The sequence below is a fragment of the Elgaria multicarinata genome, chromosome 1 (assembly GCF_023053635.1).
Source record: "Elgaria multicarinata webbii isolate HBS135686 ecotype San Diego chromosome 1, rElgMul1.1.pri, whole genome shotgun sequence".
Taxonomy (NCBI): Eukaryota; Metazoa; Chordata; class Lepidosauria; order Squamata; family Anguidae; genus Elgaria; species Elgaria multicarinata.
The window spans coordinates 200,830,235-200,974,413 of NC_086171.1; the positions used below are offsets into that span (position 1 = coordinate 200,830,235).

Below are 144,179 nucleotides of genomic sequence, written 5' to 3' on the forward strand. Positions count from 1 at the left end.
AGGCCTAAGAGTCAATGACTCGGCCAGTGAATTTCATGGCCAAGAGAGAACTAGAACCAGGATCGCCCGAGTCCCAGTCCAACACACTAACCACTCCACCACACTGCCTCTCATCAACAGTTAGCACCTGGTTGAGGAGAGCAGGCACGCAGATCTCCCCAAAGATCAGTATTCCCCAGTATGGTGAAATGTATCATATTTCTATTCAAATTGCAGTAATTCTTTCTAAATTTGCATCTATGGATCTAAATTAACATATAGAAATGTGATGCAAATTGCCATTCTCTTTTGTCCTCTTTTTTGATGATGGGTAAGTGGCCGCCGCACGGTAGGCTCTTAGCTGCCAGACATCTCCACATGCTCTCCCTCACATGATCACACAGGGTGGGCAAACCTCTGAACTGGGCTTTGATGGCCGGCAACTAAGTGGCAAACTTACTCCATGGGAAAGCATTGTGCTTTTGAAATGAGGCAAGATGAACATTCTCTCCATGTTATTCAGTTTGGGACAGCTCATCCACACATTCATGTGAGAGCAGGGGCCGTGGCTCAATGCTAGCACACATGTTTTGCATGCAGAAGGTCCCAGGTTCAATCCACGGCTTCTCCAGGTAGGGCTGGAAAAAGCCATGCCTGAAATTTTGGGGAGCCATTGCTGCCAGTCAGTGTGGACAATACTAGGCTAGGTGGACCGAGGGTCTGACTCAGTATAAGGCAGTCTCCTACATAGGGTGACCCTATGGAAAAGAGGACAAGGCTCCTGTATCTTTAACAGTTACATAGAAAAGGGAATTTCAGCAGGTTTCATTTGTATGCATGCAGCGCTTAGTGAAATTTCCTCTTCATCACAACAGTTAAAGCTGCAGGAGCCCTGCCCTCTTTTGTATCTTGTCACTCTAGTTATATTAGCTCTCTATACTAGCTATCTGATCACTTTAGACATACTAGAGCTTTAACTGTTGTGATGAAGAGGGGATTTCGCCAGGTGCTGCATGCATGCATACAAATGACACCTGCTGAAATCCCCTTTTCTATGCAACTGTTAAAGTTACAGGAGCTCTGTCCTCCTTTCCATAGGGTCACCCTACTCCTATGTCCCTATGATGCTGCATGGATAAGGTGATGAACATGCATGTGTGAACCATCCTTTTACCTTACTGTTGTGAGCTGTCTTTAAAAAAGAAAAGCACTTTGCCACCAGCTTGTGCCTAAGGCATTATCCATGTCTCTTGTAACCTGAGTGTTCAAGTGTTCTTTAGGCCTCTAGCATTGCTGGCTCTGCACTACCTGACACACAATTCTCTTATTCTGTGACTTCTTGGCCAGGGATGTTCATTCTTCAGTCCCTGCTGTTTAGATTCAAGCAATTGGCCTGAGGGAGCCTTTGGCTAAATCTAAGCTAAAGAGAGCAATAATGGCTTGCATTTCAGACCTTTTTTAAAAACAGAATCGCCCTAAGGTTGTGCCATTCTGAACAAGTAATGGTCAGTGTCCACAGGGTTTCTTTGTTTCCTGCTAAGCAGAAAATATGTCAATAATAATTCATTTTTTTAAAAAAAAAATGCAAGTAAGTAGCGCTACAGTTACATGATCCACTGAAACTCAGAACAGACAAATTGAATCCATCCCACACCGTACGAAGCAAAAAATACAAAAATAAATGCCTGATAGCTAAAATGCATGGGCTGTAGTCCAAGGGAAACCAATCTCTGCCCCACCACCCTCTTTCTCTCACCCCTCCCAAAATAAAGATATAAATCTCAGAAAATAAGTGTTTCCAATGGCAGCGCTGACAGACAGTTAACTACAGCTTCCTAAACCCAGATGCCCTAACAGTATTTATAGTTCAACATTCTGTGTATGGTATGTGCACATTTTACCTTGCCATCTTTACAGTTGACTTCATGGTAGTAATCTGAAACCAAAATAATGGATAGGGGTTTTGGGTTTGGGGGTTAAAAAATAACTGGAACAGTCTGTCATTTGCAATTGTACATTTTGTTTCACTTTTCTTTTTCATACAAACTGAAGGCGCAAAAAACTCTTCTATGCAATGCGCAGAGGGCAGGGTAGAGGAGAAACGCATTTAGCCATTGCCCTTTCAATGGTGACCCTTTCTGAATTTCTTTTACAATAATCACATTAGTTTTTTAAAAAATATTGTGAATATCAACCAAACAGAACAGAAAATACATTGTGAAAATGGGGGGGGGGGAACACCCATTCGTTATGTATATAAGACTATCGCCATTTTCCATCATATGTACCGTTCATTAAAAGAGAGAGAGAGAAAGAGAAAGAGAGTTATACAAAGGTTTGAAGAAAAGCAGACCAGATATCTGTAAATTTAGCCACTTGCAAATTGCGTCTATATAATACCCGTTCAATAGTTGATAATATCATTAGGTCCTCGATCCATTGCATGATCACATTTTTAAATAGGATGTCAACATTTTACTAAAGTAGGGTGAAATCCAAATTTGGCCAGCAGAGGAGCTGTAGGAAGCCATGGAAGTGCTGCCTGCCGGTGGAGAGGGAGACCTATTAGTGGATACCCCTTATGCCATTAGAACCCACTGCCCACCCCGTACACCTGTGGAAAACTTTGTGGGCATAGATGGTCCAATGGCAGTGTGGGCTGAAATGGGGTAGTCTGGAAGCATGTTTGGGGCAGCAGAAGGTCCACGGGATTAAAAAAACAACAAACGCATTCCTCTGACACGCCCCTCAGGAGGACCCCAAACAACACTAGCTGTGGGGCTGGCATAATAATTTCCCTCCTGTTGACGTCAAAGGGAAACTAAAATAATATAAATAAATCTGTCCCCCACCTTGTGTTCTAGCTGCAGTAGGCCAACATGGCTTTGAATTTGGCCAATGCTCCACCTTGGATCATCCCCCCACCCAACACACACACGTGCACACGCACACACACACATATCATGATTTCTCTGCTAGAGGTGTGATTGGGATTGCAGCCTAAAAAAGTTTGATCAACCGAAAGGGTAGTTCAATTAATCAGACAGCACATGGATGGATGGACGGACAGACAGACAGACAGACCAGTGGATGGCTAGTGCAAGTACTTACAAAATCTGCAGATGTCAAATATGATCTTAAAAGCAGCATTTCCCCTTTCCTCTTACATAGGACAGAAATTTTCTTCCAAGATGCTGTCCACTACAACACATGTATATATGTGTCATCTAAAAACAAAGTATGCCTTTCTCTTTGGAACTCTTGTATAAATTTGCATATGAGTAAAAGAAACCTTCATTAATTGATTGGGTAAAAGTCATACAATTAACTAAGTTTCTTTAATCAAGTTACTCCATATATAGACAGACACACACACACACACACACACTCCTTGGTCTGCAATTCTATGCACACTTACCTGGGAGTAATCCCCACTAAACACAATGGAACTTACTTCTGAGTAAATATGTAAAGAATTGAGTGGTTCTTGCAGGCTTCATAAATAAGAGTCACACTTGAAATTTTATGAGCTGTTTAGCATCATTTTGAGTGCTTTGTCAATGCACCTTTATCAGGCCAGACATTGAACTTAGATGCTCTAGTTGGCAGCTGCACCTTTCGCTTGGGGCAGCCTCCCTCCTAACACTCTTCTGCATCTCATTTCTCAGTCTCTTCCCCATCCCTCACCTGGGAAGATATAAATCGTCCAAATACTTTATATTAACGCATGCATACTTTAATATTAAAGTAAGTTATATTGGGTTGGATCCAGACTTAGTCATGCTTAGGAGTGCTCAACCTGTTTGGGGCAGTGAGCAATTTTGGAATTTAGAGAGAGTGTCATGGGTACTCTCACAAAATGGCTGCCATGGAGGGGTTGCCCATTCATAAAACAGCTGCCATGATGGACATGGCCAGTCATAGCACACTCACTTTCCAGAAGCAAACTGGCAAGAGTAAAAGAAGAACTTGCCCAAGAACCCAAGTACAAGACAGAGATGGAAATCTGAGCTCCAAAACCACAAAACCAGTCTTCCAAAAAACAAAAACAAAACATGGTTCTGGAGAGCAGCAGAATTTTTTTAAAAAAATCTTAAGAAATAAAATAAAATTAAAATCACGAGAGGAGGTGGTGTGTGTGTGTGTGTGTGTGTGTGTGTGTGTGTGTGTTTGGATGATTAGGACATGGAAGGAAGCCATCATGGCTTCTCCCCCCACCCGCACATGTGCCATGCACACAGCCGCCATTTGCATAATCCCCTGCAATGCAGGACAGATTGGCGTGTTGTCCAAAGCTGGCATAGGGTATAGCAGAGCTGGTCTCGGACCCACCCTACAGCTTCTACTGCACGTCATGGTTTGCAGGATGGGTATGAAGGCACCTCCACTGTGCCGTGTGCTGAGTTTGGTTGACACACCAAACTGCATTGCATCACGGGGGATTATGCCAATGCACTTGTGCAACATGCACGGGGGTGGATAGAGGAGCTAAAATGGCTTCTTCTCCTGTCATGACTGTCTGAACCCACTCAAGGAGTCTTGCAGGTGCCACACTGGAGACCCTTGAGACACGAAGTCATGACTACCTGGTCCCATTGATTTCAATGGTTCTGTTCTACACACCACTGAGTTCTGATCCAGCCCATTGTGAATTTCCTTTGGAGCCCTTGTAGGAGGGGTTCAGGATCTTCCGCCTGAAAGCCCAATCTGGATCATGGGGTGCCCCAATCCTGCTTGTGCAGCCTCTTGGGTTTCCTTCAGGCAGTGGCGCTTTAGGCCTCAATCCCAGGCCCTGGAGGAAATCCCCCAGATTTCCTTCTGCTCTCTTCATTCTCCCTAAACTGTTCTGAATCCTACCTTATAGAGCAGAAAGGTGGTGTATAAATTAAAAAGGTAATTTCAATAAATTTACCAGTGAAGTATTTATGACTACGAGGCATTTCTTTATCTACTTAAAGCAAATAAATACCATTGATCTCTATGGAATTTATTTCCCAAGCGAAATGTGTTTAGGATTGGGGGCTAACCATTAAATAAGATACCCAAATACTGGAAGGGTGGAATTGGTTTCAGTTGCAAGAGAACAGGGAGACGACATAGCTGAGCTTTGACCCCAGGTAACTCATTCCAGACCAAGCATCTTCCCACTTTCGCATAGTTTATGTGAAGTCATCCAAGGAACTTGACACATCAGTAGCACATTACATAGGGATAAATCCACCAGCACTGAATCCTTTTCCTCCATTAGCCAGGCCAAAGTTCATATCAGAGCCAGATAGATTAGCTATTGCTGCAGCAGAGAAATCCAACTGAAATAGCCGTCCACCATCACCACTGTGATGAGAGGAAATTTCCCCTCTGCATTCGACTTCTTGAAAATTCTTTGCAGATCAAAACCTGGCACTTCAAGCCTCATCACACTGCTGAAATCCCTCCACCGTTTTTTTTCTTGCAAGGCTCCTGTGTCAGAAATTCCACAGTGACCCTGTTCAGGCGACACACTAAGCCAACCTGGTTCAGCGTTTTGAGCAAAACATTATGGCTAAGCGGGTCATGTGAATCATGGCTTAGCATGTCATGTGAACCATTCGTAACCATGGTGGCTACATAACCACAGTTTAAACTCACCAACCATTTGCTGCAAAAGGGTTAGCAGTCTAACCATGGCTTAGCGTGTTGTCTGAACAGGGCCAGTGAGTAGTCTTGGCCAACAATTTGGATGGCCTTGAAAGGGGTTAAGGCAAATGCCTGAAGGAGAATGTTATCAATGCCTACTAGTCCTGAAGGCTATATGCAACCTCCAGTGTCAAAGGCAAACACCAGTTGCTGGGGAACATGGGCGAGAGCTTTTACTGTACCTGTTCCCTACCCAAAAGCCTAGGAAGAGATTCAGCATCATTGGCTAACAAGAGACATTTTTCTCGCTCTCTCATAATACTAGAACCTGGGGTCATTGTGTGAAGCTGATGGGTGGGAGTTTCAGGACAGATAAAAGGAAGTACTTCTTCACATAGTGCATAGTTGAAGTATGGAATTGGCTGCCACTGGATGTAGTGATGGCCACCAATTTGGATGGCTTTAAAAGGGGGTTAAACCAAGTCCTGGAGGAGAAGTCTATCAATGGCTACTCGTCCTGAGGGCTATATGCTACCTCCAGTATCACATAGGCAGTAAGGCTATGTACACCAGTTGCTGGAGAACATGGGCAGGAGGGTGCTGTTGCACGTGTGTCCTGCTTGTTGATATCCTGTGGGCAGCTGGTTGACCACTCTGTGAGCAGAATGCTGGACTAGATGGAGCCCTGATCTGATCCAGCATGGCTCTTCTTATGTTCTTATACTCTTGATACCTTTATGGCATGTAGAAGTTCAATAGGAACAGCTTTTCCTATTACTGCATCTCCAGGACAGAAGCCACACCTGTTGATTTTCTGATGCTCTCACACACCTGTGCTGTACTGTTCTGAAGTGATGTCTACTGTGTAAAAGTGCTTGAGGTGAGGGGCTGTGGAGACGCTCCTGCAAGCGCTGGACGAGTGTGCAGCCACCACTCCCCCAGGAGACACCAAGCTGTGATCAGGGATGACAAAGTAGCAAGCTTCCAGTGCTACTTCTGGTATAAAGGACAAGCAGTTAGCCCTAACAGTGAGAGGATGTAAACATGTAATTAGTGCATATGCGCCTGGAATAAAGAAAAGCTTTTCCAAATTTTCATTGGCCAGATCTACACCAAGCAGGATATAACACTTTGGAAATGGTTGGAGCGTGTCCTGGGCTCTAACCCCAGTTATAAACTGTTATAAACTGTTTTAAAGCAGTAGTGTAGATCCTGCCATCGTTTTTCTTTTGCCTCCATAGCAATATCATACCCCCAAGTGCAGTATTTTTAAAAACATGTTTTTAATGCTGTCTGGCAGCATCTCCTAAAATATATTATATCCACCTAAACTGGGGGGGGGGGGAGAGGAATCTATCATCTTCTTGGCTAAAGTTTCTTTAGTGTATCTTTCCCCCCTCCCCTCTCTTGTGCCTCTGCAGTTTTACTGGAATGACTAAATCGCTGAGCTATGTCAGCAGTAAACAGGATTAATTTATCTCCTACTTTTTTGAAACAGCTGCTGACAGCTGCACTAGAATCAACTGGGCATCTTTGCAGGGCTGCCAGCAATGAATCCACATTGCGGCTCCCTCGCCCCAAATATTCCTGCATTCAGATTGATGCAGTTGCTGTCAATGTTTAATAAGTATCCACATACAGACACAGACACTGTGTGGCTGCAGCTACTACGGCTGGAGACAATGGTCAGGTTCGCACATCACGACAACCCACACTGTGGAATAAGCCACGCGGTGTGGGTTGTCATTGGAACAATCCACGGAGAGCCCGAGGGACAATCGGGCTCACTGTGGGTTGTTCCCCCACTCCTTCCCCCTTGGTCCTGCAGATGGCTCCGCCCGGTATCCCAGACTTGGTGACAGAACCCATCTTGTCTTCTGCCAGTTACCTGTTCTGATTGTGACACTGGTTGGAGCCTTTTAAAAATAAATAAATTGTTATTTGCGCAAAACAGGACCAAGGTAATTCATTTTGCATTTTTTCGGCACAAGGGAATGTGCGCAAATGCCCCACCTATCAGTGTTTCTTTTCTTTATCAGTTTTTCGGAGATGCTCAATTGTGCAACTCTATCGGAAATACACAGGTCATAGAATCATAGAATAGCAGAGATAAAAGGGGCCTATAAGGCCATCGAATCCAACATACAACGTAACAGGCAAGACTAGACTGTATAAATGCTAGTTTGACAGACTTTGGCCTCAGAGGGGTGAGATAACAATATCGTGAGATCTCCCGGTCTGTTTACAAGTGGCTCCATTTTGTTTTTTATTTTCTTTCAAGAGAAGAGCGACGAGCGCTCGTGCACAAAAGGTTAGGTTTTTAAAAAAAATTTAAAATGATTTTTCCCACTCCCCCTACCCCGCCCCCGATGGGCACAGAGCTCCTGAGGAGCTCTGCACATCATGCTCGGTTCCCGGCTCCTCACGAGTAACCGTGAGGAGCTGGGACAAACCGCGATGCCTGCCCATATGTTCCGCGGTCTCAGGATCAGCCTGAGACCGCTGAAAAAGTGGGCTACAACTGTAGGGCCATATCCCAGGGAAAGGGAGGGATCATCCCTACCTGCTCCCAGGATCCCGTGCATTATGTGGGCACACAGGGACAATCCTGGGGCAATCCCCGGGATATCGCCCCATCTAGCTATGGCCTTTGACAGTTGACAGGTGGGGCAACAGGGTGCAATCACCCCTTAGCAAGGTTTATCTCCAGGGCTCAAAGGGTGCCTTGGGGGTGCCCTACTTTGAATCCCCACTTCCCTGAGTTCCCAGCAACTGTTTTTTCCATAGAAAAGTGTGCCACCCCTTTTTCACTCCCACTCAGAGTAACCGCATCTAGTTTGTCTGTGAGTGGGAGTGCGAAACAGGGCGGTGTGCACTTTTACAATGTTTTCCACTCCCAATTGTGTAACATTTCAACTAGGTCTGTGCACCGCTTCGGTCCAGCTCCGGATTGGCCCCGGATCAGGTCGAAGGGGTCCAGAGCAGGTTGGATCAGGTCTGAAGCACTTTGGTTTAATGTCCTGCAGTCCTTTTACTCTTTGCTGCTGGATTTATCATGGTTTTATTACGTGCTGTTTTTTTCAGAGTTTGTTTTTAACGTACTTGTACACCGCTCAGAGAACTCTGCTTATTAAAATAAAAAGCACCCTCACAACATACGGATGTGTTAAAATCACTGATCTATATTAACCCATATATAGATTTGTATTCATATCTGCTAGTCATCCCAGTGCATGTGTCATGAAGTGCAGTGGGTCATCATCTGTCGCTGAACCATCTGGCATCTCTCTGTCCCCCAACTCTGTATTTAGTACCCAACTCTAGTTGGTGGATCTTGGGAGTCCTAGTAAAAAGAAACCAGAACGTATATCCCACAAGCTTGCCTATGTCTGATCTATGAGATAAGAGAGGTCCCTCTTACAGAAGCTATCCTTGTGATAAGTTCAGAGAGAACAAGGGCTTGAGGGGTGGCGCTCTTAGTGGTATGGTTGAGCCTGCCTTCTCCCGTACGAACCTGTTCACCTACTGAGGTCATCTTCGGAGGCCCACTTCTATGTCTCAACAATCCTTGTTGGGAGTACGGAGAGGACTTTTTGGTAGCTGTAATGAATTTTAAACCAAGAATTTTAAGATTATTTTGATACTGTATTGGTTTCATTTATTTAAAACATTTGTATCCCACCTTATATCACTAGGATTTCAGGGCGGCATACAAAGAAAATTATACAATATGAAACAGTAAATATACACAGCTAAATAAATAAATCAATCATTAATCAAGTTAAAACCAGTATATAATTTAAAAGCAGTAAAAGCAATTAAAACAGTTAAAACAATATGCAAGCTTGGTGAATTTAACTATTAAAGGCTTTGTTAAAAAGCTGTGTTTTTACTTGGCGCCAGAATAAAGTCAGTGTTGGTGCCAGACAGGCCTCCAAGGGGAGGGCATTTATATGCTCTTTTAATTAATATTATGTATTTGATTTATATTGTATTGTCGTACTAATGTTGTTCCTCGCTTCAATCCAAAGGTAGAGGTGAGTTGTTGTTGTTGTTATTATTATTATTATTATTATTATTATTATTTAGGAAGGCATTTAGGAGGCAATTTTAATTGGCTGTTTATAATCTGTCTCAATTTCATTGTGGTGGAATATATTTTATTTATTTATTTACAGTATTTATATACTGCTCAATATTTAAAACAGATTCCGAAGCTTTGAACATAGGTATAAACAGAAAAAAGAAGGAAGATTAAAAAAGCAAATTAAAGTGCTCATTTAAAACAAAGGAACCAGCAAAACAGTGGCTGGTCAATTGAGGAAGGGTTCTCGAAACACAGTTGTTTTCAGGAGTTGCCAGAAGCAATCTAGTGTTGGCATCTGCCTGACCTCCAGGGGCAGGGAGTTCCACAGAAAAGGGGCCACTACAGTAAAGGCTCTTCTGGTGGATTCCAATCTGGACATAGGTCCATGTGGAACCACCAGAAGCATGCCCTCCAATGACCTCAGTGACTGGGCAGGCTGGTTATGGATAAGGTGCTCTGTCAGGTATCCTGGTCCCAAGTTGTTTAGGGATTTGTGCACTAGTATCAAAACCTTAAACCTAGCCCAGTAGCCAATAGGCAGCCAGTGCAGTTCCCTCAGCAAAGGAGTTATATATTAAAATATTCCGATGGCTGTTGCATTGTTACGTTTTCTGTGGCTGTTTTCAAGTTTGGTTATAAGTAGAAAGGTTACATCCCATGCACACGGATTTAGGACCATGCTCATTGAACTCAATGGGGCTTGCTTTGGAGTAAGCAGGCATGGGATTGGGCTGCAAATAAGAAAGAAAAAGAATTAGCCATATCAAGACACAAAACAAGCGGGTGTTTAAAACCATTTAAAACTGCAATGATTTATTTGATTAATTTGTACAAACAACCATCTAAAAACGACTGCTCTAAGGAGAAAAAAGACCCAAAATGTATATTTATTAATTTTTAACCAACAGTTGTTAATAAATATTTTATTAAATAAGGACACATGTGTTCAAAGGAGAGATACATATATTCCTGAATGTGATTTGAGAAAAGAGGAAATACAGAGGCTGAAATAAATAATTTTGTTCTGCTTTTGTGAAAACTATTTACACAAACATGTACAAACAGTGGAGCTTACACAGAGATTAGCAGAAAACCTGCCATTTATTTTGGAGGGGCGGCCAGAGGGCGGTGGGAGGGAGAAGAATAGAAATTGCCTCAGGAAAAAATATCCCCATAAAACATATAAAGAGATCGGAGTGTGTACAGTGGACACAGTTTATGAAGTGTTACCTGCCCCATACAGAACAGCCGCCAGCATTGGCTGGAATGCAAGGCACTATAGCTCCCCTATATATTATATACATACACGCTTAGAAGGTGTCTTTTACGCATCACATTAGCTTTAAAAGAAGCATTCGAGTTCCCTGAACAAGTCACATTAAACCCCTAGAAGTATATAATATGCTGGTGAATTAGGGTGACCATATGGAAAGGAGAACAGGGCTCCTGTATCTTTAACAACTGTATACAAAAGGGAATTTCAGCAGGCATCATTTGTATACATGCAACACCTGGTGAAATTCCATCTGCATCACAACAGTGAAAGCTGCAGAAGCCCTGACCTCTTGACCAGATACAAAAGAGCGCAGGGCTCCTGCAGCTTTCACTGTTGTGATGAAGAGGGAATTGCACCAGGTGCTGCAGGCATAGAAATGACACCTGCTGGCATTCCCTTTCCTATGCAACTGTTAAAGAAAGAAGGAGCCCTGTCCTCCTTGCCATATGGTCACCCTAGGTGAATGTTCAGACATTGTGTACCAGGTCTCTGTCTGCCTCCTCCCCCTGGCTTCACTGCCATGGGTAGGGAAGATACCACTGCAAAAGTGATTGGGAAGGAAGGTAACAGGTACAGGACTTGGCTCATGTCTTGAAGAGCTAGGGTGACCATATGAAAAGGAGGACAGGGCTCCTGTATCTTTAACAGTTGTATTGAAGAGGCAATTTCAGCAGGTGTCATTTGTATATATGGGGAATCTGGTGAAATTTCCTCTTCATCACAGCAGTTAAATGTGATGAAGGTGCCCTGCCTTCTTTTAAATCTGGTCACTCTAGTATAGCTCCTGCAGCTTTAACTGTTGTGATGAAGAGGGAATTTCAGCAGGTGTGACATGGATACAAATGACACCTGCTGAAATTCCCTTTTCTATGCAACTGTTAAAGATACAGGAGCCCTGTCCTCCTTTCCATATGGTCACACTAGAAGAGCCCTTGAGGGTCTCTCTATACTCACCTTCCCATTGGGCCCAATCCGCACCCCTGCAATGCCCAGATACAGAAGGCAGGCAAGTGAGTGGAGGCATCAACTCCTGCTCCTCCATGTAGCTGCCATTCTCTTGGGTGGGCATGAACAATGACTGTGCTGCCTACCCTTGAACTCTGGGTGGGAAGAGGAGAGAATGCTCTCTCCTGGCACAGAAAAGGAGACCAATGCTCCCAGGGGACCACGCTATCCCTCAGTGGTAGTCAGCCAAGGATCAACGGGGCCTTTGGCAGCAGCCTCAAGGTGCCGTGCCCTGGTAATAAGACAGTGCTTGGAGAACATGTAACATTTCACCTGGGCATCAAATTTGCCTACCCACTAGGAACAGCAAGAAGGAAAAGGCTCACTCAATGCAGTGCTATGGTTTATTGTGATAACAGGTAGAAGCAGCAGGAGCAGCAGCCCTTAAGCCAACCCACTCCTTCTACCCCCTCTTCCCTATTTGCATGTTTACAAATCCCAAATTCTAAATGGCAAAGGAATAGCAATGCTGCAGATCTCATTCCCATATTTCAGCTGTTCTCTCACTAGTTACGAGTATTGGGTTGGATCTAGGATCTGCCCTCCGCGAGAAGGACTCTCCTCTGCCCTCCTTCCGTGTACAACACAGCACACCCCATTCAGCAAGGTCTCCTGACTCTCTGTGTATTTTCAAGGGATGGGGGCTGCCATGGGAAGGAAGGGGTGAGGAGATCCTCATCGCCAGTGCAGGTGATCTAGCGATCTGGATTCAACCCATTAATATTGCATTTCGGGCATTTTAAGCATTTTTTCCTCCAAAAGGAATGACATGCTGGAACAAGCATGCAACCTAAGTATTTCCCTCAACTAGGAATGTTGAAGAAATCCGAAAGGATTTAAATCAGTACGAATTTCTGTAAATCCATCCTGCGGATTTCGAAGCAGACTGTCTTTTCCCGGGTTGCATGGATTCTGTCGATGTTGTTCTTTTAAAAAAAACTTTCTGGAATTTTATGCAAATTTAGTCATAGAAAAATACGAATAATAATAATAATAATAAAAAAAAAAAACCACCTCTGACCAAGCATGTGCATTTCCCCGACAGGCTAAAATGTGAAAATACACATTTTGGAAAATTTTGCACATTTGCCCAAGAATGCAAATTTGGGAAATTGAGAAAACCCCAATTCCGTCGATGAGCAGATGACAGAATGGATGGCACCTGACCGTCTGCGAAATGCAGATGGAATGGATTGAACAAATCCATACATCCCTACCCTTAACCTGTCTTTCTCTGATTCTCCCAAGATGGCCAACACCCAGACAAAATCCTTCTGCATAGTGCCAGCTTCACACTGATGCCGCCATGTGCAATGGCTGCTCATCACATGATGGGCAGCATTAGGGGTACACCACTCATTGTGTTCTAAAGACCACATTGGAAATGTGCAGCACGACAGAAGGATGCAACCATTTTGCCCATTTATGCATCCATGACCAATACGAGTGGCACAAAAATGGTTTTGAGGACAGGGCTGCGTTTTCTTATGGAAGTCACTTCTGCCATTTCTGGCCGCAAACTAGAACTGGTCTGGGATAGATGATGGAATGGTCTGGAAGAGCGAGGTTCGGATTCTTGCTTGGCCGTGAATCTCTCTGGATATCTTTGGGCAGGTTACTATTCTCTTAACACTAGTCTGTCCTACAAGTTGAACAACTCTGCCTAATTGATCTTATTTTGCTGCATTTAATGACTTTGTATCATTGATTGTATGTCTGCTAGTCACTGCAAGGGGCAAGAAGCTATGGAAAAGCATTGCCAGCCCTGCCCTTGTACTGATGGTATTCAGCCCCATCTGTGACATCTGGGATTTCAGTCCGCATTGCCCAATCCCACACGTTCCCAACCATGACGTCTCAGCCATAAAGGCTTTTGGCTAATCAAGATACACAAGGCCCACCCCCTCCCCATAACGTTAACCAATGTGAATTGTTCCTCTGATCTCCAGTTTTCCATTCATTCTTTTTTTAAAAAGGGAACTCACAATTAAGTATGTGTGCCGAGTTCTAGTAACCCTTTATTGAGCTATCCTCCATGAGTTTAATCCTTTTCAAAGGTCATGTAATGACCATCATTCCATCTTGGGGCAACAAATCCCACAAATGAATTATGCATTGCTTCAAGATGTATTTTCTGTATTCTCTCCAGAACCTACCACAAATCAGCTTCATTGGGTGACCTCATTCAAGAGGGGAAGAATCTCCCCACTATTCATAGAGGCTGATAAAATCATAATGCTCCTTTCCCCCATTTGTTTTCTCTCCCTCCCCCCCCCACCCCGCAACCCCCGATTTAAAAGCTTCAAATGCTCTATTCCAGACTTCCCAACCTGGTGGCCTCCAGTATTTTGTACTGCAATCCCCATCATCCCCAGCCACATGCTAATTGTAGCTGCACTAACCTTTCCTTGTAAGCAAAGTGCTCCACTCTGTTGATCATTTGGGTTGCTCTTGCCTACATGTTTTCCAACTCTATGACATCCTTTTTGAGACGAGACAATCAGATCAGCACATGGTGTTTCCAATGTGGCCTCACCAAAAGTTTATATAATGGCATGTTACACTTGCTGGTTTATGTTCAACCCCTTTCATAATCATCCCTAGCAATGCCACAAGCCCAATTCCTTTAGCCTTCCTTTCTAAATACTTTTCTTTGCTGCTTTCTACTTGAAACTTTCCAAATGTGTCGAAGAAACACACAGACCCCTTTTGAACAGTGGCAGCACAAAATAAACACAGTGCTTCAAGTGTGGACATACCTTTGCTTAGCATAGGAGCACCAACACATCACTAGTTTTGGAAGCAATTCTCCTTGTTGGTGGAAGCTAAAATGACATTTATCTTAGCTTGTGGACTTGTGCTCAATTTGTTACCCACGAAAGTCCCTAAATCTGTCTTAGAATTGCCAGTGCCTGTCCAATTTCTCACCATCTGGGCATTGGGTTTTTCTGAATAGAATTCTCTTCCAAGCTCATACTTCTGAACAACTGGGTTCATACAACATGCTAACCTACACTCAGGGGCTGTTCACACAACACACTAACCCACATTCATTGTTGCTGAACCGTGGGTTAGTGTGTTGTCTGAACCCAAGGGATTTACTGCAGGGTAGCTTGTTAGCCACCCTGAACAACCCAACAACCATAGGTTCTAAAGGTGGCTTGTTCTTGAAAAATAAACCACACTGCATGGTTAAGACACCCTGCAGAAAATACCCTGAGTTCAGACAACCCGCTAACATATGATTAAACAACCCACACTCAACCACCGAGTGTGGGTTAGCATGTTATGTGAACAGCCCCAATGTGTGATCTATCCTCTACACCAGTCTCCCCCAATTTGGTGATCTCCAGATGTGTTGGATTACAACTCCCAGCAGGGAGTTGTAGTCCAACACATCTGAAGGGCACAAGGTTGGGGAAGGCTGTTCTACAGAGTGTTGCAGTCCCTCCCAGTTTGGCATTTGATCTGCCCATATCGTCATCCACATCAATAAGGTATTGGCCACTGTGGGAAGCTACTGGATACAGCTTTCCAATTCAATAATGATTTAACTGCAGCTTTGCTAGCTTCTCACATAACAGTCATATGGGAAGTTCTCCCATCCCTGACATGGGGAGGATCCAAACCAGCATTGTGGAACCAGGATGGGAGTGCGTTGGGCTGCTCTTCAGAAATATAAAAATTCCTCTACCAAGCACATACAAAGGTTCAATGTTTTGGAGGCTTGGATTCTTCTCTAAGCCTCTGAAGATGGAATGAACCAAATGAAATTTTAGGGATGCTAATGATGATTTTCTGTTTCCGAAGTGAAAACTGCATGTTCCCTGCTGTGGCTAAGCGTTGAGAGACCAGGATACAGATTTGCAAATTGCATTCTCAATTTACAGCAAATTTTATTGTAAAAAACAAAACAAAAAAATGCCCAACACCCAGCAAAACAGAGTGGTGGCTTAATTGCACAAGCTTTTGCACAATTAAGTCAATTGCACTCAATATAGGCAACCAAGAGTCAGATTCACATGCAGTTTCTACTGCTCTCACGTGTTTGGGTGGGAACATGATGCACAATTATGCCCAATGTGCATGTACACATGATTCTTGGATTGGTACGGGCTGACTGTGCTTCTGTATGGGGAACATGGTGCACAGCTGCAGATACTACATGCACAACTGGGATCTGATTTGCAAAAACTGCACAACCGCTTCGGCAAAGAACCATCCCAAACATGTAATGCCATGGGAAGTTGGAAATCTCCATGAAAATGAAAAAATCAAGATCCCTAGTAGTTTAAACAGAATCTCTGTTTCATTCAGGCAACCTCATTCACTCATTTTATTTCAAACAATTGATTTCTCTAAAAGTAGCTTCTATAAACCTTTGTGAATGTGCATGAGCACGCACGCACGCACGCACACACGCAAGCATGTTTGTCACCACAGATGGCTTTTTCTTAAAAGTTCCTCTTGTCAAAAGAATTTCAGACAGGTTTCACTCGCCTTACAGAAGTTTGGACCTGTTAATCACTGATCCTTGGTCCTTATTTTCATTGTGCATCGGTTTGTAGAACAATGCTCAGTTTGCAAGCTAAAGCCAAATTTGGCTCAAAACGCCACTTTTGGAAACACTTTCCTGACTCTTTGGCCCCTTCGGAAATGTTATTCCTAAGAACTGTAGCATATTCTCAAAGAAGGTTTTCTTTTCTTTTTCTTTAATGATCCGTGTTGGAAAAACGACGACAATGACATATCCTGCACATTTTGCAAGCCATGTGCAGCTTTCCCAGCGGGGTGTATTTAATGGCAGCCGCAGGCTCGTACCACCATGTTTCGGTACTTCTTCAAAATGACGTTGGAGCTGTCGTCAAAGTAGAGGACTGAGATGGCGTTGAGCTGAGTCGGGGCGCAACAGGGTTTCGGCACAGTCTCCGGGTTTATAAAGTGAACCTGCAGGGCAAGTAAGATAGGGGACATTAGGACATCCTAAGAGAGCTTTGGCTATTGGGCGGTATAGAAATGTAATAAATAAATAAATAAATAAATAAATAAATAAATAAATAAATTCACATAGATTTATTGGAATTATTTATACCCCGTCTTTCAGGGTAAAAATCCTTCCAAGTAGCTTACAAGTGAGACAATGAAAGCTTAATGTAAATCACTACAAACAATATTAAGAACAACAACTCATGCGGATCCATCCCTCAGGGCAGTTGATGGGAGAAAGTAGGGTGACCATATGAAAAAGAGGACAAGGCTCCTGTATCTTTAACAGTAATGTAGAAAAGGGAATTTCAACAGGTGTCAATTGAAGAGGGTGAAATTCTCTCTTCATCAACATAGTTAAAGCTGCAGAAGTCCTGCCCTCTTTTGTATCTGGCCACTCTACTATAGCTAGTGTAGCTTTAACTGTTGTGATGAAGAGGGAATTTCACCCTCTTCAATTGACACCTGCTGCAATTCCCTTTTCTACATTACTGTTAAAGGTACGGAGCCCTGTCCTCCTTTTCATATGGTCGCCCTAGGAGAAAGCCCTATGGGGGAAGGAAGATTGAGTCCAGCTGAAGCAAGGCCCTGAGGCGATCTTTGCTTGCCTACCTCTCTCTCCTGGGGTCTTTCCCACAGAGCAGCTGGTAGTAACTTGGTAGCAATGGCTTTGTAGTAGGAGAGGACAGTCCAGGGGCAGCAGGCTCTGTGGGGGTCTTTGCCTGCCTGCCTGCCTGCCTCTCTCACATTGATTTCTTCTAGAGGAATCTTTACTACTGAGCACACATCTACAAAATACCTTGATCGGAATCAAAACACGTCTCTTTCCTACTAGACATTGCTTGAGAGCTTGGGTATTTAACTGATGGGTGATGTGACCCATTACTGGGTAGGTTGCTATCATCAGCATTAGCTCCTATATCCTTCCTTTTTTCTATATTTTTTAGGGAGAGCTTTTACCGTATCTGTTCCTCACCCAAAAGCCAAGCAAGACACAGAGTATTATTAGCTAACATTTTTCTACATCTCTGCTGGAAGCCAGGCTCGTACCATTATTTATTTATTTATTTATTTATTTATTTATTTATTTATTTTATTACATTTATATACCGCCCCACAGCCGAAGCTCTCTGGGCGGTTTACAACAATTAAAAATAGTAAACATTAAAAGTATACAAAAAATTTAAAAAACATAAAAACAGTATAAAAACAACAGTATCCATTTAAAAACAACAATTCTGGTAGGGTGACCATATGAAAAGGAGGACAGGGCTCCTGTATCTTTAACAGTTGTATTGAAAAGGGAATTTCAGCAGGTGTCATTTGTACATATGGGGAGCCTGGGGAAATTTCCTCTTCATCACAGCAGTTAAAGCTGCAAGTGCCCTGCCCTCTTTTAAATCTGGTCACTCTAGTATAGCTCCTGCAGCTTTAACTGTGGTGATGAAGAGGAAATTTCACCAGGTTCTCCATATATACAATGACACCTGCTGAAATTCCCTTTTCTACACAACTGTTAAAGAAACAGGAGCCCTGTCCTCCTTTTCATACGGTCAGCCTAAATTCTGGGGTCCATTATAAACAAACTTAACGTTGTTAAATGCTGTTAAAATGCTGTTAAAATGCCTGGGAGAAGAGAAAAGTCTTGACCTGGTGCCGAAAAGATAACAACATTGGCGCCAGGCGAGCCTCATCGGGAAGATCATTCCACAGTACCATGAAGCTGATTGGTGGGAGATTCAAGACAGATAAAAGGAAGGACTTCTTCACACAGCGCATAGTGATGGCCACCAATTTGGAATGGGACTTGGATGGACAAATTGATGGAGGAGAAGGCTATCAATAAGGCTACTAGGCCAGTATCAGAGCAGTATGCCTATGTACACCAGTTGCTGGGGAACATAGGCAGGAGGGTGCTGTTGCCTTCATGTCAACTTACCAGTGTTTGTACAATAGCATGGTTTGTAGCATTCATATAAGAGTTCAATGGGAAGGCGCATTCTCCTTCGCAATAATATGCAGCATAACCTTCTGGAGCAATGATCCAGTCCTGGGTTACATCAGGCAAAGAGAGAGGTTTTAATAAAAGACACAGTGAAATTATTTACTTTGAAATCTTTTAATGTACCTCCACATATACGACAACCTCCTCTAATCTGGTGCCCTCCAGATATGTATGGCCAATGGCCATACTGGCTGGGGATGCTGAGTTTTGTAGTACAACACATCTGGAGGCCAACAGGTTAGGGAAGGCGGATATAGGACGTTCACTAAAGGGCGGGTTCTAGCAGCAATAGCTTCAGCTGATCCATCCTGACTTTCGGGTATGCAGTGCAGATTTCCCTCCACCCACCCACCCCCATTCTCCTAAGACTTTGGCCTCATCTACACCTAGAGGCCTTCTGGGACAGGAGGGAGGGGGAGGTTCCCAGGCTTACCTGCTTCCAGGATCGTCCCCCTGCATCTAAATGCCAGCGTGTCGTCACGGAAGTGAAGAGGGACGTTCCTGGTATGGCATTTTGTGTAGGGGGTGGTGGTTAGGGAGACACTCACGCAATTGTGGGGGCCCCATCCAGTGCCTTGTTGAGGTGTTGTTGTTGTTTTAAAAAGGAAAAATTTGGTGCAGGAAAATGCTGACAGCCAATGGCAAAAATGCTTCCCCCAACCCTGATGGGCACAGAGCCCCCCCCCCCCCTCCGGCCACACACAGCTCCATGGCCTTTTGAAGAGCCCCGCTACTCAGGGTTACCCCAGGACTGTGGGGAAAATCAGGAAAATCGTGGTCCCAGTCATCCCAGGACAACGGAGAGGTCATCCCCGGTTGACCCCAGGATCCCCTGTGCATCATTTGGACACACAGGGATGACCTCAAGCTGGATAAATGGCAGGTGTAGATTAGGCCTTAGTTACTGGCAGTAAGAGCATTACACTACAATACACTGGTATGTTTGGATCTATCCCCTTTGCCTTCAGACCCGTCCAACTCCAGAATGTGGCCTCGGCTGTATCTCCAGAATTTACTTTGGCTCTCGGGATGAAAGGGGTTCCCTGGCCCTGCAGTAAAATGAAACATTTGGATGCAGCCAAGGCCACAGGGGCTTGCAAGGTGCCACCTGCAAGGATGGGTGCTGCCTTTGCACATCTGAAAGTAGACATACAACACAGGTCAGGCTCGGGAAATTGGGCCTCAGGATTCACATTACCGCCACGATAACGGAGGACAAAGAAATAAAAATAAAAATGCATCGTGGATCTCCAGTTCCAAGGACAGAAAGAATGTTACCTGCCAGCCAAGATCCCTGAAACTGACATAGAGCTCGTGTTTCTTGCAGGCTTGCCTCTGGTCGCTGCTGCTGTTCTCTGAGTTTGGAGGGTGTCAAAGAGAAGGAGGAAAAGAAACATGGGAACGGTCGTGTTAGTTCGAGTTATCCAGCAGCAGCTTACCCTGCTATATGATGCACAAGGCACAGCCCAGCCAAGAGCGTTTTGCTCGCAAGTCACTCCTGTGAACATTTTAACATCCGACTTCTACACTGGGGGTGGGAGGGGAGAGAAGCAAACATTGAAGAGGAAATTGAGGCACTTCCCCCTGAAAAGCTTGATCCTGTGACCTGTATAAATGACGTAAATTACCCTGGCGGTGGACGCAGGGTCCATGCCGTCATGTAGTCTAGAGATGCAGAATCTCTGACACAGGGTTCAAACTCAGCCCCTCCTGGGGTTCAGATGGCCACGCCCCCGGCTTTTGTAAAAGTTTTTTTCCCCCATTGTGCAGTTTTTCTTCCCCTCCAAAGGCTTAGTTACTGGCATGAAGAGCTTCCATAGGCTGGAATTTTTAATGTGGCCCCCTAAGAGCTTCTCCAGAATGGAATTTCCTCCCTCAGGCTGAGAGAGCTTCTCTACCCCCTGTACCTCTAAGGTTTGCTCATACAGCATGAACACCTGCAGGGAGGGGGGCGCTTTGTGCATTCAGCAGTACCTGCAGAGGCTTCCATGCGAGATGGAACCCACTGGCACGTGCAAAGATCACCTCCCTGCAAATGTTTGCATGTATGCACGGACACCTCCACCCCCACCCCCAGGGAAGTGATTGTAACAGTACGCCCTCGTCCTCACTCATGTCTTCAAGTAGGTGTTGTAGATAACCCCTGAATGGGGCTACACACAAACCCATATCCCCCAATTCTGGACAAACCCCATGTATCTTGCAATTAGAGCGAACCATTTCAGCATCAGGATTTCTGCAAGAGTGATCCACGAACAGAAACAGTAATGCGAGATGTGGCCTCTAGAGATCTGATCATTTGAGGAGGCTGTTCTCGGCGTTACAAAAGGGGTGACAAGCCCTGGATTTGACATATCCAGCCCTGGATTAACCTTTAAGCAATATAACCACGGTCTTAGGACACCAAGGGAAGGGGGCACCACAGAGTACCGGTACCATAGCTGTAGCCATCTAATTTTAAGGAATTCCAGATTCATAGAAAGGGCCTAGTGGCATATTCTAAAAGGCATATTCTAAATTTTTATTATTTGTGCTTTATTTTATTACACCCAACCAACCCAATTTATTTTTTAAAAATTGTCCAACATCAATTGCTGTAGAAAGAGGATTTTCAAAATTGAAAAGTATGCTCTCGAGATAACATAATTTCAGTAGATATAATATCAGATCTTATTTTGTCTTATAATCTTTTGGAGGGTGATTAAAAATCATTTTCAATAAATTTTTGCATTTGCATTTTTTCCCTTATAACAGTTTTATTAAAGAATGCATAAAACAATGACAAAATTTGTATTTTTTTCCTGTTGCCCTAGTTATAAGTAACTGATTTGCTTATATTGCTTGCTGCTATTTAGTGTTAAAGTTTATAATTAATGTAGTTGTGTGTTCTGGCGCGGGGGACGGCCTTGAAGAAAACTGAGTTTTTAATGTCTTATTTCACCTTCAGCACTTATAGAGTCTTAATGTCTTGCCGGCTAAGCAATGGAAGGGCCAAGGGGGGACCATTATTGGGCTGTCCTTTGTATGAGTGCAGCACCTGGTGAAATTCCCTCTTCATCACAACAATTAAAGCTGCACTATTTATTTATTTATTTATTTATTACATTTTTATACCGCCCAATAGCCGAAGCTCTCTGGGCGGTTCACAAAAATTAAAACCATCATAAAACAACCAACAGGTTAAAAGCACAAATACAAAATACAGTATAAAAGCACAACCAGGATAAAACCCCCAATACAACCCCGTATTGTATTTTTATATTATGGTTTTATACTGTTGTTTTATACTTTGAATGGTTTTAATTTTTGTGAACCGCCCAGAGAGCTCCGGCTATTGGGCGGTATAGAAATGTAATAAATAAATAAATAAATAAATAATACTAGCATGACCAGATACAAAAGAGGGCAGGACTCCTGCAGTTTTAACTCTTGTGATGAAGAGGGAATTTCACCAGGTGCTGCCATGTGGGATCAGACTAAGGGTCTACGGCCAAAGAGTTGCCTGTAGGGAGCCTGCAAATGGCACCTGAATGCAGTAACACCCACGTGCTCATGTTCTCCAGCAACTACTATACAGAGCCAGACTGTAGCCCCTGATAGCCTTCTCTTCCATGGATTTGTCTAATCCCCCTTCAAAGCCATCCAAGCTGGAAGCCATCACTACATCCTTGTGATAGGAGATTCCATAGTTCAACTATGCGCTGTGTGAAGAAGTGCTGCACATCCATGGCAAAGGTGTCTCTGATTTTGGTAAGATGCAGAGAAGCACCTCTCTGGAAGATCTCAATATTCAATCAGGTTCATATCCGAGAAGGCAGCCCTTCTCCACAGGGCACAGATCACTCCTGTCCTTGGCTAGCATGAACCCTGTTGAAGATGGAGAGAAATCCCAGAGACTGTTCCAGATTTTTAACACATGATTCCCCATGGTGAGTTTGAGTGAAAGCACACACCTAACGTCTGCATACCTCCAAGATTGGACACCCGAAAGCTTTCTTGGTTCTTTGGTGTCTTGGAGCGGTTCTGGTTTCGCTGTTTGCCTCCTGCAGAACGGATGCTACGGAGATGCAGCTCTGTAGCTTTGAAGAAGGCCACCGTGAAGGGCTGCTTGTTCTGTGGGCCGTGTCTCCCAATAAGACCAGCCAACGTAGGGTTGATGCTTTGTCCTGAAGTGATGGGGGAAAGAATCAAACAGGAATTTTATCTGCTTTCAATTTATATCTACAAGAGCAGGAGCTAGACAGATTGCCCAAACCCAGAAGTCCCCAAAGCCTTCCCTATGCACGAGGACAGCTGAATAATAATAATAATAATAATAATAATAATAATAATAATAATAATAATAATTCTTACCCACCTCTCCATTTTGATCAAGGTGGGGAACAACAGTAAATATAAAATACATAAAACTGAATTAAAACATAATATACATTGTTAAAACATCCTAAAATTCCACTGGATAGGCCTGCCGGAAGAAACCAGTCTTTATAGCTTTCTTGAATGCTAATAAACTGTTAAGTTGATGAGTCTCCTCCATCCGGCAGACCATTCCACAGTCTGGGAGCAGCAGAAGAGAAGGTCCTCTGGGTAACAGTTGTCAGACTAACTTTGGCTGACTGAAGTAGATTCTTCCCAGAGGACCTGAGTGTGCAGGGCGGATTGTACAGGAGAAGGCGATCTCGCAGGTAGCCTGGAACCAAACCATGTAGGGCTTTAAAGGTGATAACCAACACTTTATACTTCACCTGGAAACTAACTGGCAGCCAGCGAAGAGATTTTAAAACTGGTGTAATGTGGTCACCCCTAGGTGTACCGGTGACCAGCCTGGCTGCCATATTTTGAACTAGTTGAAGTTTCCAGACTAGGTACAAAGGTAGCCCTATGTAGAGCGCATTGCAGAAGTCAAGCCTCGAAGTTACCAGTGCGTGCACTACTGTCTTTAGGTCTTCCGACTCTAGGAAAGGGTGCAGCTGGTGTATCAGCTGAAGAGTTGGACCCTGAACTTAATGAAGCTTCTTGTGCAAGTAATGGCTCAAGACAGCAAACTTCATTTTGCATCTCAGTGTGCAACTGCAGAAGCAAATGCTTCCGCTGAAAGTTACGTTACACTAGGTCAACTTCAATATTAGATTTCCCTGCTTTTTATTTTCTTTTAAGAGGGGTTTCTTTGAGTTCACCAAGCTATAACTTGATGTGATCCTGTAAAAAGGAACCATAAAACTGAGCCCAGCGGAACACTAAATTCTCATTGGAAGGTGATTAGCTTAAAATAAAAATGCCTAGTCTTAAATGACGGCTGATGCATTTCCAGATAGATTGCAGTTGAGGGCCAGGAATGGCTCCAGAGCAATTTTGCTTATTGAGGCCGTCTTTTTGGATTCGACGGGCAAACCGAATTTGGGAATGCCTGGCTATTCAGTCAAATACATAAATCTAGACCCGGATTTATTTTCCCCAACCTAAAGTCTCTGTTATTATTTATTTATTTATTTATTTATTTATTTATTTATTTATCACCATCAATGTACATGGTGCTGTCCAAGCTGGGATCTTCCAGATGTGTTGAGACTACGAGTCCCATCACCCCCAGCACGGACAAGGGCTATGCCCACACACCTGGAGTGTGCTAAGTTGGCGGAGGCTGCTCTACAATCAGCGGCTAGAAATGCAATTAAAGAGACCATTTTTGTATCACCAAACAGGAAGAAATGCATACCCCCAAAGAGGATGCGATTTTAGAAATAATAATTTAAATAGAAAGACCGTAGTGGGGAAAGCTGACCGGGTGACCTGTGGGCCTGCTGCTCAGTCCACCTCAAGGCCCCTGCTCTCGTTTCTTATGGTTCTTCATCTTTAAACTGGACTTGGACTGGATAGCACTTCAAGCAGAGGACTGCCCTATGTAAAGTTAAACACCTGGTCACTCTAAATTCAGAGCGGGGCTCAAATATCATTTTGGGGGAAGGAAAGTTGAAGATCATGACATGGGCCTCCTCCCACATATAAAATATTTCTTTCTTTTAGTTCCCTTTGTTTAACCTCCTTGCATTTCTGACTGCCTGATTACTATTTCTAGTCAGACCCAGCAGTTTCATGTGTGCGGCCTCATGCTCATATGTATTTTGGGCCTGTAAATCCTACCAGCAGCTCTGGCTCCCGCAGTTCCTGAAATCAATGTCCCTGGTTCTTAGGGTGCTTTGTCCCTTCCTCTAGTTGACCTACACACAAGGAACTCTAGGGCAGGTAGTTCTTGAGAGAGCATGTCACAGGGGAAAGCAAATCTCTTTCTCAAACTCTGAATCCTAGTTTAACCACACATTTTTTCTCTTCTAGAGAAGAGCCTAGGCCAGCAGCAGAGTGTTCAGAATATGGCTTGTTCTGGTCTAACACTGATTCTGATTTGGCTCCACCAATTTTCACAAGACCATAATAAATAAATACATACATACATCCATAAATATTAATTATTCACAAGCACAACTTACAATTCAGCATCCTTTTTTCCCCTCGTGGTAACGTACCCTCTCTTGTACCTCCAGCTCCGGTAGTGTAACTTTCCACCTCCCATGTTGGGCCCTGATCCAGACACATCTTGCTGCCCGCCAATTGCAGCAGCTGTTCTGGTACATGCCCATTACAGCATTACTTGCTGGTCTATTTCCAAACACAATAATTGGTTTTAACCTTTAAAGCCTTTATGCTTGGGAGCTAAATTAGAAAGCTTGGGGTAACCTGTGGTGATTTCATAGGCACTGTACCTTTAAGAGGCCGGCGAGATCACATTACGCCAGTCCTTTTACAACTTCATCGGCTGCCAGTCCCGGTCCGGGCCCGATTCAAAGTGCTGGTATTAACATTCAAAGCCCCAAATGGTTTGGGGCTAGGTTGTTTGAAGGAACGCCTCCTCCCATATGTACCTGCCCAGACCTTAAGATCATCCACAGGGCCCCTTCTCCATGAGCCCCTGCCAAAGGAAGTGAAGCAGGTGGCTACTAGGAGGAGGGCTTTCTCTGCTGTGGCACCCTGGCTGTGGAATGAGCTCCCCAGAGAGGTCCGCCTGGCACCTATACTGTACTCCTTTCGTCGCCAGCTGAAGACCTTTTTATTCTCTCAGTATTTTAACACTTAATTTTAACTTAAATTTAAATTTTACTGTTCTAATTCTGTATTTTAATCTTATATCAATTTCTGCTGCGTGGTTTTATCCTGGTTGTGCTTTTTATACTGTATTTTGTATTTGTGTTTTTAGAGTGTTGGTTGTTTTATTATGGTTTTAATTTTTGTGAACCACCCAGAGAGCTTCAGCTATTGGGTGGTATAAAAATGTAATTAATATAATATAATATAATATAATATAATATAATATAATATCCAGCTGAAGTGAGGCAGCCTATAAAAGCAAATACGAACTAGTAATGGGGTGGACTTGGTTCTAGGCATAGCTACAGGTTTTGCTAGCTTTGTTATATATGCTTTTAAATAAAGGAGTTTGTTCTTTATTCTGCCTCCCTTATTGGATACAACATTTTGGTGATGAACAATGGCTCTTCCATCACTGAACCCACCTGCACCTTTTCTTCAAAGCCCAGGTGAGCCTCCAATAGCATTCCCTGTTTGCATTCAAATGTTTGCAAACTACTTGTTTGCAATCCATGATAAGGTGCTCTCTCAAGGAAGGGAATGTGCGTTGCTGACCCACTACTTGGGAAATGAAAGGCAATGTATATTCTGCAACCTTCTCCTTGTTGTTGATAAATATGAGACTGCATGCACTGCTTTAAAGAATATTGCTGTGCCGAAAGTGAATGTGATAGCTAAATGCTACAAATTTCGCTACCGTGAACAGAAAATGGGGGGTTTGATATTGCAGTATACTGTTGCTTTGAGAGATGTAGGGCGCAATCCTATGGGGATGGCTGCAAGCCTCCAAATTTGGAGGCTTGTAGCCATCCAATGTTGAGCGGGAGGAGTGACGGGTGATCTTCACCTCCACGCTCCCCACCATTCTGAGGCATCAGGGAGGAAGTGTAATCCAGCCTTCCCAGTCTCTTCCACCCCTCGTCCACAGGAACGCCTCCTTTGTCTTCTCCACGGTTGCCTTTGTGACCTTGGAGAAGCAGCCGGTGTGGTTCTCTCTGTGCCTGCTGCAAGGGGAGGTCGGGGAGCTCTGTCTCCTGGATCCAAGGTTGGAGAGTCCTCTGATCCAGGAATCCAAACTATCCTGACTCCCCTATCTAGGAGCTATAGCACTGCTCTCCCCATGTGTTTATGTAACTTTGGAGATATGGCAGACGTGCAGGACACGGAATAATGGGCTCAAGTTAAAGGAAGCCAGATTCCAGCTGGACATCAAGAAAAACTTCCTGACTGTTAGAGCAGTACGACAATGGAATCAGTTACCTAGGGAGGTTGTGCGCTCTCCGACACTAGAGGCATTCAAGAGGCAGCTGGACAACCATCTGTCAGGGTGGATTCTTTAGGGTGGATTCCTGCATTGAGCAGGGGGTTGGACTTGATGGCCTTGTAGGCCCCTTCCAACTCTGCTATTCTATGATTCTATGATTAGAGACCAGCTAACTGAGAAAACCTCTTCGCCTCATATATGAGAATAATGAAGTCAAAATCTAATTAACCTCTGTTTTCGTTGTGGGTCTTCACAGCAGCTTGCAAGTTACACAGGATGTCCTGCTAAGATGGTTCAGTGTAATTATTGTTAAAGAATGGGACATTTTGCTGAAGTATGTTATCGTAATAACCAGCCTAACCAGCAAGTACATGTAGTTACAGTATTTATTATTTATTTATTTATTACTATTTTGAGTGTGGATGGGATTAGTTCCACACACACACGGTAGAAAAAATTATGTGTTATCTGAAGAACCAAAATCCTGTATGTGGGTATGTGCCTGTAAAAGTAACTTTTGGGCTGAACTTCCAAATGGAAGCAGCTATAAAATCATGTGTTACTTTGTCAGTTACATGATAAGGCAGCAGTAACACATGAATCACCTTTACAAATAGTTTCCCTTCCAGATGCAGCATGGAGAAAGGTTGTAAGTGATCACAGGACCTTCTGATGCTGCTCCAGTTGATTGCCATCATGCTATTACTTTAATATTACTTTTAATAGAATATTATAGCAAATAGACTGACGTACCTTTCACATCAAGTTACCTCAGCTACAGGGATTAGCTTTCTTTCAATTGTTTTTAGAAAAGAAGGAAATCTGAAAGAACTGATTTTGGATAATGGAGCTCAGTTTACTTTAGTGGAATTTGAAAACTCTCTAGCAGAACATAGCATTATTCATTGGAGATCATCTGTGTTACCCTCAAGCTATTGGGGAGATCAAAAGTAACAGAAGCTTGAAGGAGAGTTTACAAACAGCAAAGTCAGAAGGGAAAGCATGGAAAACGTTTGCTACTGAATTTTTGCAAATATATAGAGCTACTGTATGTGGCAATTGTTTTGTCAATGGGCAATGATTCCTTTTGGATATTCAGAGGTAGTGAACACATCAGTGGATGAAGGAAAGAAGTTTATTTAGCTAAAATAGGCTAATAAAGAAAAAGCAAGACGATATATTAAAAGCATAAAGTTTTGCATGCAGAAGGTCCCAGGTTTAGTCCTTGGCTTCTCCAGGTAGGACTAGGAAAGAATCCTGCCTGAAACCCAGGAGAGCACTGGAGGCCACTGGCTCCGCTGTCAGTGGGGCAGTGAATCTGCTCCAGGTTTCAGTCAGAACTCTAAAGGATCTGAAGCACCTTGGATGGCTTCTTTAGAGCTCTGACTAAAACCTGGAACGGATTCATCACCCCTTTGACGGGGAGCCCGCAGGAGTTTGTGTCAACAACACTGGGAGAGACAGAACGTCTGATGCAGCATAAGACAGTTTTATGCGCCTGTGTAAGTCCCCAACCTTTGCTATAGAGGGCTATGATACCTATGTACACACAATTTATGGTAGCTCATTAGACTGGGTCCCAACCATGATGAAGGTTCATGGACCTAGGCCGATTCACACTAAGAAAGGAAGAGTACGGTTGCACTAAAAACCAAAAAACCACCTAGCCAAAAACAGCTCCAAAGACATTTTTAGTTATTTAGGACTAAAAAGGGTACCATCCGATGCACACTTCCTTAGGAGCAAATTCCATTAAACTGAACAGGGCTTACTGCCAAGTACATGTGCATAGGTTTGGCCTGGAAGAGCTTTCTTTTCTTTCCTCTGTAATGAGACAAACAGGATGTGAAGCAGCATGTAAGAAATCGAGTAAACTCTTCAAAGTCAGCTGTTGCTCCAATATATTGTCGGGGAGGGAAGCATTAGAGGGCTTAGAAGATGACAGAGTGCCCGAGGCTAATGAATTACTTCAGCCTCTCTTGCAGTGCTTCACTTTATCCAAGTTTTCTAAGAGTAAACAAAAAGCCTTTAAAATTCTCTTTTCTTTGCTATCGCTGCCGGATCTAGTTGGCGTGAACACAAAGGAATTGGGATTGCTATTAAATATGAACTAATGTCTTAGGTATAGCTTCAAACAACACTTCAAAACAACTCTGTCTAGCTTGACCCACATCTCTGTGGGGCAACTGAGATGAACAGGTCATGCCAATGCTATATATTCCGACTCTTCCTGGCCTAAGTTACTACACTATGGTGGCCTTCCCTGTTCTTCTGGGTCCTCATTCAATTTTATTTGGGGGAAGGGGAAGTCGGTTTCTGGTGATTAGGGTTCCTGAAGATCTGGTCCAGGGTCTTCTGAATGTGGCAAAGGAACTGCAAATGGACCCAGAGGTTTTGGGCTGGGATGTTGCCAAGATGCACATGACACTTGAGACCCGTTCAGATATTCCAATCCAGCACTGTGAAGATGTGTGGGGAAAGGGAGGGTGCTAGCCCCACCCATTCTGTCACCCTTTCACATGGAGGGTGTCTTTCTAAAAGGGAGAACCTCCTTTATCTGTGGAGGCTCTCCATACGATTTGGAAGCCTAATTTTCAAGGGGACCTCCAGGTACCCTACCCCTCCCAATTATTTATTTTATTTTTTCCATTTTCTTACTGGTGGGCTGAGATCACTTCAAAGTGAAGTGAGGGCTTCCAAACTGTGGCTATCTTCATTTCTCGTTAATATCTCTGAACACCATCAGAGCCTTTTTTCAAGCCCTAACTGGCACATGGAGGAGGGGGTCATAGTATCATAGAATAGTAGAGTTGGAAGGGGCCTATAAGGCCATTGAGTCCAACTCCCTGCTCAATGCGGGAATCCACCTCAAAGCATCCCTGACAGATAGCTGTCCAGCTGCCTCTTGAAGGCCGCTAGTGTGGGAGAGCCCACAACCTCCCTAGTTAACTGGTTCCATTGCCATACTGGTCTAACAGTCAGGAAGTTTTCCCTGATGTCCAGCTGGAATCCAGCTTTCTGTTACATGTCCTGCACTCTGGGATGATCGAGAAGGATCCTGGCAGGGGAAGGATAGAATGCTTGTTTAGTATACTTTTAATATGCTTTTAGTATGCTTTTAGGGTGTTTTTTAGGAAGTTTTAACAATGTATACTATGTTTTTAATCAGCATTTTATGTATTTTATACTTACTGTTGTTATCTGCCTCGATGAAAATGGAGAGGCAGGTAAGAAATAAAATTATTATTATTATTATTATTATTATTATTATTATTATTATTCAAAAATCCCTTCCTGTAGGCTGTGGTCTCAACCCAGATTGTGTCCCCCAGTGCTTACCTATATGTTAAAAACAAAACCAGACAGAGCTACATACTACTTATTTGACATAACGTGTGGTTTGACCCTGAAACGTTCCTCTTGAGGCTTCAACATGCTATGTCCATCCATTTCTTGGCAATCATGTGGGCCAGAGCCATGCTTTCCTTAGAACTAATGACAGTTGAAGTGGAAGTTCTTGATGTAGTCGGGCTCCTGTGGAGCTGCCCCACCATGGCCCGTTATTGATCAGGTTCGATATATGGCAGGCAATAAAGAAGAGCAAGCAGACAGCAAGAATGGGTGCCAAGGAGTGACACATGTCAGTACCCCTTCTCTGAAAAAAATAATGGCCATAAACCCCATGGCAGAGCTGAAATGCAAATTTGCCATCAATTCTCTTTTCTGAAACTTACCATCTGTGCTCTCCACCGCTAACTGCAAGCCAAGGTTGTGTTGTGGGTTTACCACCCAGTGGTTACTAGTTGCTGTAATGTCAAACACCAGCCAACCTTCTTCTGCAGCCCATATTGTCCGAGTGTCAAGTAAGGACAAATCTGAATCCCTAGAGAGACCAAGAAAAAACAGGATGGGGTGTGGGAAATAGCTTTCAAAATTGCCAGAGTTTTCAAAGAAAATGGAGACTTAAGCAACAACGGACAGTATGCTTGGATCACAATGTACAGGACAGCACCAAGGAGATGCCATTGTGGGAGGGATAAATGTTTTAAACATAGGCGTGCGCAGCACATTTCATTAGGGGGTTCAGCCAGGGGTTGTTTTTTTTAAGGTAAACATTGATTGAATATACAGTAATAAAGGACTTTTTTCACTCATCAAACAAACGAAATAAACGAAAACTGAAGTAAACTGTATTTTTGTTATTTACAAGTAATCTGTACTTTAAAAATACACATTTTGAAACAGAGACTCTGAATACTTTTTTTTGCTGTAGTAATAACCAGGCATATATAAAGATACAGTCAATTTTCACCATCTTTAAATTTAATCAGATAATGACCTAATCCAAACTTACTAAAACAGATTCACATTTAAAACAGATTCTATCACATTAACAACAATGAGTGTCATCTTAAGTTCCAGCACCATACAGAGAATACAACATACATCAAATGCCCTAATAACGATTTTAAAAGATTGCCCTGTGTGCTGCTGAGCAAAGAATTTGGAATGAGGTCCAGGAGAGAGACTTCTGGGGTGAATATAGTGAGGACGAGGGGTGGCTGCGAGCCTAGCATAAGAGAGGGCTAGCTAGCAAGATTTGGAGAACTTGGGGGAGTGTAGGAGATCTGGAACTAGGGGCATCTCTGGAAGGCCGCGAAGGGGCTATTGGCAGAAGACAGGAGATGAAGGAGAAAAGAGAGGATGGGAAACCGTCACAAGGGCACATCACTCTTCTTTACTGATCAATTGTAAGCCGCTCCGGGAGACTTTTAGGCTGAGGTGCGGGATAAAAATACTCTAAATAAAAATACTCTAAATAAAATAAGGGCAAAAGAAGAGGATTGGCGTAGGGGGAGCCCTGGGGAAAGAAGAGAGAGAAATGCCCCTATGTGTGGGGTAGAAGAGGGAGAAAGGGTGCAGACAGGAGAGGTATGAGTGTCCCAGAGGGGAGAGGAAACAGAGGTAATGTTTAGCCTTGAGGAGAAGCCTGAGGGGAGACATAACACTCCTCAAATACTTGAAAGATTGACACACACAGGAGGGCCAGGATCTCTTCTCGATCATCCCAGAGTGCAGGACACGGAATAATGGGCTCAAGTTACAGGAAGTCAGATTCCAGCTGGACATCAGGAAAAACCTCCTGACTGTTAGAGCAGTATGACAGTAGAACCAGTTACTTAGGAAGGTTGTGGGCTCTCCCACACTAGAGGCATTCAAGAAGCAGCTGGACAACCACCTGTCAGAGATGCTTTAAGGTGGATTCCTGCATTGAGCAGAACTTGATGGCCTTATAGACCTCTTCCAACTCTATGATTCTATGAAAATAGTAGTGTAGATCCTGCCTGAGACACCTGGGCCCTGTACACCTAGGAAACCCAATGCATGTTGTTCAGTATCTAAATTATAGCCAGCTCTTGCCAGGGCTGGTCCAAGACATTTTGCTGCCCAAAGCGGAATAGCAAATGACATGACCCCCCACCCCACCCCTAAACTCACAGTGCCAAGCCAGTAAAGTCATTTTGGCACTTGAGGCCAGTGGCCAACAGCTTATTAGGCCATAATAAAGTTGTGAGTCTTCCAGATCTCACAGGATACTTTACAGCTTTTGAACACAAAAGAAGAAGAGGACTATACCACAACCTGGCCTTGTGGGTCATGTAACCAGCAAGTCCAGTCCAGAAAGGAAATCCAGACACAAGCAATTCAAGCCAAACCACACCACATACCCACATACTGTATAAGAAGTCCTACAATTCTCAGCATACCCCAGCCAGCCATGCTGGCTAGGGGATTCTAGGAGTTGAAGGACTTTTTTCTGTCTAAACATGCATAAAATTGTGCCTTTAACTTATCATGTCACACTAACAGGAATACAGGAATCAAATAGGATTTCCTTCTTCAGTGGGACACACTTACTTAGGAGTAAGTACCATTTTGTTATAGGAAAGGATAATATATTTTTAATTAAAATTTAAAAATAACTATCACCTGGTACAGAGTTTTCCTATGGAAGACCTGGCTGGTTCACTGTTGTAATTATTTGATTGGGACTGAAGTAGAGGGGCACTAATTTTGCTGTACTTATTGTCTTTAAATATGGTTAAATATCCCACAGTTACCTTGCTATTCTATTTCTACAATTCTTTTTCTCCTGTCCTTTCTTCATCCTCGCTTCATTTTCAGGCTGCATCCGATGCACATTTACCTCAGAGTAAGTTTGATTGATCTCAGTGGGGCTTACTTCTGAGTAGACATACATAGGATCGTGCTGCAGCTCTGTTTTAAAGTGACACAAGAGACACACATACCATATTTACCAAAAGAATGGCTTGAAAAATAAATATTGTAGAGCTAGGAACAGTGTAGGCCCCTGAGTGTAAGCCCCACCGCTGGCCGACCTAGGGTTTATTTATGGAAGAGAAGACATCTGTGAACAGCTACTAGTCATGATGGCAACATGGAACACCCTATGCACATTTACCTGGGATTAAGTTTCATTGAAATCATTGGGGATTACTAGACAACTCCAGGATTTCACTGCAAAGATTTATAGAGTGATCCTACACCTGCTTCCTCAGAAGAAAGCCCAACCAAGTTCAATGAGACTTTATCCCCTCTCTGGATTCTGTATTTTGGTGTTTTGTTGTTGTTGTAAATTTGGTGCCAATTACCCTTTGATATTCTACGTTTCATTTTTGTGCAGATTTAAGACACCTTGAGACCAAACTATATAGGCCATATAAATATATACATTAAGTAACAGTAAATTATGACTAGGGTTGCAATCTTCATGCCACTCTTCATTCACTCTTCCCCTTTTTAATACATCCTCTTTTATTCAATCCTATGCCTGTTTAGACAGAAAAAAGTCCTAATACTTCCAGCATGCCCCAGGCTTCTATGCTGGCTGGGACATGCTGGGAGCTGTAGGACTTTTTTCTTTCTATAGGACTGCACCCTAACTCAAGCTGACTTCACAAAAGCACAAGCTCTTGGGCCTAGTTCTAACCTTAACCCTAAGAAGAGCCCTGCTGCATGAGACCAAAGGGCCACCTCCAGTGCAGCCCTATGCATGGCTACTCAGAAGTAAACATGCTGGGAGCTGTAGTAGGGCTTTCTTTCCTGTCTAAACCGACATAGGATCGCGCCCTAAATGAACGAAAGGAAGAGAATCATAACATTAATCATTAAAAGGCAAGGAAAGTGGTTCCCAAGCCTGGTAGGGTAGTGGATTGGCGCATGGGTCAGTCTGTGCCTTGGCTCTCCCTTCCCTCCCTCCTTCCCTCGTCCCCTCATGACCATACTGTCCATGGCCGGGAAGGGCAGCGGCTGTACCCTGAGCTGTTGCTTCACCGCTGTTGCTTCTCCAGCCTGCAGGTCGAACTTGACGCTGGTGATGAGCTCCTGCACAAGGGCAGCAGCAGCGGCGCCCAATTGGCGCCCTGTTTCCCCCACGCAGACCACCGGGTCAAGAAGCCTCGCCTCCCCGGGCAGGGGCGGGGACAGTCACTCACTCACTCCACGCCATGGCTGCTCTGCAATTGGCTCCCACCTGCTATTAACCTACACCGTGTGGCTTCGCCACGGCAACTGCCTCAATCCGAAAGGGGGCCAAAGAGGTAAAAAGTGAAGAGAGGAGAGCCAGCTCCGGCACTAAACTGAAAGCCAACGATTTTCAGAGTGGCGTCGCTTGGAAGTTTGCCTCCTCAGGCCTGGGCCGCAGCACATTAGGGGGTTCAATGGAACCCTCTGCACCCGCTGTGCGCACGCCAATGGTTTTAAAATGTATTTTAAAACATTTATCTCTCCTATTTAAAAAAAACAGTTAATGTACAGTAAGCAAAAATATTAACCAATTTTATTGATTGATTTATTTCTAAAATCACATCCTCTGCCTAGCATGCTCTTGTGGCTATGTACAATAAAAACCTTAAGACTTCCATAAAAAACATTAAACTTAATGCAACTAATATGGATTTGGTATTTGTTTAACTAAGGCCTAATCTATACCAAGCAGGATACTGCACTATGAAAGCGGTATGAACGCATTATATAAAAGGCAGGAGCCACACCAAGCAGGATATAGTGGTATGAAAGTGGTATATGGTATGTGTCAGTGGGTCCCAACAGTTTTGAGTGCACTTCAATGCCGCTATAAAGTAGTAGTGTGGCTCCTGCCTTTTATATAATGCTTTCATAGTGCAATATCCTGCTTGGTGTAGATTAGGCCTAAGAATATAAGAAGAATCATGCTGTATCAAACCAAAGAGCTGTCTAGACCAGCATTTTGTTCATACTAGCAAAAACAACAACTTCTTACCCACCTCTCCCTTTGGATCGAGATGGGGAACAACATTAGTACAACAATACAATATAAATCAAAGACATAAAATTAATTAAAAGTGCGAATAGAACCAATACAATATTAAAATAACTATCATGCTGTTTTTATACTGTTTTCATGTCTCTGATGGTTTTTAAATTTTGTATATTTTTAATGTTTACTGTTTTTAGCTTTTGTGAACCGCCCAGAGAGCTTCGGCTGTGGGGCAGTACATAAATGTAATTAATTAATTAAATAAATAAATACAATTTTTAGGTTTAAAATTCATCTGGGTAGGACTGCCAGAAGAGATTAGTCTCTATGGCTGTTTTGAACTCGGAGAGAGTGTTAAGTTGACGAATCTCCTCTGGCAGGCCATTCCATGGTCTGGGGGTGACAGAAGAAAAGGTCCTTCGGGTAACAATTGTCAACCTAGTTTTGGCTGACTGAAGGAAGTTCTCCCTAGAGGACCTGAGTGTGCATGGTATATTGTACGCCACTGATAAACTTATCCTTAGGCCATTTGTCCAATCCCCTTAAAACCATCCAAGTTGGTGGCCATCACTACTACTTGGGCTTGCAAATTCCATAGTTTAACTATGCAATGGCCCAGTTTGCAGATCACCACAGCTCAGCATAGCTTATTTAAACCACAGTGGGTTGTGCTGTGACCTGGCAGCAATTTTGAATATTCAAACCCCAGCAGGGGGTTGCCATGGTTTGCTGTTATCCAAACCTGGGCACAATGGCTTGCTGGAGGAGGAAACAAACCTTGAATAACCCATGGCCTCTTGTAAGGTTGTTGCAGGTCTGTTTCCCCCTTAATAAAAGCCATGCCGCCTGGGTTCAGATGACACAACATACTGCGGCCCAAGCTTGAATAGGCAACCTGGAACTGGCAGGCAATGTGGCTCGTTGTAGCTTAAACAAGCCACAGTGGCTGCAATGATCATGTGAACCAGGTCACTGTGTGAAGAAGTCCTTCCTTTTATCTGTCCTGAATCTCCCACCAATTAGCTTCACAGGATGATCCTAGGTTCTAGTATTATAAGTGAGGGAGAACAAAGTCTGTCTACTTTCTCCACATCTTGCATTATTTTGTACACGTCTAACATGTTGTACATGTCTCCCCAAACTTGCCTTTTCTCGAAGCTAAAAAGTTCTAATATTACAACTTTTTCTCATAGGAAAATTACCTCAGTCCTTGATTTCAATTGCCTGTTTTGCACCGGTTTCAACTCAACATCTTTTTTGAGGTGAAGTGACCAGATCTGTACACAGTATTCTAAGCGTGGTTGCTCCATAGGTTTGTCTAAGGGTAGTTTTTTGGGTCAAAATTTTCACTGAGCTGTTCACCACAGCTCCACGATTTTCTTGGTCAGTTACCACTAGCTCAGATCCAATCTGTATATAAGTGAAGTTGTGTTTTGTGTTTGCTTGTTTTTGCTGCGACATGCATCACTTTATACATTTGCCATTTTGATGCTCATTCTCTCAATTTGGAGAATTCCTTTTGGAGTTCTTCGCAATCCCTCTTTGTTTTAACCACCCTAAATAATCTAGTGTCATCAGCAAACAGGGCGACCTCACTGCTCACTCCTGAACACAGTACAAGTCAAACTTGGCAACTGGAATAGATTTAACACTAGACAAATCTTAAATTAAGTTGTAATCAACTTTTTTTCAGGAGATTATTCTTAGGTAGCAGAAAAAATATACTCACAGCTCTTGAGTCATGCTAAAATTACTACATCAAGTTTTCTATGCCTTCATCTTCACCCCCATATTATTATTATTATTATTATTATTATTTATTTATATAGCACCATCAATGTACATGGTGCTGTACAGATTACACAGTAAAATGTAAATAATGTAAAGTACATGATTTTGAACTATTGTGTCATAAAAGACTTACAATCAATCAAGTAAATAATTTTCAAGTAAAGCTTTTAATTTTTTGAATATGACATTTAAAACCACTCTATGCACTTCGTTTTTCCCCCCAATCAAATGTTTTCAGTTCAACTAATTGGGGCTTTGGGGGAAATGTTTCAGTTATTTATACAGCATGTAAAATTAATATGACACTTGTCGAATCTTCATCAATTTAGGAAGGCAGAAAATCTGATGTAGAGAAACCACATCAGTGACATACCTTGACAGATGGATGAGCTAAATAGAAAGGCACATGTCCAAAGCCAATTAGGGCTTTTATAGCTGATAATTAGCTCCTTCAATTGCACTTGTAGGCTGACAGTGCCATTGTTTTAATATTGACCATTTGTGCGTTCTAAACTCTATGCCCACAACTACATGCATATTGAGCCTGTTGAGAAGGCCCCTTAAACCATGGCTTTAACCATGGGGAAGAAGGCTTTTTGCTTTATTCACCATAGTTAAAACCATGGTTTAAGGGGTCTTCTGAACGGGGGCTCTGTAACAGCTAGATCTTCCAAACGGTCTTTGAAATAGGGTGGCCATGTGTCCAGCTTTACATCTATTTGAAAGCATCCTCTGTTTGAAGTGCCATCCAATCCAAATCTTGTTTATAAACCAAGAACCATATTAACTTCAAGCACGATTCTTGAAGTTGGCCGTCTCCTGGACAGCAGACTAAGCAGGTGAGCTGCACTGTATTTGTATTTAAATGATAGCAGTTATTTCTAAATTTGAATCTCCACCTGTACATGTTATGGAAATCACTGTCCACTTCGGTCCTCTTTTCTTTTCCTTTTTAGAGATGCATTTTCTCTTTTTTGGCGGTGCGTTACAGCTGCCCTACTTCAAAAGCAGCCATACTTCAGGCCGCTTCATATGTTTAAGGGTTCAAGGACATCCTGCTGAATGTACCACATGTCCGGCCCACCAATCAAATATCACAAACAGAGCTCGCATATAAACTAGGGTTGAGCAATTTGTGGCCCCTCTGAATGCTGTTGGACTAGAACTTCCATTAGCCTTACTCAGTATAGCCAAGGGTAATGGGATGATGCAAGTGACAATCCAACATCTGGGGGGTCAAAAGTTTCCCAGCCCTGATATAAGCTAACGTCATATCAGAAGATAATAGTTAGCAATGGAAGTAGGGAGTTTTTCTGCAAGTCATCAAGTGATGTGCATAGAGAGGTGAATCAGCCTTCAATCTTCATTGCCTTATATTATTTTATTAATCATTTATTACATTTATATCCTGCCTTTTTTCCTCCAAGGAACCCAAGGAGGCATATATAATCCTCCTCCGCTCCATATTATCCTCACAACAACAACCTTGTGAGGTAGGTTGGGCTGAGAGTATGTGACTGGCCCAAAATCACCCAGTGGGTTTCCATGGCCGAGTGGGGACTAGAACCCGGATCTCCCGTCTCCCAGTCCAACACCTTAGCCACTACACCACATACAATCCTTTTTAATGGGAAACAACGATAAGGTAACATTTCCCCTTCACCTTTCTATGGTTCTTACATAACCGAGTTGTCATCAAGTGGGAACTGCTTTATGCTGCTTGACTTTAGAGATCTGGTCTATCCCACTGTAGAAGTGGGACAAAAGATTCCATATAAATGATACAGCTTTTATCGCTAATGTATGCCATATGCAAGTATAAACTTAGATGTTGGGGTTGTTTGTGCAAGCTTGATAATTGGATATGCAAACACACCAGCTTCATTTACAGGCCTGTTTTGCTGACTCGCATATATCACCTTGCCAAACATCTTGTGAACACTTTGCATAGATATTTGCGTAACTAATTACTTTGTGATTGTTCCAACAGAGACAAAGATAAGGCCATCTGTATACCATAAGACTATCTTGGGGTTCTTTATACATTCTTGCAAACAGTATTCCTCCTCCTCTTTATTATTTGGTGAAGTGCCTAAAACAGGTAGGTGCACAACACAGAGCCTACCCAAAGGGTTTACGATCTAATTTAGATAGCAATGAAACTAAAAAATTAAAAAATTAAACTAAATTAAAAGTGGGAGGAAGAGAAGGACAAGCAGAATTAATGTGAGGAAACACCAGTCTTAAAGCATGGGGGGCAGAGGAATTAACAAGAGGAAAAGAATCAAGTAAATGAATATTAACTCATAGGGAGTATCATGGATACAAGCAGCAATAAGAGAAAAAGCACAAAGAGACAATGGAGTTTAACAAGCAACAAAGGACCAGAAGAACACAAAGATGTAGAAGAATACACAGGCAGAGAAGGAGAATAGAGAGGAATCAGGGATGAGAGAGAGAAACAGGAGATGGGCCGGGGGGGGGGGGGGGGACACAGATTGCTTTCTTGGAACCTTATCTGCAGTTCTCTGAATAATCATCTCTGCAGTCACACATATGGGCTGCGTATGTGCACAGAGCACGCTATGGAATCTTTTTAGAGCCTTCTCCACCTGGTCCCTTCCAGATGTTTTGGACTACAACTTGCAATGTCCTCAGCCAGAGTGGTCAATAGTCAGGGATGATGAGAGATGTAGTCCAAAACGTAACATGTGGAGGACACCAGGTTGGAGCAGGCTGATCTAGATTAAGTCCTGCTGAAGTGTTGTTCAACTCAACCTCTTTAAATAAAATGGCTGGTGGGATTTTAAATGTTCATACTTTGAATAAAAGCTAGTGAAGCAATTTAATTGCTCCCCTTGTGGCCCATTTAAGTTGAAGGATGAAAAGTTGTCCCTTCCAATCCCAATCCAATCCCAATTTAATTTGGGCTACTTAAAACCCACCCAAACAGAGTAGCTCTCTCATACTGGCAGAAAGTGTTCAGGGCTTTCTGACATTTCTAGGAACCAGCACTGTGTTATTTTCTATGAGTATGGCCACACAGAGCACTTTGGAATAGATTGGTATATCTATATTTATAAAACCGCATGTGTGTCTGTCCATCTGTCTGTCAGCTCCATAGCACCATGACCACAAAACGTAGACAGCTGAAACTGGGCAGGTGGGCATACTAAGGGCACCCTAGAGGTATGTATCTCAGGGTTTCTTTGTTTTTAAAACACATTTATTATTATTATTTTTAATTTAATTTCAGCCATGTGATTGAAGCCTGCAGTAACGTCTTTGGTCACTAGAGGCAAACTTCCCTAACTGCTGCATAGCTTTGCAATTGATTCAATTTTAAGCTATGGTAGACGAGCGATGGGACCCGGCCTCACACAGCTTGGAAGTGCCTTTAGGTTGATAAAGAGAATTTACATGGCTGGCACAGTTGGTACACATTGTGCCCACCCTACCTGAGAGAACGCATGCCTGCTGGCACCCCCTAGGCTCAGCCCCTGCCATGGTCCATCTCTATAGGGCTCTGCCTACTCCATCCCCGTTAGTTGGAGTTGCCCCACAGCGGAGAGGAGGGGCAGGCCTATAACCTGGTTTACTAATCTTCCCTGGCTTCAAACTGTGCTTGTTCTTTTTTCATATTTTAGCATGATTGGGTTTTTTCTTCAATATTTGGAGCTTGGTGTTTTTTAATGTCTTAAAAACATGAATGTTGTGTGGTTAAAATCTGCTTGCTGCAATGCAGAATCACGATGTGAAGTTTGGTTGAAATCGACCACATGCTCTTGAAGCCGTATATCTTTTAACTATTTTGATCTGCGGCCTTTTTTGGTTCAAGATGGCGGTTGGAATTTTCACTACACCTACAACCATCCCAGATAGAGGTAGAATGAATCCTGAAAGTTTCCTAACAACCAAATGTACAGTTTTTGAGTCCATTGAGGACATACAAACAAAACACTTCCATTTAAAACGAAGAAGGTAGATTACCAGGACAAGGGACAAGTTATTTGCCGCTGCCCCCGGGGCAATGGCGTGGACAAGTCACTCCCTCAGGAGGCCTTGGAGATGCACTGTGGCAGGGGCTGTGCACAGGGGCGCCAGCCGGCGTGGCTTCAGACTATTCCAACTTGTGCCAAACTGAGTCCACTCACTGGTATGTGACAAATGCAGAATACGATGACATACGAAAGAAATTAAAACCAAAAAACTAAAAAAAAATGCATTATGAAAATATACTGGGGTGAGGGGAACATCGTGATTCAACCACAACAATTCCAAAAAAGCTTTTTTGCAAATAAAACCTTAATTTTTTCTTTTCTTTTTTTCCCTTTTCCTTTTCTTTTGTTTTAAAAACCATGTGGCATTGGTCTAAGGCGGATCGCTCCAAAGAAAGGGATACTTCTGAAAATGCTTCAGATTGTGCCATAGCTGCTCAAATTTGGCACACCGAAGGGACCTATCAAGCATAACCACCCATTCACCCTGTAGCACCATCAGGCTTTTCATAGCAGCCGAGATGAGCAAAGAATTTGCAAAGGAAATGTAGGGCTTTCCTTGATCCTCTGTGCTGCCAGAAGCAGCCTGGCATTGGCAAGGAGTAAGCCATCAAGCGAGCAGGAGTGGCAAGTGCTCTGGAGCCTCTGTGTAGAAGGCTGAAATTAGGGATGTGCTCCGCTTCTAATTGGACCGGCGAATTAGAAGCGGAGCGGGGTGCTTCGCCTCTCCTTAAGGTGGAGGCTAAGAGGATTGGGGGGCCGGCGGAGCATGGCGAAGAGGATCGAGGTGAAGGCGGATCCTTCGCCTCGATCCGGAGCTCCGCCGGAAAGGTAAGTGGGGTTTACTGGGCCCTGCCGCTGTCGCTGTCGCCCATGTGGCAACAGCGGCAGGGCCCGGTAAACCACCCCCCTCCTCTCCCTTACCTGCCTCCGTCCGCGGTCCGCACGGCCCAGACTTCCTGGTTGAACCGCGGGCTCAATTGAAGAAGCCGACGGACCGCGGACGGAGGCAGGTAAGGCCCCCCTCCCCCTTGGTCCCTTACCGGGCTCTGCCGCCGTCACCGCACAGGCGGCGACGGCAGCAGGGCCCAGTAAACCCCCCCCCCCGCCCTCCTCTCCCTTACCTGCCTCCATCCGTGGTCCGTCGGCTTCTTCACTTGCTCAATTGAAGAAGTCGACGGACCGCGGACAGAGGCAGGTAAGGCCCCCCTCCCCCTTGGTCCTTTATCGGGCTCTGCTGCCGTCGCCGCACGGGCAGCGACAGTGGCAGGGCCCGGTAACCCCCCTGCCCTCCTCTCCCGGCCTTAACTGGCGCCACTCCCCTCCACTGCGGAGCTCTGATTCGGAGCTGGAGCTCCGCGGCGAAGAGGAGCGGAGTATGGGCGGAGCGGGCCGATGTGAAATTTTTGGATCAGCTCACGGGGCGGAGCGGGGGGTCCGTGCACACCCCTAGCTGAAATAGCTGTCGAGATCAATAGCTGCTACAGTCACCCAGAAACCGTGGACCATTTGGAGGTGCCTTCAAGGTACCTGCGTGAACTAACTGAGCAAATCCAGGGACAGTGCAGTTCAGCAGGTGTTTGAATCCAGACTCCTCAAAATCCAAACAGTCCCTGAGAGGCGATATTAAAACACACACACACACACACACTGCATTCGGGCTTCCTATTTGTGTAGTAGTTGTTGCAGAAATCCTTCCTTGCTCTTTGTTGACCTCCTTTGCTGACATAAATTACTTTTTGGATTTGTCGTCCAAGCCATGAAATAGTTGACTTGGCAGGAACGAAACAACTTTTTAGCAGACTAGGTGAAAGATGAGGCTAAAAAGACCATTTTACTTGTTGCAGCAACTGCCAAACTCTGGCAGACATTTTGGATATTAATGTGATTAATTTTTAAACACATAATTCTTAATATTAGTTCTGTTGTTGTTTTTTTGTATGGAGGATATAACAACGTATCTATGGACAAAACTAAATATCACACACACAAAGTTGTCTAATGTTTGTTTGAGGACCCCTTTAAAATAAATAAATGAACAGAAAGCTCCTTTGGGTGCCAGTACATGAGAATGTAAGAAGAGCTGAGCTAGATCAGACGAAAGGGACCAGTTTCCTGTTTCCACAATGGCCAACCAGATGCTTCTGAGAAGCCTGCCACAGGACAGTACTGAGAGGCCTACTGCCTCCGATATTGGAGAAAATATATAGCCATCAGGACTAGACGGACAAATCCACCCTGGTACAAGACATCTGAAAGACTGCGTTCGCAGCTTGGGTGTTCCTGGATCCATCGCTCCAAATCACAGCCCAGTTAGATGTGACAGTCAGGAGTGCCTACTAACAGCTTTGGCTTTTACGCCAGCTGCGCCCTTTCCTAGAGTTGGAAGACCTAAAGACAGTAGTGCACATGCTGGTAACTTCAAGGCTCAACTTCTACAATGCGCTGTACATGGGGCTACCATTGTACCTAATTTGGAAACTTCAATTAGTTCAAAATATGGTAGCCAGGTTGGTCACCGGTACATCTAGGGGTGACCGTATTACACCAACTTTAAAATCACTCCACTGGCTGTCAATTAGTTTCCTGGCAAAGTTCAAAGTGTTGGTCATTACCTTTAAAGCCCTACATAGTGTGAGTCCAGGTTACCTGCGGGATCACCTTCTCCTCTACAATAGGCCCCACACACTCAGGTCCTATGGGGAGAACTTACTTCAGTCAGCCAAAACTAGGCTAACAACCGTTATCCAGAGGACCTTTTCTTCTGTCTCCCCCAGACTGCGGAATGGCCTATCAGAGGAGATTCGTCAACTTGACATTCTCTCCAAGTTTAAGACAGCTATAAAGACTAGTCTCCTCCGGCAGGCTACCCAGATGAATTTTAAACCTAAGAATTTTAAGATGTCTTGATTGTTATTTTAATATTGTATTGGTTTTATATGCTCTTTTAATTAGTTTTATGCATTTGAATTATACTGTACTGTTGTACTAATGTTGTTCCTCGCCCCGATCCAAGGGAAGAGGCAGGTAAGAAATTATATCATCATCACCATCATCACCATCCTATATTCCCTGGGCCCCAGTTTGAAAGCCAGGGCATCTGCTTGCTCTTTTCCTCCCGTGAGCACTAGCCTGGAAAACAGGCAATGCTTTGAGGCTTCCCTCCTGCTTTGCCTCATGGAGACCACACAGCTTGTTAGCCAGGTTTTTGCCACTGAAACTCCTCCTAGGGCTTTCATGTCATAACCAACATTCGGCAGAGCAACTCCCACAGGAAACAAGGATGAGAAAGCGTTGCTTTCGGACTCGCATGCCGACATCTGATGTGGAATTTCCAAAGGTGAAAGGGCTTTCATGCTTCCTTCACTGCTTGACTCAACCATCTTCCTTCACCCACAAACCACGATTCACGAAAGAAAGAGAATGGGGGGAAAAAGAAAGGTGGGGGAAAGCAACCGCTTCTTAAAAGCTACTGCTGTCATTATTAACCTTACTCAGAAAAAGCCAGCGGCTCTTTATAAAATCCTATGCCGAAATGAACACATGACGCATCCCATTGCACGCCGTGAGTCAGCCTGGGAAATTGTATAATGCGTTTGTTTTCCTGTAGTTAGTTACAGTCCTGTGCAAACAGCAGGCCTGGAGGGGAAACCCCTCCAGCAAGCGAGATCAAAGGGAGTCCTCCTTCCCACACACATTTGAAACTTTCCTACCCAAGTGTCCAATAATTTACTCTGCAGCCATAATGGATTAGCGCTCCATTTTCTAACCTCCAACGAGTTGACAGCATAGGAGTGCCCATGATCATGGAACTCATTCCAAGCCAAAAAACTCACTTGTTCCGTTTTTCTTTTTACAAGAAAAAAAAATTGGACTTGATTTTTTTCTGCATTTTCTTGAAGTAAATGCAGAAGACGCAACACAAAATCAAATGAAAAGGGGTTCGCGTGCTAATACGTTCTACACCGCGGGGAAGTCACACTAAATCATAGGGGAAGGAAAACGTGTCTTGTTTTGTAGGAAGCGTTGAATGGGGTTGGGCATGTGGCAAAGTCAGAGTCAGGATCTGGACTTCCAATCCATATTTACATCGCACCAACCAAGCGCTAATGAAGATCTAGAAAGGCGTCAGGTGAATCAGGTCTCAAAATCAGGCCTTTGACTATCCACTACTGGAACCTCATGCAATAAGCCACCCAAAAGTGTTTATTTTATTTATTTACAATATTTATATACTGTTCTATATCTTAAATAGATTCCGGAGCGGTGAACATAAAAATAAAAGATTAAAACAGCATATTAAAGTTGCTCATTTTAAAACAGAATACCAATAAAAGCCATGGCTAATCAGGTAAGGAATGCTTCCTGTAAAAACTTGTTTTCAGGAGGTGCTGGAAGCAGCACAATGTTGACACTTGCCTGACCTCCATTGGCAGGGAATTCCAAGAAAAAGGGCTAAAGGCTCTTCTCCTGGTGGACTCTGTCAGGCCACAGGTCTATGTGGAACCACCAGGAGCATGCCATCAGATGACCTCAGTGACTGGGCAGTTTGGTAAGGGAGAAGATGATTTCAAAGGTAACTTGGTTCCAAGTTGTTTAGGGCTTTGTACACTAGTACCAAAACCTTAAACCCGGCCTGGTAGCAAATAAGCAGCCAGTGCAGTTTCCTCAGCAAGTACGTTACATGCTGAAAAAGGGCAACTCCCGACAACAGCTGAGCTGCTGTGTTCAGCACTAGCTCCAGCTTCTGGAACAGCTTAAGGGCAGCCCCACATAGAGCACAGTGCAGTAATCCAGCCTTGACGTTACTAACGCTTGTACCACTGTGGCCAAGCTATTCCAGTAGGGAAGGCAGCAACACTGAATGCTACAAACTGCAATCAGCATCCTGGGGTAGGGATGTACAAGAATTTCAGTTCAGTTCACAAATCATGGAAATAAGTCACATTCACAACTCAAAATGAAAAGGCGAACAGGAGTGCATTTCTAAGACAATGACTAGGTTCACACAACCCAACAATCCATACTCCAGATTGGCTTGTGTTGTATGAACCCACCACACTAACAAACCATGGCCTATTAACCATGAACAACCCACAGTTCACAACCCAACAGCAAGCCATTGGTTTGCTTTGTAGGTAGTTTATGGTTAACCAACTGAGGTTTGTTAGCACAGCTGGGGCCATACAACACAACAAGCCATGGTTCAACAACAAGCCATGGTTCAACAACAACCACATTCAAGCCATACTCAACCTTGACTATAGCTTGTCATGTTGTGTGAACCCAGCCAATGTTTCCAAATTCCCAAATTTATGTTAGAAAAATGCATTACTTTGAAAAGGTACACTTTAAAATGTACTTTTTTTTCTTTTAGCAAAATGTGCATTTTCATGCTTTAGTTAATGAGGAGGGGGGAATACACACTTTCCCCATTCAAATGAAACAAACCTGGCCAGAAATTAAAATGGGAACAAGTCAAAATGAGCTTTGAAGTGAATTTCAGAGAATTTAGATGAGCTCAAAAATTGCTGGTTTTTCCAACCCTATCTTGGAGTGCTTCCAGACAAGGCTTTTATTGTGCAATTGTCCACGGAATTTTACAGGGGGTCCAGAAGACATAGTGAATAAGCCTAAAACAATTACTACAGTCCCTGGTGAATTTAATTTGACCTTTCTGGCTCCTGTTTTTTTTACCACCAGCTCTGACAGGGGTCTTCCATCAGCCACTCACCTTCCTGGGTGTTCTTGAAGGACCTGGTAGACTTTGATCTGGAAAGTTTCATTATTAACACGTTCTCTGATGTAGTCCTTGTAAATCCGGAACTCTGCTGCAGTCACCACTTCACCCTCAGGGATTCTGGAAAGATCAAACCGAAACTCGCGATGACGGCTGCGCTGGTGAAATAACTCCCTGTCGTGCTCCACTGCAAAAGAAAAAGCAACCGTGTTGTCAGTCATGCTTTTTAGTTGATCCATAAGATTCTCCTATATTAGCAGAGAGATAGGTTTGTGTTCAGGCACAGGACAAGGGGGAGAAGGGAGTGTATAAGAGAGTAGAATGAGATTTCTACCAATAGTAGGGCCCCACCATAGTTTGCAGGGAAATATTTAAGATTTAGGATGTTTGGTGGGCTTGGAAGCGGGAAAAACACACTGGGTGGATGGGAAGGGACCATGCTTGCGTGGCCCAGATTATTATTGTTTTTTATTATTATTATTTATTTATATAGCACCATCAATGTACAGAGTATTGCCTGCTCTGGGCCAATCGTCTAAAGCAAGAAAAGGCAACCTGTGCCCTCCAGATGTTTTGACTACAAATCCCATCATTGTAGATCTTTAAACACCAGTGAGTACAGGAGTTGATAACAACCATCCATAAGAAGAGTCACGCTGGATCAGATCAAGGGTCCATCTAGTCCAGCATGCTGTTCACATAGTGGCCAACCACCTGTTGACCAGGGACCCACAAGCAGGACACAGTGCAACAGCACCCTCCCACCCATGTTTGCCAGAAACTAGTGTATACAGGCTTATTGCCCCTGATACTGGAGATAGCACCTAGCCATCTGGACTAGTAGCTACTGATAGCCTTCTCCTCCAGGAATTTATCCAGCCCCCTTTTAAAGCCATCCAAATTGGTGCCCATCATATCCTGTGGTAGTGAATTCCATAGTTTAACTATGCACTGTTTGAAGAAGGACTTCCTTTTATCTGCCCTGAATCTCCCACCAATCAGCTTCATGGGACGACCCCAGGTTCTAGTATTATGGGAGAGGGAGAAAAATGTCTCCCTACTCACATCCTCCACACCATGCCTAATGGCTGCACTATGTATGTGAATCATATCGCAACAATCCAGCTTGGAGAGTACCAAGGCATCGATAACTGTGGCAAGATCTTCTTTTCCCAAAAGGGGACAGAGCTGGCGAACCAACCAGAAAGGATGAAAAGCACTGCTGCCCACAGATGCTACTTGGCATGTAGGGCTGCATCTAACAACACTCCTGGGCTGTGAAAACAATCCTCAAGGGGGGGCCGCAGCTCCATCAAGAGTAGACCAGATGCCCCTCCTTGAGGTCATGATGTGCTACGTATCATCCGTATTTTCATCTTGTCTGGACTGAATTTCTGTTTGCTGGCATCATTCAGTCCATAATGACACCAGGTACCTGTGAGTAAGAATTACTTACTAATTTAGATAATCCCATCCTGTCCAGATTTTTTTTGGGTGTGTGTGTGTGTGTGTTCTGGTTTTTTTTACAAAAAGCACTGATGAGGCAGTAGTAAGGCACCCATGTGTGGTAGACTAGACAGTGGATTGACGTAAGGAAACGAGTAGTAAGTTCAAAAGCAAAAAGATGTTGAATGCTACTTTCATTTAGCAAAGATCCAACAGTTGGCTGAATGACCCCTGTGACTCATGTACCAGTGTCCACTGCTCCCACTGGACCTATAGTACTTGAGTCATGAAGTAGTGGTGGTAAACTTGAAGGGCACATTGTGGGTCTTAGTAATACCTTTGATTCATCTGAAGTTGGCTGCGTGGCTGTCTACTTCCCATCCTCTGCAAAGGATACTTACTCAAAAATGCTTATTATGTACCTTAGACTCTCCAATCAAGAGCTAGATTAATTCATTGATTCACAGCTAAGTATGCCATAGGCTACGTCTGGGCAACTTGTGGCCTTCCAGATGTTTTGGCCTGCAACTGCCATCATCCTTCACCATTGGCTAGGGCTGATGGGAGCTGTAGGCCACAACATCTGGAGCACCACAAGTTGCCATAGGATGTGTCCACTCCAACATGTCTCAGTTGCAATGAAATAAGAAATCCGTTTCTTATTTCATTGTTTCCTTGATTACTCTATGCACCCTACTCCCAAGAGCCCTCCATGTAGTATCCTTGGGTACAGTAAGTATCAGAACATAAGAAGAGCAATGCTGGATCACACCAAAGGCCTACCTAGTCCTGCATTCCGGACTAGAGGGGCTGGAGCTTAGTGGTAGAGCAAATGCTTTACATACAAAAGGACCCAGGTTCAGTCTCCGATTTCGGGGGAAACTCCTGCCTGAAACCTTGGAAGGCTGCTGCCAGTCAATATCGACCATGCTGGGCTAGCTGAAAGAGTGGTCTGACTCTGTATAAAGCAGCTTCCTATGTTCCTATTCTGCTCGCACAGTGGCCATCCAAATGTCCTTGGGAGGCCCACAAGTAGAACATTAGTGCAACAGCAGCCTCCCTCTCATGTTTCCAGCAACTGGTATACTGCCCCTGATACTGGAGGTACAATAGTCAGCAAAACTAGTAGCCACTGATAGCCTTATTCATTATTATCTTCTTTCTCTTGTAATAACTGGTTTTTCTTTCCACAAATGGGGAGGGGGGTTATTTAGTGCTCCTCACCATCACTACTTGATTGTTCCAAATTTTCAGACAACCAACGAAACATTCTATTATATTTTATTTAAACATTTTTATCCAGCCTTTCCATTGCAAAAAAGAGATCTCCTACCTACTCAACGCAGCTAATCGTTAAATCAAAAAATGTATCAAATTATAATATCACAAAAAGCCAATTAAAAAAAACAGCAGCAAACGCAAAACAACTTTCAGACTTTCTGTTCATAAGCATGTCTAAAGCACAGCAAAACAAGAAGGCAAAGTCCATGATAGGCATTAACAAATAAATAATAATAATAATAATAATAATAATAATAATTGGAAATGAGAATAAAATTGCCAGTATTATACCAGGGCTGTGGAGTCGGCACATAAAACCTCCGACTTTGATTCCTTTATTCATGTCACCTCCGACTCCGACTCCATTAATTATATATTGACACAGGAAATAAATTTCCTATATGTTTCCTACATCGACTGCAAGCATGCAACTTTTTAGAACCCTAACCTGTTAAAGCCCAGGTCTAAAGGCTATAGCTAAGACATTCTGGGTTTTTTTATTTTATTTATTAAAGAAGCCCAAAAATGAAAACAATGAGGTTATATTTTTATTTATTTATTTAATTGCATTTATATCGCCCCCTAGCCGAAGTTCTCTGGGTGGTTTATCAAAAGACTATAAAGTAATAGGATATGAAACTATAAAAGAAAATCAGGAACAACTTTCTCTACTAGTTCAAAAATCTAAAGTATATACTTTGATATCAAAGTCAAAACTACAAAAAAGTAAAAAACGACTGAACACCTAAAACAACTTAACAAATGACCATTTTAAAAGAAATGAACTCAGTTAGGTATATAAGTAACATTAACCTTTTTTCGAGATTAATTATTATTATTATTATTATTATTATTATTTATTTATTTATATAGCACCATCAATGTACATGGTGCTGTACAGATTACACAGTAAATAGCAAGACCCTGCCGCATAGGCTTACAATCTAATAAAGTTGTAGTAAACAATAAGGAGGGAAAGAGAATGCAAACAGGCACAGGGAAGTGTAAACAGGCACTGGGTAGGGTGAAGCTAAACAGTATAGAGTCAGAACAAACTCAATATTTAAAAGCTATAGGGAACAGAAAGGTTTTTAGCTGAGTTTTGAAAGCTGTGATTGAGTTTGTAGTTCTCAAGTGTTCTGGAAGAGCGTTCCAGGCGTAAGGGGCAGCAGAAGAAAAAGGACGAAGCCGAGTAAGGGAAGTAGAGGTCCTTGGGCAGGCGAGAAGCATGGCATCAGAGGAGCGGAGAGCACGAGCGGGGCAATAGTGTGAGATGAGAGAGGAGAGATAGGCAGGAGCTAGGCCATGAAAAGCTTTGAAGGTCAACAGGAGAAGTTTGTATTGGATTCTGGAGTGAATTGGAAGCCAATGAAGAGATTTCAAAAGTGGAGTGACATGGTCAGAGCGGCGGGCCAAGAAGATGATCTTAGCGGCAGAGTGGTGGACAGAGACCAGCGGACTGATGTGAGACGAAGGAAGGCCAGAGAGAAGAAGGTTGCAGTAGTCCAACCGAGAGATAACCAGTGCGTGAACGAGAGTCTTGGCAGAAGAGACAGACAAAAATGGTCGGATCCTGGCAATATTATACAGGAAGAAACGACAGGATTTAGCTACTGCCTCGATATGAGGAATAAAGGAGAGCGAGGAATCAAATATAAAGCCAAGACTACGAGCTTCCTTGACCGGAGTAAGCGTGACATACAATTTAAATTTATTAGGAGTCGGAGTTGGTAAATTTTTACCGCCACCGACTCCAGTTATCCAGGAATTGCTTCCGGCTCCGACTTCGATCCACAGCCCTGTCTTTATACCAATCTATGGTGTGACCACACTTAGAATATTGTCTACAGTTCTGGATACCACATCTAAAAAAAAAGATATTGTAGAGCTGGAAAAAGTGCAGAAAAGGGCAACCAAAATGATTAAGGGGCTGGAGCAGCTGCCCTAAGAAGGAAGGTTACATCAACTGGGATTGTTTAGCGTTAAAAAAAGGAAGCTAAGGGAAGACCTCATAGAGGTGTACAAAATTATGCATGTTATGGAGAATGTGGATAAGGAGGCATTTTTCTTCCTCTCCCATCATACTAGAGCCTGGGGTCATTCCATGAAGGTGGTTGGTGGGAGATTCAGGACAGATAAAACGAAGGACTTCTTCACACAGCGCATAGTTAAACTATGGAATTCACTACTAAAAGATGTGGTGATGGCCACCAATTTGGATGGCTTTAAAAGGGTTTTGGGTAAATTCCTGGAGTAGAAGGCTATCAGTAGCTATTAGTCCTGATGGCTTAAGTGCAACCTCCAGTATCAGAGGCATTAAGGCTATATACACCAGTTGCTGGGGAACATGAGTGGGAGGGTGCTGTTGGTTGACCACTGTGCACAGCTGGTTGACCACTGTGTGAACAGAGTGCTGGACTAGATGGACCCTTTTCCTGATCCAGCATGGCTCTTCTTATATTCTTAATACCAGCACATATGCTCATGAATGTGTAAAAATCAGATTTGAAAAGCAAAAGTTTAGAGAGGTCTATGGCCGTGTTTTTCTAAACAATCCTTCTTCTTTCTTTTTTAAAGGAGTCTAGTTGTTGCTTGTTTGTTGTAGGGGATCCAGATGTTCTCCTCCAAGTTGTGCTTGATCACATTTTTCACACTCTAACCGCGATGATTTGTCCCTGGGCTAATGCAGCTCTCTTCCTATCTTGCCCTCCTCAGACACTACCATGACTGCAACTCAGAGTGCCACGTGTAACATGGCTGCATGTCCCTGGCATCAACTGGATAGTGCCTGCACGTCCCCGGTGAGATTTCCAAGTCCCCTAGTTCCTGTTCCATTCCCTAAGCGTCTTAAAGTCTAATTGCATTGTTTGAAGTGAGTCACAAATGTTGCACTCAAACCAGAATGAAGCATAAAACGACACAGGACCAGACTAGGAGCGACTATAGCAGATCTGCGTGTTTAAACACAGATCTGACCCAGTCACATAGGAAGAGGGGGCAAGAGGACATGTGAGCGAGGAATTCTCCTCTCCCATGAAGTTTGCTTCAACATAATCCATTGCCCAAGACATTGTTTTCGAGAGGGCCCAGTATAATTTCAGTATTGGAGCCCAACTGAGAGAAAAGTGATGCTGTAAGAAAGGCTGGGTGTGTTTAGCTTTTAAAATTAGAAACACAGAGACACCTTCCACTTCCTACATGATTTGGGCAGTTCTGAGTGTAAACATAATGGATCTGCTGTCCTGATGTCTCATTTGGCCCATAGTCCTTACCCTACCCTGTACCTGTTTGCATTCTCTTCCCCTCCTTATTGTTTTACTATGATTTTATTAGATTGTAAGCCTATGCGGCAGGGTCTTGCTATTTACTGTTTTACTCTGTACAGCACCATGTACATTGATGGTGCTATATAAATAAATAATAATAATAATAGATGCAACTCATAGGATCATAGACTTGGAAGGAACCCCAGAGATCATCTAGTCCAACCCATGCTCAATGCAAGCTCTGTGTTGCAGGGTGCATTTAATTACTAACCTATTACTAGCCATGCCTTATACTTTCCCCTGACATCATCATCATCATCATCATCATTATCATCATCATCATCCTTCTTCAGAGACTGTCTCACCACAAGTGTAGCATCACCCTAGAGCTCAATAGAGTCTAGTTCCCCCTTAGAGTATGAATAACTTACATTGTTCAGAGAGGGATATGAGACTATAGAGAGTGCGTCCATTCTTCCCATTCCCCATAACAGCCCACCATGCTGCCTGCCTTTATGCTCAGGGGAGACTACCAGGGCTGTTTTGAGCCCTACAGGAATCTTGATGCAACAGCATTGGGACAGGTTCATGCTCCTCGCTATTTCTGCAGGCCATGCAGCCTTAATACAGTTTACTCTGCTGCCCTACTAGCCATTAGGGTGGGTGATGCAAAGGTAAGCAAAGGTAAAAGTATTTCACCATTTAAGTCAGAGGTGTGGAAATATTTTCAGCCAGAGGGCCAAATTCCAACCTGGGAAAGATCTCACGAGTCTCATTCCAGGGATGGCCAAAGGCAAAATGGACAGGGCCAAAAATGTGCCAGAGGCCTTCAGATCAATAGGGTTCCACACCTGCCACTAATTGTCAAGCTGATGATAAGAAGCATAAGTAGAGCCCTGCTAGATCAGGCTAAGGGTCCATCTAGGCCAGCATTCTGTTCACGCAGTGGCCAACCAGCTGTTGACCAGGAACCCACAACCAGGACACAAATGCAACAGAAGTTCAGGTTTTAATCGGTGTAAGTCCAGGGCCAGGGATGACAGTTACCTCAGATTACATAACAAGAAGTGAAGATGGCTACCAATTTCAGATGGCTTTAAAAGGGGACTCAACAGGTTCATGGATGAGAAGGCTATCAATGGCAGAACAGGAGGAGAGAGTGCTATTGCCCTCTGGGCAATACTTGGGCTTCTCATAGGCCTCTGCTTGGCCACTGTGGGAAACAGGATACTGGACTAGAAAGCCTTTTGGTCTGAGCCAGCAGGGCTCTTCTGATGCTCTTAAGGTCTAGGATGTAATCTTGTACACATGGCATCAGAATAGGATTAAACGAGCTAATAATTTATTAAAATGAGGCAGCGAGTTGCATGAACAAGACCTATGCAAATAGGATTAAGTGGAAAGCTGTTTTAGGTCTCAGAATATAATTCCACCAGCACACGCCTTCCCTCCACATCCCTCCCCCACCCCCAACGTTTTCCACTTGACTCAGCACATATTGCTCAAGGAAAAGCCATGATCCATTCCTGACTGTACTGCTCGTATGTACCCACGGGAAAGCTTCTTATCATACTTCTGCCAGCTTTCTCATCTGCTAAAGCAGCAATACCACTTTGTGGGCTGGGCTGGGCTGGGAGAATTCATTATTAAGCCCTTTGAAGATTAAACAGGCTATGTACGATGCAAGCACATATTTATTCAAAGTGAGATGGCCTCACCGGTTTCCTCCCAACTATTCCAGGCAAGAAACAAACGAATACCCCACAGCTAAGTTGATAGAGGAAGCTGCCTTAATACAAGTTGACATCGAAAGCTGCCTTAGAAATAGGTCAGAGTATTTGCCGGAATTCTCTACTCCGGTGGCAGCAATTCAGTGTCTCAGGCCGAGGTTCTTCCAATCCATATCAACAGCTACCTGAGCCATTTGACTGAAGGTGCAAACACTCAAACCTGGGACCTTCTGCGTACAACTACTGAAGATGCTAGCAATCAAAACTGAGACCTTCTGTGTGCAACCACGGAGCTTTGTCCTTCCCAAACAGACCATTTGCTAGTGGTCCATTTATAAAGAAGGAGTTCTAAAATGCCAAAATTGTTGAACCCACAACCACAGAGGTTATTTTAGAAAGCTGGCTGCTTCCATTGTCATTACAGATATCAGCCCCACTAGATATTATCCAATTGTCTTTATCCACAACAGACAGGGCCTATTTTCTAGTAAAATCAAGAGGCCCTATTTTTGCATGTTGGGGTTGCCTGGGAGACTGCACAAATGTTGGCTTAGCTTACTAGCCGGCCATTATTTCAGGTCATCTCTCCTCTCACTCTTCCCTCCAGTCATCTGGCAGGCACAAAGGGCTTGGGAGAGAGGCAGGGTCATTTCTCATTCGTGTAGGGCAGAGCTTTCCAAACTGTGTGTCGCGACACGTTAGTGTGTCAGCTGCAGTGTGTAGGTGTGTCACGCGAACGTAACGAGAAACCTCTGAGTCTATGTGAAATAAGCAATACCAACTTGCATGCATTTTTGCGCAGCAAAGGTGCCGATTAGTATGGTGCACTAGTATATTCCCCTTCCATCGTATCCGTGTATGCACACCACGGTCGAGGGATCATACAGGTACTGCGCATGCGCAGTATGCATAATCGGGTCGAAACAGCTGATTCTGCGTCACTTCCGGTGATGCGGCTGTACCTGAAGTGACGCATTCGAGAAATTCCATGGGTCCAGTTTTCTGATAGAACACCGTCTCAACCGCCGCTCCATCGCAGCTCGACAAAATTGGTTCAATGTGAAAAGTCTTGGAAATGTATGTTATTATCTTGCAAATCATATATTTTAAAAAATATAAATGAAAGGTTTTCATGAGATATGTTGTGTCCCCATATATTTCATTATTACAATTTATGTATGTGTCTGTATCTCTTATAAGGGGTTAGTTTAACCTTTGGTTTGCTAGTAAAACTGAATTACTGTGTCGCGAAATGATGCATGTCTAAAAAGTGTGTCACCAACATGAAAAGTTTGGAAAGCTCTGGTGTAGGGTATGGAAAAGATCAGAAACGGCAGAAGTCTGCCCTGCCGCTTAGAAGGGCATCCTGCTATTTCTTACCTGCTTGAAAACCGCCCTGGGAATGAGACCTCCAGTGTAGGGAATTTTCTTCTGCTGCCCCTTACGCCTGGAACGCTCTTCCAGAACATTTGAGAACTACAAGTTCAATCGCAGCTTTTAAAGCTCAACTAAAAACTTTTCTTTTTCTTAAAGCTTTTAAAACTTGATGTTGTGCGGACTTTATACTGTTAGTTTTACCCTACCCTGTGCCTGTTTACCCTACCCTGTGCCTGTTTACCCTACCCTGTACCTGTTGGCATTCTCTTCCCCTCCTTATTGTTTTACTATGATTTTATTAGATTGAAAGCCTATGCGGCAGGGCCTTGCTATTTACTGTTTTACTCTGTACAGCACCATGTACATTGATGGTGCTATATAAATAATAATAATAATAATAATAATAATAATAATAATAATAATAATAATAATAATAATAATACAGTGATGGCTGTCCTGTATTGGCTGAGTCAGCCTCAGCCTTAAGACAATTGACAAGCAAATTCCAAGGGCAAGTCAATAAACAGAAGGCACAGTATTATCAGGCAAGAGGGAGAGTTCCAAGAGAGAGGTCTGAGGAGTAGCCAAGGTCCAAACACAGGTAAGCGATCAGATACCAACACAATTGAAAAAGCAGAGTCAAGCAAAGCTCCAAAAGCCAGTAGCCCAAAGATTCAATCATGGAGCAGTCAGACAACCAAGGATTCGAGGCTCTAGAAACTGAGGTGTTGTTTCCAGCGACTCTCAAATACCAGCTAAGAACTGATATAGCCAGAGCTTCCAGGGGGCTTCACCCAGGACTCAACTGAAGTTCATCACAGGCTTGTGTAAAAAAGGCCTCCTCATGAAAAAGGTCCTACACATGAGGAGTACTTTACTCATGAGGAGCCCAGTTGCTGTGGTTCTTGATGTGTGTCCTGAGCCTTCACATTCTGGTGCCAAAGATCAGCCTCCTCCTCAGATTTTACAGGGAATGCTTGGTCCACAGGGTTTCCTCCATGTTCACCAGTCCTGGAGGACCTGGTGGAGCTTCGCTGGAGGTGCTAGGAGTATCAGTGTCAGGATGATGCACAGGGCTGTTCCAGCTGAACGTTAGGAAAAACTGTTAGAGCAGTACAACAATGGAACCAATTACCTAGGGAGATAGTGGGTTCTCCCACACTAGAGGCGTCCACATATAATAATAATAATAATAATAATAATAATAATAATAATAATAACAACAACAACAACAACAACAACAACAACCACCCACCTCTCCCTCTGGATCAGGGCAGGGAACAACATTAAACAAAATATAATACATAAAGGTATACTTTAATGTGGATTCCTGCATTGAGCAAGGGGTTGGACTCAATGGCCTTATAGTCCCCTTCCAACTGTACTATTCTGTGATCCTATGATTTCGTGATCTCTGAATTATCATTCGACAAGTCATTGTGGCCTGAGTCAGGCATGACAACTAGAAACCTAAGGGCTGAGTGCCTGCCCTGGTGAACTGGCAAATATATTTGTTGATGCCTTATTAAAATTTAGTTGGGGTGTGTTGCTAAAGTTGCCATTCTTCAGGGTTCAGCATCCTCTCCAGGTTCTTCATAAGTCAGATTTCTGAGTGGGAGGCAGATGTATCTTGTGTCTAGTGCATATGCACCTTAATATTCAAGACCAAAGCACCATGCACTTCAAAGCCTTTTTTTTTTTTTTACACAATGTGGTTCCTGAGGCATATTTTGAACTGTTAAAATCCTGTAGGATGATCATCTTTTAAGCACATTGTTAATATCCAGCAGGGTAACAGCAAAAACAACTAAGGCCATAGCTAGACGGGGCGAAATCCCGGGGCGATCCCCGGGATCGTCCCTGTGCATTCACATGACGCACAGGGGATCCCGGGATCAGAGAGGAATGATCCCTCTCTTGCCCACGGATCTCACCCTACCCTTTGAGCCCGGTTTTCCACAATCCCGGGCTGATCCTGAGACTGCAGAATGTGTGGCTGGCTGTCGCGGTTTGTCCCAGTTCGTTGCGGTTCCTCGCGAGGAGCCGAGACCCGCGCGCAGGGTGCAGAGCTCCTCAGGAGCACTACGCCCATCGGTGGTGGGGTGGGGGGAGTGGGGAAAATATTTTTTAAAAAAACCAACAACTTACCTTTTGCGCACGAGCGCTCGTGCGCATCTTCTCCTTTAAGAAAAAACCCCAAAATGGCAGGCACGACGCCTCTCCCTCTGAGGTTGTCACACACCGCATGTGAACAGAGAGGGAGATCTCATGATAAAAATATCGTGAGATCTTCACCCCTCTGTCCCGCTAGACCAGTAGGTCTAGCTAAGGCCTAAGAGTCTTGTAGCACCTTGAAGACTAACTTTTGGTCCATGAAAATCTATGCCATAATGAATGTGTTAGCCTTTAAGGTGCTATAGGGCTCTTTGTTGCTTTAACTACCATGATGTGTGCTTTTTTAAAATCAGAGAAAGGAGGGCTCTTGTAGAATAAATGAATGCAACACACAGCATGAAGTACAGCTTTCAGCAATAAGGAATTATCACTGCAAACCTATAAGATGCCTATTCAGAAGTAAGGCACATTGAATTCAATTGAGCTTATTCCCAGGTACCTAGGTACAGGATTGCAGCCGGGGTGGGGGGCAGTTCAGGCAGTGAGCTTTGGTATGACAGTAGGGGTGTTAGAAGTGTCAGTCCAGGTCTGATTCAAAGTGCTGGTGTTAACATATAAAGCCCTAAACAGCTTGGGGCCAGGTTCTCCTCCCATATGCACCAGGTCCTAAGATCATCTTCAGGAGTTCTTCTCCATGAGCTCCTGCCAAAGGAAGTGAGGCAGGCGGCGACCAGGAAGAGGGCTTTCTCTGCTGTGGCACCCCAACTATGGAATGAGCTCCCTAAAGAGGTTCACCTGGCACCTACACTATACTCCTTTAGACGCCAGGTGAAGACCTTTTTATTTTCCCAGTATTTTAACAGTTTACCATCTTAGTCTTTTAGCTTTGCTGTTTCAAATCCGTATTTTATATCTGTATAAATCTCTGCATTACTGCTTGGTTTTATTCTGGTTGTGCTTTTATATTGTGTGTGTTATATTATGGGTTTTTTTTAAAATACTTTGAATTGTACTTTATGGTTTTAATTTTTGTGAACCGCCCAGAGAGCTTTGGCTATTGGGTGGTATAGAAATGCAATAAATAAGTAAATAAATAAATAAGTGTTAAACCTAAAGTGTCTGGTGTGCCCATCACCCCACATCTGCAGTCTGAACTCCATGTTACAGGGAAGGTAAAGGTAAAAGGAGGAAGGTGGAGGTCTTAAAGAGGCAAGAGATCTTTAAAGAGTTGCTAAAGGGGTCCACAACATAGAAGGAACCCTGACAACCTCATTGAGATTCATAGAATCATAGAGTTGGAAAGGGCCTACAAGGCCATCAAGTCCAACCCCCTGCTCAATGCAGGAATCAATGTACATGGGGTTCCCTGGTAGTCACCCTTCCAGAAACTGACCAGGCCTAGACCCTTCTTAGCTTCATCAAGGTTGCAGCAGCATCCCATGCCATCACACCAGATAAGCATACACAAATGCCCTTTACCGGGATGAATGGAGAGATAGTCAGTTCTCTGGGCTTTTTACAAAGATGGTCTGATGTTCATGCTTACAACCAACCTGTGAGATAGATCACCATTATGCCCAGCTGCTGGCTTCTATGTACCTTTGGCTTAACCTCAACATTTCATTTCCATAATATAATTTGGTGGTTGTCAGTACATTCTATCAAAAGCAATTACATGTCGGCGCAGCGATTCTTAACATTAGGCTGCCAATACCTACAGATAGCATGCCTAATTGCAGAACATTTAGACCTTGTAAACAAGTCCACAAAAATCACCAGCCCTTAAACCATTTCAGCAGCTCACCTGCCTTTCCATACCTGTTGCAGTCATCAGTAGCAACCTGACACAACCTTTCATGAAAAAAAAAAAAAAAAGGAAGGAAGGAAGGAAAAAGCAGTAGAGGCTGGTGGCTCCAATGTCAGTGAGGGGGTGAATCCACTCCGGGTTTCAGTCAGAACCCTAAAGGAGCTATCCAAGGTTCTGAAACTTTTGGGGGGATAGTGTAGCATCTTGGATAGCGCCTTTAGAGTTCTAATTGGCTCTAACTGAAACCCGGAGCGGATTCACTACCCCACTGACTTCGGAGCCACCAGCCTCTACTGGAAAGACGCTTCCTTATTGGTCACCTAGAAGTGACCTTTTCTTTTTCTTTAAGCTACACAAGACCAGGCAAGCAGCTGTTTACAACTTGGACTTAGGACCTCGAGAACATTTTTTTTAAAAACAACCACCTCATTGCTCTTCTTCTCAAACACATTTTCAAGCATGCCACAACTGGTTTACTAGGGGCAGTTGTTTATGAGAGGTTTGTAAACTGCTGGGGAAGTGGGGGGCGGGGGGCCATTTTACCAAGTGGCCAGCCTCTTGCATCCCTTACCTCTTGCACCAGGAGCACGCTACCCTGTTCTAACCGCAAGCCTGTCAGAACGAGCTCTGTGCTTCCAGGGCACCATCTCGGCTGCAGTCCCAAACTGCCTGATTATTCACATCAGCTAACCCTAAGAGCCAATCTGTGTTTGCTAGGCCTTATAGAGCTCTAAACTCCAGGACTCGCTTCTTAATCCCAGCAACGTGTTCCTTGTCTGAGGCCTGCCTGCGTGCCAGCTCCTGCTAATGAAATGCCTCTCCTACAGCTCTTTTTAAAATGTGTATTTTAGCCCCACCCCTTTTGTCAGGATGGATAAAAATAAGTACTTCTTCCATAGTTAAGCTATGGAACTCACTACCACAAGATGTGGCCATGGCCACCAATTTGGATGGCTATAAAGGGGGTTGGATAAATTCCTGGAGGGGAAGGCTACCAATGGCTACGAGCCCAGATGGTTGTGTGCTACCTCTAGTATTTGAGGCAGTAAGCCTGTGTGTACCACTTGCTGGGGAACATGGTTGGGAGGGTGCTGTTGCAGCCATGTCCTGCTTGTGGGTCCCTGGTCAACAGCTGATTGGACACTATGTGAACAGAGCGCTGGACTATATGGACCCTTGGATTGATCCAGCAGGGCTCTTCTTATGTTCTTATGCGTTTGGCCCTGCCCCTGGGAGGTTCTTCAAAATTGCATATGGCCCTTGGGCTGAATGAAGTTTCCCAGCCCTGTTTTAATGTGATAATATGATTTTTATATTTATTGGTACTTCTTCTATGAATATTGTAAGCTGCTATGTGTTCCTTTGGGAGGAAGGGTGGGGTATAAGAATTATAAATAAATATGTACCTGTTGGTCCCCTCTGATCCTGCTTGTTTGGACTATGTTTCTGCTTCTGACCAACTTAGACCGACATCTATCTCCCTCCCCCACCAGCCTAAGCCTGCCTGAAGCCTGTGGCAAAATTTGCATTAAATCCCAGATTTGTATTAAATTATTAAATCACAGGAAATTAGCACAACGGTTGCCATTCCGGTAGTCAGGCTAGGAAAGGACTGTTCTCAGCATTTTGTTTTCCCCAACAAAATCTCCCATGAATCTTTACTTCCCTGAGACATAATAAAAAGGCATACCGAGGTATCACTGGGGTCAGGTCCTACTAATCCATTAGTAATGAGGATGTAAGTGGATATGCAAAACTTGGAAGGAGAAGCAGGGAAAGAAACCGGGTAGGTGGACGGCCTTGAAATAAAGCAATTGCTTTGGGAGTAATTCTGCCGGTTTTAGAACGGTTGAAATAGGAGTCAGAAGGTGTCTGAAGACAGAGGTCAGTTTTTCGACATCTTTTGCTACATGGCAGAAAGCTTCTTTTGGATCTACAACTGAAAAAAGAATACCCAAAGGCCCTCCTGGCTGGGGTTTATTGGTTCCCCCCCTTCTCATTTTTTCCTTGCTCCTTGGACGTATTTGCTGACCCAGAAGTAACAAATCCTTTCAGACCTAATTTATGAGCAACATCGACCCTCAATCAGCATCTGTTTGGTGACCGCAGTACATCTTATAGTATAATTAAATGTTTAAGAAAAATATGCTACAAGAATGCCAAGGGTCCAGCGGGGGACCTGTAAAAGCAATATGGAAGCGAAAAACTGCCTTGAATTCATTCCGCTCAGTTCTGGCACAGGAACAAAAATTTTAAAAAGGCAGCCGTACATGCATGATCACACACTATTTGGTAATCCCAGCATAGCCGTAACAAATCAGTCTGATTCCCTGGGCAGATCCCAACTTAACCATCCCCAAAACTGTGAAGTTTTAAATTTGTTCAGGTGAACGAAAGCAACAAGTCACATGCTCTAGAGCAGCCTTTCTTCAACCTGGTGCCCTCCAGATGTGTCAGACTACAACTCCTAGCATTCTCCAGCCAAAATATAGAAATGAAATGAACAGGCCTGCAAGTGGACTGAAAAAATTATCTTCATTCCTTTTCACACTGTCCCACTTTATGAATAGAGGGAGGGAAGGAAAGGATCATAGCTGCAGGCCATGCGCCCAACGCCAGCGTGTTCCCCGGCCACCAACACACTTTTTAGAAGTACTTGCATTATTAAAAATCCATTAATCAGGGCACTTCTGTAGATCAAAATGCATCCCTGCATGTTCCAATCATATGTAATGCAGGGAGGGGGTAGGAATGCATGTTCTGCCCCAACTAGGCTTTGCATTTGTAATTGCTCTAGTTCACCTTTTATGAATGTGTTAGCAATTGATCAGGCCTTGACGCCTTGCATTGATGAGTTGTTTCTAGGAAGAATTTCTGTCCGGTTTGCACCAGCTCTTCCTCCATTTAGAAGAAACCTCCCACAGGCCTGGTTCTCTGCTGCGGCTCTGGATTGCAGCCTGATGGCCTGGCCGTGCATCGTGTTTTCACCTCATCAATCCCTTTCACCTCGTCTCATCCCACCATTTCATCTATCCAGCTCATCCATTCCTCCTCCTTCTATTATGAAGCATTCATCCTGTATTTATTAGTTGTGTACTGTTTATGATATGTTAAATAAAGATGAAGATTTGTGTTATGCAGAAGTGGATTAGATGTGAGTTAAACTGTCTGGATAGGCGCATAGCTCAACGTACGTTGAGGCCAGAAAAATGCCTCCCCCCACCCCCAGAGGATGACTGGAAGGAGGCAAGGCCAGGGCCATAAATCATACAAAGCGGACAGCCTTATAATTTATTTCTTTCGGCACGTGCTGCATTAGTGTGCCCCTGGCAGGGATGTCGGAGAAAAGTGTTTGGGGTGGGGTGGGGGTGTTCAACAGGTTTGGACTTCGTTTCGGTTCCTGCTGCAGCACCCGACTCAACCCGCAGCAAACTGGGCCAGTTGGCAGATTTTCTGGGAATTTTATGCATTTTTAAAAGGTTCTTCAATTTGCACAAATTTCTGAGTAATTTGCACAAATTGCTCTGAAATCTGTCCAACGTGTATGAACTGCTTCCCCCCCCACACACACACACACACCAAAATGAGCAAAAAAGTACATGGGGTTTGAGGAACTGCTCACAGCTTGGCTCACAGACACTAAGCAAATCCCACCCACCCGCGAAACTCCATCGAACCAAAAATAGAACTGGATTTCTGAGCGACGGACATCCTTAGCCCCTGGCACCACATTTGGGAATTACCTTCCTAAATCTTCGGTGCAGAACAGGCTGCATGTATGCAGTTTCTTGAAACAGGCTGCATTAGCTACAGCACATTAAAAGCAGCTTTATATCAAGTCCGACTACTTGTCCGTTTGACTTAATACTGTTAACCCTGAGCCGCACTAGGTCCCCAGGGATCTAAGTGGAGAAAAGTAATCCCCAACCTCTTCTTCCTGAGATCCTTTTATCAGGAGTTGCCTGGAAGTGAACCTGGGACCTGTTTCTCCGCACAAAGCAGGTGCTGTATCACTGAGCTTGTCTCTCCCGCACACAACACCTGCTTTACTGCTTCTAGTAGTACACAGTAGAACTTCACCTGCAAGCCGATCAAGAACTTCACCCTGCCAATGGTTTACTACTTAACATTTGCCCTCCCCAATGAACTTATTAGGAGGTTTAGGGCTCATCTACATCTGCAACCCTTTGGGGAGTGGGGAGGGATGACCATGGAGTTTTCCATTGCCGGGATCCTCCTTCAGGGGCCACTTGCCAGTGAGTTGCCCTGGAAGTAAAGAGGGACATTCCAGGGTGCCATTTTATTTATTTATTTATTTATTTATTTATTTATTTATGACATTTCTATACCGCCCAATAGCCGAAGCTCTCTGGACGGTTCACAAAATAAAATAAATAGAAGACCTTTGCGTAATTGTGTGGGCCTGATCCTGCCCAAATTTGTTTTTTTACCAAAAAAACCCTCACAACACCACAAACTCCACACTGGAAAACACTAAGTGCCATCCCCAAAGATGGCGAAAATGCTCTTTCCCCCTCCCCCTCGCAGAGCTCCCTACCAGTTTCCTGAGCCCTGCTACTTGTGGGGAAGAGGGAGGACCCCAGGAGGGAAAGACACACCACCCGCAATGCTTGGGATGGTCCTGTGACAGCGGGGGAAAATGGGAAAAAAGCCATCCCAGCTATCCTGGGAGAACTGAGTGCTCATCCTCGTTCACCTCAAGATCAGCTGTGCATCATTTGGGCACGCAGAGATGACCTCGTGGCCACCCCGGGATAAATGGCAGGTATAGATTAGGCCTTGGTAAGATCCCCTTATAGGTCTCCCAAATCCAACTCTCCACCAGGTACAGTTCAGCACCTAGTACTACCTAGCCATCTAGACCTTCTTTGTAAGGTCTTAAGTAATCTAGACCATCATTGATTTCGTACTGATGGTGTCATAACCACCCAAACTCAATAACTAGAGATAATAGGGGATTAGATATAACTGAGCATTTAAGCTAATCATTTTTCTAAAACAAAGTTAAGAGACTTATGGCAACCCAGATGTGATGTGGGTCATGGGTAAAGCCCGCCTTCCTGGTATCTGAAGGACACCAGGTTGGAGAAAGCTGGGTAAAGTGCTTACTCAGCAGCATACACACACAAGCTGGGGGCGTGATAATTCCACGTGCAATTGGGTCACGTTTAAACATGACGCCTGGAATTCTTCCATGGCTTAATCACTTTATCCATGGTCCTTGTCATGTCTATTTGGGCATTTGAGCTGAAAGCTAACAAAGAAGAAAAGCGATTCTATTCAAACCAAGTCCCTTCGTAAATAAACCCATAATTAATCACCCATTCACAGCTGAAATGTGTGCCTGGCTCCCTGCATGTGTTTGTTTGTTTTCACCTTGTATCCGTTCATCCCACTTACACTTCCTGTGCGACCCAGTTAACAATTAACCTCGTGAAGCTACACATATATTAACAACACATCCCCACTTGACCTTCTTGTTTGATTAGTTAAACCTCAAACAGCCACACGGGTGGGTTTGTTTCCGAGACTCTGTTCACAGGGTCATTTTTGTCTGAATTTTCTCTGTTCAAGCCCACCCTTGCATGTGTGATGGCATGGAGAACGTGCCAGATCAAAAGGAAATCAGCCCAGAGGCTTTCTATCAAGTTCTGTGACCGTGATGGCTAAGCTAAAAACCACGATTGTGTTTACTGTGGAGGTTACTGCTGAAGGGTGCTGTCACATGGTATGTTCTCCACCAAATCACAAGCATGTGGATAATTGCATAGGGTGACCATTTGAAAAAAGAGGGCAGGGTTCCTGTATCTTTAACAATTGTATAGGAAAAGAGAATTTCAGCAGATGTCATTTGTTTGCATGCAGCACCTGGTGAAATTCCCTCTTCATCACAACAGTTAAAGCTGCAGAAGCCCTGCCCTCTTCACCAGATGCAAAAGAGGATAGGACTCCTACAGCTTTAACTGTTGTGATGAAGAGGGAATTTCACCAGGTGCTGCATGCATCTAAATAACACCTGGTGAAATTCCCTTTTTCTCTACAACTATTAAAAGTTACAGGAGCCCTGTCCTCTTTTTCATATGGTCACCCTATAATTGCATGGATAAATTCTAGCAATAAAGAGACACATGTGAATAGGTCTCAAGTCCTCAAACGCCTTGTGCAGCATCTGAAAATATTCTGTACTTTTTCAAAATCCTTTTAGAAGTGCAAGTGCTATCACTGAGCACTGCATTCCAGTGATATCTGGTGTGCTATAGTGATTAAAGGTTTCACAAGGGCTAGAGAGAAACCCCCATAATTAATCACCCACACAGCCAAGAAGCTCACTGGGTGACATTGGGCCAATCACCAACTTCCAGCCTAAACTATCTCACTATTCTAAATTTCCTTACGGACTCTATCTGGGCTGAATGGCAATTCATAAATTAATTTTTTAAAAAAAGATTGTTGTGAGAACAGAATGGGTAGAAGACCATGTATGCTATCTTGAGCTCTTTAGAGGAAAGTTGGGGTATACATTAAGTGTATAATATAATAATAATAATAATAATAATAATAATAATAATAATAATAATAATAATAGATGTCTGTCTCTCTGTCTGAGAATGCCATATATAGCAAACACATTTAGAGAGAGATAAATAGCCCTTGAGGAATGAAAGTCCTTTCTGAAACACATTGGACATAATAAAAAGAGTTTTTTTCAGGCACCTGAGAATATTTTTTTCTTCCATTTTGGGACACAGAGGTACCTTCCCCTTTTGCGGTTTCCTTGTCAGGCCATAGTGCCAAGACTATGAAACATGAGATACCCCTAGGGGGTGCACCTCAGAGTTATTTTGTTTTTAAAATCATTAATTAATTTCTATTAATTTAAAAGTGCTTATGTTTGAAGCCTGCAGTAACACCTTCAGTCACTAGGTGGCAGGCTTCCCTAACCAGAACATAGCTTTGCAGTTGATACATCTTGATGCCAAGGGGGATTAGTAATCGAAAGGACAAAGTTATCTGCTTGACTCTCCCAACTACTGTAGCATAGCCCCTTAGGGAAAGGACAGACTCCTCCTTCAGGAGCCTATAAGGATGCACTGTGGCAGGAGCTAGTGGGTGTGTCTTCACTCAGAGAGGGCGGGCACAGTGTGTCCAATTCTGATAGCTGCGTACATTTCATAGAATCATAGAATCATGGAATAGCAGAGTTGGAAGGGGCCTACAAGGCCATCGAGTCCAACCCCCTGCTCAATGCAGGAATCCACCCTAAAGCATCCCTGACAGATGGTTGTCCAGCTGCCTCTTGAAGGCCTCTAGTGTGGGAGAGCCCACAACCTCCCTAGGTAACTGATTCCACCGTCGCACTGCTCTAACAGTCAGGAAGTTTTTCCTCATGTCCAGCCGGAATCTGGCTTCCTTTAACTTGAGCCCGTTATTCCGTGTCCTGCACTCTGGGAGGATCAAGAAGAGATCCTGGCCCTCCTCTGTGTGACAACCTTTTAAGTATTTGAAGAGTGCTATCATGCCTCCCCTCAATCTTCTCTTCTCCAGGCTAAACATGCCCAGTTCTTTCAGTCTCTCTTCATAGGGCTTTGTTTCTAGACCCCTGATCATCCTGGTTGCCCTCTTCTGAACACGCTCCAGCTTGTCTGCATCCTTCTTGAATTGTGGAGCCCAGAACTGGACGCAATACTCTAGATGAGGCCTAACCAGGGCCGAATAGAGAGGAACCAGTACCTCACGTGATTTGGAAGCTATACTTCTATTAATGCAGCCCAAAATAGCATTGGCCTTTCTTGCAGCCGTATCGCACTGTTGGCTCATATTCAGCTTGCGATCTACAACAATTCAAAGATCTTTCTTGTTTGTAGTATTGCTGAGCCAAGTGTCCCCCATCTTGTAACTGTGCCTTTGGTTTCTATTTCCTAAATGTAGAACTTGGCATTTATCCCTATTAAATTTCATTCTGTTGTTTTCAGCCCAGCACTCTAGCCTATCAAGATCACTTTGAAGTTTGTTTCTGTCTTCCAGAGTATTAGCTATCCCACCCAATTTTGTGTCATCTGCTAGAAGGCTTCGCCGGTTCAAATGAGGGGCTCACCCAACCCATGTGATGTTGAGCTTATTTGCTAGTAAATGAATAAATAGAGCTTGTTTTGCCTCCCATAAAAATAATTTCTCCACGATCTTGCCCCCTCATCCTGTTTTGGAAAGCCTTCCAATAAATGCTGATATTTACCTATTGAAATGCTAATGTTTTTAACCTACATTGAGTTAAATCCAAACCCTCAGTCACGCTTTAGCTCCACAGAAATCAATGGCATAAATCAGTCAATAGGACCAATGCAAAACTACCCTGGTCCGGACCGAACCAACTACCCTTTTATTGTTGCTGTTCTATTTTCTGAGCAGTGGGAGCTGCCTTTGAACACACTTTTGGTGGGAAACTAGCATGCAGATTTAATCACAGCCGCAACGTCCAATCGTTGACTCCAGATTTCTAACTCGAAGCACTTGAAGACTTCATTAAAATGACGTGGGATTAGATCCCAATAATCAAGAGGTCAAGATCTCTCCACCAATCTTCATGCCAGCCATCAATTGCACCGAGTCTACTTTTCAAACCATTTAATAATAGAGTACTGTACTGAGTAGCAGTACAACATGACCTAACCAGTTTGACTGCAGCCCCAGTAATTGAAGATTTTTCTCACTTCTCATGCCAACAATGCAGCTGCAGTGGCAACTGCAAACAAAAATCGTTCCTCTTTATGCATGAGCAGCTTCATGACGTGTGGGAACCATGCACCAGTATCATTCCCATGACTGATGCTTATCGAGCCAAAACCCAAGTCATTCTACCGGCACTCAAATTGGAGAAATGGCCACTTTTGGCCAATATGAAACAGATTGGGTGTGTGTGTGTTTGGTATTGGTATTGGATACCCATTAGAACACAGCCACTGCAAACCCAATCCCAGAAAAGACAGCCCATATTGGGGGAAGAACAGCTCACTATCCGCCCCAGCCTCAGGCTTTAGTAGCCAATTATTTCTTCTACTTCCAGAGAGGAAGTTGTATCAGTCTGTTGCAGCAAAAAACAACTGCACCTTAAAGGCTAACACATTTATTGCGGCATAAATAAGCTTTTGTGGACTAGGGACCGCATGATCACGATTGTTTCTAGCAGACAATGTGGCTCAGCTTTCTCAGGCCCTGCTCACAGAGGCAAAATTGTTTTGGCACATTGTTTTAACTGTTTTAATAGTTTTACTGCTTTTAAATTATATATTGTTTTAACTTGGTTTATAGTTTAATTTGTTTTTAGCTGTGTATATTTACTGTTTTATACTATATGCTTTTATCTGTACACCGCCCTGAGATCTTATTGATATAGGGCGGGATATAAATGTTTTAAATAAATAAATAAATAAATCAGTGTGTCCCTTTTGTGGGTTTACAGCAGAGCAATGGGAATGCATTGAGAACAACCCTTCCCTTCCCTTCCAATCCACAACAGCAATGCTGCATCCCGGCACGAGACACCAGCTGCAGTGAGAAGCACAACTAACATCTTGCACTGGCTGGCACCATTTTGAAAGAGGTAATCCTGTATTGACAGCAGCTTTTTTAAAAAAGAAACTACCCCTGAAGTATACTAGACAGTTTCTTACTGAGATCTATGAACCAACTCAGCCTTCCCAAATCTAGGTGCCCTCCAGATGTGTTGGACTGCAACTCCCACCATCCCCAGCCAGCATGCCCAACATCTGGAGGGCACTAGGTTGGAGAAGGCTGAGCTAGCCCATTCTCAATAGAACACATCTTTATTGTTGTGCAGCCTGGTATTTAAGCACTAGCCTGGTAGCCACAGGCAGGAAGGGACGGCACACAGTCAAGTCAGGATGCTTTAAGTTGGATTCCTGCATTGAGCAGGGGGTTGGACTCGATGGCCTTATAGGCCCCTTCCAACTCTACTATTCTATGATTCTAAGTGCATGTAATTCTATGCAAGCAAGCAAGTGGGCTGGCTGGCAGAGGTGGGACCGAGTGTGCCATCTCTCCTTGGCAAGTAGCATAGAAATGCAACAGCCTGCTGCAAGAGGAATGAATTTCTCTGTCCTTCATACGCCAGCTCGCAACAAAGCGTCTAAGGGTGCAATCCTACACATGTTTAGACCGAAAAAAAGTTCTACAACTCCCAGCATTCTCCAGACATCCACAACTGGTGGGAGAATGCTGAGATAGTAGGATTTTCCCACTGCCTTAAACATGCATAGGATTGCACCCTGAAAGCTTTTGCAGGCTAGCAATTTTAGAGGTCCTGTTAACAAGGCTGGTTCAGTGCATTATTGATGGAAGTTACAGTTTTGTAGGGCAACCATATGGAAAGGAGGACAGGGCTCCTGTATCTTCAGCAGTTGTATAGAAAAGGGAATTTCAGTAGGTGTCATTTTTATGCATGCAGCACCAGGTGAAATTCCCTCTTCAACAGTTAAAGCTGCAGAAGCTATATTAGAGTGTCACATTTTCCAGAAGGGTTAGTCGGATGAGTGTTTCAGCTAAAATAACTCCTTTAAAAACTAACAAAACTATTCTGGCAGAATAATTTGGTTTGTCTTGAAAGTGCCACAAGACCTTTTGTTATTTTGTTGGCCGCCATGAGCAATATTTCATTGGAAAAGTGGGATAGAACTAGTTTCACTAAATTAAAAAAAAATCCTAGCCCTCTCCTCCCACCACTCCAAAGAGAGAGATGGCACAGGCGGAGTGGCCTCAGGGAACAATTCCTGCTTTCCAATTCACTGCCATAAGGCGGTACAGAGAGAGAGAGAGAAACACACTAACAGGAATGTGCATTTAAATGCCTCCAACTTCTTTCCTCCCCAAAAAAGGCCATAAGGCTTTCTGAAGGACTTTAATCTCCCCCTTGAGTAAAGGGTTTGAATTCCTGAGACTAAAAGATAAGTGAAGGGAAAGTAGATTCTGAAAGACAAAACAAGGGATTCCCTACACCCACCTTCACCACCCTAGAGCCTTCCGGATATGTAGGATGTAGGGTGGCCAGGTGGTTGGTTTTACAGGTGGCAGTCCTCTATTTTGAGAACTGCCAGAGGACAGTCTTCCATTTATTTATTTATTTATTTATTTATTACATTTGTATACCGCCCCACAGCCAAAGTTCTCTGGGCGGTTCACAAAAGTTAAAACAGTAAACATTAACAAGTATACAAAATTTAAAAACCATCAGAAACATAAAAACAACAGTATAAAAACAACAGTATCCATTTAAAAACAACAGTTCTGGGGTCCGTTAGAAAACAAACTTAGCATTGTTAAATGCCTGGGAGAAGAGAAAAGTCTTGACCTGGCGCCTGAAAGATAACAGTTTTGGCACCAGGCAAGCCTCATCAGGGAGGTCATTCCACAGTCGGGGGGCCACCACCGAAAAGGCCCTCTCCCTTGTTGCCATCCTCCGAGCTTCCCTCGGAGAAGGCACTCAGAGGAGGACCTTAGATGTTGAGTGCAGTGTATGGGTAGGTTCATGTCGGGAGGGGCGTTCCATCAGGTATTGCAGTCCCAAGCCATGTAGGGCTTTATAGAATCCTCTGTTTGAAGCCCTGTTCAGTCCAAGTCCAGTTTAAAGATAATAAGGGTCACAATAAGGGAGAACAGGGGCCTTGAATTTGCCCACCAGCAGTTTGCACCTAGACAGCAGCCCAAATAGGCACACTTGGATAGCCAGCCCTAGTCTGGCTATCTCACTCTTGTGAGATGCATTGCATTTCTATTTAAATGGTGGTTATTCTTTCTAAATTTACGTCTTTATGTATTATTATTATTATTATTATTATTATTTATATAGCACCATCAATGTACATGGTGCTGTACAGAGTAAAACAGTAAATAGCGAGACCCTGCCGCATAGGCTTACATTCTAATAAAACCATGATAAAACAATAAGGTGGGGAAGAGAACGCAAACAGGCACAGGGTAGGGTAAACAGGCACTGGGTAGGGTAAAACTAACAGTATAAAGTCAGAACAAAATCAAGTTTTAAAAGCTTTAGGAAAAAGAAAAGTATGAATTAACATATGCCAATGTTGTGCAAATTGGTGTTCTCTCTCGTCTGCTTATGGGGGCGATGTGTTTCCTCTTTGGGGGGCAAGGCGTAAGTGGCCACCTCAGCCTATGGCTGTTGCACTAGTTACCATCTCACTTGACTAAGGAACCCAGTGAAAGAAAACTAGCCCCCTCCTGTAAGCATGGAGAAAAGGGGTGGAACCACCCCTGTTAGCCACGTCCCAAAGTCATCCCCCCTCCATTCTAAAAGGTTGAAACACCTTTTCCTAAGGCTTAATTGCTGGCAGTAAAAGCTCTAAGCTAAAATAAGCTGGTATTTTGACCCCGCCCCTTTGCCTCCGCCACTGGAATGTGGCTCCTGAGAGCTTCTCCGAAACTGAATTTCAGGCTGAAAGAAGTTCAATATCCCTGGCCCTACAGTCTGGAAGCCCAATGCCAACCCCCGGAGCCTCCTAAGGACATAAAAAGAGCCGCACTGGATTAGACTAAGGCAGGTCTACACAGTGGATTTTTCCCTGGGTCATCCCTGTGCGTCATCTGGATCCCAGGAGCAGGCAGAGACAACCCCTCCATTTTCCTGGGATAACTGCTTCTGCAGTTATCCCAATTTTCCCCGCGGTCCCAGGACGATCCCGAGGACCGCAGACAATGTGGGTGCCCATCCCGGCTTCTTCCCTGCAAGTAGCGAGGGTCAGCAGAGGGAAGGAGCTAGGCCAGGGGGTGGGGAGTCCAGAGACATCAAGGGGTGAAGTGGGGTTGAGGCATTTTTGTTTTGTTTTTTTGACTCACATTTCGCTGGAGCACTATTGTGCTCCAGGCTCCTGCCTGTTTTTTAAAAAAATGCCTGGTGTGACATCCCACTTCCCTTCCAGGACGTTGTGCTTCTGTTTGGACAGCCTGTGATCCTCCCCCGAGTCCATCTAGTCCAGCATTCTGTTCATACAGTGGCTGTCCAGCAGGGCATGAGTGCAATCGTAACTTTCTTCTCGCGTTCCGCAGCAAAAGGTGTACATAAGCAAACTGCCTCTGATCCTGCCCAGCCGCTCCATCTCCATGTGTCTGATCCCCGGGCCTCTCCAAATCTGCAAGCAGCAACAAGAGTGATGACCTGGAGTAGCATCCTCAACTTGCCTTGAGCTCAGTTAGTCCCAGTGGGAGACGGGCAAGTGAGTGGACAGCAGCGACAGTGGTGAGGAAATGGATCCACTCAAGAAGTCATACATACATTTAGCCATTGGCCTTTACAATGTATAAAAACGTTATAAAGAAAGAAACCTTTCCCAATACAAAGGGTTAATTTGAATTTTAAAAAATATTATGAAACTTAGCAAAACTGTTAAAGACAGACCATGTTGACCATCCACTAAGAAAGTCAACAGCTCAAATCCGGGGAGGGGGGAAAGGATTTCTAATACATCATAATTCTTAATGTGCTGAGACTGCAGCTTCTTGGATGCCAAAGCAAATCGGGATATTGAGTATGTCAACCTACGTTCTGTAAAAGCCCTTCGACACTGTGCAAAGGTCAATACCTCAAAGTAATGTGATCTTGCAGAATTGACCATAAGTTGGGGGTACCAAATAGAAAATCGTGCATCAACTAGAGCTACCAGCGTCATGGTGAAAAATCCAATTCCGGAGTGCATGTCAACTGAAGCGTTTTTTTTTTCCCCCATAGAAAGGAGTTGTCCCCCACCCTCAAAAAAACCTCAACCCTAGAACTGGCACTAGCCACAGCTCCTTTATCAATTAAATTCTGGGGTGGTGACAACCGCATTCAAAATCACTTTAAAATCACTTCACTGGCTGCCAATTTGTTTCCGGGTAAAGGATAAAGTGTTGGTTATTACCTTTAAAGCCCTACATGGTTTGGGTCTAGGTTATTTGCAGGATTGCCTTCACCCTACAATCCGCCTCGCAAACTCAGGTCCTCTGGGAAGAATTTACTCCAGTCAGCCAAAACTAGGCTCACAACCATTACCCAGAGGACCTTCTCTTCTGCCACTCCCAGACTGTGGAATGGCCTGCCGGGAGAGATCTGCCAACTTAACAGTCTTCCGGAATTTAAGAAGGGCATAAAAACTGATCTCTTCCGGCAGGGCTACCCAGATGAATTTTAAGGTGTCCAATTGTTATTTAAATATTGCATTAGTTTTATGCTTTTAATCAGTTTTATGCATTTTATAGTCTTTTTGTATTATTATTATTATTATTATTATTATTATTATTATTATTCTGAAGAATACAAGAAATGAGCCCTAAACTCTTCCAAGCCAGGTAACTTTGTCAAGCTAATTTTCCATGATAACGATGTAATAGGCTGAAATGTATTTTTACCGCCATTTGGAGCTTGACATACGTTATAAAGGTTGTTGCCCCCCAACCAAAAAAACCCAAAAAAACAATTGCACTGGGATAGAATTTAGGCACACAAGGTTATGCAAGCTAGCTTTCATTTTTCTCAGCCCCCCTGACTAAACGATTTACATGCTTAGACAACAGAGCTGAATCAGTCTTTTAAAAAGAAAAAGAAAAAGCCATAAAAATGGGTTCTGGAAGCAGAATACAGCAAATGCTCCACAGTGTGTAACCAATGCGAAAATGTTTCTTTAATACCGTTAAAACAATCTTCTCATGACACAGTCAAAATTTATGGGCATCAGCTCCCTTGCCCAATTGGATTATTTTGGAACATCCTGAAAATAAAGCAAATTGATTTTTTTTAAAAAAGAAGCAGCAGCAAGAGGTTTTGTACTAGGAAAACAACATACAGCTTTCCTAGTCTCCAGTAAATTAATCTGATAATTGATTCGCTGCTGCAGCCCGCATGCCTGTTCTGCAAACACAGGCTTCCCCAAGTATTATCATTGGCACCGTGGTGTGCAAAGCATTATGCTATGCTAACTTGCAAAAGGAGACTACAGTTTCGCCGTCCTTAGCCCAACTATAACTTGTGCTTGTACAGGACAGAACCATAAAGCGGTCAAGCAGAGAGCGGTCAAGCAACATTCTTCTAGGGCCAGACGGAGCTCAAGACTGCTACTTGCTGACTCACAGAGTTGTATCCTACAGTGGCTTCGCATTAGCGGAAATGTTTTTATGTTTTTTTTGTAAGTTGCTTTGGGCCTTGGAAATGGTGAAAATGTAGGATTAATAGTCAACTCCACAGTTGATTGTCGAGGGGATACTCCCCGCACATGATTATAATAAACCATGGTGTGGATTAAGGCCAGCATCGAGTTGACTATTAGTCAGTGGTGTATTTGATTGACACATTCCCGCCCTCTCTCCCCTGTCAGTCCTGCTGCTGGTAACCCATCAGCCATTGTGAGTTCTGCCATCTGGACTAGAGCAGCCGCCACTGCTTTGGTCAATATTGCCAGAGGATTCTGTAGTTGCCAAAAATAACCAACTGTGTGCGATCAATAGTCAACGGTACACGACATGAAAGAATCACCACTGATTTGTTCTGCATGAAAATTAGAGGTTTAACGCCTTATATTGTTGGGTAGAGAGCAAAATCCATAAATGTCAATGGCACACTTTCCCAACCTGGTGCACTTTAAGATGTTTTGGACTATAACTGCCAGCATTCCATTGAACATGCTGGCTGGGGTTGATGGGAGTTGAAATCCTGAGACATCTGGAGGGCAACAGGTAGAGAAAACCTGGTCTATTTGCTTTAGGGATGGGCATGTCCCACTAAAGAACAGCCGCAAACGCATGTATTTCTACACCCAACACAGAGATACGTGCATTTATGCATGACAGACATGTTCAAAGAGATGCAACCACCAGAAATGCATATTGGTTAAACTATTTTCAAAGAAGGACTCCGTAAGTCAATCACAGCTTAAGGATGCAAATTATGCATGTTTAGACAGAAAAAAGCCCTACAACTACCAGCATTCCCCTCTCAACCTGGTGCCCAATAGATGCGTTAGACTACAGTTCCCATCATCCCACTGGGCATGCTGGGAGTTGTAGGACTTTTTTCTGTCTAAACATGCATAGGATTGTGCCCTTAAGCAGCCTTCCCCAAATTAATGCCTTCCAGCATCCCAGCCAGCATGCCCCATGGGATGATGGGAATTGTAATTTAACACATGTAGAGGGCACTGGGTTGGGGGAAGGCTGTTTTTTCAATGCATGAACAGGTGGAGGGACTAATGCATTTCATAAACCTCTAGAGCTGATCTCCTTTCCCCAGGTGGCTCAATGCATTCTTTAAGCTTTCATCTCAAGAATGCTGTTGCAGACCACACCATTTGGCTTAGAACAGAGCAGTCAATTTTCTCTATTCTTCCACCAAACACAGACTTCTCACTACAACAAATGAATAAATAAAGATAGTTCTTATAGCAATGGCGCAGATCACATCTGCAGCCTGAATGGAAATTTGGACCGCCCCCCTCCTGCTGAACAGAATGGGGGAAGACATTTTCCATCTGCTCATGTATAAGCATTAGCTATTACTATGTCAACAAATCCCCTTAATAGAAACCACTTCTTATCATATACAGATGTGGGGGGTGGGGGAGAACCCTGAATACTGTAGTACAAGATTAAACACTTTAATGTCAACATGTGTGCCATGAAGCCATGAACAATGGTACCATTGTGGAGGCACCAAGAAGCCAGAGCTGAAAGGAAGATGGATTCAATTATCTCCCGAGCTGTCGTGTATCCTTTGCAAATGGAATCAAATGCCAGAAAACTAGTCTGTGCAATCCTGAGGTAGCCATCCCCACATTTAGCTCTTCAAAGCACTGCATTCACAAGACACATCTTTCCAAGCCTACATCAGATGACTCACGTCAAATCACCCAGTGTCTCAGAACCGCCCTGCAGCAACAGGAAGTGATGAGATTACGTAAGGTTGGAAACCACCACATCCTGCTATCCCATATGTTGTTCAGGAAGTCTATCAATATTAAGCATTTTTACCGTTGTGCAGGAAAAGCATTAGAGGGATGACAAAGAATGGTGTTAACACGTGAAACGGTATCTCCATTACGAATCGCCATTATGAATTTGGGCAACATTGCACGAACGAGAACAAAACACTGGGCGCTGGATGCTACAGCTCAGGATACAAAGCTAATAGAGAAATTGTAATAGAAGACAGGAACACACAGGCGTGGTTCCAGGTTTTGGGGACCCCAAGCACGCTGCCCTCAGTGGCACCCTGAGTGCCTGCATCCACTTGGGCCTCTCAGTCATAGAATTATAGAATAGTAGAGTTGGAAGGGGCCTATAAGGCCATCGAGCCCAAACCCCTGATCAATGCAGGAATCCACCTTAAAGCATGCCTCACAGATGGTTGTCCAGCTGCCTCTTGAAGGCCTCTAGTGTGGGAGAGCCCACAACCTTCATAGGTAACTGGTTCTATTGTCGTACTGCTCTAACAGTCAGGAAGTTTTTCCTGATGTCCAGCCGGAATCTGGCTTCCTGTAACTTGAGCCCGTTATTCCGTGTCCTGCACTCTGGGATGATTGAGAAGAGATCCTGGCCCTCCTCTGAGTGACAACCTTTTAAGTATTTGGAGAGTGCTATCATGTCTCCCCTCAATCTTTTCTCCTCCAGGCTAAACATGCCCAGTTGTTTCAGTCTCTCGTCATAGGGCTTTGTTTCCAGTGGCAATGCTGCTCCAACCGTCAGCCTCCACTATGGAGGATAAAATATGGCAGCCATCTGGCTCAGCTCCCAACCCGTTACAGGGCCAGCCCTAACACTGGGTACGCCCACCAAGGGTAGTGGCTGGCTGGCTGGCTGGCTGGCTGGCAGCAGTACCCGCACCACCCAGAGGCCAGAATGACAGACTGGGGTGGGGGGGCTTTCATGGGGCCCAACGTTAGTAGGGCCCGGTGTTGGTGCTGGGCCTGGGAACACAATCCAAACTTATCTGCATAAAAGGGAGTGCTAAACTATAAATCAGCCTTCCCCAAGCTGGCGCCCTCTAAATGTACTGAATTACAACTCCCATCATCCCCAGACACAATGGGATTTGTAGTTCAACATGTCTGCTGGGCACCAGGCTGGGGAAGGCTGTTATAATCCAGAAAAGAAAAGAAAAATAGACCAAACATAAAATTCTGGAAACAGATTAAATTCCTTATTTTATAGTCGGTTTCAATTTTATTACAAGGCAGAAAATGAAGATTGGGAGTGGTGGTTGGTGGGTTAGGGGAACGACACGGTTTACTTACTGATGCCACATGGGGAACGAAAAAAAATGACAGATATGAGTTTTAGGGAAGCATTTGAATGCATGTTAAGAGAACTCCTTTTAAATTCTTATGGAAGTCAGAGTAACATCACCTGAAGGAGTTTTATTCCAAGAAGGTCAGGGGAGCAAATGAGACTTTTCCATAATAAACTGAAGGACTGTTGACAGGTGCCCACGCAGAAGTTTAAGCATTATTTTAACATGTAAGTTGTAACCACAATCCCATTATGTGTGTGCGCGTTTGTGACTTAAGTGTTTGGGTTGGTTGGGTAAGGAATAATTTTGGCTGGTTTTCACCGCATCATCCGTGCCGCGTTTTTTTTTTTAGTGTGTTTAAGTTCCCCACCACCCTGCTGCCGCCAGGGCAGCGTTATTTCCTCCATAGCTGTATTTAGCCACGTCTGTGGGGGTCCAGTTTTATGTGTGTATTTTTGTGAGGAGTTGCCAAGCATATTTGGCTGTGTTTGTGGTTATGTGGTGCCATGTAACAGTTCTGTGCCTCTCAGTGTTGTCATACGGACTGTAGGAGTTGTGTTAAATTTCTGGTTCTTCTGTTGGACTTCTTCCCTTCAGAGGCAGCAATCCAATTTGTAGATTATAATTAGTGCTGTGCTGAAAATTTATATTATTCCATTTTCGGCATTTCGTGGGGGTGGGTAGAGGGGAATTAAAACTCTGGCAAAAGAGGCTCAAAGAGGAGAGAATTTTGGAGAATGTTCTCCTTGGAGAGGGGGGACAGGGTTTCCACATACCTTTTTAAGTGTAGGCAGTTATAAGGCTTCTTCTTTCTATTATTATTATTATTATTATTATTATTATTATTATTATTATTATTATTATTATTATTATTATTATTATTATTACATCCCCAGCACTTGCAGGAGCCCAGTTCTTCCTGAATGCTTATTGGAGAGGGCAAGATCACACAGTCTCCAATAGGCATTCACTAAGAACTGCTGGACTCCTTAGTTATTTTTTAAAAAATAACTAAGTCTAGCAACTGGCTAGACTTTAAAAAGGTATGTGGAAATGCTGTCCCCCTCCCTGAGGAAAACGTTCCCAGAAATTCTCCTCGTCCCGGCAAAAGTGACAGAAAACACAACGACTGGGTTCAGACAAAATGTTAGTTGGGTATTGTGTCATCTGTCAGGACATTTTCACGTCATGATTGGTATTTTAGCTGAAATAACCAACGCTGTGCAGAGTTGATTATTTATCATGTCGTGTGTCGGACATCGATGATTATTTCATCGCACACAGTTGTTTATTTTTCGGCAACTACAGAAACTCCTGGCAAGAGAGACCAAAGCGCCAGCTGCTGCTTCTGGTCCAGCCGACAGAACTCGCAATGGCTGATGGGATACCAGCGGCAGGACCGGGGGGGGGGGGGGGAGAGCATGAGGATGTGTCAATCAAACACACCATTGACTAACAGTCAACTCAACACTGGCCTTAATCCACACCACAGTTGATTATAATCACGTTATGTGGGGAGTATCCCCTCAATAATCAACCGTGGAGTTGACTATTAACCACCATTGACTATGGTGTTGTCCGATTGCAGCTAATGCCTCTTTCTCAGGGAGTGAAAAAGTTCCCGAAAATAGGGGGCCCTGCTCCTGGGTTGTTAATTAAAAGCGGAAATGTCCTTGCAATTCCTGAGTTAAAGAACCTAGGTGCTGCCACCATGACATGAAAAGCAGCCCAGACAGAAAGAGAGAGAGAAACTCAAAGGCAATTTAAGCCTCACATATAAACCAGTTTCTCAAATTCCTCTTGGAACAAATCTGAAGGTGTATGTCTATTATTATTATTTGCTTCTTTCATGCTCAATAAGTAAAGGGATGAGGTGGGGGCTTTTGCTCCTAAGGTGATTGTTTTTAAATTCATGTAAGTTTAATTTATCTTTCCAGTAGAATTCCCCCCTCCTCAAACCTGCCCTTCTGTTCTTTATTACTGTGTGCATATTAGAAAGTTAAAGTTACAAATGCAACAGTCTCCCAAACCTTTGCGAACAGCAGTCTTGAAGGGCCAACTTGATTCCAGACTGGTACAGCTGGTTTAAGGTATTTCAGAAGTAAATGAAATCAAATGAGAATTTATAATCCTTCCTGAGGTCTGGATTCCATCAAACTAAACTCATTAGGCATTAAGGTGCAGGTGCAGCTAAATACAGCATTGTTCTGTTTCCCTTAATACCATAAGATCCACATCTTGAGTTCAGAATAAAAGTCCTTCAAAAGCTCCAGCATATAGAATGCATACATCCATCAACTGGCAACACTTAAAGGAAAGAGATTAGGTGAAGGAATCGTCTAATGGCTTATTGCTATCAGTGGAATGTGCTCTTTCCCAAACTGATGTTGACTAGATAAGTTGTCTTGGAAAAACAAGGCCCCCTGTGCTGCAAAAAGTTTCCTAATATAATTTCCATGGCGTTTCCCTCTCAGCCTCTGAATCTTAACACACCTGCTCTGGCTTCTTTTTTCCCTTCCTTTTTTTTTTAAGCATTCCAGCTTCCTATGCAGCCTCTTCCAACCTGGTACCCTCCAGATGCTGGCTGGGGGATGATAGGAGTGGTAGTCCAAAACATCTGGAGAGCAGCTGGTTGGGCAAGGAAGCTGGAAGGTTTTGTTGTTCTTGTAACTTTGAAACCGCAATGTTTTAGATCGGGCAAAGTACATGTGACATGGGAGACCTATGACTGGTAACCCAACGTTAGGGTGAATACAGGGCTCCTGTATCTTTAACGGAAAAGTCATTGCTCTGAGTGCAAAACCAGGAAACAGTGCTCCCCGCACCTCCTCTTGTGGCCAGTGCAGAGTGAACCCCGGCAGATGCCTCTCTGTGCTCATAAAACCGAGTGCAGTTTTAGGAGAAAAGGGGGCATTCCTGGGGGTGGGGAGGACACCACAGAAGCTGCTTTAGACAGCTTCATATGTGACCTGCGTCCCCCCACCCACCCAACACACTCCAAAGATTCCCGAGTAGATGATCAAAATTGAGCATTTAGCAACAACTGTAAGACAGACAAGAGCATGGAGCCTGCCTTGGATAAGTCCCCGAATTTGGGGGCTTACAAGTACCTAGGGCACAACTCCTAGGACTGCGCCCTGAGTCACAGCATACGGCCTGCTACATATCCAGAACCAAGCACCAGCTGGTGGAGGAACGGTTTTAAGACTTGGACTGCCCCTGACTTAGAAGCCTAAGTTGTGGATCTGCTGGGGCTTAATTCTGCATAGTGCTCAATTTAAAACAAAAACAAAAAACCATGATCAAGCAACTTAGGGGGTATTCTTTCACGAAATCGGAGAGCTGTCCTTAATACCCATTGCCAAATTATTTATCATATATTATATTATATTATATTATATTATATTATGTATTTGTTTATTAGATTTTATCAAACCCAACAGCCAAAGCTCTCTGGGTGGTTCACAAGTTGCTTTATTAAATAAGTGGAAAGTCAAGGATAAGCAATGTCAAGGATAAGCCCACTCAGACCTCTGAGTCTTGTAACCCTGCCTTGTATTCAGTCTTCTGGGCAGCCATTTTGTGGTGGTGCTCAGGAGAGTTTCTCAAATTACCAAATGGACCAATGGAGCCCCAAAAGTTGCCTACCCCTGATGTAGGTCATTGCATAAAAATAACAAAACCAAGCAATTACTTCTAGCCAGGTAGTTTGTGTCTTTAGCTTGGTTGCTCTTTGCCAAATAGGGCTTAGCAATCATCATCATCATCAATTTATTTATTTCTTACTCACCTCTCCCTCTGGATCGAGGTGGGGTACAACACTAAATACAAAACACCATAAAATACATATAACTGATTGAAAACGTATCATACTAATACATTATTAAAAGGCATCTTAAAATTCAACTGGGGAGACCTGCTGGAAGAGATCCGTCTTTATGGCTTTCTTACATTCCGGAAGACTGTTAAGTTGATGAATCTCTACCGGCAGGCCATTCCACAGTCTGGGAGTGACAAAAGAGAAGGTCCTCTGGGTAACGGTTGTTAGCCTAGTTTTGGATGACTGGAGTAAATTCTTCCCAGATGACCTGTGTGTACGGGGCAGATTGTACAGGAGAAGGCGATTCCACAGGTAGCCTGGAATCAAACCATGTAGGGCTTTAAAGGTGATAACCAACACTTTATACTTCACCTGGAAACTAATTGGCAGCCAGTGAAGAGATTTTAAAACTGGTGTAATGTGGTCACCTCTAAGTGTACCGGTGACCAGCCTGGCTGCCATAGTTTGAACTAATTGAAGTTTCTGGACTAGGCACAAAGGTAGCCCTATGTACAGCGCATTGCACAAGTCGAGCCTTGAAGTTACCAGCATGTGCACTACCAGCTTACATGTTCCAAAGTCCTTTATGAAGACATGTTCAGAAGACCCACCATGGATTCAGCTTAGTTTATTGCACAGCTCCATGAAGCTCAAATGCAAGCATCAACGATCCCTCTAACCTTCTGCCCTGTGTCCTTTTCAGCAGAAAACCTTGGTGAACAGAGCAGACTCCCATGCAATGGATGCAACAGACCAGTTAAGGTCTTATAAGGCATTGATGACATCAGGCACAGGTGGTGGGTAGCCACATCTCCTCCAAGTAACAATGGTTATTAGCACTTTAATTGAAATCCCAGTGGGAAGCGGAAAGAGAAATGGAGAATACACAAGGTCGCTTCCCCAGGAGGATTGTCTGGGTTTTAGCCAGGGCAACATTTAACCAGCTAGGAAATTGGATAAGACAGGGAAGGAGAACAATGAGTGTGCCATTCAGATTGGTTACAGAACAAATGACCTGCAGGCTGATGGGCCCTTCCTGACTTCCAAATGAAGTTTTGCACTTTCCAAATGGAATCCAGTCGGTCGAGCAGGAGAGATTTTAATAATTATACCAAAACTATCAAAATGATGCTACACCGGTTACACTGTCCAAAGCTCAGTTCACACAACTATGAGATGGGCTCATTCAGAGCCTAACACATAGCTTGCTGGTTGTTTGTTTGTTGCATTTATATTATCACCTTATCTGCTAAAACACCTTCAAGGAGCTATACAACCATTAAAAACAATAAAAACCTTGCAGCAATAAAAACAAGAACCTATACAATTACAGCTATCTTTAAACCAGCTAAACTCAAACCACTTGAACCATCAACGCAAATCAACGGTTTTGTTTTTTTTAATTATATCTGTCAAATAAAGCAGTTCAGTATTTCTATAATATGGTTATAATGTAAGCAACGGCACTGCAAGAGGCATGAATTAGGTCTACACCAGCCGTTTATTGCAGGATTGTATCAGAGTCGTCACTTACAGGGCACATGATGTTCACTTGGTCCCATGGTGATCTTGGCTCCACCTCTCACTTTTCCCGGAATATCCCTGACTGCTTTTGTCACGGTTTTTCCGGCTCTTTCGCATTCCGAAGAACGTTGGCGGTGTGCCCCCTCCCCTTTGCGAGATCATTGCTGTTTGCTGCAAGTTGGCTCAGCGAACAGCCAATCAGTTGTGAGGGGTGTGTGCATGGGTATCGGAGGTGTGTGGGAGTGGACCTGTCTGCCATTTCCGCAACATGTTTTGGATGGGTATTGGCGTGTTTCATCACAGAGTGTCTTTGTTTTGCTTTTTAATACAAGCATATCTCTACGCAGGAGCGCATATTCGACGAAGTTCCTATCCCCCATGTGTTGCTGCGCATCTGCACTCCTGCGCATCCCTCACGAGTCTTTTTTTTTTTTTGCCTAGCCATCTGCCTAGCCCTGCCCACTTCTACCAATACACATGCGGGGGAGCCGTAATGGGGCACGCATGCTCCCACAACGGCACTCCTGTAATTGCGGGAAATATCAGTTGCGTGTGCCCCGTGAGTGGCGACTGCGGAAGCAGGAACATTCGGAAGCATCCCTCTTCTGTAGCGAAAGGGCTGCACGTGTAGATTAGCCGGTTTGACCATTTGTGATTTCAAATGACCTCTTTACCTCCATAAATTAGTGTAGAAATGGATACATTCTGTTGCTTAACAAAAGCCAACTGGATCAGGACAGACTTTCCTTCTTCTGAAAGCCTAGGTAGTTCAATCAAGTACAGATGAGCATTTGTTATCCAGCTTATTTTGGGGGTGGGTGAGGGGACACTGGTCTGCCCCCAAATTATCAGCTCTTGTTTTCAGTACCACCAACAGAAAAAACGCTTTGATTCTAAGAAATAATAAACGCACCCGCAATTCTAAGACACACTCTGTTTTTAGAGATGTTTACATGGGGGAAAAGTGTGTCTTCGAATTGAAGAAATACGGCAATAATAATGTAGGAAGACAAAGGGCCTTTGTAGAGGAAACACTGAAGAACACAGTGAATATTCCTCTAGTTCTTCCAGGGCCAGCCCTACCATGAGGCAGAGTGAAGCAGTCACCTCATGCAGCAAATCCTGGGTGTCATGAAAGGGCAACAAATTGTTAATTATTTACCTTGTTATTATATTGTACCAGACAACACAGAAACTTCCGTGGATGCCTGCTACCCCTCCTGTAGCACGTGGGTAGTAGGTGTTGACCAGTCGTGAAGGGGGAAACACCTGCCATACTACACGCTAACCTGCCGTGGATTGTGTTTTTGAGTGATCCACGATGGGTTAGCGTGTCTGAACAGGCCCAATGGCTACTTAACTACCCTCAGGATCAGAATAGCAATTGCTTAGGAACAGCAGTTGCATATGAGCTCCCATATGCCCCTGGTTGGCCACTGCAGAAAACAGAATTCTTATCTACGTAGGTACTTGGTCTTTTCATGTCCTTAATGTCGTAAGGTAAAAGGTCGTAAGTGTAGTGGTCTAAAAACAAGGAAATGCGAGTAATGGTCTGTAATATCAACAATGTTTAGGAACTACTGATGAAATAGATTCCCATCTAGTATCATGAGCGGACAATTCTATGCCTGTTAGAAAAAAAGTCATAGAATCATAGAATCATAGAATAGCAGAGTTGGAAGGGACCTACAAGGCCATCGAGTCCAACCTCCTGCTCAATGCAGGAATTCACCCTAAAGCATCCCTGACAGATGGTTGTCCAGCTGCCTCTTGAAGTCCTCTAGTGTGGGAGAGCCCACAACCTCCCTAGGTAACTGATTCCATTGTCGTACTGCTCCAACAGTCAGGAAGTTTTTTCTGATGTCCAGCTGGAATCTGGCTTCCTGTAACTTGAGCCCATTATTCCGTGTCCTGCACTCTGGGAGGATCGAGAATAGATCCTGGCCCTCCTCAGTGTGACAACCTTTTAAGTATTTGAAGAGTGCTATCATGTCTCCCCTCAATCTTCTCTTCTCCAGGCTAAACATGCCCAGTTCTTTCAGTCTCTCTTCATAGGGCTTTATTTCCAGACTCCTGATCATCCTGGTTGCCCTCCTCTGAACACGCTCCACCTTGTCTGCATCCTTCTTGAATTGTGGAGCCCAGAACTGGACACAATACTCTAGATGAGGCCTAACCAGGGCCGAATAGAGAGGAACCAGTACCTCACATGATTTGGAAGCTATACTTCTATTAATGCAGCCCAAAACAGCATTTGCCTTTCTTGCAGCCACTTCGCATTGTTGGCTCATATTCAGCTTGTGATCTACAACAATTCCAAGATCCTTCTCATTTGTAGTATTGCTACAAACATTATGCCCCAGCCAGTTATGCTGGTTGGGGCATGCTGGGAATTGTAGGACTTTTTTCTGTCTAAAAAGGCATAGTTTTTCACTGTGAATTACTGAACAGAACTAAATTCTAAAATATTTCAAGTCCCCTTCCACCACAGCTTATTACATGTATATGAGTGTAATTAGGAGGCCCAGTGGTAATTTAGTTAAAAAACAAGTGGGTGAATTTATAGTTTCCTCCAAAAGGAAACAACCAACCCACTATTAGCTTAAGTTTTCCCTGTCTCAAATAAACATTTATTACTCCGTGTACTTAACAGATCATGGAACTAAAGTTACATTTTCCCCCTTTAAAATAACCTCAGCCACTCTGCAGTAATGAATTTTTTTTCACTCATAATCAAAAAGGAGGAACATAAACCCCCATGCAAATGTTTATAGGGCCACACTGGGGTCAGAAAAAGTGATGGGCAAGATATATATTAACCATCAAAAAGTCCCTCTGGGCTTATAACGCTATAGTTTAAAACTGCTTTATAGTTTAAAACAAAATGAGAGAAAGTGTGCAAGAATAAAATTCTCCAAGGACTATTTTTTGTGAGTATGTTGCTTTTTTTAGCAATTGCCAGAGTTAATTTTAAACATGTTGAGAAAGAACTTATCCCCTCTCTTCAGACATACATGCTCCATTTCTAATGAACCAACATGCAATTGTAACTTCCAAACAACTGAAAAATTGGTACTTTTGAGTTCTTAAATGATGTTCAGCAATAGCCAACATATATTCCCTCTCACAGGCTTTGGGTAGTAGGCCTGTACTTGCTTACAGACAGCTGCCCAACCTGAAAAGGATATTCACCAGGAATGACAGAATTCACAACAGAGATACAGGCCTCCGCTAGACCTACGGGTCTAGCACGGCAGCAGGGTGAGGATCTTGCAATATTGTTATTGTGAGATCTCCCTCTCTGGCGTGCAATGACCTTGGAGGGACAGGACGTCGTGCCCACCATTTTGTTTGTTTTTTTCTTAAAGGAGAAGAGCGCAGGAACGCTTGTACGCAAATTGTAAGGTTTTTTTTAATTTAAAACGGTTTTTCCCGCTACCCCACCCCACCCCACCCCCGATGGGCGCAGAGCTCAGGAGCTCTGCGCCCCATGTGCAGTTCCCAGCTCCTAGAGTGTAACCGTGAGGAGCCAGGACAAACCGCGACGCCCACCCACACGTTCCGCGGTCTCGGGATCATCCCAAGACCATGGAAAAAGCGGGCTACAACTATAGGGCCACATCCCGGGGAAAGGGAGGGATCATCCCTCACTGCTCCCGGGATCCCCTGTGCGTCATGTGGACGCACAGGCACAATCCCGGGGCAATCCCCGAGATATCGCCCCTTTGGTACCAAAGGGGTGATATCAGACCCTTTGGTAAACACAGATGTCAACTATGTCCCCACATCTACTCTGGTCATACACAGCACCCAAGGAAACTACACTGGGTCTTTTAGTACTGGTGGACACTGAAAACTCCTGGATGGGGTCCTTGAGGATCATACATCGCATGCAGAGTATGAGGAAGAGGCCAAGCATCAAGCAAGCGGCACCAGAAGCTGGAGGTACAGGCCACCACACAGAGGCAAAGCACGCACCTCAAGAACTGCAGCAACCTGGCTCTTCAAGGGTAAAGTCCTCCTCATGAGCAAAGGCTTCCTCAGAAGGACTTTTGCCAGAATGCCTGTGATGAAGTGCAGCTGAGCACTGAGTGGGGCTCTAGAGATTCTGGAGATATTTATTGGAACATGAAAGTTCCAACATGAATACACAACCTAAGCATGACACTGCCCTACTGCATTCTGCATAGGGAAAACAGACCAATCTCTATTCACACTCTATGCACACACATGTACACTGATGGTGCTATATAAATAAATAATAATAATAAAATGCAAAAGAGTAAATAGACAAAAAATCTGATGACCAGAACAGCAATGTTCAAAAACCAGTGGAAAAACAACTCATCCTCCCAGGACATTCTGTCAGTGACCTTAAAGTGGCCATTCTTGAACAAACGAATTTCAAAGACAGATACCAATGCGAAATTGCTGAAGTACAATTCATCAAGAGATTCAACTCTATTACCGTATTTCTTCGATTCTAAGACACACTTTTTCCCCGTATAAACATCTCTAAAAACGGGGTGCGTCTTAGAATCGCGGGTGCGTTTATTATTTCTTAGAATCAAAGCTTTTTTTCTGTTGGTGGTACTGAAATTAGTGTGCGTCTTACAATCAATGGCGTCTTAGAATCGAAGAAATAAGGTATTATTATTTTTGGTCTGAATATGGACAGTGATGGTTTTTTGTTAATCACATATGTTAATTCGCTCACTATAGTAATGATGTCTGAAACCTATAGGTTTCAGGTTTGTTTGTAAATCACCCCAGCCACCCACCTTTAATGGGTTCGGATGCCACAACAACTTGTGCGGGGGGGGGGGGGGGGAGGTAATTATGCTAATTAGGTAACTGGCGACTATCACCCAGGGAGGGAAAATAAGCCACTGTGACTTATTTGCTCTCCATCAGAGTGCAACCTGGCCAATGTCGACAAAAGCTAATGCTGGAATAAATGTTTTAGTCCCTCAGATGCCACAAAATTTTGTTGTTTTTGTTGTAAGAGACTAAACCAGCTACCCCTCTGGAAACTCCAACTGACTGAATAGTTTTAACTTGTATCCCACTTTTCTACTAAGAAAAATGGCACTCAAGGTAGCTAACATTCTTGTTTATCCAAATATTTATGGGCACAATCTGCTAAATGTTTGTGAAAACCTATTCCCATTCCAGAATTTCCAACAGGACATAGTTGCAGTTATAGACTTTGCTCACCTGTTTTCAAGAAACAGAATGGAAATAGTATCTGTGAGGGCGAGGTGTGGTTCAGGGCTAAGCTTTGCAATTGATTTCCAGTGTTGAGAGACATAACAATCCTGGATAAAACCATGGTTTATTATTGGAACAATGAGCACTGTGACAACCTCTCTTCTCTCTTGTATCTTAATGCAGTGCTTCTGGGCTTTGATAAACATAGGTTCCTGTTACATCCAAACTAGGACATGGTGGTTTAAGCTTTAACTAATGGCTTGCAAAGTAGGATCAAACCATGGTCTGCAATCCTGGTTTGTGGTAAAAAAAAAAAAAAAAGTAAACCACTGTTTTCCTGTTGGGATGTAATGGGAAACTGCGGCTTAACTAGAGTGACCAGATACAAAAGACAGCAGGGCTCCTGCAGCTTTGTGGTGAAGAGGGAATTTCACCAAGTGCTGCATGCATACAAATGACACCTGCTGAAATTCCCTTTTCTCTACAACTGTTAAAGATACAGGAGCCCTGTCCTCCTTTCCATATGGTCACCCTAATATAGGTGCTTCCAGGCATGCTTGAGATGAAGACATGGCCTTAGAAATGATCTGTTGTGCCTTATTAAATACCAAAGATCAAGTATTGAAGTCTGTAGGACCATCCTTTGCCCCTATCTCACTTTCACATGAAAAGAACTTTGTCTTTCACAGGCGATCTATTTTCTTCTAGACATGTGCACGTACAGAATCTTGTTTCAAATTCCAAGCCAGAGAAGAATTTCCCTGGGAAGTGGTGGGCAATACACTACACATCCACAAATGACGAGCATCATATCTCTGCGAATGGAGACACCACACTGCCTTCTTCGTACCCATTTAGCAGACAGATAAAACTCCAAAATGCAAATAGTAGCTAAGGAAAAGTCGGGGGGAGAGGCTAATTATTCAGGGTTTCTCTTTTTATTGGTGTTCACCAACTCGGGTCTACAAATGTTGCCACCGGACATACGATTGGGTAAAAGAGTTTGCACTGGGACAAAGAGAACGGAAACTCGTTGAACAGTTAGTTATGAGGAGAAGGAAGACATTTTAACGAGCACCTGTATAATTATATAAAACTATCTATTTGAGCGCTGTTCTCTCATGAAAGTATTTCGAGTAAAGGCGTTGCTGGGGGTTGAGGGGTGTGTGGACAGTGTTTAAAAAGTTTTAAAGAGTTTCCTGTAACAATAAAACTAAGAGGACTTTCCAACTGAAAATGCCAGCTTAGTTTCCCAAGCCAAATAGACCTGATACTGCAGGCTTTACACTGAAGAGAAACAAAAACAAAATTTAAAAAAACCCTCATTTCCATCCCTGAGGCACTTTAATTGTTAAGAGTTTTTGAGACACATTGACTCAACTCTGCCAGGTCAGACGGAGCAATACAGAGTGGTGTTGGCGGTTCTTCTAGCTGCATACTAAGCATAATCTTTGTCTACGGAGTTGCAAAATCACCTTCTCTCTTTTTTCTTCCTTTCTACGAAGCTCTGAAGAACCTTGTTTGGGCCTTTTTTGTATTTTTATAAACAGAACAGAACCGGCGCAACTTCCGTCCTCGAAAACTGGCTAGTGAAAAGCATAGAGCCCCCACCCTGCGCCAATTCTGCATCAGATTGAATGCCTGGAGACCACAACAACAAAAACTCACTCGAAATCTACTGCGAGAAGATAAAGACGTTAAAAGTATGACCTACAACAGAAACTCAATACTCTCTGGACATATTTTTTTCATTTTCTTTCCCCACCCCCCACCTCGCACCCCCTACCCCAGCACAAAATAGTTTGGAAATATTTGAAGGCAATTTACTAGAAGCCTTGAGTGACAAAGCTCATTACTTAAAGTGCCTTTCCTTCGCCAGGCGCTTTCTGCATTCTTTCACTGCTTTGCTCTCAGGAGACATTTAAATCCATTGAACCAAAACAGTACTCTGTTTTCTGGCCTAGGAAAGCATTGGCACAGATGGCAGACACTACACCTGTTCCAATAAAACGGGAGATTCAAAACCATTTGGTGTCATTAGCCGCATGAAACCTAAGGCAGCCTACACTTGAAACGCCTTCTCAAGCAAAGTAGAAGCGGGGTGAGGAAACCTATTGTTTATCTCACTCTATGTTTCAAACCCCCCAAAAAGAAAAAAGATGTATTGAATTTAAATGCCTGCTTTGAATCTTTCAAAGGGAGATCGCACAGGATTACAACTAAATGCGAAGCAATGTGATTTTGTTTTCTTTCTTTTCTTAAAATATGCTAGCAATTTTATTTCTTTAAAGGGCTTTTTTCTCCACATCGCATCACGTAATTAGCTACTGAGCCATGTTCAAGGTTTTGCTGCTGACATTCAGAGACCTAGGTGCTATCTAAATGCTGTCTTTGCCCCAGGGTGGCTCCGAATTCATGTTGTGTTGGGTAGATGAGGTCTCTGGCTAGCACAGAGTAAAGTGGGAACATTACTTATGGTGACTTGGAGGCCATGGTTCTGTTAGTGCAACCTTAGGGTGACCATATGAAAAGGAGGACAGGACTCTTGTATCTTTAACAGCTGTAAAGAAAAGGGAATTTCAGCAGGTGTCATTTGTGTGCATGCAGCACTTGGTGAAATTCCCTCTTCACCACAACAGTTAAAGCTGCAGGAGCCCTGCCCCTTTTGTATCTGGTCAAGAGGGCAGGGCTCCTGCAGCTTTAAATGTTGTGATGAAGAGGGAATTTCACCAGGTGCTGCATGCACACAAATGACACCTGCTGAAATTCCCTTTTCTATGCAACTGTTAAAGATTCAGGAACCCTGTCCTCCTTTTCATATGGTCACACTAAGGTTGCATTAACAAAACCATAGCCTCCAAGTCACCATAAGTAATGTTCCCACTTTATACTGTGCTAGCCGGAGACCTCATCTGCATTTACTGAACACTGTACTTTGAAGAAGGATATAGACAAATTGGTACAGGAATAAAAATATGCAGTGATATGAAACACAAGTCCCATAAAGAAAGGCTGAAGGAACTGGATATATTTAGCCTGGAGGAGAAGAAGACAAAATCCTCTTCTCTGCTACCCCAGGGGCAAGGCTAAATATAGGAGACTTAAGTTATTAGTTGAATGTTGCAAGAAATGTCTTGATGGTAAAGGCAGTTCAACAACGGAACCAATTACTGAGAGGAAAGGTGGACTCTCCCTCACTGTAAGTCTTCAAGTAGGTGCTGGACACACATCTGTTGAGAATGCTTTAGCTCTGGACTTCCTGCACTAAGCAGGGCATTGGAGAAGATGGCCTCGAAGGCCCTCCCCAGCTCTTATAAATTTGTTTTTTTCAGTCACCAGGAAACAGTTCTTTCAGGAAAACCCGGACAACAAATTGAAGGCTCATGAAGTTTAGAACAGAAAATATCAATATTGAAAACCATTGTAGTTGACAACTGAGATCTAAGTCTACCAAATAAATAAATATATTATTATTGCACTTCTATCCCACGTTTTTCCTCTAAAGAACCCAAGGTGGCGTACATAATCGTCCTCCTCTCCATTTATCCTCACAACAACAACTCTGTGAGGTAGGTTGGGCTGAGAATCTGTGACTGGCCCAAAGTCACCCAATGAACTCCCATGGCTGCGTGGAGACTAGAACCCAGATCTCCCGAATCCTAATTTTATGATCCCTAATGGAAGGGGGATACTTCTTTTTAACATGGTACCTACACTACAAAATTATTTCAGTTTAATATCACTTTAACCATACTGGCTTTCCCCCCAAAATGCTAGGAATTGGGATTGGTGGGGGTGCTGAGGACTCTCTACTAAAGTCAATGCAGGATATATTTTGAAAGGTTTCCTGTGTGACAATTAAGTTCTGACATGAACACTTCCACAAACAATTTTCAGAAGATCACAGCAGCTGCAAACCTGTATTGAAAAATCTCAAGACATACTTTTCCTAAACTGCATCTTGCAATTTTTGAACCACAGAAGTAGCCATTACAATACATACTGGGCGCTCACTTCAGATATTATACCGCTTGCAGGAGTAATCCACTAGCATAAGCTGACTGCAGGAACGTCAAAATTTGTTCTTTAAGATCTGGAGACCTTGGGCTTCTCCACACCAGACTTTTTATCCCACAACTTCTCCGGGGCTTCTGCTTCTGTATTCTTTGCAGGATTAAGATAGCCCTTTTTCAAACACAGCTTCTTTTTTTCAGGGGGAGTTCCTTTATCTGCAAGCTCTATATGTTTCATTATACAGCCACTAGATGGTGCTGTGTTATAGCACCACTTCCTCTTTTCACGGGGAAAATCAACACACAATATTTAAATAGCTCATTATTCATGATATTTTAAAAAACTGGGATAAAGGTCAGAAAGCATGGGAGAAGCCCTGGAGCTTTACAATGTCATGTAAAGGACCTGTAAACATCTGTGAGTAACCAATCTTAACTGCAGGATAAAAGCCCCATGTGGACAAGCGCCTTCTTCCAAGGAAGAAGGAATGACAATTAAACCTTTAAATCCGTAGTGTGGCTATGCCCTCAGATACACCATCTCTTTGAGATATGTTACAAAAATAGTTAGAAAGGCCATAATGGCAAACAACAACAAAAACTTTACTTTAAAAAATGAACTGTAATCATAGAGAGAGGGAGGGAGGGAGGGAGGGGGGGAGGGAGAGAAAAGTCAAGCAGAAAAAGTACTCAGTCCGAAATTGGCATAATTCTCTATATAATCATCCTGGACCTAAAATTAAATTTAAATATAATTATTAGGAGCGGGGGAAATTAGCGGCTCCCACCGACAGCTAACCAAATGTATTTATTTGAATCTATAGGTCACCTGCTTAAAAAGCCACCATAGCCAAACACCAGGGCACATTAGGGTGGCTTCCCAAATAATCTGTTAGTATGCCACAATAATGTAAAATTCAGAGCTAAAGGATTGCTGCTGTTTAGATGCAGGGCTCCAAGACTGGGTGAGAGGAACAGCAAGAGCTTTTGCAGCCTCACTGTCCTCCTTTGCAAAGATGTCTGCTAGATGAGCGTCTGAAACAATCTAGCTGCCATAGACTGCTAGGAGTGGGGCCTTGGAGGCCTTCGGATCCAGTGGCTCTTCAGCCTCCCCTTTCCTCCCTATACCACCCTCTGGCACACACACACTCCCTCCCTCTGCATCCCCTTCCTGAGGGCAGAGCTCTGACCTTGGTGGGGAGGGGCTGGAAAGAGAGTGGGGAGACCTACTGCCAGATCTTCTCTTCCAAGACTGGAGCTATGGCCTAATCTACACCGAGCAGGATATTGCACTATGAAAGCGGCATACAAAAGGCAGGAGCCGCACCAAGCAGGATATAGCACTATGAAGGCGGTATGTGATATGTGTCCATGGGTCCCAACAGTTGTCAGTGCACTTCAATACCGCTATAAAGCTCTTGCCTTTGATATACCGCTTCCATAGTGCAATATCCTGCTTGGTGTAGATTAGGCCTCTGTCTCCGGCCTCAGAAGAGGGGGTCCACAGCATCCTAAGGTGTCCCAGGCACTGTTTAGTGGCCATAGAATTGCTACGTGTACATCTGAAAATTCTTGGAAATGTACAGAAGTAGCCCATGGATTAACACAAGTTATTGAGCAAAGTTCCCAATTTTTGTAGGAAGTATTTTGCTCTTGTAGCTGAAGTCCTGCACACATTTACTTTGCAGAAAACTTCACCGAAATCAATGACATTTATTTCCACGTAAACATGGTGAGGATCCGTCTGCTAGTTTCAAGCACCTTTGGATGCAACCTGGAATGTGCAAACACAGCAAATGTTTTCAGTTTGCCCTTTGTGCAATAAACCAATTCCGTAATTTTAATTCACTGCTCTTGAAAACTGGATGCACGCTTTGCTAAATCTTTTCAGAGTGAAGGGCTGCTAACAATGCTGTACGGCATCCCATCTTTACTTTCGCGCTCCCAGCTTTAGGTACAAAATCTGGCAAGGCCGGCCCAGGGATCTCCCCCAAGTATCGTTTAACGCTGGCAGTCTTGCACTGCAAAGCCATTTACATAAACCGATGGTTGGCAGCACTTGCTCTTCCATGGGAACAAATTAACATTGGCATTCCAAACACAGGAAAGTAAGGAAATTAGAAACACAGTTCAGATTTGGCCGGCACTTTGAAATACTGTACCATGTGCTACTGATGTCAATTAATGAGAAGCAGAGATTTTGCTGAGGGGGTCTGGTTTTGAAACACATTAACACACATTCAATATGTTTGCACAGGATCTAGATTATAAACATCTTGGTTCCAAAACAATAAGGAAATTACACCGGTACTTGCAGTCTCCAAGTGGAGTACACTCAAACCCAATCTACATGTTCACCAAATGCGTGAGGCTATAGCACTGTGTATTGTAGTTGGGAGAAATCCCATGATTAAATGTTCCTTTTAAAAAAATAAAACAAAAAATAAAACAAACCCCGTCTTTGGAAAGCTAAAATGTTAGGGAGAATGTGCCTAGCTTTTTGTCTAATGCGCTAGTTTTCTATGAGTAGGGATGTTTTCAGAGGGGAAGCTTTTGGGGTGTCTGTTATTCATTGTACAGATCAGGTTCCCAGTTTAGACCATGGTGTCTTAAGTTAAAAGGATCTCAAATATCAGGGTCTTCCTGAAACCCTGGATGGCAACTGCTCTACATCATACTGGGTTAGACGGAGGAATTCTCTGACCTGGTATAAAGCAGGTTCCTATGTTCGATATGCATTCAATCGCTTGATTTCCCCTTGCAGCATTCTGAAATGGTACAGGCTCAGGGAGAATGGTGCAAAATGATTATTCTCAAGGACCAGGTTCACATGATCACCGCAGCCCCATCATGGCTTATTTAAGCCACGGTGGGTTGTGGTGATTGTGCAAACTGGCCTTGTGTGCAGAACAAAAGTCCTCACTGTGGTCTTTTGAAGGGTTATTTGAGTGTTATTTAACCCTTAAACAACCCCTGCCATCCAGGTTCAGATGACATGACAAACCATGGCAAGGCCGCCGGGGGTTGAACATTCAAAATGGCTGCCAACATCCGCCACAACCCACCACAGCTTAAAGAACCCACGGTAGTCTCTGGTGATTGTACAAATTCGCCCAATGTGTAGATCAGTCCTCAGATTGTAGGTTTGACTGCTCTCTGCATGAAAATATCACTAGTGGATAAGGGCCACTTGCCTAACACCCGACGGCCACATTCAGATGACACGACAATCTCCAGTCAAGTGTTGCTTATGCAAAATGGCGCCCGCAGGCACTGAGCCTCGCTGTGGGCTAAATAACCCCTGGTGAGCTGTGGTATGTTGTGCGAACCAGGTCATTGAGTCAGGCGACTGATCCATCTAGCCCAATATTGTCAACAATGACTGGCAGCAGCTCTCCAGGGTTTCAGGGAGGAGTTTTGCCAGCCCTATTTGGAGATGCTGGGGGTTGAATCCGGAACCTTCTGCAGTCACTGAGCCACAGCCCCTCACTATAGTAATAGAGAGCCCTGCTGAATCAGACCAAAGGGCCATCAAGTCCAACATCAGTTTTCCACAGAGGCCAACCACAGACCTATGGCAAGCCCACAAGCAGAACATGAGAGGGCAATAGCTGTTGCTCTCCAAGACCAGGCATACTGCTCTTGCATACTGCCTTCCAACATGGAAGCTCTATCAGCTGTCATGGCTAACAGCCATTGATAGACCTCTCCTCCATGAACTTGCCCAATCCCTTTATAAAACCATCAAAAGTAGAGCCCATCACTACACCCTCTATAAATCAACCAGGGGCTTCCTTCTTCAGCACCAAAGAGGAGCTACAAGAACAACATCTATTTTGGTGAAATATGTGTCAAGTTTCCATAGCTCTGAATATTGAGAATCCAACTTCAGTTCAAGAATGAAGGCTCAAAGATTACCAACGGTAGAAGCTGATCAATCTCTTTCCCCTGGCAATAATGTCAAAGCGAGCAGAAAATGTTTTGAAGCCAACTTAATAACAGGTTACCATCTGCCAGTCCTCCTAGTACAAGGATCTTGGCTGCATTCTACTCCAGTTGTATTGGGTGTAAATATGATGTGAAGCCACTTGGAATAATGCAGGATTAATGCTTGTATAACTAAAGTCAAGGTTAACTTTTTCTTCTCCTAATTAATGGTACATCTCCTTTCAGATATGTGTTTGCCTAACTTTTAGCATATTTAGAGACGCTAAGGAACCATTAAAGAATACGTTAGTACAGGGGTGGACAACCTTCAGCTCTTCAGCCTAATTTCAAAAACTCTCTGTAAGCTGTCAGTTCGGACGTCTGGCAAAAGTGCTGTCCATTCCAGCCACCAAGGAGGTGGCTGGAAAAGGGGGGAAAGGCAAAAAGAGAAAAAGAATGGTGGAAAGAGAGAGAAGGGGGAGGCAGAAAAAGACAGAAAATCAGGACCATTTCTAGGGGAGCAAACCAGGTGGCCACCTTGGGCACCATGTTCTGGGGATGTCAAATGGCCGTCTGAAAGTGGTGGCGGCAGCGGCCATGTCTTGGTAATGGCAGTTGCAACAGCACTCTGTCTTCTCCTTCTCCCGGCCTGTCTGCCATAGCCGCACAGCCTTCCACTGTCGGTGCTGCTGGGAGGGTTGTGCACCCCACCACTCCGGAGCAGCAGGCTGATGCCTAGCTCTGAATGGTTCTTAGAGTTAGGCATCATGCTGCCCAGTGCTCTGGAGAGCGCCAGGCAGACAGTACTGCCCATCCACCTGATGCCTAGCTCTGAGAACTCGTCAGAGGAGGAGTGTGGTGGTGGTGGCAGCAGCAGTGGCAGCGAGAGCGAGAGAAGAGAGGGTGGCAGCATGTCTGCTTGTGGGAGACCAAAGACCCGCCTTTCCTAGGGCACCCAAAACCTCAAGAGGGGCCAAGAGAAAAAGGATGCCAGAAGAGGGGCGGGGAAACAGGGAGGGCAGAAAGTCCACTTTGGCTTTGGACCCTCTCACCACAGGTCTGCAGATTACTCCTGAGAGAATGTGACCCTTACAGAGAGAAAAGGCGCCCCACCCCTGTGCTCTTGCCACCTGCCATTGTTACACCCAATGCTGGCATGTAGCCCCTATACCTCCACCCATCTCCACATGCAGCCCTTGGGGGCAAAACAAGTGCCCAGCCCTATCCCGTAGAGTCACTCTCCTGTTTTCCAAAATAATTTGTTTCTTGAAAGAATAAAATGAAGACAATTGTTTTGTTGTTTATTCGTTCAGTTGTTTCCGACTCTTCGTGACTTCATGGACCAGCCCACACCAGAGCTTTCTGTCGGCCGTTGCCACCCCTAGCTCCCCCACGGCCAAGTCGATCCAAAATGAGCCTTACTGAAAGAAATCTAGTGGGTGACAAAAGGTTTTAGAAGAGGGAGAGGGAGAGAGAGGGGGGAGAGAGAGAGAGAGGCCATGGCTAGACGAAGGGGGTGGAGGGGTATGATCTCGTGATTTTATGATCGCGAGATCGTCCCCCTCATCTACACGCGGCGCGTGACATCCCAGGAGGAAGAGGACATTGCGTCCGTCATTTTTAAATATATTTTAACCGAAAAGAGCGCAGGACTTCTCCTACTAAAAAGTAAGTATTTTGTTTGGAAAAAAAAAAAACCTCCCAATCGCCTACCCCACCTCGATGGGCACGGAGCTACTGAGGAGCTCCTTGGTCCATGCCCGAGTCCCAGGTCCCCGCGGTTACTCACGAGGAGCTGGGATGAAACCGTAACGGAGGACCACACGTCCTGCGGTCTCGGGATCATCCCAAGGCCATGGGAAAAAGCAGGGGAAAAGGGTATGGCGATATCCCTCCCTGCTTTCAGGATGCTCTGTGCGTCATGTGGATGCACAGGGACGATCCCTGGGATATCGCCTGGTCTAGCCATGGCCAGAGAGAGAGTAAGAAAGAGAGAGAGCATTTTTGCCAAATCAGGGGCATTTCTACTAAAATACTCTACCTGTCCAACGGTAAAACAAACTCCCTTCACAGGAACATAGGAAGCTGCCTTATACTGAGTCAGACTATTAGTCCATCTAGCCCAGTATTGTCAACACTGACTGGCAGCGGCTCCACAGGGTTTCAGGCAGGAGTTTTTCCTGCCCTACTTGGAGATGCTGGGCATCAAACCTGGGATCTTCTGCAAGCAAAGCAGATGCTGCACCACTGAGCCATCGCTCAGCTCATTTCAATCCATCATCTCAGCCACTCCTGGGCATTCATTGCATTAGAACCACTGAGCTGTGTAAAAGCTAAACATGTTATCATTTTAACCACAAATTAACAGTTTCTGTATAAATATTAGCATTTCCTCACTGCGGTTCAAGGAGAGAAGCCATAAGAGCTCTAACAGCATATTTTATTTCGACTAATTAAAAACAAAGGCTCTGCTCTTGCCATTTAATATATTGATTCTAGCAGTGGGACTTAAAACCCCGTTTTTTAGATATATAATAAGTGTACACAGCTGCACCACTCACCCGCCGCCCCTTTTAAACCTGATCCCCACATTCCTCCTGACAATAACATGACAAGATCCACACATCTCTGAATTAGCCTTAACCCCGGTGACACTGCCAGAATGTATTAAACTAAAACATAACAGTCAACGGCCCCTGACTAGGCTTTAATAGTTATAAACTTCTTTTAAAAATAAAAAATTAATCTTTCCAGCTACTTTTGCTCCCCTTCTCCCGCTCTCCCCACCCTTCCAAATATGTCCCAAACTGGATGACATTTTTATTAAGAAAAGAAAGGCAGTATCTATGTGTTTAATAATAGCAGCTGAACAAGCAACAATTGAATGAAACACAAAGCAGCCACATCAGGTCTCTGTGGGTTCTGGAATAAAAAATGCTCTCTAGAATAAAGCAGGCATTTCCACCATTCAGGGCTGGTGTCAGAGGTAAGAATCTTTGGGCACCTGCTCAGAGCCACACCCCTTGCAGGGGGCCCATTGCCAGCTTTGGGAGCCTCTTGGGACTTGCTCCTCTTCCTCCTGCTGCCACTACTTCCTCATTATGCAACCTGTGACCAGAAAGAGTAGCATCCTTCATTAGCCTTGTGCTGTCCCTTTGGGCATTCATATGTAAGAAAATGGTCCATGAGTAGAAGGTTGGGGGATCCCCTGAGGGCATCTTGCATAAGCCTCCCCCCTCCCTCACCATTGCAAATGCTAATGATTCCCTATTCTCCAGCACCTGTTCCTGCTACCCACAATCATGCATTTGTGAGCACACACAGATGTCAAAACAGTTGCTGTCCATCAACAAACATGGTGGCATTACAAAAACATAGGGTATGGGTTTCAAGATGGGCTCTTCCTTTTGACAGCCAAATATAAGCTTACTTAAGAAGCTTAGTTTGGCATTTCTTAAACCACAGACCTTGGCAAGGGTCTCTCTGCTCCCACAGATGATCTAGCAAAACCAAGCAGATTCACAATTTTGGATGTACATAAGAATTATCCTTGGCCAGGCTAGACCGCCCAACTACTATGCAAACTCATGGGTACTATGCACTGGGATGCAAAAGCATTAATTAGGCTGCAATACTATAGCCACCTAACCAGGATTAAGCCCCACTGAACTCAGAGCCAGTGTGGTGTAGTGGCTAAGGTGTTAGACTGGGAGTCTGGAAATCCGGGTTCTAGTCCCCACTCAGCCATGGAAACCCACTGGGTAACTTTGGGCCAGTCACATATTATTATTATTATTATTATTATTATTATTATTATTATTATTATTATTATATTTATTTGTATCCCGCCTTTTGCCCAATGCTGGGCCTCAAGGCGGCCTACTCTCAGCCAAATCTATCTCACAGGGTTGTTGTTGTGAGAATAACATGGAGGAGGATTATGTATGCCGCCTTGGGTTCCTTGGAGGAAAAAAGGTGGGATATAAATGTATAAATTAAATAAAAGGGGACTTACTTTGAAGTAGGTATATATAGGGTTGTATATAGGCTATTGGGCGGTATAGAAATGCAATAAATAAATAAATAAATGTTAAAACTCTTATTGGGATGCAACTACATTTTTCCAAAAGAAGACACTCTTCAATTACACACAAGATCATGCATTGTTGCCCCACCCACCCCAAAAAGTCAATCTGCTATAAAAGCAGTATGTTGGGCTTTTCTTTGGGTCACTAATATGTATCATCATAGAATATTTTGAGGGATAGTATAATGTACATTAGTCAACTCTTCTCTGGCTTTAACCAACTTTGTGTGACAAAGGAGGGTTTTTTTCCCCACTTGTTTACTGAAGGCTTTGAGGAACGTTCTCTCAGTTCCACGTTATTTTGTAATGGCCAGGTTGGAGCCTTCTCATAAATGCTCATGCCAATAAGAATCACAACTACACCTCTGGAAAGAATGAAAAAAGCCACCTTCTGCGACGCTTCTGGACAAAAGGAGGGGAAGAGCGGGCCACCAATAAAAGGAGAAAGGAACATTTCAAAGGTGCATAACCCTTCTTCAGACCAACTGATTTGATCCACTCAGAGGATAACTCTGAATGTCATCCTCCAAATGGACCAAATTCAGGTGCTCTGAGACAGTACAGAAGACTGTTTTAGTTGTTCTCTGAACTGATTAAAACAGTTGCCCCTGAAGAGGTCATAGAATCATAGAATAGCAGAGTTGGAAGGGGCCTACAAGGCCATCGAGTCCAACCCCTGCTCAATGCAGGAATCCACCCTAAAGCATCCCTGACAGATGGTTGTCCAGCTGCCTCTTGAATGCCTCTAGTGTGGGAGAGCCCACAACCTCCCTAGGTAACTGATTCCACCATCGCACTACTCTAACAGTCAAGAAGTTTTTCCTGATGTCCAGCCGGAATCTGGCTTCCTTTAACTTGAGCCCGTTATTCCGTGTCCTGCACTCTGGGAGGATCGAGAAGAGATCCTGGCCCTCCTCTGTGTGACAACCTTTTAAGTATTTGAAGAGTGCTATCATGTCTCCCCTCAGTCTTCTCTTCTCCAGGCTAAACAGGCCCAGTTCTTTCAGTCTCTCTTCATAGGGCTTTGTTTCTAGACCCCTGATCATCCTGGTTGCCCTCTTCTGAACACGCTCCAGCTTGTCTGCATCCTTCTTGAATTGTGGAGCCCAGAACTGGACGCAATACTCTAGATGAGGCCTAACCAGGGCCGAATAGAGAGGAACCAGTACCTCACGTGATTTGGAAGCTATACTTCTATTAATGCAGCCCAAAATAGCATTGGCCTTTCTTGCAGCCGTATCGCACTGTTGGCTCATATTCAGCTTGCGATCTACAACAATTCAAAGATCTTTCTTGTTTGTAGTATTGCTGAGCCAAGTGTCCCCCATCTTGTAACTGTGCCTTTGGTTTCTATTTCCTAAATGTAGAACTTGGCATTTATCCCTATTAAATTTCATTCTGTTGTTTTCAGCCCAGCACTCTAGCCTATCAAGATCACTTTGAAGTTTGTTTCTATCTTCCAGGGTATTAGCTATCCCACCCAATTTTGTGTCATCTGCTAGAAGGCTTCGCCGGTTCAAATGAGGGGCTCACCCAACCCATGTGATGTTGAGCTTATTTGCTAGTAAATGAATAAATAGAGCTTGTTTTGCCTCCCATAAAAATAATTTCTCCACGATCTTGTTTCTGTCTTCCAGGGTATTAGCTATCCCACTCAATTTGGTGTCATCTGCAAATTTGATAAGTGTTCCCTGCACCTCCTTGTCCAAATCATCAATAAAAATGTTGAAGAGCACTGGGCCCAGGACTGAGCCCTGCGGCACCCCACTCGTTGCCTCTCCCCAGTTTGAGAAGGTTCCATTGATAAGTACTCTTTGAGTCCGATTCTGTAGCCAACTGTGAATCCACCTAATAGTTGTTCCATCTAGCCCACTTTTAGCTAGTTTGTTAATCAGAATATCATGGGGTAATCAGAATATCATGGTGATTTGAAATATTTTGGGCCAAATAAAACATTTCTAGTGAACCTTTCAGCTCTCCTCTGTTCATTTCTCCACAATGACTAACCTTTCCTTTTGCAGAATCATGACTAGTCAATAGGGCTAATCATGTCAAAAATGGCCATCTTTGCTCCAATGGATTCCCTTCTGCCTCCCAGATAAATAGCTCTGCATAGTAGAACACTCCTGCTGCTAAAAGAACCTTTTCTTTTATCTTTGTTCTTCTTCTTTCCCCTCTGTAGTATAACTCCTGTACAGCTACTATTAAGACCATTTCAGCAACCATTCACACCTCTCTTAGAGCTATTAACACCTCATTAACATGTCACAAGCAGTCATTTTTCCTCTAAGACATTGAGTGGAGAGGCTACAAAAGGGGAATTGGGGGTGGGGGGAGAGAGAAATTTCCAAAGAAACCACATAGCTTCATTCCAAAGGCACTAGAACTAATTAACTACTGGTGCATCACCAGACACTTCAGTACTGGTTAACTATGAAAGGTAAGAAGCTATTTCTTAACAACTGTTCTATCTGAGCCCTCCAGAAAAATAAGTCAGTGTAGATGCTGCTTTCTTCACTGTACATGCACAAGGTGATGCTAAAGAGGAATTTGATCATTATCGTTCTCCTCTTACTTCTAGGAAATAAGACCCACATCTCATATTCAAGCTGTATTCTACAGACCTCTGCCCAACATTCTGGACAGATTTCCTCCCAGTTAAAAAAATACAGCAATAGTTCCTCAAGGCAAAAAGAGCGTACCACTGAGTAGGACTCTATTCTGTAGAGTGATAAGAGTTTACAGAGAAGCCAGCATATGCTTGAGTTGTGCTAAAAGAGCAGACATCTCATGGCACAATGGTGAGCCATTTCCTATAAAGCTCATACTTCTCTTTCACTATAAAGCAGGGCTGCAGAACCTCAGGCCTGGGGGCCATAGCTGCCCCTCCCTAGATGGCCACACTTCTTATCCTGGCCCCAACCCCTTTTCCCCAATCTCCAATCGATTGGTGGTTTCCTGGCTTCTGTGTAGTTTTTCCCTATGTTTTCCCTATAGCTTTCCCAACTGTGTAGCCAGTGTGGTATAGTGGCTAAGGTGTTGGACTGGGAGTCAGGAGATCCGGGTTCTAGTCCCCACCCAGCCATGGAAACCCACTGGATGACTTTGGGCCAGTCACAGACTCTCACCCCAACCTACCTCACAGAGTTGTTATGAGGATAAAATGGAGAGGAGGATTGCGTATGCCACCTTGGGTTCCCTGGAGGATAAAAGGTGGGATATACATGTAATAATTAAATCAAATTTAAAAATATTCTAAAAAGGTGAAATGCATCTCCTAAGGCTTAGTTGCTGTCAGGGAGAGGGTTAAGCAGAAGTATGCTGGTGGTTTTGGCCCTGCCCACCACTGGAATGTGCCCCCCCCCCAACTTCTCTGAATGGAATTTGGCCCTTGGGGCTATGTCTGTTTGTTTGTTTATTTAAAATATTATATGAAACCTTCAAACCACAATAAACAACCACAATACAAAAGTGCAACCAGAATAAAACCGAACAACAATGCAGAGATTTAAAATACAGACTTAAAAAGCGTATTTAAAACAGCAGTGTTAAAAGACTAGGAGAGTAAATTGCTAAAATACTGGGAAAATATAAAGGTATTCACCTGGCGCCGGAATGAGTACGATATATGTGCCAGGCAAAACACTGTTGTGAGCTCATTCCACAGCTGGGGTCCCACAGCAGAAAAGGCCCTATTAATGGTAGCCACCCACCTCACTTCCTTTGGCTAAAAGAAGTGCAACACCCTGTACTATAAAGGAAAGTACAGTGTACAGAGGGTTTTGCCATTCTTATCCTTTCCTTTGGGAGCATGGGCCACAGCTCAATGTAGAGCACATGTGTTCCATACAAAAGGTCCTGGGATCAGTCCTCAGCATCTCCAGCTAAGGCTAGGAAAGAGTCCTGTCCAAAACCCCAGAGAGCTGCTGCCAGTCTGTGTAGACAACACTGAGTTAACTGGGCCAATAGTCTGACTCAATTTGTGCCCTGGAATCCCAATCACACAGAAGCTTAAACACAAATAGCTGTTCACAAGAAAGCTTCCTTCTGCAGATGATCATGCTAACTTGTGGATGTCTGGAGGAGGAGCAGGCAGAGGAGGTAGGTATGGGCCCCTGCTCCTCGTCTTTTGCATGATGCTCCCATCATAAGCAACATGTGAAGAAGACTAGTATAAGACAGCTTCCTGGGTCTAAGAAATGAATTAGACTCAAGATATAAAACCCTTATACAAATCTATGGTGCGACCACACTTAGAATACTGTGTACAGTTCTGGTCACCACACCTAAAAAAGGATATTATAGAGCTGGAAAAAGTGCAAAAAAGGAGCAACTAAAATGATTAAGGGGCTAGAGCATCTCCCCTATGAGGGAAGGTGGGATTGTTTAGCTTGGAGAAGAAGAGGCTGAGGATAGAGGTGTACAAAATTATGCATGGTATGGAGAAGGTGAATAGGGAGACATTTTTCTCCCTCTCTCAAAATACTAGAACCCGGGGTCATCCCATGAAGCTCATTGGTGGGAAATTCAGAACAAATAAAAGGAAGTACTTCTTCACGCAGTGCATAGTTAAATTATGGAACTCACTACAAGATGTAGTGATGGCCACCAATTTGGATGGCTTTAAAAGGGGGTTGGATAAATTCCTGGAGGCAAAGGCGATCAGTGGCTACTAGCCCTGATGGTTGTGTGCTATCTCCAGTATTCGAGGCAGTAAGCCTGTGTGCACCAGTTGCTGGGGAACATGGGTGGAAGGGTGCTGTTGCACCACGTCCTGCTTGTTCATCCCTGGCCGATGGCTGGTTGGCCACTGTGTGAACAGAGTGCTGGACTAGATGGACCCTTGGTCCGATCCAGCATGACACTTCTTATGTTCTTATTCAGCGTTTTGGTTGTTGTTCCAAAAGATTTGGAAATCCAAGTCACAATTATAGCAGAATGAAAATACACTCTATGTCACAACTTCTAATCCTGAAAGCGGGGTGGGGGGTGGGAATTCAGAAGCATCCTTATTCAGGTTACAGGTAGGAGGGGTTGCATATTTCAATACTCTTCATGCATAAAAGAAAAAGACATCCCAGCACATAGAAAGCCAAGAAATCTCAAGGAAAAAGTCTAAGCTAGAGAACTCTTTGTCCTGATCATGCTAAATTTCCACACTCAGGATGTTTTTGACATAAATGTATATTGTTTCTTGCTCATTCTTTCCCCTGAGCCATTCATTTATGGGGGCAGGACAGCTAGCACAAGGCAGCAAGTGTCTCATTTTTAGCATAGAACATAAAGTTCAAAATAAGTATTCTCCATAACGTCAAGACTTATTTTGAATAACCCCAAAGTAGCTGTGAATCCTTTTCATTATGTCACCAATACATTTATGTTATAAACAACTCACAAGTCACAAATAAGTTGTGACTTATCCTATGCTCCATTACAATTGCTATGACCTTCCAAAACCTTGATCGTTCTACCTACATCTTAGCTAGAAACTTTAATGCCTCACGGCAGGGTTGTCTGGGTTGTCTCTTGGTGACTCTTATCCAGCTGTGGAACTCTTTATTTTCTAAATATTAAGAAAGTTAGTACTTTTTTTTAAGTTGATATTCAGAATTAAAGATGTTCTGAGAAGAATCCAATGGTATCGTAATCTTTGCTCTGAAACAAGATGAACTTGCATCTGGTTAAGAAACTTCTCCATATTTTAAAAAATAAAATGACAATCATTTGAGAGAGGAACTCTTCTATATCTCTTATGTTAGAACTACATAGCAATAACACTCTCATCTATATTCAACATCAGATAAGGATGTGATATACCAAAGTAGGCTTGCAAGCCTGAAGGAAACTTCCTTTGTCATGAAGTCCTCCAAATATCCCTGCATTTCAGTAGTTTGTCCATGCACTTAAGCAGCACTTTAAGTAGGCCAAGTAGTTTGGATGTATCCCAATCTAAAGAGCAAGTTTTAAAAACTCCCTGAGGCAGAAAGCAGAAGGGAAAGGGAGTATTTCAGGAATACAACTAAAAGCTTGCATATACCCCACACACACCTGCAAATGCATCTCTGGATCTGAATTTTGAAGCATACAGTTTCCCATTTCCCCTTTTATCCTTTGCATGGCTATAAATTATCAACTTTGTTGAAAAACTTCACACCACCTGAATACTGGATATTTTACATATGGATATTTTTATGCTACGTACATATTGCAAAACCCATCTCCCATACTATATATTCTCATGCAATTTCTATGGCTTGCCCCTTGCTTCATAGTCCTTTTTATATATTAGGTGCAGTGTGTGTGTGTGTGTGTGTGTGTGTGTGTGTGTGTCTCAGTTGCTGTTGCTGCCCACCTGAACTCTTCTTCCAAAGTTCTTAAAGATAAAACCTTCCAAAGACAACACAGCAGCTTTTTAATTGAGCAAATATTTAATAAGGAATAAGCAGGCAGGTAATTTTATTTTTATATCTGAATGGTTTTTATACATTCAGATATAGAAGTCAAAGTACCTGTTGACTTATGCTTATTAACAGTGTTCATGTTGTTGTAGGAATGACCTTTTTACACTGATGTTGCTTTGTCTCAAGTCTCTGGGTGGGTTATAAATCTCAGTATATAATGATCCAATGTACATGTTTTTCAAAACAGCCGGAGAGGCTTAAAAGGAGGGAGAGAGAGAGAGAGAGAGAGAGATGTTTACCCTGATGTATGGACCACATCATGTGACCCTGGACAGGCCCTTTCAGGGCCAAGATTTAATCTGCTTTGTTTCAAGTGGGAAATACACGAAGATCAAATAAGTTCAAATGCAGGTCAAATATCCTTCAAAAAAATTCTTTTGATTTATACAAGCAGGAAAATGAAGTTTAAGAAGTGTGATTATGAAAGGGTTACTACAAACACAGCTGTACACATACTCTTATATCTGAAGCTCTCCGAAGTGGGGGGCATTTTGGGGGGGAGGGGGGGAAACTTTGCGACATCTATATTAACCTTTGGCTGTACACCAAGGAAGGCCTGCAGCGAGATGGAATGTAAAACTGCCTTTCCAAATTTTAACACAAGCCAGGTTACAGCTGCAAATGCCTGCCCCCTGCGTTCACTTTACAAAGTAATTCCCAAAGGAGGGTGTGTGTGTGTGTTTTCTTCTTCTTTTCTCTTAAACTGTTATAGAACGAAGACTTTAATACCCTACAGTGCTAAAAGCTTGTTATTAAAGGGGGCAAAGAGATGGATTTTCTGATGCCAAACACTTGTCGGGGGGGGTTATCTGTGGGGGGGGGGAGATACAGCCAGATGGTATGAAGTAAACTGAAACTCGAGGGTTCCTCAGCATCTTCGTTTACATGAACCAAAAGCCACTTTTGTGTGCTCTTTCCAAGAATGAGTAATTTTCCTATCTCCCCTCGCCTGCTTCTCTCTCTCTCTGTTTGTCAAGTATTTAACCACAATTTTATAGTTGTCAATGAGGCAACTGGAGTTGACAGCATTTTTCACTCAGGCTGGGCCGGAGAGGAAAAAGTGAAGGTTGAGGGGGGAAGGGGGAGAGGCCTGCTTTTACTAGCAAGTATTTTCAGCAAGAAGCCGTAAGCAGGTGGGAGGCCATCGCAGGCTGCTGTTTGTGGAAACCTTGTTAAATTGAAGCCCATGCAGGAGATTACAGAGCAACATGGGGCGGAGAGAATGGGGAGAAAACAGCTTCCATTTTGATCCTCTTTCAATCCTACAAAAATGAATTTGCCAAAACACAAAGCCAAAGGATAGCGATGCCTGCTTACAAGCATGCTCAGAATGAAGATGTAGATGTGTCAGGACTAGCAACTTATTACTTGCTTTACCACCGAAAGTTCATGCTCCTGTATTCTTTTTATTTATGAAAATTAATGAGTCACAGTTTCCAGCACTGTAGTCTGAACACTCAGACTGAGGCATAAAAGATAAAATCACTTGGCCACCTCAGGAGTTAAATCTGAACTGCAGTGGTTTCCAGCATCCCAGAGAAGCCTTTACAGGAGCTACATGGATGCCTTTAGAGCAGGCTTGCCAAACCCAATTCACTCCAGAAGTGTTGGACTACAACTCCCACCATGCTGGCTGGGGATGATGGGAGTTCTGGAGCTGAGAGCAACACGTTGGACAAGGATGCTCTAGAGAGGTGGTTTTCAAATTGGATTCCAGGGAACCTTGAGGGATTAAGAAACCCCTCAATAAGGACAGGCAAACATTTCAGGGGGGAAAAGCTGGATCACCACTGCTGATCTTCACCTATAATTGGAGGGGCAGGTGCTATTTGTTTCACATCATCTGAGCATGTGCTTTAAAATTCATCCCACAATCCTCTTGCAACATGCAAAGGGTTTGGAGCAGAAGCGTAGGAGTTCCTTGGCAGGTGAGTCAATATGGAAATGCATCTCTGAAATTAGAAAGCCTGAATATCACATTCTAGAACCATCACAGAACTATACACATGGTCCCTCTTAAACTTTGCTCCAGCAACTTAAGTTGGGAAGCAGCAGCAGTGACCAGGCCACATTTGGCATCTAACATGGCTGGGTTTCCTCTGAGGCCTCTATAATGATGCATTTCCCAATAGGGAAACTATTAATTCTTCAATTGGAGGGGTGCCTGCTAAGTTTTTCAGTCTGGGGAAGCGGGGACTGGACTCTCTTTGGCAAGCTGTTTGGGACATAGGGACAATGTTGTAGCTTGCAGGCAGCGGGAAGAGGGCCACTCTAACCACTGCTGTTTTAAAGGATAACTACTACCTACCAGGAAAGAAGACAAAGCGTTCTCCACCTCTTGTGTTTACTATGCTTCAGGAGACTGTGACTGAGGTGATATTGGAATTCAAGCCTCACAGATCCAAATTTAACTCTACCCACTGGACTTCACTGCTTCCCCTTACTCAGAGTGCTTTCAGATGGGAGAGTTGTTAGCACTATCACTCAAAAGGCATTCCGCCTTTTCCCCCTAAAGGATTTTCTGCAAAACACAACAGCAGTAGAAAACCAAAGGAAAGTTACAAATAGGTATCTAGACTACCAGCACCACCCTTGTAAAATTCCATGAACAAGGCAGGATGGAGGCACGATAAAAGCCTCATCTGGAAGCACCCTCACTGACTGAACCAGAAAATGAGATTGCCACTCCTAGCATAAAACAAGGGAAGGCAAAAACAATAGGAACCGGATAGTTCCCTTCAGAGTAATTGTTCCATGCAGCTCTACCAGAAGCAAAGCGGAAATCACTGAAGTTACAGTGGAGTAAAATTAGGGTGACCATATGGAACAGAGGACAGGGCTTCTGTATCTTTAACAGTTGTATAGAACAGGGAATTTCAGCAGGTGTCATTTGTATGCATGCAGCACCTGGTGAAATTGTCTCTTCATCACAATAGTTAAAGCTGCAGGAGCCCTGCCCTCTTTTGTATCTGGTCACTTTAGTATAGCTATAGTGAACCAGGTGCTGCATGTATAAAAATGACACCTGCTGAAATTCCCTTTTCTACACAACTGTTAAAGATAAAGAAGCCCTGTTCTCTTTTCCATATGGTCACCCAATCTAAGGCTACATTATTGGCAGTAAGAACTTTAAGCTAAACTATGCTGGCATTTTGACCTTGCTTCTTTTTGCCTTTGGCCCTGCCCACCACTGGAAGGTGCCCCCAAGTATTTCTCAGAAATTGACTTTGGCCTTCAGGCTGAAAGCGGTTTAAAAGAGGTCTAAATAACAAATTCAAACCTCAATTTACACCAGAAAGACTGCTGAGTTCCAGTTCCTTATCTTTACATGGGTGTGCTCTGAATGCAGCCTACAACAAGATGGAACACCCTATTTTCTCTATACCCCTTGGGTTATTTGAAAGTGGGTGGAGGGCAAGGGTGGTATTCACTCTTATTGCTCTGAGGAAACCAGCCTAAAGGGCCTATTCTGAGGGAGGGAAAAGAGAAAACACAAGGTGGTTGCTAGGCAACAGCCCAGGACTCGCTGGTTGTGGAAGTTGTAATCCAAAATATCTGGAAGATACCAGGTTCTCTACCACTGGGTTAGAGCGATGAACTAGCCTTCTGGGGAGGTCCAAATTGCCAGCCCACCGGCCAGAAGCATAGAAAGTTAGCTGGGGGGGGGGGGAGATCAATATACACCACCTTGACCTCCCTAGAGAAAAGGCAGAGTATAAATGTAATAATTAAAGAATAGCTTTGTATTGTGGGGGAGCTTTTTCCACTCTTATGCACAATTGTTGTGATATGAATTCAATAAACATGCAAGGAACAGGATTTACTGCAGACTGAGGCTGAAATTTTCACACTAAGATCATATCACTATAGACTTAAACTGATTTAAGAGTCATTTACGCTTCCCAAAGAACCAGCAGCCATTATCTATTTATTTGATTTATATCCTGCTTTTCCACCCAAAAATAGTGCTCAAATTTATATACGGCCTTTTTGTTCATATTCACCGATCAGCAATAAAACTGTAACTGCAACTGGCTAGGAAACACCTGGCTAAGGAAAGCTTGCAAAAAGAGAAAACGGATCTTAGGGAGGTGTCTAAGGACACAATCCCACGCATGTTTAGACAGAAAAAAAGTCCTACAATTCCCATCATTCCCCAGCCAGCCACGATGGCTGGGGAAGATTGGGGGTTGTAGGATTTTTTTCTGTCTAAATATGCATCAGATTGCTCCCTAAGTCACGTTTGTACAATTTGACAGATTCATAGATATCGAAGGCTTAGTTCTCCCAAACAGGAAATGACTAAAAGTCAAAACTGTGGACACCTGTCTGATGTCAAGGGGGAGAGTGTCCCAGGAGGTGGGTGCTGCAACGCTAAATGCTCTATTACTCCTAATGCAAACCTCAATACCTGTGGCACCATCAAAAATGCACCTTCTGAGGATCAGGAGCTCCTCACAAGTTTGCACATTACTGCATACATGTAAAAAGAATAGAATAAGCACCAATCAGTCCTTCTTTGTCTTTTGGTGCTTCCTTACAACTTACAAACTGTACAGTCTTTTCATAAAAGATAATTCGTTCCATCTTCCCCCATTCCCTGCAAAACTCACCCACCTCACACCTCCCTGAAAAAAGTCATTCTCCTGTTCCTGATGGCCAGACACATAAAGGGGGAGAAAAACACTGCATAGGAAATGACTTGGAAGTCAATTAATTTGTACTAATATGTTGCAGTTCTTGAGGTTTGCGTTCATTAATGATTGTTCGTACTTGTTTGACTTGCTTTTTCTTTTTCTCTGCAAATGCCCTTTCTGTGACAATGACACTTCCTTGCTGCAATGCTCTTTCTGGCATTATGACGCTTCCTTGCTGCACTTGTTCAACGTATGTAACAAAACCCTACCTGGGAAATACAATGCCCACAAAGGTATCTCTTACAAAACCAAGGCCCCCATTTTAATACAGGCTGCAATTTTAAAAGATCGCTATAGAAAGCCTTTAAAGGCGAGGCGAGCGGAATCCACCCCATAATAGATCTTCTAATTTTCACTGTCAACAGAAATCTGGATGTCCAAAAGCAGGTGCTGTGCTTGACTATATAGTCTGGCTAGCAACTAGCCTAATTCATTAAGAAGTCTATAAACAAGCCGTCCTTTGTCCCATGGAGATGAAAGAACTGCGACTATAATGGGATGAAAGGTGTGCACAAGGATGAAGAAAGCTATTATAGATCTATGTCCTTTCTTAAACCCGTCCTGGCATGCAATGTTGACAGGGGAACAAAACCATACAGACAAAACTCTCAGAGGTGCCTGGTTGCCAATAGTTCCACCTGTCTATGTTAAAACTATTGGATCTTGCCTATCATCTTACTAATGACTCCCCACACTAACAGCAGGCAAATACAATAGAACTATCACAGAACCATGATTTCTTGAAGAGTGTCTTTTTCTCCCTGCGGTGTTTCATTAGGCCGGTCTATACTATCAGCATGATCAAATGGCAAAGCTTTTCTTGAACTAAACTGGGGAAGGGGGCAAGTTTCAATGCTCTCCCATAAAACAAACTCCCTGCATCTCAAAAACCAGCACATAAGGAAGAACGGTTCAGCTTCTACTCTTCTCCCTGATGTTCTATTTTTCTATGTGTGGGGATTTCTTTTCTACCCAAGGGGAGCATTCAGATGCCCAACCCCCATTCCTGCAGCCCAAAAGACCAGAGAATGTTTTATCATTTAATTGTATATGAACCTAAGAAGTGCCGTGCTGGATCAGACTGAGGGTCCATCTAGTCCAGCACTCTGTTCACACAGTGGACAACCAACTGTCAGCCCGGGACCAACAAAGCAGGACACGGTGCAACAGCACCCTCCCACCCATGTTCCCCAGCAACTGGTGCATATACTGCCTCTGATACTGGAGGTAGCACACAGCCACCAGGGCTAGTAACCACTGATAGCCTTCTCCTCCAGGAATTTATCCAACCCCCTTTTAAAGCCATCTTTCGGTAGCGAATTCCATACTTTAACTATGCACTGTGTGAAGAAGTTCTTCCAATATACGCTGGCCCTGTGTAGAGAGTGGGGTGGGACCCAACATAATAGAACTGCCTCATGATTTTAAGATTGTCTCACCAACCTGCACAGTTTAGAAGTGTATTGTCTGCATCTATGCAAGCTATGATACTTTGCTAAACAGGGGCTAACCAAAGAACTTTCTGTTCAGTGTTTTGACAGTAAAGTTTCACATTCTTCTTTGGGCTACAATTTTTGCTTAAACTCCCAAACATCATTTGAAACCAAAATGTTTTGTTTGTTTGTTTGGACAATTTCAAACCATAATGCACAACTCTCATAATTTGTGATTACACAGAGATTATAGATGTGAATTCTCAAACATTTATAGATTCAGCTGGCTTTTGAGGAAGAGAAAGCATGCTGTTTCTCTGGAGTGACACCTGTGTTTTTCTGGGACAGACCCAATCAGTCATCCATTTCATAACAATCGTAATTATTGTAACTTCTACTGTTATCTAACCTTTCTTTTCTTTTTGCCTCTAGCCAAACATAGTTTAGGCACTTTAGAAAAAGGAGAAGCACTAAAATATTACCATTAACAAATAAAAATTAGGTCTGGTTCACTCGTTCATGTGCTCCTTGATTACTCACTGGCCCAGTGGCTTGTTTAAGACACAGCATATGCCATGTGCCATTTGCCTAATTACCTGTCCAGGTGCGGCTTATTGTGTCATCCGAACCTGGGCAGGATGGCTTGTTGGAGGGGGAAACAACTCTCAAATAACCCAACAACAGGCCATGGGAAGCTTGGAGGATGGCAACAAGGGAGAGAGCCTTTTCAGTGGTGGCCCCCTGACTGTGGAATGATCTCCCCGATGAGGGTCGCCTGGCGCCAACATTGTTATCTTTCAGGCACCAGGTCAAGACTTTCCTCTTCTCCCAGGCATTTAAAGGCATTGAACGCTGTTTGTTTTTTAATGGACCCCAGAATTGTTGTTTTAAATGGATGCTGCTGTTTTTATACTGTTGTTTTTATGTCTCTGATGGTTTTTAAATTTTGTATATTTTTAATGTTTACTGTTTTTAGCTTTTGTGAACCGCCCAGAGAGCTTTGGTGTGGTATATAAATGTAATTAAATAAATAAATTGACAGTTGTTTCCCCCTCCAACAAGCCATCCTGCCCTGGTTTGGATGACACAACAAGCCACACCCAGGGAGGTAATTAGGCAAATGGAGCCCAGCACACGCCAGCACATGCTGCGACTTAAACAAGTCGCCATGGTTTGTGTAAGTCACAGTGTTCATGTGAACCAGCTCACTGTCTGATGCAACTGAGTATCAGCATATAAAAGCAGTATCTAATAGGATATGCAAGTTCCATCTGTAGTATTCATTCAGTTATGGCTTATTCACACATCCCTTGTGGTTGCTGTAGCCACAAAGCAATGAACATGCAAACCAGCTCAAAGGCCTCCTATGCACACTGACCTGGAACTAAGCTCCAATAAACACAGTAGGATTTATTCTTTTATGCTTAGTTTTTTATACAGTAAGGCCACAGCTAGACCTAAGGTTTATCCTGGAATCATCCAGGGTTCGCCCCTGCCTGAGCACTGCATCCCCTGTGTGTCACCTAGATGAACAGGTTTGACTCCTGGACAATCCAGGGATAAACCTTAGGTCTAGCTATGGCCCAAGTTTAATTATTTATAACATAATTCTGTTCTTTTTGAGTTTACAAAGTGTGCCTGAATTCTCTGTGTGCGTATTTGTGTGCATGTGTGGGATACATGCAAACACATTTTAACATGCAAACACCACATGTATAAATAAACAGCTGAGGCTTGGTTCACCTGCCCTCCAATGTAATAATACTGTATTATTGGACTGTATTACTACCGCCAATATTCCTTACCTAGCATATTTGGCTTCTGTGCAAACTGAGTAGAATAATGATGGTTCCGACTTTAGGCACAGAATGGAATTCTGGATCAGCAATTTCCAAACCTTACTAAAGTTTCCCATCAATGGAATATTGCCCTTGACAAAACACCAGCTTGTAAGTCTCACTCAGACATTTTAGCCCCCACAGCCAGAGTTTGCAATCTATCCACAAGACTCTTCCGAAACGACCATTCGGTAATCGGAATTCTTCATTGGCCATTTAGACAATGATGAGGTCCTAAGCAAATACAGTTCATATTGCAGTAGTAAAGATGAGTCAGGCTATCATTTATACCACTTCATATTCAAAGGGTGTATCCCTTCAAGCTCATTAAGAATCCCTTCTTGTTTAGACCAAATTGCACAGTGGGGATGGGGGGCTAGTTTAAAAGCTCTCTCTGCTCTGAACTTCTGTTTGAATTTGATCTGGATTCACAGGCACCCAATCTGTACATGCGGTGGTTTTACCGGCACACGTGACACAGGCTAAAAACAGATACCGAAAAACTACTACCTATCATTATATATTTTAAATAGAATGTTTGCCCCTGAGAGTGTTCTCCTCAAATCCAGCCAGTTTATTCAGACCCATAGCAGACAAAGAGAAATCCCCATTGGATGACGGTGTCCCATTAAAAAGGCTCAGCCAACCGCAAGCTGAAAAGTGACAAGTTTTGTCTAATTTGCATAAACCCATCCACATGTGCTCACCGAAAGAGCACAGGCTGGCAACCCAGTCTTTGCTCATTAGAAAGTGCAGCAAATGAGGATTTACCATGGAACCTTTCTTAGGTCATTAAGATCACAATCCACAAGTCCACTTATTGCAGAGCTCTCCCACTGACCTGAATAGGATGCCTCTGGAGTAGACTGCAGCTTGAAGAAGAAAAGAACCCTCACAAGCAATCCGAAAGTTGGATCTGTAAAGCAGCTTAAATGCTGCCTCTGTATGTCCCCTTTTCCACTGGGACCTCTCCATTCACAGCAGCTGCCACAACATCACAATTAATGAAAGGACTTCTAAGCCCCTTAATTTGTTATGTGCTACAGTCTGCGGCCTGTTGCTGTTCACGTACCAAAGTCTGAAAAAGTTTCATAGCAACAGCAGGGGTGTACAACTAAAGGGAAGTCCTAAAGATGCACATCTGAGCATTCTTGTTCAGGAGGGAGAATGAAAAAGGTACTAAATCTAACTCACCACAACAAAAATCTCTCTGAGCAAGTTCCTGGTTACATTCTGAAGACCACATTCATTGTGATTAATTAATTCATGATAAATAACAATTACAAATATAATTGAGGATGTTCTTTTTATAGCTAATTCTGAAGGCTCCTTGATACTGAGCTGCTATGGATCACCACGTTTTAACCATATATTTGTCCATAGTATCCCCCCTCATTCTTTCAGTGCATCTATATGGAGGCATTCTCATAATCCTAAATTAGTCACTAGGGTCTTTATTCTGAATTAAATAATCTTACGGTACCATCACATCCCTCCATAACACAGGTATTATTTTTGTATGATTCAATTGCAAAACAAATCAAATTCATTAAAGGGTAATCAAGGACCATAGTTAATATTTTTTACCTCCAGGTTCTAGGAGGGTGAAGAGCAGCAAAATAATGGACTTTCTCAGTCTCTTCTATTCTACGCCCATTGGGAAAGGGTTCAAGTAAGGATTCTAGTCCATGTTGGTGGTCTATTACATGGCACCCAATAGTTGTTGTCAATTAACTAATCTGGCCTTTGAATGCACAACTGTTTGTCGTACACTCAGTCCTAGGGATTCACACTCTGAAGCAAATACCACTCACTCCCAAGTTGGTGTGCATAGAATACCAGCCTGGAAGTTGGGGTCGGTGCCAGACTATTTTGTGCCCTAAGCAAGGCGAGGTACTTGCACACACACCCTCCCAAAATTGCCAACTTCAATTCAGCTATTCAAGAAGAGTTTCTGAACTATTATATTTTCCTTTTATTATGTTTTTTTCTTAAAACAGCTAATCTGTATAAAACTGTGACCCTTAAAGGACAGTACTGCGTGCCTCTGAGCTCTGCACCCTAGGTGGCTGCCTAGCTGGCCTAATGCTAGCACCGCCCCTGCTGGAAGTAACACTACAAATTTCAGCCTGGAAATAACCCTACAAAATGCAGGCTCCTAGAGGTAGGTTGGAGACAGAGGATGGCCAAATCTTTGGCCTTTAAAAAAAAAAGCATTTCAGGTGGCTATCCTATAAACACCTGTCCATAAACAAAGGCAAATATTTGAAGTTAATCTAGTGGTTCTTACACTGTGGGGCAGCCCCCACCCTTGGGAAGCACGGAACACCTAGAATGCAAAGGAAGGGGCTATAGCTCAGTGTGAGAGAGTACATGCGTTGCATGCAGAAGGTTCCAGGTTCAATCTCCAGGTAAGGCCAGGAAAGAATTCTGCCTGATACCCTGGACCAGTCGATGCCAATAACTGTCAGCAATTCTGGGCTAGGTGGACCAACTGTCTGACTCAACATAAGGCAGCTTCCTGTGTTCCTATGTACCAGGAAGGATAAGAACCAGATGCAGGTAGATTTATCCTACTTTCACTGACCAAGATATATGAGTGGGTTGAACGTTCTCTATCAGATAAACCTCACTGATTCACAATTGGAATTGTGGAGGTGGGAGCTCCCCAATTGTCCCATCGTCCCAACCAGCTTGGGGAAGATCCACTGCTTTGTTCTAATGATGCTTCCCCATGTGTGGCTTTAGGGGGGGATCTGAAAATATCTTGTTCTAGTCCCCTTTTCAAATACCCATATGAGACAGGGACCCCAATCCACAGATTCATGCATACAGCAGCAATAGGAGACAAGGAGATAGCATGCCAAGGATCTAGGCACACTCTGCTGTCCATATGGTTGGTGCTGGGATAGGAGAACACCAAATTAAAAATGAATTAAGAACTAGTGGGGGAGTTGCTGCCTCATGCCCACAACCAGAGTGTTCAAAAAGTACTTATAAAGTGGGTAGGCCGTTTCTAAATCACCATGTGCTACGCCTGGGTGAAGCGGCAGACTCTAATGCTAGAACTGAACCTGAAGGGGTACCCAAAGAAAGGGGGCTGCTGCAGACACCGGCTCCAGATTTGAAAAGTCCCTTGGCAAAGTTTCCTCTGGTGGGCTCCATCAGCCATTTTAATTTCCCACAATGCCCCAGAGTGACACTACATTGGAGGCATTGTGGGAGATGGCAGTTGCCTGCTGTTGCCACCACCACCAAGTACACCCAAGCCATCACCAGGTACACCTACAGCTGAGAGCCCAGGGCAGATGTCCAGGCGAGGGCCCTGGCCATCGCCCAAGGGTACCAGGCTCTGGTGCCCAACTTGGGCTGATGTGCCCTTGCGTGGATGGATGGCGGTCGTCACCTGGCCTCATCGTCATATCAGGTCCTTCCTGGCTTCCTTTGAGCCACCCCTGAGTGTCCCTTCTCCCAAGTGTTTCCCAAGCCAGCACCTTCTCTGAACGAATCCCCACCGCCTCCCGCCAGCAGGCACGAGAGACTCACCCATGTTCACGAAGCTCATGACCATGTCGGCCTCGGTGAGGAAGTTGCTGTCCTGCAGGCTGGCCAGGGGTGGCCCTTGGGTGCTGAAGATGGGCTTGTAAGGGTAGGAGTAGCCCTCGTCGCCGGCGCCACCGCCGGCGCCCTCCTCCTCCACCGACATGGCATTGTAGAGGTCCAGCATGAACATGGGCGCGGAGTTGTGCTTGCCGTGCAGATGGGGCCTCGGCCGGTGCGGCAAGCCCAGGATGGACAGGATCTCCCGCTGCATCTCCCGGCGCTCCTGGCTCCGGAGCCTCCTGTGGATGAAACTCGAATGCACTTCGTTCTCGAGGGTGAAATCCGCCAGGGCGCACCGGAGCACGGGCGCCCAGACCAGCAGGATCCAGAGGAGCCGGGAAGCAGCCACCAGGCGCTTGAGCCACCCCGCCGCGTGCATCTCCGTCACGGGGGGCTGATCGCCGGAGCCGGCGGGCTGAGGAGCAGCGGCGGCGGCGGCCGGGCGGAAGAGCTGAGCATGAAAAAGAAGGGGGCAGCGGAGCGCCCCGCGGAGGGATCACTTGGCCGGGGAGCTGCGCTGAAGTGCCGACCTCGAGGCGCGCATTTTAGCCGAGGCGATCGTGGGCGCGGGAGGCGCGGGGAGAGGTGGCTAGTTTGCCCAATCCATGCAGGGCGAGGGAAGCAGCGCGAGGGATCTGCTTGCCCAGGCGCCGCCGCTTCGCTCCGGGATGTGCTCGCTCGTTCGCTCGCTCCACTCTGTGCGCCTCTCGCCACAAGTCCAGGGAGTTTTGAACTGCAGCTTGCTGGCTTGCTGGCTTTTTTCTTTCTCCCCTTTTTTTTTTTCCTTCTTCTTTTTTGCAAAGCAAGGCGGCAGCGCGAGTTCGTGCACTAAGGGGCGGAGCTCCGCTTTTCTCACTCCCTCTCCCAAAGTGTCCCGAAGAAAACCCTCAGGAGAGAAGATCAAGCAAGGCTAGTTTGCCTCGCCGCGATCGCTCGATCGCTCGGCCGGGCGGGCATGAGATTGAAAGAGGGCTGTGGCAAGATGTCACGCGTACGCGGAGAATAAGCCCAGAGGTACCGCGCGCCCCTCCACCGCCGCAAAAATACTTTAGGATCGAGCGCCGATTGCCTTCTCCCCATAAGGCGAAGGGGGTGGAAAGACGCGAGACACTTGTTTGACTCATGCACACAGACCATTCCTGGGCGTGTTTCCACGGGAGTCAGTCCTACTCCTGTCTTCGCTGGGGGCTTGCTTCCAGGTAAACGTGCGCGTGCGCCCAGAAGGACTGCGGGATTTCACGTGGATGGCCTTGTTGCGCCGCTTCCAGCCCTGCGGCGCAACCGCGCCTGGCCAAAGAAGACCTTTGGGAATATCCCGCAGGGTTTATTTGATTCTAATATTCAGCTAGACACACGGGAGGAAATCCAACGTGAGTCCTACTTAGAGTGAACCCATTGACATGAATGGGATGACAAGTTCCGTTTATTCCAATAGGCCTACTCTAAGTAGGACGCTTTGGGATTTTGCCCACTTTGTGCAGCGAGAACAAAGTTTGTTTTTGTGTGTAGTTAGGCGTATGGAGTTCAGTAAGGAGGTAGTTCCTTGAAGAGAAGGTAACAGAGGAAAGAAAAATAATAGGAAATAAAGACGAATACTGCTTCCTTTCAGACTTCATAACCTTATTCCAGTAACCTATCAGAGAAAGGAAAGAAACTGAGGTGCATTGCAAGGACATCGCAATTTGTTTCCTCTCTATCGCTTTCTTTCTGTTTCCTTCCATTCTCTTTCTTTCTCTTTTCATTCTAATTTTCCCTCCCTCTTTCCTGCTTTTTTCTTTGTTCCTTTCATTTAGAAAAGTATTCGATGAAATCCAGTTAACTAGCTAACACCAATTCAAATTTGTATAAATGGGAAGTTAATGCAATCTTAATTTTAAAAAATGTACCCAGCAGAGTTAATTTCTTTTTACACTGAGATGTTGGATTTATTTGCTATTATTACCAGACATGTAACTGATGAAATAACTAACGTTTCCCCCAAAATTTTAAAAAAGCTTCCTGTACTTGTGTTATATGTTAGGAGCCAGTTACCAAATAAAGCAGACAGACATACAAGGTCCGATTGATTGATTGATTCTAGGCAAAAACAGCCCCTCATCTAGTAACTACTACCAGTAGATTGTAGGTGGGGGTGTGAATGCTCCCCCCCCCTTTTCTTTTTTTTAATCTCCATGTACATAACTAGAGCTCCACCCAGCCAGCAGAGAAGAAGGGAAACTCCTTTCTTACTGGGTGTGGGCGGACCTGGCACTTAAACAGTAAAAGGGGTGGGTGGGTGGAAGTATTTGAACATCCTAGATGCATTCTAACATCTCGGTGAAGGAATCCCAGAGAAGAGATGCTGAGGATAAAAACCCCAAAACCTGTATCAGATACCTTTATTAGGCCAACCAAAAGATCAAGGAAAATGTGATAGCTTTTGTGATCTCCAGGTTTCTTCTTCAGGCATATTACATCATGTTACACCTGTCCTGAAAGACCTGCACTGGTTGGCAATTGTTTTCCGTGCTCAGTTCAAGGTGCTGGTTTTAACCACTGAAGCCCTAAACAGCTTTGAACTTAGCAATCCAAGGGACTGTCTCACTATGATCCTGCCCGAGTATTAAGATATACAGGAGAAGCCCTTTTCAGGGCACCATTCCCCACAGAGACCCGTTCGTGAGGCACATGAGGAATGCGCTCCCTCTGGAATCACGATTGGCTCTCAGTCTCATGGCCTTTAGAAAAGATGTAAGGATTCATCTTTTCAATTTAGCCTTTTAAATTGTGTTGTTTTAAACATTTTGCTGATTTTAATGTTCTTGTTTTTATCGTTGCATGATTTTAAATCGTTTTAAAATGTTACACACTGCCTCAATGGCTTTTCAGCAGATAAGGCGATATATAAATGTTAATAACAAGTAAATAAGGGTGCAATCCTATGCATGTTTAAACAGAGAAAGTCCTACAACTCCCAGGATTTCCCTTCCAGCCTTGCTGGTGAGGAGTGCTGGGTGTTGTAGGACTTTTTTCAGTCTAAACATGCATAGGATTGTGCCCTAAATAAATATTACAGCCGGGTAAGAGAGTTCTAACAGGCACAGGTAAGAACCACAGTTTGAAGAAGATCACTTTGGCCCAATGGAGAAAAGGAAAGGTGACACAATATTATTATTATTATTATTATTATTATTATTATTATTATTATTATTTATTTATTTATATAGCACCATCGATGTACATGGTGCTGTACAGATAACACAGTAAATAGCAAGACCCTGCCGCATAGGCTTACAATCTAATAAAATACTGAAGTGGAGCCAGCTTGTGATTTGATAACGAGTGATTTAAATAATCAGCATAGTGCACTGACTCCATACGATTGTTGTTTGCAGCACAATCTTAACAGTTCTTGATCTAGCCCACCCCACCCACATGAGCCTGTTGTATCTTGCCTTGGATTTGAATATAGACAAACCTGGTGCTCTGAATGCCTTATGCTATATTTTTGTAATCTTGCATCACAAAAAGAGGATCTGATTCTGACTTAGAACTGCCACGATACATGAAAAACCATTTAGGAAACAGGTCTGCCGCCAGCACAAGCAACTGGGCCTTGAGTGCCATGTTTTGGTGGAAAGGCAGGATATAAATAAATATAATAAGACTTCTGTGGCATTCCTGCCTATTTATCAGTTCCTGTTGGAAAGGCCTTTTCAGTAAGGCCTTCCCCACAGCAGGCAAAACTCCCCCCCCCCCCCCCAGTATCATTGTCACCAGGACATTTACCTCAGGTCCAACCCTTTTACTTTGTGAGATGTGAGCTCACGCTGGCTTTATTCTAACCTGAATTATTCTCTATATTACTTCACCCCTTTTGGTGGTGCAGGATTTTATAAAATGAAAAAATCTTTATTAATTGCACCATTAAGATGATACACAGTAAATAAGTAACTTTAAAACTTCTATCTATATCCTCTCGCACACATACAGGCACACTTCATTTCCATTTTAGTCCTATACACACAAATCCTAGCCACAATTTATCTCTTCACAATCTACCTCTTCGCAAACCTCTCTCTCTCTCCCCCCGCATCACATGCTCTATCTCCATCCCTCCCTGTTCTAAACCCTATCTGCTCTACACAAGCACAACTCCTTGCTTATATATCACACACACACACACACTTCACCCCCCTCACTTAGCCAATCTCACCCATGCAAATACATTACACCTCCTGTCATTCATATCATTCTCACTCTAGATCAGCCTTTCTCAACCTGGGGCGCTCCAGATGTGTTGGACTGCATCTCCCAGGAGTTGTAGTCCAACACATCTGAAGCGCCTCAGGTTGAGAAAGGCTGCTCTAGATATACTCTCCATAAAAACAATCATAACAGGAGTACACATCTATAACCACAAATTCATAATATGCATACATGTAATGTCACAGCTGTGATTTCAAAATTCTGGCAATATGTCCTCTTGATAGCAGGTATTAGACTTGCACCACTTTGGTCTACAGACAGTTATTTCTCTAAGAGCTCTGGGCAGCAATGCATTCTAAAAACACATTCTTTTCTGACACACACAGTAGATCTATGGCAGGGCAGAGCAGCTCTTTGGAGTACAGGTGGCTCACCAGCGCGAGCAGATGCTTCAGGTTAGGCCATAGCTAGACCTAAGGTTTATCCCTGGATCGTCCAGGGGTCAAACCTGTTCATCTAGGTGACACACAGGGGATCCAGTGCTCAAGCAGCAGTGAACCCTGGATCATCCCAGGATAAACCTTAGGTCTAGCTGTGGCCCTAGTCCTATCGGGTTGAAGCGCTTCAGTTGCTTTGGTCCAAGGTGGCCCAATCCAGTCCCGAACCGGATCCAGGTCAAGGCAGGTCAAATCAGCCCGCTTCAACTCATATTCGGGGTTCAGGACCAAGGCAGAACACATCCCTAATGCCAATAACTAAGGCTTAGGAGAAGCATTTCAACCTTTTAGGCTGGGGTAAAGGAAAGCGCGCAAAAGCAAGGAAAACACCAAATGATCAGGAAGAGGGGAAGAGCATGACTATCTAAGGAACCCCGGAAGGTCAGACTTATTTATTTATTTCACTTCTATGTTGCCCAATAACCAGGCCTCTTTGGGCAGTTCACAACAATTCACCAAAAATTGCAAACCGTAACATTATAAATATTAATACAACAGTATATAATACAACAGTATAATAAAACGTAGTCAAAAAAATTAAAGTACAAAATTTAAAACAATTTAAATAGCTAAAAACAATTGTTTTCGTAAAGAGCCCAGAGAGCTTCAGCTATGGGGCGGTACAAATAATAATAATAATAATAATAATAACAACAATAATAATATGATTTCAGTAACAGACTTGTTCAAGGCAGCTGACATAAGTATCCCCATCGTAGAGGGGAGTCTTAACCTTTTGTGAACCGCCCAGAGAGCTCCGGCTATTGGGCGGTATAGAAATGTAATAAATAAATAAATAAGTAAATAAACCTGGCACCGAAAAGATGACAGTGTCGGCACCAGGCAGGCCACAGTGGGGAGCTCATTCCATAATCGGGTTTGAGGTTCTCCAACTCCTAATACAATGCTAGCTAGACAATTCCATGCTTGTCAACCAGAGTGCTTCTGATCCTCTCTCTCGTGATTGGTATTATTTATTTCATTTCTATACCGCCCAATAGCGAGAGCTCTCTGGACAGTTTACAACAATTCATAAGACAATAAAATATAGCATTTTAAAATACATCATACAAATTTAAATATCTAAAATGTAAAACAATTTAGACAGCTAAAAACAGTTTCAGTGAAATGCTAGACCTGTTTAGAGGACTGGTGTGGACTGAAATGTAGTTTTAAAAATGTTTTTATCAAAAATTTCAATCAATTGGCCATGTAGCAAAGTAAAGGGACCATCACAATTCAAGCTGCCTATGTTTCGGCTACATTCTATCCAAAGTGCATTTTTGCTCTTTCAGTAACTACCATTTTTTCCATAGAGTTGTGCACAATGGAGAAAGTTTTTCCCCAACCTCCCATGTCAAAGTGTCTCTTTGGTCACTATTAATGGCTGCCAGCTCCTTCCTCCTTTTCTGTGACTGTGGGTATCTGTTGCAGGACTATTTCCTTTGTTTTCCCCCTGTCTCTGGAGTCAGGTGAAACTAGCAAGTTTGGAGGAAAGCCTTGTCTGCTTTTTTTTTTAATCCTAGCGTTCCTATGCTCCCCAGCAGTGTTGAACATTTACATGCTCTTTGGAAGGGGGAAGGAAAACTGGTGAAATGTATAAGGTTCTCCCACAGCCTTGCCAGCTCTACCACAAGCTGGAAGCCTGACATGAGTGAATTTGACCAGGCCTTCACCCAACCATATCAGTTTCACTGGTAACCAGAGCCTCCGGAAGGTGATGAAGGAGACAGGTAATACAAAAAGGGGGATTACACACATCAGACTGTCACTAACCACATTGTAATGGGCTTGCATCCAAGTGTAGCCACATGTTAGTTTGAGCTAGCATTTGCGGAGGGAACTGTGGCAGAAGTTAAAGAGAGAAATATAACTCCTGAGAAAGGGCAAAGTCAGATACTGAAGTGTGAGAAGATTCATGAATGATCATTAAAACAATTGATTTCAGTTCTAGTATATGCAAACCACAAATCAGGGAATAAAACTTCCTGGATTGTACCACTCCAGACTGCGGAGGGGGGGATTACATGACATACTTCTCCATATTTTTAAAAAATGAACTTCCCAACACATAGAAAAGTAGAATGTCAGGGAGAAGGGTTGATAGTTTTCTCCCTGACATTCTAGTTTTCTATGTGGAAGTGTTTTATTTTTCATGGGAGATTTTAAATATGACAGCCCCCCTTCCCCTCCTCCCAAGTTTGAATAGCTACCTGCTTTTGGGGAGAGAATTCCATATAGCCAAAACAAGCTCCTTCCATGTAGGAATTTTGCAGTGTGTGATACAGCCCTTAATCAGCAATTATATGCACATTTACGCAGGAGTACGCTGTACTGAACGCAGTGAGACTTCCAAGTAAACATGCTCAGACTGTTTACTGATTAGATTTCAGAATGACGTTCCTTTAACAGCCTGATCCTAATCGTATTTACGCAGAACTGATTTTTATATAAGAAGATTTTCCTGACATACTATTTGAACTTGCTCTTTTCCTAATGCTCCCCATTTGAATTAATTGGATATATTGCATATTTCTCCAGAAAGAACATATGCAGCACTTAACTCATATCTGAAAACGCTATTTCTCCCATTGTAGCCTTTCATGATTCTTCATGTCTTAAGCTGTGATTTAAAGACTTGAAATCAGGTCACAGGTGCTAGAAGCTGAACAGTTTATCTGGCATAACAAGCTCGTTATGAAAGTGGATTACTGGAAGCATGGGTGTACCTAATTCTTTTGTCCTCAAACAGTTGTGAGTTATTTTATTTAGCCATTCCCGCCCCCCCAATCTGTCCCAAAAAGTCTGTTTTTCAGGTGCATTGGCCAAGCGTCTAGGTAAAACATGGAATTAAAGTTGGCAACACAAAATACAAGTTGCTTCTAATTTATTCCAAGCTACTTGAAATTTCACACTAGAGGAGATATCGTTCCACCCACCCCAAAATCCTTGAGGGTTAAAGCAACAGGAAAGATGCTTGTTCCTGCCCCACTCAAAGCGGAGTGGCTGCAAGCATCTCTCTCGTAGCTTTAACCCTCATGGATTTCAAGGGGGGGAACTATCTCTCCTGTAGCTTGACAATTGCAAAGTGGGGTGGCTGCAAGCATCTCTCCTGTAGCTTTATGGGAGAAATTCTTGCACTGGAATGGGAGGACAGCTCAGGGAGAGAAGTCATCGATCGTGCGCCCTGCCCAGGGAAGGCATGTCCCAGGGAAGCACGTTGGAGCCGTCGATCGCAGCGCCCCACCCAGGAAAGGCATGTCCCAGGAAGTATGGCCACACAACGGAGCAGGCATGCTACCAGGTACTGACAGTGGGGGGACCCGAAGGGAGATTCTAATGGGAACCAGTGCAGCCATTCAGTGAGAGGGTAGAGATGGGTTGGGCGGGGATCAGCTGCAATAGTCAACCATGTGTTAATAGTCAACTCACAGTTGATTGTTATCATGTTGTGTGGGGAGTACCCCTGAATACTCAACTGTGGAGTTGACTATTAACACATGGTTGACTATTGTGTCGTTCGAATGCATCCTCTCTCTCTGTCTCTCCTGTGTATGAGTAGAGAAAGCAAACCTGGCAAGGCATGCATGCAAAAGTCACTTCAATGCCCAATGCAACTAAACATTTATTTTCTCTTGGTAAAAATGGATTAGTTTTCTAGTCATCATGGCTACTAAAGAATAATCTTGTTCATGGCTTTATTCGATGATTCCTAAGCTTTCTTCACCACCCCTCACCCAAAGCAGGCATTCCCCCCATGGACATTTGTCTTTGTTCAGGACCCATCCGTTTGCTCATGACCCATTCCTGGAAGTGAAATCCAGTTTGGGTTGTATATCGCCCTTAAGAGGCATTTTTAAGTGTTGGTGAGCCAACCACAAAACTCCTGTGATTTGCTGGCTGCAAGCATTTTCCGGGTAGCATATCAGCATCCAGTTTAATACAGGAGAAGACTAACTATAGCTACTTGTCCTGATGGATATATCCTACCTCCGGTATTGGAGGCAATATGATTATGTACATCAGTTGCTGGGGAACATGAGCAAGAGGATGCTGTTACATTCATGTCCTGCTTCTGGGTTTTCCACAGGCAGCCAGTTGGCCACTGTGTGAACAGAATGCTGGACTAGATGGACTCTTGGTCTGAACCAGCACAGCTCTTATAACGTTCTTATTAGGGGTGTGCACGGACCCCCGCTCCGCCCCGCGGGCCGATCCGAAAATTTCGGGTCGGCCCGCACCGCTCTGCCCATACTCTGCTCCTCTTCGCCGCGGAGCTCCGGTTCCGAATCGGAGCTCCGCAGTGGAGGGGAGTGGCGTTAGGTAAGGCCAGGAGAGGAGGGCGGGAGGTTTACCGGGCCCTGCCGCCATCGCCGCCCAAGCGGCCCAGACTTCCTGGTTGAACCGCGGGCTCAATTGAAGACGCCGACGGACCGCGGACAGAGGCAGGTAAGGGAGAGGAGGGCGGAGGGGGTTACCAGGCCCTGCCGCTGTCGCCGCATGGGCGACAGCGACAGCGGCAGGGCCCGGTAAACCCCACTTACCTTTCCAGCGGAGGATCCGCCTCCACCTCGATACTCTTCGCCACGCTCCGCCGGCCCCCAATCCTCTTCGCCTCCGCCTTAAGGGCAGGCGAATCCCCCCGCTCCGCTTCTAATTCGCCGGTCCGATTAGAAGCGGAGCACATCCCTAGTTCTTATACCTTTAGCCTTATCCCAGATTTCTGGCTTACAGCTACATGCCAGCCAAAAAAAATCAGCAAGCAGTCACTTTTACTCATAAAGGGACGCTGATTGGTAGAGCTTTATCTGTTGGTGTTTGTTGCAGGCATGAAAGGCACTGTTTATTCAACAATAATGTGATAATGAGGAGGGAAAAGAGCTTTGGCTCAGTGGCAGTGCACATGCTTTGCATGCAGAGAGTCCCAGGTTCAGTCCCTGGCATCCCCAGGTAAGGCAGGGAACGACCTGTGATTGAAATTCTGGAGAGCTACTAGCAGTCAATGTAGACCAGGGCACTTGGACCACAGGCCTGTGAGCCAAACCCATGCAGGGATCCCCCGTTAGCCATGTCCACTAGTCTTTCCCACAGCAAGTACCCTGGGGAATGCAGGTTGTGGAAAGGTAAGGATTGCTTAACTGAACATTTTCACCATCCTGCACTTCCCAAGAGATGTTTTATTTAGTACATTTATATTAGGGTGACCCTATGAAAAGGAGGACAGGGCTCCTGTATCTTTAACAGTTGCATAGAAAAGGGAATTTCAGCAGGTGTCATTTGAATATATGGAGAACCTGGTGAAATTCCCTCTTCATCACAACAGTTAAAGTGCAGGAGCTATACTAGAGTGACCAGATTTAAAAGAGGGCAGGGCACCTGCAGCTTTAACTGTTGTGATGAAGAGGAAATTTCAGCAGGTTCCCCACATATACAAATGACACCTGCTGAAATCCCCTTTTCGGTACAACTGTTAAAGATACAGGAGCCCTGTCCTCCTTTTCATATGGTCACCCTATTTATATCCCACCTTTCTTCCCACATAGAACTCAAGGTGACATACATGAAGTTCTCTTGCAGTCTCTCTCATTCAGATGTAACTTCAGCAACAGCTACAACTGCTGAAATTCCCTCTTCTGTGCAGCTATTAAAGTTAGGGTGACCATATGGGAAGGAGGACAGGGGTCCTGTATCTTAACGGTTGTGTAGAAAAAGGGAATTTCAGCAGGTGTCATTTGTATGCAGGCAGCACCTGGTGAAATTCCCTCTTCATCACAACCGTTAAAGCTGCAGGAGCCCTGCCCTCTTGATGAAGAGGGAATTTCAGCAGGTGCTGCCTGCATACAAATGACACCTGCTGAAATTCCCTTTACTATCCAACCGTTAAAGATACAGAAGCCCTGTCCTCCTTTCCATATGGGTCGTTGCAGGTGCTCTGAGTTTGAAAAGCCCACGGGGGCATGAGAAGAAGATGGAAACCCTGGTTTGTAGTGGTAAGGTCTGTGGAAGCAGTAAGTGTGTTCCCCTCTCTTCATTCTTGTATTTATAGATTTTGTTGTTTACTTATGTCTTTCCTGCAGGAATACACCCATGTTATTAATACTAATGTGGGAAACACTTCTTGCTCATACGCTTCCATGTAATAATAATAATAAAAAGGTTGCAGGGAATATTACAAATCCATGATCTCATCCCAGAACAGAGAGAAACCAGTTTTTCTTCTTTACTGCCTTCCTTTTGGCCCTCTCTCCGTCTCTTCCAGGATGAAGCAACCTGTATTCTGGCAGCTGTTGCTTCAGAGCCTTTCTAGAGATTACAAACACCCAAGCGGTGCCTCTTTCCTGAAGAGTTCCATTCAGACTGTATGACCAGATCAGCATGTGTCTTCCAAAGTCTCGTATTTGGGTTTCTCAAAACATTGTATAAAAGCTGTGTCTTTTTTTTTTTTTAAAAAAAGGTATATATTTCAATTATTGATGTACTTTGACCAGGTGAAGGCTAGTCCTTTAGAAAATGAAGGTTTCTTAGCTACGTAATTAAGATGGCCAGCCTTGCTGTGGTGACTTGTCATGCATATTGCTGCTGTAATCTTTCATGCAAATTGAGCAAGCACATGCCAATGGCTCATTATGGTAATTGAATGCAAAATGGTCTCCAAAGGCAGCAAATGTAATAGGGATTAGGTAACTGTAACAGGGTTACATGTTGAAAGGAGGTGTGGGTGAATGTTGCAGGGGTGGCCACCACTCTGAATATTTGAGCTGCGGCAGGAGCAGACTGTAGCTTGTCGTTACATGTGAACCTGATGAGGGTGGGTTGTTGGGGTGGTTAACAAGCCACTTGCAACCATAACACAGCCCATGGGTTCACCCATGGTGGTTTATCATTACGTGCAGACCAGGTTACCGGGTCAATTTTAAGAAGCACTGAGGGCTCTGGGGTTGCTGCTCAACAGGCAAGTAAAAAAGTGATGTGACAAAATCATAAACATAAATACTCTGATATTTACATTAAAGTTAACTTGCTAAATAAATTACATTAAAAAAAATCAAGTGCCAAATGCTCATCAGTTTGGTCTTGTGCCTTTGCACTGATAGAATGCCAGCTGAGAGGTTTATTTTTTAATGAAGAGTGCTGTACCACTGTTCCGTGTTGTGTGCAGCTGTTTAGATGCTACCTAGTCAGCAATGCCCTTCTTCAGGATACTCCATTCCACCAACCCTCATTTTGTTTTCCCCTCTTTCAGCAACAAGCCAGCATTCCATGGCATTTACAGGGGTTTTGGGGCTGTTCTATCACACACACACACACACTCCCCTTTAAGATTCCCTCCCCTCTAAAATGTTTTTGTAATCCACAAATGTTGAAGTTTCCCCAAGCCTGCTGATACCTACTTCTCATGCTTGGATGGTGACTTCATGACTTCATAAGGATCCACACTCAGAGAATGAGCCAGCATCCTGTTTCCCACAGCATCCAAACAGACAGGAAGCCCATGGGCCCTTCACAGACGGGAAGCCCACGAGCCTTTCACAGACAGGAAGCCCACGGGCCCTTCACAGACAGGAAGCCCACGGGCCCTTCACAGATGGGAAGCCCACAGTCTGCAGAAACAGGACCTGAGCACCACAGCATCATCCTGCTCATGTTCCCCAGCAGCTGGTATTGAGAGGCCTACTGGCTCTGAGATTGGTGATAATATACAGCCATCATGACTATAGGCCATTAGGCCAATCTTTTCCCCAGTCTAGTGCCCTCCAATGTTTTAAACTCCAGTTCCCAGAATTCTTGAGCATTAACCATGGGAGTTGAAGTCCAAAACATCTGGAGAGCACCAGGTTGGGGCAGGCTTCTGTCGGCCTATCAACTAGGAGTGCACACCAAAGGCACAGATCCCTTTGGCTTTGGTATGCCTAAGATCAAACTAGACATGATTATGACAGTTCTGCGTGTTTAAAGATGCAGCTTGTTGTCCCAGGCCAGATCTACACCAAGCAGGATGTAACACTTGGAAAGTGGTTTGAAAAACACTTTCATGGGCCCAGTTGTCAGTTCACTTCAATACTGTTAACAAGCAGTAGAGTAGATCCTGCCTTAGTCACAGAGAGGCCTAGGAAGCTGCCTTGTAGTGAATTAGGTCATTGGTCCATCTAGGCCAATATTATCTACCCCGACTTGCTGCAGTTCTTCAGCATCAATAGCCAATGTCTGTCTACCACAACTTCCTTGACCATTTAACTGGAGATATCAAGATTGAATGTGGGACCTTCTGTGTACAAAGCATATGTACACTATGCCCCTTCCCCAAAGAAACAGGTAAGGACTCCAATTCTGAAAGTAAACAGCAAAAGAGAGAGAACTGAACTCTCTCCCTTCCCATGGCGTTTCTACCTGCAACCCTTCTCCCAAACATTTTTTTTCTCAGTCAGGGTCATTATTGGGATACTGGAGTCCTGACCGGGGGAAAAGTCCTTGGCTACACGGAGGCAATCTATGGAGGGAGAAAGATTCTGTTTCCCACCTGAGTTCCCCTTTTGCTTTTAAAATCAGATTTCATGGCTCCTTCCTTTCTTCATGATGGTTATCACACCTAGCTTAACCCTAAAAACGGGGGGGGGGTGTATTTAACCTGCATTAACCACATTGCTATTGTTATTTTGAAGTATAAAGGAGTAACTGCTCTTAAACTATTTGGTGGGAGGGGTGGAGATTTAATTTCAAATATATCTAAGATCAACACTTGCCTCTCCTCAAGTCTCCTTGATCCCGTACTGAATTCTGAAATGGCATCCTTTGTAAGATCCCTGGAATATACATGAGGGGGAGCATGGCACACAGCCACCGCCACTACCATGGCTGCAGGACTTGAGGAAATTATCAGGAATCCATCTTTAATCCTCTAATCCAGTCTTCCCCAACCGGGTGCCCTCCAGATGTGGACTACAACTCCCACCTTCCTAACCACTGTTGGCTGGGAATGATGGGTATTGTGGTCCAAAACATTTTGAGGACACCAGGTTGGGGAAGGCTGCTCTAATTTTTCTTTGGATATGAGACCCAACTCTTCTTCCTTTTCCAGATGAAGCTAAAGCTCCATTTTATGCCCCCAGGCTGGTTCGTATAATTCTCAGATGTTCGGGTGTCCATTGGAACCATCAACTGTAGAAAACCACCTACCTGACTCCGGAGTCTTGTATCTTATTTGACATCTAAACAATCTGTAACCACATCATTATTTTAATAGGTTTATAGCAAAGCCCAGGAGTTACCACAGAAAGGTATCCTCTTCCAGCTCGCAGTACAGTGAGATGAGCTTTAGGCAAGGTTGCCAACTGACCAGGAGGTAAAGCCTAGCCTCGCTTGCTCTTAAGACTTTAACAACAACCATGATCTGCAGGAAACAGCAATGGACACTTTCCAGATCAAGGTGCCAGGTACTTAAAAATGGACGACTCGCTACCTATCACAAGGCATTGTGCACTATTCCATCTTTCCCTCTTCAACAGATTTTTTTGTGATGAGAAAGAAGACAGAAGCAGCAGTGGGAAAACATGGGAAGGTTACAAATGGAAGATGTCGATGCCTAGACTGCCTGTAAAATTCCACAAATGAGGCAAGGTTATTGCACAATAAAAGCCTAGCCTGAAACCACCGGCTGTTAAAGGAGATGAGGCTGATTAAAATGCTGGCAACCCTAAGAAGGCAACAGGCAGGGTTGCTACTTTTTGTGTGTTTTTTAATAAGCCCTGGTCCGATGCCTTTGGAAGTAACCTCAGACACAAGCGTTTCATAGGTGAAGCTTTTCTTGGCATTTAGGTTTATTTTTTAAAAAAATGGAAAGTCTGGAGGGGGGTGCTAAATTTCTATTATTCAGGCTCCTACTAGGAATGGGAATTCTAATTGGCAACAAATGAAACTACATCCCTACATTATTATTTATTAGGATTTCTAGACAAGTCTTGTCCTGAGATAAACTTCACTGCAATGCAACGTTCAGGAGGGCAGACCACTGAAGTGCGTTCCTTTCATAGCATGAATGATGTTAAGGAGCATCCCACACACATTGGATGAACATACACACCACACATGCACACACTGATGGGTTGCTGAGGCCAAGAAATAGTAATTTGCTGAAGGCTATCCAGATAAGAACATGGCTTAACTAATTTATGTAGAATGAGATGGGAGATCCTGGATAACAGGTATGGAATTGTGGTTTTTGAATTCTTTCACACATCAACACAATTCCCAGTATGTAGACAGCTAACACATCAAGATAAAAGGTGAAGCCTTTCGTCATTCACCCATATGGCTCTCCAACTCCACCCCCATTATGTACACACAGATCCATGAAATTTTGCATGCTCTCTCTTGCAGACTCTTACTTGAAAATGAAATGAGGCCACAGAGCGAAATTCAGACATGCCTTGTTATTTCTTCTCTGATAAATCAGACTTCTATCTCTTTTTGCTCTTTTTCCCCTCTAACCCATTTCTCCCCAGTCAGACCACCAAGGTGGAGTGAAGAGGAAGCAACTCTCTGCAAGTTTCAACTTCACGTTCTGCTCTGCTTGCCGAGGTGGTAGAATGGACTGCACCCCTTCAGACGGGAGGTGGGAACAGGACATCTTTAAAGGCTTCACTATGGAGGGGGTGGGTGGAATCCACACAAGTAGAAAAGTAGCACAGGAGGCAAAGAGGTGGGAGAATACTTTTCCTCCTGGTGTGCTAGTTTCTATCTATGAATAGTTTATTATGTTGGGAAGGAGGGGAGCGTTTAGAAGTGATAACCTCCACTAGTAGTAAGAAAAGGTACAGTCCATTCTTCCACCTCAGGGCTCTTCGGCATGTGTAGCATCAGGCCTAAGGCTAGTCCTCCCCGTAATATGCTTGTTTACTACATGCAAAGGATCCGTGCAGGAAGGAGCATGCAATCTGCAACAAGTAAAGCCATTAAAGGTACAACAACTCTTGCAGGCAGAGGGAGGGCAAGGCGCAGCAGGAAGAAAGCTCTCATTCTCATGCTTTCAACTAAGAGGGGAAATTGGCCATACCCTGCCTTGTTTATTGTTTGATCAGGAACAGGCACCATTGAATTATTTTTCAGTTATTAGTTATATTTATTGTTAGCAAAACAGCAAGACGCCTGACTAGGCTGAACTGCGTGAAATCCTAGCTAGAGGAGCACACTTTACCCTGGATGAATCACACTGGAGACTCTTGGCTGTCTATAAGTGGGGAAAGACTCACAGTGGCTGGGGATCTGCACTTTGTGATATGACACAACCACCATTTCGTGGCCACCACAGGGCTTTCCCGTGAAGTTGTGCATTGAAAAAATCGGGGACTTACCCTGAATATTTCAATGGGAGGAACATCTTCATCACAACAGTTAAAGCTGCAGGAGCCCTGCCCTCTTTTGTATCTGGTTGCTCCTGCAGCTTTAACTGTTGTGATGAACAGGGAATTCCACCGGGTGCTGCATGCCTACAAATAACACCTGCTGAAATTCTCTTTTCTATAGAACTGTTGAAGATCCAGGAGCCCTGTCCTCCTTTCCATATGGTCACCCTAGTACATTAACTGGAATTAGAGGGTAAGAGAAGACTGTGCTACTACAGACCCAGATGGGAGTTGCCATTTTGAGATTTTCTATATAAAAACAGCAAGTTTTAAATATATAGTTATTAGACATTGGGAGGAATGTTCTTGCAGAATATTTTCAAATTATTATTTTTACTGAGTAGAGCTGTTTGGAGTGCAGGTTATGACATCATCTCTTTTTAATATTCACCTATATTGAAGAAAGCTCCATGCCGATAGAACATTAGCCCACCATGACAAATGTTTAGCGTCTCATTCGTCCTGATGTGCTAGGAGCACATGCAAGGAACTTTTCTGTGAGGGATTAACTAAAAAACACACATTTATGTGAGGGATTAATAGGAAAAAAAATGATTCCACCATCATAAATAACCAACAACAACAACATGTGATCCTGTCTGCAGAGGCAGAATTGTTTATTATCCTGCATATATTTAGCAAAAGATAGACAAAATCTATATTCAATATATGAATAAATTATTCCCGTTTCAATAGTCAGCTGCAGCTTCTCTTTCCCTTTATGCTTTTCGGAACCCTGTAGGCAAATATATATTGTTGGACAATTAATATGATTTTTTTCAAGTTAAGACATTAAATTGTTGGGAGGACAATAGGAACAAAATGCCTTTTGTTCAGGCTAAACTGTTCTTAATGATCCCCTATATCAACAGTGGAACCAGTGGAGGTATCAACAAGGCCCTGTATTGAGACCCCTTTCAAAAGACCAAGCAGAGCAGAACGTGAAGTTGAAACTTGCAGAGAGTTGCTTCCTCTTCACTCCACCTTGGTGGTCTGACTGGGGAGAAATGGGTTAGAGGGGAAAAAACAGCAAAAATAGATAGAAGTCTGATTTATCAGAGAAGAAATAACAAGGCATGTCTGAATTTCGCTCTGTGGCCTCATTTCATTTTCAAGTAAGAGTCTGCAAGAGAGAGCATGCAAAATTTCATGGATCTGTGTGTACATAATGGGGGTGGAGTTGGAGAGCCATATGGGTGATATAATGACGAAAGGCTTCAGCAGTAGACCATCCTTTATTTATTTACATAATTTATTCATATAGTACCCCACATCAATAAAATATCCAAGCAGTGAAGAATAACAGGGAAATAATAGTAGTAGTAAATAGTAGTAGTAATAGTAAATACAGAATTAAACCCTTTAAAATCTGATTGTGCCAATTAAACTGAGGTTGGTTAGACAGGGAAAGCTTGTTTAAATAAAAATGTCTTTAGCAGGTGCCAAAAACAAAATGATGTTGGTGCCTGACTGACATCAGCTGGCAGGGAGTTCCATAGAAAGGGAGCTGATCGACTAAAGGCTCCACTTCAAGTTGACTCCAAACTCCATCTTCTCCGCTCCTTCTTCCCTCCAATTGAATCACCCATACGGCTCTCCAACTCCACCCCCATTATGTACACACAGATCCATGGCCTCAGAAGAGGCCAGCAGATGGGAAGTGTTAGGTGCTATTTCTAGGGCTGGTTCTACACTACTGCTTTAAAGTGCTTTAAACTGTTATAGTTCTGACAAGTGTAAATGGAGTGTGTCCTGGGCCCCAACAGTTGTCAAAACTGTTAGAAAACATTTTAAAGCAGTAGTGTAGATTCGCCCTAGTAGTGACACCCAACTGGCCACTCTCCTCACTGGCCTTTCCCAGTCATTGGGTGGGAGCTCCCTAGAAATACCTGGAGGGCAGATGAAAAATAGGGCATGCATTTGACCCTCAGGATGGAGGTTCCCCACTGCTGGACTAGAAGTGCAATGATAAAACGGGAAATGAGACATAGAACTGCAATGCTTTGGCACACTTGGCCTTGCAAAATTGCATGAAGGGAAAATCTGCAGCAGAACTTCCAACCTTAAACTGTTTAGCCTCTGTCAAAATCCTAAACTTTATGGTGACCTGCAATCATTGAAAGTTAATGCCTATTCTCTAGAGGTTGTGCACTACTAAGCAGCTGTCAGAAAAGTGTCTCTCTTTACATTTGGGGGGTTCCAAAGGTTATGAATCACTTCCTGGTTAATGCCCTTGTTTTATTTGATGCACCAAGTGTTTCCGAAGGGCAATGCAAAAGGTGACCTTCCATCAAAACCCGAAGGAAAAGAAAATGCGCTCATTGAACTTCTTGCCTCTTTTTCAGTAATTAGGAGGTGATGATTGGTCCGATAATAGAACCCCTTCATTTGGATGGGTTTTGGACTGACACTGATTTAAATCTGCCAAAGAAAGAGCTGCCTAACTTTTTCAGAAAGGGTTCAGGAGCTTTGTGAACTCTTGTGATCCAATTCTTTGGCACGGATTAAGTTTATACTAGGACATACAACCTAACTTCACATTTTTTTAGCTTGGAGAACAACTTCTTCAAGGTTTGGTCTTGGTAAAAGGCATTTTTACCTAACAAAGCAAAATGAAGTTATGCTTCTGAGGTTAAATGTATCAGGTTGAAATGTTGCCAGATTCTTTAAAATGCCAGCAGCTTCTCTTGCACTCATATCCAAACGTAATGATAAAAGAAGTAAGATATCACATTTCGGAGATGTATATTATCCACATGGGGGTGGGCACTATCAAAATGAGTGCACCACTGAAACTATTCATCATTCAACTGTGAGTTTGTGCAAAAAGGTTTTCTCTAATAACAAGACAAGTGTGCTCATTGAAACATACTTCTGAGTAAGCATTCCAGCATCAGGCTGTGAATGGGGAGGGAGTTACCTTCTTCCTTGTGAGATAAGGAAACCAATAACTTTGAAAAGAAGCTTAACAACACAATAGTACACCACACAACCTTAGGAAGTTGTGCTGATCACTTCAATGGTGCAACACACCAGGGTTAAAAAGCCTCAGTCTCATCTTGTGAGAAAGTGGCTGAGGCTCATAATAAAGTATATAGTAAAGGGAGATTTATGCTGAAGCTGGACAGACAGTTTTTAGGGACCAGATTATGCTCATTGACTGCCAGTTGCTTATTCTTAATCTATGCCCTTAAATAAAGGATTGAAATAAAACCTACAAGGCTTTGTACTGTGTGCACACATATACGCTTATGTATACACTTATGAGGCATTTGGGGTCATGTTTTCAGGACAAAACGTACCAGTGAATGTATCATGTACTATAGCTTCGTACCATAAAACTATGCCACATGTCTCTGTTACTTCAAAAGTCTCTACTCAAAAGACAGCTGTTTACTTGTGAGGCTTTCTGATAAATGGTTGACTAAACTGACTGCAGTCTGCTGGCTGCAGCTTCAAAGACATCACGGTTTGGAAATTCCAGACAGATAAAAAAAAAAGGTTGAAAACACCTTACCTTATTCTCTGAAAGCCACCCAAAGAAGCTCACAGGAATTTTTAATTTATCGTGGACAAAATGAGCAAATAGGTTTTGTAAGCTTCTTAAACTCATGATTTCCTTTCTTCTTATTTTTCCACCTTTAATCTGTTTTAAAAGCGGCATGTATAATAGATTGCTTAGACACTTGCCTTTTGGGTAATATAGAACACGTTCCTTTGATCTAATGCATCTTCTTCTATATTTAATGCATATGAATTGTATCACTATTCGCCACCCACTTCCTTGTGTGTGTGGATGAGGTGAGAGTTCTTCTGAACGCATAGACCTTCGAGGCATATCAAAACAGTGGAGGTCTAATTGATTTCATCCAACCCAACTCAGTAGGGTGTAAGCACTCAGCAAGTACTTATTTTTTTTATTTAAAGAGCTTCTCCACATGAGCAATTTATTGCATGCTCATGCTTGGCCACTCATGGAAGTTTGCAGACTTTTTAATGACTCCGTAAACCTCAAGGACGTCTCCCATGCCTTCCCACAGTAAGCTCGCTTTTAAAAAGTTCAGAGATAATGCACTATTTAAAAGTCTCACAGGACAACATGGGCCACTAGATGGCACTGTTTCATTTAACTCTATGGAGCATTCCCGAGAAGTGAAGTTTACAATTACAAAACACGTGGTCGCTGTCTAAATGAGCCGTAGTCAACCTGCAAAGACCCCAGAAGAAGAAAAAATGGTAAGGGTGCATTTTTTTTCCTTAATGCAGAGACACTCAAAATATTTACAGGCCACCTTTTAGGAACCTTGCCAAGGCATTCCAATACATAAATCTACAATCAATACAAGTTTTAAAGTGATAGAACATCATGAAAATACAGTTAACTAAAACTAAGAACCAACAAGAATGCTAATCCTAAAGAGCATTCAGCCTAGTAAGAATAGTACAGAAACCCAGTAAAATATGTAGGAACATAAATTGACTTTATATTATTGAGCCATATAGCTAAGTAATGCATGCAGTAGGGTTCTACAGGGTTTCATAAGCAGTTTTCCCTAGCCAGGGATTGATCATGGGACCTTCAGCATGCAAAACATGTGCTCTATTACTAAGCTATGGGCCCTCTCCAATCAGCAATAAAAGGTAAAAATGAAGATTCATTTGCTGGAAGCCCTTCCTAAGGAAGAGTGTGTAAAAAGGGGGCCACATTCTCAAAGCAACCCTGTGAAGTAGGTTGCATTGAGCAATGTCCAGTAAGTGTTGTGACTCAGCAGGAACATGAACCCAGGTTTCTCCATTCTAAATCTATCACTCTATCCATCTCAGCACACTGATTCTTAGGAATGTCTGATAGTAACTCCAGCATAATAATTCCTGTTAGTGCAAGCAGAAGTCATGTCCCTGTACATTTTAAAATAACCACAACAGAAATTATTCCTTCCCAGATGGTGATAAGTAACCATGTTTGTGATTCCAGGCAGATAAATTGCCAAAAACACCTTCTTAAATTATATTCTCCAAAAGCCACCCAGTGTCACTCACAAGGCATTTGTGGTGATAGGAAAATAAGTTCTATCGGTTGTTTTCTTCTACTCTGGCAATACTTGTAGGTTTTCATGCCAGATAAATATCAGGGTTGAAATGAACTGAAATATTGCCCTTCTAAATCAAACTTATACTGTTTGAAAATGTGGTATTTCCCCTTACTAAGAGATACCAAGCTACATGGTGTTATTTGACCTGAAATGACTGCATGTGGTACTTCTTTTTATTTTGCATATGTTTAATAAAGCAGTGGCCTTCTTAAACATAATTCATTACATTGTACTCTCCCCCTCGTTCGCTGCTGGTGCAACCAGTGATTCGACATTCCAGCCAAACGGCTTCAAGGAGAACGATGGAGTTCTAGCGCTTGAATTTTATTATTACTCTCCTCCAATATCTCTCGTGTTGGACAGATAAGACTTCTCTTATGCCAAAGGCATGAAGCTGTACAATACGTCCATGTAAACCTGGTTGGGTAACATGTCAAAAAAAGAGGATGTTATCTATGGAAAGCAGTTTTTAGATTCTATCAGCACACGTTTGGCATAAAGAATTTCCTATGGTAATGCCTCTCACACTTTCCCAGACTTTTACCGGCACCAATGAAGACTGCAGACCTCTTTGTAATGTTAATGAATCATCTTAATGGACTGGTTTTTTGGGGAGGGGGGGCATTAATCACCTTTTGTACCACAATGATTTTTTAAAAAAAGTTTAAAATGTTTAAGTAGCCAATAAATGCCTATCAGACCAACCACTGTGGACTGGCAATCTATAACTATAAATCACTGGTAGGTCATCATTGTCCTGTTTAATTAACACCCTCAGAGATTTCATCATTAGGTAGCTTTAAGGGGCATTCATGTTCATGGTGAGGAAAAGTGTGTTTATGTGAAAAGCATTAATCTTGGTGACTTGCATATAGAAAGTGTGGGAGAAAGGATATCACTGGTCACAGCTTTTCACAGGAAAGTCAAAATTCACACTAGGGATGTCAGAGAAATCCACAACAGAATCAAATGAGTTCGCATTTTTATGAATCAGACCCATGGATTTCATAGCAGACTGCCTTTTACCCACCTGTGGAGCATTTTTCTAACGTTCTGGGATTTTGTAAAAATTTAGTAATAGAAAAATCTGCAATTTTTTTTAAAAAAAGCAGCCAAAAATGCGTATTTCCTCCATAGTCTTAAGAATTAAAATGCCCGTTTTGGGGGGATTTGCACATTTTCACAAGTATGAATTTGCACAAATATGAATTTTACAAATGTGAATTTGCATAAATGCAGAAAATTAAAAAAATACAATTCCGTCAATGAGCGGATGATGGAACGATCCACAAAACGTAGGTGGAACAGATTTTACCCAATCCGTACATCCCTAACACATACTGGGTTTTAGAATCTCTGTTCCTATTACTAACTATGGCAATTTGGTTATGGGTTCTATGTACTCTTTTTTCATCATTTCTGTACATGAAGAAAAAAATTAAAATGCTGTACCCTAAAATTCTTTTTTTTAATGCCACACATAGAAATTGTTAGTAGCAATAGTTGTACCCACTATAGAATCTGTTGCCTTTAAGTTGCTTCATGGTAAGGCTAGTTCTCTTCATAGAAACTTCTTTAGATGGCTGATTTATCCAGCCTTTCTCAACCTGGTGTCCTGCAAATGTGTTGGGCTACACTCCCATCATCCCCAGGCAGCTAGACCATGCTGTCTGAGGATCACGGGAGTTGTAGTGTCACACCTCTGCAGGGCAACAGACTGGGGAAAGCTGATTTACAGAATTGTACGGTTTGCAGAAGTTGGGGAGAGGATCCAAATGTCTTTCCCACAAATGTTTTTCAAATATTCAGATCATAGCGAGTTAGGGGGATTCTACACGTCGTACTGAGGGCGCTTCCATGCGCCCCCAAAGCGATCGTGTAGCTTGCCTTTCGAAGAGACGAGGCAGAGGCATCCTTGCCGCCGCCACCACCCACCTACCTCCTCGCCGGCCAGCGAGGAGGAAGGTGGGTGGCGGCGGCAAGGACGCCTCTTCCTCGTCTCTTTGAAAGGCAAGCTACACGATCGCTTTGGGGGCGCATGGAAGCGCCCTCAGTACGACGTGTGGAATCCCCCTTAATGTTGTGCAGATGTTATTTAATTTCCCATTTATTTAAAAGAAAGATGAGATTAAAAGTATATATGTTAAGAATTAAGAAGTTTTGCAGGCACAGAGAAGTAGATGGCACAGTTCTCACCGTGCCATCTACAAGGGGAAGGGGGACTAGTTTCCTGCCACCAAGCTCAGAGCCGGGAAACCGAATTATCCTGTGCTTCCCCCATAACCACCCCTGACCCTGTCTGGTGGGCATAGGATTGCTCACTAAATCCAGCAGTGGAAAACTTTCAGACATGGGAGAAATAGCGTAAATCTATAGTCCTATACACACATAACTGGAAGTAAACCTCCATGAATTCATTTTTCTTAGATGGATAAATCAGGAGCCAAAAATTTTTTTGCTTACATATCAGAAAAGTAAGATCTCTACTTTTCTCATTCTTTCAAATTAGACATCATTTAGAACAAATGACGAGGCAAAATAGAGCAAAATGAGAGCTAATATAATTGGGGGAAAACCTCTTTCATTCGTTCAATTGACTTATACCCTGCCTTTCTACCTAAAAATCAAGATGGTTTACAAAAAACAAATTAAAATACAGTAAAACAATAAAACATATTAAAATACAATTAAAAAAACACCCGACAACAGAATAAAAACAGCATCCAAACCAACAGACCCACTTTCAGGCCTAAGGACTTCTTGAATAAAGCAGCTTTTGCTTGTCGGCAGAAGGGCAGCAGAGAGGGAGCAAACTTAGCCTCCCTTGGGAGAGAGTTCCACAGCCTAGGAGTGGCCACCAAAAAGGCCCTCTCTCGAGTTACCACCAAACACCACTCTGATGGCAGCTGTCTCCAAAGAAGGATCTGTCCAACTCTTAATACAGTAGAGAGAGCCATCCTATGGTCCCTGGAAAGCATCCTAGGGAGCATAATATTTTTCAGATAACCCCCCTGAAGCCCTAGGCACTGGTACAACTTCAGGAGAGGGACTCCAAAATCGCCTGCTTTCCAAGATTACACAAATGGCCTTGTTGACAAAAATCCTATGGCCTCTTCAGCCCCAGCCCCGCCAGGATGCCTCCTGTAGAGGGGCTCAGTGGTCCTTCTAGAGGGAATCAAAAGAAAAGGATGGACAGGCAAAATCCACCTCCATTGCTCTTCCTGCCCTACCAGCAGCAACCCAACAAGGCATCGGATACTTGGAAGGATCCAACTTCAAAGGCTTTCTTGAAATAGGGGTGAAACCCATATGATTGTGCCCAAAGGAAACTAAGAAATTACTCTCTCTGATGTCTTACTTAGAGAGGAAATGGGAATCAAATAAAAGTTTCAAAAGATAAACAGAAAGATGGGATTTGGATTCTGGCATTGTAATAATGGAGTTTCTGGAAATTGATTTTTCAAAATGAAATCTGACATACGATGTCAATTAATGAGGAAAGATCATTTAAAGGGACTTCTCAAAGGTACTTGTTTAACTCTTCTTAGCCTAACAGGTGTAATGGAGCTATATCAGATTTATGCTGGTGCTTACTCTGAACCTCAGGCAAATTATGATAATATGTGGTTTGCATGTGAGAGAGCCCAGGATTCCGGGGTGAGGGGGGAGAATCATAACTAATATGCAAAGTAAAGTAACTTACTGCATACCTTTGAATCCAAGATACTTACTTTTGAGTTAGATTTAAGATAAAGCCAAGGAATGTCAAGAATTGGTTGTCAGTTTGATTATTGCTGCTGAAGTGGAATTGGCTATTAAATGGAAGACAATAAAAGATCCCGCACTGGGCAGTTG

General features: G+C 43.6%; 1 protein-coding gene across 1 annotated transcript; it reads right to left on the minus strand.

Annotated features, from left to right (window-relative positions):
* Positions 1 to 14,248: 14,248 nt before the first annotated feature.
* BMP7 (bone morphogenetic protein 7) lies at positions 14,249 to 119,469 on the minus strand. The gene is made up of 7 exons (XM_063146466.1): positions 119,091 to 119,469; positions 47,202 to 47,394; positions 31,093 to 31,241; positions 22,923 to 23,120; positions 20,233 to 20,309; positions 18,889 to 18,999; positions 14,249 to 16,910 (listed from the first exon to the last, which is right to left on the minus strand). The coding sequence occupies exons 1-7, from the start codon at positions 119,356 to 119,358 to the stop codon at positions 16,761 to 16,763; spliced, it is 1,146 nt and encodes a 381-aa protein (XP_063002536.1). The 5' UTR covers positions 119,359 to 119,469; the 3' UTR covers positions 14,249 to 16,760.
* Between the last annotated feature and the right edge of the window lie 24,710 nt (positions 119,470 to 144,179).

What these genes read in the sequence shown, in the direction of transcription:
- BMP7 (XM_063146466.1), bottom strand. Translation starts at nt 119,358, where the DNA reads ATGCAGCGGGAGATCCTGTCCATCCTGGGCTTGCCGCACCGGCCGAGG. An exon ending in CATGAGCTTCGTGAACATGG is followed by an intron (nt 47,395 to 119,090) that starts GTGAGTCTCTCG and finishes TTTCTTTTGCAG; the next exon opens with TGGAGCACGACAGGGAGTTA. An exon ending in TCGGGTGTCCAATCTTGGAG is followed by an intron (nt 20,310 to 22,922) that starts GTATGCAGACGT and finishes CTCCAAACTCAG; the next exon opens with AGAACAGCAGCAGCGACCAG.